This window comes from Colius striatus, chromosome 5 (genome assembly GCF_028858725.1).
Source record: "Colius striatus isolate bColStr4 chromosome 5, bColStr4.1.hap1, whole genome shotgun sequence".
Lineage (NCBI taxonomy): Eukaryota > Metazoa > Chordata > Aves > Coliiformes > Coliidae > Colius > Colius striatus.
In genome coordinates, this window is record NC_084763.1 from 58,640,343 (window position 1) to 58,770,555 (window position 130,213).

At 66.3% G+C, this 130,213-nt stretch overlaps 13 protein-coding genes and 3 long non-coding RNA genes across 24 annotated transcripts in view; 6 read left to right on the forward strand and 10 right to left on the reverse strand.

Moving 5' to 3' along the window:
• Positions 1–5,629: 5,629 nt before the first annotated feature.
• Positions 5,630–8,781, reverse strand: LOC133625585 (uncharacterized). The gene is made up of 3 exons (XR_009818840.1): positions 8,707–8,781; positions 7,845–7,957; positions 5,630–6,750 (listed from the first exon to the last, which is right to left on the reverse strand). It is a non-coding gene; the product is annotated as an uncharacterized LOC133625585 (long non-coding RNA).
• Positions 8,782–11,506: 2,725 nt separating this feature from the next.
• On the reverse strand, positions 11,507–17,723 carry LOC104554654 (zinc finger protein 777-like). The gene is made up of 5 exons (XM_061997427.1): positions 17,192–17,723; positions 15,953–16,048; positions 14,349–14,462; positions 14,092–14,205; positions 11,507–13,257 (listed from the first exon to the last, which is right to left on the reverse strand). Exons 1-5 carry the CDS (start codon positions 17,721–17,723, stop codon positions 12,341–12,343), a joined length of 1,773 nt encoding a protein of 590 aa, XP_061853411.1. The 3' UTR covers positions 11,507–12,340.
• Positions 17,724–21,183: 3,460 nt separating this feature from the next.
• On the forward strand, positions 21,184–31,959 carry LOC104559574 (uncharacterized). The gene is given in 11 exon segments (XM_061997428.1): positions 21,184–21,377; positions 21,897–22,023; positions 22,680–22,793; positions 23,323–23,655; positions 23,986–25,936; positions 26,122–26,242; positions 27,061–27,441; positions 28,340–28,466; positions 30,411–30,732; positions 30,845–31,274; positions 31,276–31,959. Coding segments are annotated over 11 exon segments (4,692 nt in total). The 5' UTR covers positions 21,184–21,275.
• LOC133625583 (zinc finger protein 282-like) lies at positions 26,757–30,698 on the forward strand. Its single transcript, XM_061997503.1, has 5 exons — positions 26,757–26,799; positions 27,061–27,441; positions 28,340–28,466; positions 29,464–29,582; positions 30,411–30,698. Exons 1-5 carry the CDS (start codon positions 26,776–26,778, stop codon positions 30,423–30,425), a joined length of 666 nt encoding a protein of 221 aa, XP_061853487.1. The 5' UTR covers positions 26,757–26,775; the 3' UTR covers positions 30,426–30,698.
• Positions 31,960–32,933: 974 nt separating the features above from the next.
• On the reverse strand, positions 32,934–38,959 carry LOC104563133 (zinc finger protein 777). Of its 4 annotated transcripts, none has more exons than XM_061997484.1 (7): positions 38,914–38,959; positions 38,452–38,733; positions 37,721–37,847; positions 36,206–37,087; positions 35,996–36,106; positions 35,040–35,503; positions 32,934–33,307 (listed from the first exon to the last, which is right to left on the reverse strand). In XM_061997484.1, exons 1-7 carry the CDS (start codon positions 38,935–38,937, stop codon positions 33,203–33,205), a joined length of 1,995 nt encoding a protein of 664 aa, XP_061853468.1. In that variant the 5' UTR covers positions 38,938–38,959; the 3' UTR covers positions 32,934–33,202. The 4 variants fall into 4 exon arrangements, 3 of the variants coding, with proteins under 3 accessions (XP_061853468.1, XP_061853466.1, XP_061853467.1); XR_009818839.1 differs by having other exon boundaries at positions 33,226–33,307; positions 34,367–35,503; XM_061997482.1 differs by having other exon boundaries at positions 33,214–35,503.
• Positions 38,960–41,564: 2,605 nt separating this feature from the next.
• On the reverse strand, positions 41,565–44,729 carry LOC133625579 (zinc finger protein 688-like). The gene is made up of 5 exons (XM_061997494.1): positions 44,234–44,729; positions 43,800–43,926; positions 43,056–43,169; positions 42,890–42,979; positions 41,565–42,696 (listed from the first exon to the last, which is right to left on the reverse strand). The coding sequence occupies exons 1-5, from the start codon at positions 44,450–44,452 to the stop codon at positions 41,828–41,830; spliced, it is 1,419 nt and encodes a 472-aa protein (XP_061853478.1). The 5' UTR covers positions 44,453–44,729; the 3' UTR covers positions 41,565–41,827.
• A 2,441-nt stretch (positions 44,730–47,170) lies between these two features.
• LOC133625566 (zinc finger protein 316-like) lies at positions 47,171–57,377 on the reverse strand. Its single transcript, XM_061997429.1, has 7 exons — positions 56,592–57,377; positions 55,460–55,568; positions 55,122–55,238; positions 51,534–54,288; positions 49,738–49,930; positions 48,998–49,334; positions 47,171–48,523 (listed from the first exon to the last, which is right to left on the reverse strand). Exons 1-7 carry the CDS (start codon positions 56,613–56,615, stop codon positions 47,751–47,753), a joined length of 4,308 nt encoding a protein of 1,435 aa, XP_061853413.1. The 5' UTR covers positions 56,616–57,377; the 3' UTR covers positions 47,171–47,750.
• A 1,042-nt stretch (positions 57,378–58,419) lies between these two features.
• RARRES2 (retinoic acid receptor responder 2) lies at positions 58,420–59,869 on the forward strand. Its single transcript, XM_061997504.1, has 5 exons — positions 58,420–58,703; positions 58,801–58,905; positions 59,111–59,215; positions 59,317–59,462; positions 59,735–59,869. Exons 1-4 carry the CDS (start codon positions 58,539–58,541, stop codon positions 59,428–59,430), a joined length of 489 nt encoding a protein of 162 aa, XP_061853488.1. The 5' UTR covers positions 58,420–58,538; the 3' UTR covers positions 59,431–59,462; positions 59,735–59,869.
• Positions 59,870–60,049: 180 nt separating this feature from the next.
• LRRC61 (leucine rich repeat containing 61) lies at positions 60,050–61,312 on the reverse strand. The gene has a single exon (XM_061997502.1). It carries the CDS (start codon positions 61,277–61,279, stop codon positions 60,467–60,469), a length of 813 nt encoding a protein of 270 aa, XP_061853486.1. The 5' UTR covers positions 61,280–61,312; the 3' UTR covers positions 60,050–60,466.
• Positions 61,313–62,011: 699 nt separating this feature from the next.
• ZNF467 (zinc finger protein 467) lies at positions 62,012–64,892 on the reverse strand. Of its 4 annotated transcripts, none has more exons than XM_061997489.1 (5): positions 64,735–64,892; positions 64,105–64,153; positions 63,898–63,963; positions 63,659–63,757; positions 62,012–63,528 (listed from the first exon to the last, which is right to left on the reverse strand). In XM_061997489.1, the coding sequence occupies exons 2-5, from the start codon at positions 64,136–64,138 to the stop codon at positions 62,300–62,302; spliced, it is 1,428 nt and encodes a 475-aa protein (XP_061853473.1). In that variant the 5' UTR covers positions 64,139–64,153; positions 64,735–64,892; the 3' UTR covers positions 62,012–62,299. The 4 variants fall into 4 exon arrangements, with proteins under 4 accessions (XP_061853473.1, XP_061853475.1, XP_061853477.1 ...); XM_061997491.1 differs by lacking the exon at positions 64,735–64,892 and adding an exon at positions 64,662–64,687; XM_061997493.1 differs by lacking the exon at positions 64,735–64,892 and having other exon boundaries at positions 63,659–63,754; positions 64,105–64,368.
• Positions 64,893–66,163: 1,271 nt separating this feature from the next.
• On the forward strand, positions 66,164–92,117 carry LOC133625567 (SCO-spondin-like). The gene is given in 81 exon segments (XM_061997430.1): positions 66,164–66,450; positions 66,529–66,611; positions 66,702–66,905; positions 66,996–67,162; positions 67,313–67,415; positions 67,515–67,673; positions 67,767–67,852; positions 67,938–68,060; positions 68,137–68,299; positions 68,389–68,650; positions 68,773–68,911; positions 68,992–69,118; positions 69,238–69,410; positions 69,497–69,721; positions 69,797–69,962; positions 70,244–70,496; positions 70,778–70,958; positions 71,060–71,154; positions 71,222–71,478; positions 71,554–71,688; positions 71,784–71,986; positions 72,060–72,187; positions 72,267–72,376; positions 72,451–72,600; positions 73,076–73,169; positions 73,512–73,924; positions 74,295–74,525; positions 74,619–74,801; positions 74,933–75,169; positions 75,261–75,383; positions 75,462–75,553; positions 75,672–75,897; positions 76,506–76,658; positions 76,952–77,089; positions 77,179–77,361; positions 77,452–77,602; positions 77,673–77,832; positions 77,927–77,981; positions 78,067–78,177; positions 78,284–78,502; positions 78,627–78,717; positions 78,833–78,981; positions 79,056–79,294; positions 79,599–79,668; positions 79,806–79,997; positions 80,281–80,396; positions 80,398–80,455; positions 80,810–80,989; positions 81,096–81,218; positions 81,583–81,709; positions 81,799–81,924; positions 82,017–82,138; positions 82,141–82,374; positions 82,464–82,716; positions 82,782–82,828; positions 82,996–83,232; positions 83,455–83,621; positions 84,128–84,228; positions 84,552–84,628; positions 85,030–85,071; positions 85,285–85,458; positions 85,625–85,834; positions 86,313–86,480; positions 86,568–86,699; positions 86,882–87,128; positions 87,279–87,434; positions 87,547–87,593; positions 87,832–87,993; positions 88,081–88,194; positions 88,428–88,566; positions 88,643–88,845; positions 88,953–89,129; positions 89,242–89,369; positions 89,702–89,820; positions 89,902–89,948; positions 90,071–90,235; positions 90,343–90,566; positions 90,644–90,739; positions 91,142–91,202; positions 91,324–91,451; positions 91,539–92,117. Coding segments are annotated over 81 exon segments (12,975 nt in total).
• Positions 92,118–93,532: 1,415 nt separating this feature from the next.
• On the forward strand, positions 93,533–94,560 carry LOC133625587 (uncharacterized). The gene is made up of 3 exons (XR_009818842.1): positions 93,533–93,595; positions 94,029–94,118; positions 94,212–94,560. It is a non-coding gene; the product is annotated as an uncharacterized LOC133625587 (long non-coding RNA).
• A 5,270-nt stretch (positions 94,561–99,830) lies between these two features.
• LOC133625586 (uncharacterized) lies at positions 99,831–100,995 on the reverse strand. The gene is made up of 2 exons (XR_009818841.1): positions 100,352–100,995; positions 99,831–100,258 (listed from the first exon to the last, which is right to left on the reverse strand). It is a non-coding gene; the product is annotated as an uncharacterized LOC133625586 (long non-coding RNA).
• A 6,468-nt stretch (positions 100,996–107,463) lies between these two features.
• On the reverse strand, positions 107,464–115,233 carry LOC133625568 (zinc finger protein 585B-like). The gene is made up of 9 exons (XM_061997431.1): positions 114,654–115,233; positions 114,299–114,373; positions 113,014–113,975; positions 111,743–111,945; positions 111,037–111,146; positions 110,539–110,670; positions 109,937–109,987; positions 109,650–109,766; positions 107,464–109,380 (listed from the first exon to the last, which is right to left on the reverse strand). Exons 1-9 carry the CDS (start codon positions 115,024–115,026, stop codon positions 108,011–108,013), a joined length of 3,393 nt encoding a protein of 1,130 aa, XP_061853415.1. The 5' UTR covers positions 115,027–115,233; the 3' UTR covers positions 107,464–108,010.
• A 5,542-nt stretch (positions 115,234–120,775) lies between these two features.
• On the forward strand, positions 120,776–124,009 carry AOC1 (amine oxidase copper containing 1). The gene is made up of 4 exons (XM_061997433.1): positions 120,776–122,498; positions 122,737–123,025; positions 123,486–123,618; positions 123,731–124,009. Exons 1-4 carry the CDS (start codon positions 120,776–120,778, stop codon positions 124,007–124,009), a joined length of 2,424 nt encoding a protein of 807 aa, XP_061853417.1.
• A 317-nt stretch (positions 124,010–124,326) lies between these two features.
• The window catches only part of KCNH2 (potassium voltage-gated channel subfamily H member 2), a 23,718-nt gene continuing 17,831 nt past the window's right edge, over positions 124,327–130,213 (reverse strand). For 2 of the 3 annotated variants that reach the window (XM_061997479.1, XM_061997477.1), the window contains 9 exons: positions 129,211–129,598; positions 128,294–128,493; positions 127,632–127,884; positions 127,347–127,540; positions 127,003–127,102; positions 126,638–126,916; positions 125,992–126,178; positions 125,682–125,853; positions 124,327–125,591 (listed from right to left, as the gene is read on the reverse strand). In XM_061997479.1, coding sequence (XP_061853463.1) covers positions 125,403–125,591; positions 125,682–125,853; positions 125,992–126,178; positions 126,638–126,916; positions 127,003–127,102; positions 127,347–127,540; positions 127,632–127,884; positions 128,294–128,493; positions 129,211–129,598 — 1,962 coding nt within the window. In that variant the 3' untranslated portion in view covers positions 124,327–125,402. The remainder of the gene's footprint in view (positions 125,592–125,681; positions 125,854–125,991; positions 126,179–126,637; positions 126,917–127,002; positions 127,103–127,346; positions 127,541–127,631; positions 127,885–128,293; positions 128,494–129,210; positions 129,599–130,213) is intronic. The other variant, XM_061997478.1, reaches the window with a different exon arrangement.

Below are 130,213 nucleotides of genomic sequence, written 5' to 3' on the forward strand. Positions count from 1 at the left end.
CTGAAGCTCTTCCCGCACTCGGAGCAACCGTGCGGCCGCTCCTCCGCGGGTCCCGGCGCGGCGGCGGCCGCGGCCTCGGCTCCCGGCGCCGGCTCCGAGCCCGGGGCTTTGCCCAGTCTGTGCTGTGCCGGCAGAGCCGCCGCCTGCGCCTCGGGGGTCCCGAAGGCGGCGCCGGGGAACAGCAGCTCCCCGGAGCCGCCCGCCAAACCCACCTCCTCGGGGGGCTCGGCGTGGGGGCACCGCTCCTCCGTCTTCACCAGCAGCCCCTCGCCGGCTGCCGGGGAAGGGAAAAGGGGCTCCGGTCAGCGCCCGCCCGGCCGGGTGTCACCCCCACCCCAGCCCCGCCCTAGCCCCGCGGGGCCGCGCTCGGCGCCGCTCACCGGGGCCGGGTCCCGTCAGCATCTCCCTCTCCGGCAGCTCCCAGGGCTCGCGGACGCAGGGTTCTTCCTCCTGCTTGATCCACGACAAGAAGTCGTGCGCCGTGATGAGCGCGTCGGCGCCTGGGGGGAAGGACGGGGACAGGGACGGCGGCTCAGCCCCAAAAGCCCACTCGGAAAGGCGGCGGGGGCTGGCGGCAGGGGCACGGCACAGCTCACCTGCGCAGGGGTCTGCCGGCATCCCCCGCTCCTCCCCAAACTGCTGCTCCCCGACGAAGGCCACCTCCTGCTTGATCCGGGACAGGATGTCAGAGGTGGAGATCAGCGACTCTGTTCACGGAGAGAGGCTCTGTCGGCTCTGGATGCGGCTCCCCGGCACCACTGAACGGCTCGTGTGGGACCCCCGGGCAGTTATGGGGCATCAAACACCCCCGGGGATGGGTGAGTGACCTTAGGGCAGCCCTCGGGGACAGGTGACCACGGCACAACCTATGGGGACGGATGGGTGACCATGGCACAGCTCATGGGGACGGGCGATAATGGCACAGCCCATGGGGATGGGTGACTGTGGCACGGCCCGTGGGTTCCCACACGATTTGCTGGCGGTGGGGTACGTGTGGATCACGGGGTGGGGGTCACTGGCTGAGGTCACTCACGGTGGCCTCTGGTCACAGGATGAGGAGCTGAGCCCAGCTCTGGCTCAGCTGGGACCTAGAGGGGGTCAGGACCACCAGGGAGGAGCAGGGTGGGAGAAACACGGGGTGGGAGGCAGCAGTGGGGGACAGGGGGATGTCGTGCTTCCTGATCTCACCTGCACAGGCGTCTGGCGGCAGCTCCCTCTGCTCCAGCTCCCTCTGCTCGGGGACACAGGGACCCTCCCCACGCTCACTGCGGGGCTGTGCCTCGCTTCTGGACAGGGCACCGTCTGCGTGGGGAGACGGCGAGGCTGGCACCGGCGACGGGGCTGTGCCTGCCCGAACCTCCTTGCCAAGCCCAGAGAACCTGCCTAAATTGGGCAGGTACTGGACACAGCATCCCATCCCCACGTTCACAGCATCCCATCCCCACGTTCACAGCGTGAGCTGCAGGGGGTTCCCCTTAAACCAGGAGGCCCCGGGCGTGTGCCATCACCCCGTAGGGAACCGGGGCACTCACGTCCGGTTCCTTGCGGGGACACACAGCCACGAGCCCGCACGCCGGGGAAGGGGCAAAAAGGGGTGTTTACCCAGGGAGAGCAAAGACTCATAGTTCTCCTTCACCAGGTTATTGTACAGCTCTTTCTGCCACTCCTCCAAATTCTTCCACTCCTCTGCCGAGAAGTAGACGGCAATGTCAACAAACGTCACCGGCACCTGCAGGGACAAGGCCCCGGCAGCTCAGCAGCACCCGCTGCCCCGGGGAGCCCGAGGTCCCCCCACGGCCCCCCAGCAGCCCCTTACCTTGGGGACCTCACCCCGGGGCCCGGGGGGCAGCCGCAGCACCCAGAAGTTCCTGTTCTTGAGGAGGTTCTCCACGTTCTCCAGGCGCCGCTGCAGCAGCCCGTACTCCTGGATGAGGGTGCCCAGCACGGCCCACTTGCTCTCCAGCTGGTTCCCGAACTCCATGGCCGTCTTCTCGCAGTCCAGAAGCTTCTTCTCGGCCGTGCCGGACCGACCCTCCAGGCTGAGCAGGCGGGTGGCCAGGAGGTCGATCTTCCTCTCCATCGCCTGCACCGTGGCCACCACGGTCCAGAGCGAGGCCTCAGCGGAGTGCAGCTGAGCCTCCCGCACGTGCGCCCGCTCCGGCAGCAGCGGCGGCTGCAGCGGCATCAGGTGAGGGGCCTCCACGTTCCACTCCTGCACCTGGGCCGTGGGGAGGGCGCGGGTGGGAGGGGGCCTGTGGTCATCATCGCTCCCCCACCCCGATTCGGGGGCTTTTATCCCACCTCCACCCGCAGCACCGCGCTGGGGACCCCCCGAGTGCCACAGCTGCCGGCAGCCCCCTCACCACAGCCGGCGTTGGGATGGGTCCCCTGGCCCTGGGCACCCCGTGGACCTGCCCCACAGCCGCTGCCGTGCTTGTCTGTGGGGACGGGGCAGAAGATGCAGGAGGCCCGAGGGGACACTGAGGGACAGATGAGGAGGGTTGCGCGGTGCTGCGGGGCAGGATGTGTCCCACTCCGGCGGGGGATGGGGGTCGCGGGGAGGGGGGCTGGGGAGGGGTCGCGGTGCAGCTGTGGGGTGACCGCGGGTGCCGTCCCCGCGGGTCACCGGGCGGCACCGGGCAGCACCGGGCAGGTCACCGCGCTGCACGGCAGCCGGAGCCGGGCAGGACCCGCGGGGCCCCGGCGCAGCCCGGACCGGCAGCTCCCGGGCACATCCCGGGGGCATCGCGGACATCCCGCGTCGGGGGTGCCGGGGGCATCCCGCGGCTGCAGCCCGCGCGGAGCATCCCGAGGGCACCGGGGCATTCCGGGGGCACGGGGACATCCCGGGTCAACGGTGCCCGGGGACGTCCCGAGCGCCACGGGGCACGGCGGGTCAGGTCCCCGCGGGCAGCCCGGGGCTGGAGGGCGCGGGGGGACCCGGGGCTCACCCCGGGCTGGGGGGGGGGGGGGGGGGCGGGGAAGGGGGGCGCGGGGCGGCGGCGGGGAGCGGGCGCCGGGGCGGTGCCGGTGTCCCCCGGGCCGGGCCGGGCCGGGCCGCGCTTACCTGGGCGGGCGCCCACTCGGCCATGGCCCCGCGGTGCTGGGCCGGGCCCCGGCGGCTGTGGCCGGGCCGCGGCGGGGAGAGCGCGGAGCGGAGCGGGGCCGCGGCGGGAGCGGGGCCGGTGCCGGGGCCGGGGGCTCTGTCGGTGCCTGCGCGCTGCGGGCCGGGCCCCGCCGCCCCGCCGAGGAGCCAGGGGCAGCCGGGGAATTGCATCCGCCTCCGCCGGGCTTCGCGGCAGCGGGCGGGGGGAGCGGCAGCGAGCGCGGAGCACTGCCGCCTACCGGCACCGGCACCGGCACCGCCCCCACCGGCACCACCAGCACCGGCACCGCCTGCCACCGGCACCACCAGCACCATCGGCACCGGCACCACCGCCTGCCACCGGCACCGGCACCGCCCCCACCGGCACCGCCAGCACCGGCACCGGCACCATCGGCACCGGCACCACCGCCTGCCACTGGCACCAGCACCATCGGCACCGGCACCACCATTGCGGGCACCAGCATCAGCGCTGGCACTGGTAGTTCTGGCATGAGCCCTGGCAGCGTCGGCAGCTTCTGCTAGCACACGACTGGCATTGCCACCAGCACCAGTAACCCAAGTGCCTCACCACCAGCACTGCCACAGCCACTGCCACCAGCAGCCCCAGCAGCCCCCACCAGCATCCACATCAACAGCAGTGGCAGCATTGGTGCTGGTGTTGGCACAGGCATCGGCACTGGCACCAGCATGAGCAACGACAGCAGCGTGGGCACCAGTACCAAGCCCCAGCGCTGGCATCAGCATCGTCACCATTATCAGAACCTGCACCAGTGTCAACACTGGCATCGGCACCAGTGCTGGCACTGGCACTGGCTCCAGTACCAGCGCTGACCCCAAAAGGCACCCAAAGCCCCTGGTTGTGGCCCCACAGCTGGAAAGGGGGTGCTGGGATGGGATAGGGGGGGGTCTCTTTCCCCTCCCTGCTTTGGGCTGTGCTAATGGGACCCCTCTTCTCCCTCCACCCACCCCAGGTGCTGCCCTCCCCGGCCACACACCGATGGGGTCCCACGCGTGGGGCTGGGGCGGGTTGGGGGACCCCCGTGAGCTCACCCCAACACGGGCCCTTTGGTGTAGCCTCGGTGCCGCTGACACACACGTTACGGTGCTGCCCCCATGAAACCCCTCCCCGGGCCTCCCGGTGCTCCAGGGCCCGGACGGGGGGGTCCCTCTGCAGGGCACGGACCGGGACGGCCGCCGGGCACAGACGGCAGCGGGACGGGAAGGGTTAATGGGCTGTGCAGGCGTCACGGGAGCCCGAGCAGCCATTTCGCTTGAGGATGCGATGGCTCCCGGTCCCCTCCGGCGCTGCTCCCCGGGCTGGGACATCCCCAGAAGCCCGCAGTCGCCACCCCATGGCCCAAAGCCCCCGGGGCTCCCGCAGCCGTCCCGGAGCTGCGGTCGCCGGCACCCACCGGGGCGGGAGCTCCGGGGGCTCCCCGGGCGTCGGGGGTGTCCCAGAGCCGGGGGGACAGGAGGGGCACCCCGAAGGGAACGGCTGAGCAGCTTCTGGGGATGCACTGAAGGGGATGGAGTGGGAAATGATGGGTTTCAGCTAAAGAGCTGCTCGGGATGTGGGGCTGGGGGAGCTGCAGGGGTCCCAGGGCTTGGAGCTCAGTAGCCAGCACCTCTGGCAGGGGACTGGGAGGGCTCTGGGGCTGGTGGCAGCTGGAGGCACAGGCAGACAGACACAGCACTGCCACAGAAGCCCTGTTCCTTTGGGAAAACAGCAAATTTGGGGCAGTTCACTGTTGCTTTTCAGTCCCTGTCATCCCCTCACACCCAGCCCCAGCCAAGGGGCTCAGCTGGCTCTGACCCATGAGGACGGACACCCCCTGCCCTCACACTGACTGAGCAGCAGGTCCTTCCCCATGGGGAGCAGGAGCAAAACTGGGCTGATGATGGTACAAAACACATGGACAGAATCTCAGCATGGTGGGGGCTTCAAGGGCCCTGCAGAGCTGCTGCAGTCCAGCCCCTGCTACAGCAGGTTCCCCTGGCTCAGGGGGCACAGGAACATGTCCAGGTGGGTTTGGAAACCTCCTGAGAAGGAGCCTCCACACCCTCCCTGGGCAGCCTGGGCCACGTGAGTGTCCTGGACCACGACAGGGGGAGCTTGGGGAAGATGAAAGAGACACAAAGCACCTGGGAGTGGGGAGGGGTTTCAGTGACTCAGCTGCTCCTTCCTCTCACCCATCACCAAAAGGCTTTGGCTTCGCTCACCGACACCCAACAGCCCAGAGCAGATTTTATGGAGAGACAGTGTTTGGTGGGCTTGGTTTTTTCAGCCAAAAGGCCTCAGTCTGGCAGCTGCTGGGTGACCAAAAAGGCTGCCAGCACTGGTGACCTCACAGCTCCTTGTTGTCTCCTCATCTGGAGTCCCGTGTCCAGTTGTGGGCTCCCCAGGAAGCGCCTGGACGAGGCCTCAGTTTCTGCAGTGTCCTGGCAGCACCCAGCCCACGAGGCACCAACAGCACAGGCAGCACCAGACCCTTGGCAGGGAGACACACACAGACAGGGGAACTTTTATCACAGAAATCACCTCTAATGACAAAGCTCTGCAAACCCTCTGGCAGGGGGCAGGTCACCCGCTGTCAGTGGGAGTAACAACGGACTCGGATGCTTCGACCATGTGTTGGGCAGAGGTGAGACCACACTCTCAGAATCTCTCAGCCTTTCCTCCTCACACACACCTTCCATCCCTCAGCACCCTGGGAGCCCTCCCTGGCCTCTCTCCAGCAGTTCCCTGTCTCTCTGCAGCTGGGGAGCCCAGCACTGGGCACAGGGCTCCAGCTGAGGCCTCAGCAGGGCAGAGCAGAGGGGCAGCACAACCTCCCTGGCCCTGCTGCCCACACTCTGCTGGATGCCCCCAGGATGCCACTGGCCCTTCATGCTTGAACTTGACTCAGTTTGCTAAAACTGTCTTATCCAAAGCTTCCTCTACAATCAGTCCACACCTGGGAGCCATCAGCTCTGGCTGGGGAGGGACATCCTGACCCGCACCAGCCGAACCCGTCCTGGGGAAGCTCCGGCGCGATGGTTACACGCAGAGGCAGTGAGCTGGCAGGGGAGGGCTGAGGCTGGGGGTCTCCAGGCAGCTGCTGGGCATCTCCAGGCAGCTGCTGGTGCGGTGGGAGCAGTGGGGTTGGCGCTGCCCCGGGTGCCGGCGGTGGTGCAGCATCACAGCCGTGTAGCAGCCGAAGCTGCACCCGCAGTCGGTGCAGATGTAGAGCAGCTGCTGCCGGTGCTTCCGCAGCCCCGTCTCACACTGGGAAGTCTCGTTACACTCCAGGCACAGTCCCTGTCCCGTGTGGGTTTGCTGGTGAGAAAGGATCTCCCCCGGTGCTCTGGGTTCTCCTCTGTGCTGGAAGCTGCTCTGCCTCCCGGCGCGTGTGCCTGAGCGGCCGCCGCGTCCCGCTCGCTCTGGGGCGTCAGCGCGGGGGGCGGCAGGTCTCGGCAGCCTCCTGAGGAGCAGACTCGTGGTTCTGCGTTTTCCTCAACCTTCAGGTTGGATCTGGCGGCAGCCCCGCTGCAGCCTGCAGCAGAAAGAGCCCAAACACGGAACATTTCGGAGGAAAGGCTGCGGGACCTGGGGCCGTTCAGGCTGGGCAAGGCTGAGGGGGGACCTCAGCAACGCTGATAAACACCTAAAGGGTGAGTGTTGAACAGGTGCTGAGGTGAGGGAGCCCTCCTCTTCTCCAGGCTCAACTCCCCCATTCCCTCAGCCCCTCCCCAGCCCCCTTGTGCTCCAGCCCCTTCCCCAGCTCTGTGCCCGGCTCTGGTCACGCCGCAGCCCCTCAGTGTCCCTGTGGCAGCGAGTGAGGGGCCCAGCACTGACACAGCCCTGGAGCTGCAGCCTCCCAGAGCCCAGCACTGACACAGCCCTGGAGCTGCAGCCTCCCCAGGGCCCAGCACAGGACATCATTGATTCAGTCCTAGTTTTCTGATCCAAGAAGTTCTTTTCCCCTAGCTCAGCCCTCCTCACACAGCCAACAGATCAGAGCTGTAACACAAGCCCTAGAGGCAGCTGCCTGCAGCCTCTGCCTTTCCTGCTGTAAACACCAGGAGGGATATAAGGAACAAAAGAACAAGTGGAACTCTGTTGTCTCGTTATTTGACAGAATTTCAGACTGGAAAGTGCTGAAGCAGGAACAGAATGAGGTCAGGGTACAGCAGCAGCTCTGAACCAGGACTGGAGGCTGGCATGAGGCACAAACTGCAGGGGGTGGGCACAGAGGCTCTCAGGGCTCACCACCTTTCTGTCCCCCTGGCCCAGGGGAGAAATGAAGAGGCTTTTAGCCCCTAATTACAGCAGGTTCAGAGAATGGAAGGGGTTGGAAGGGACCTCTAGAGATCATCTAGTCCGGGTTCTTCTCTGAACTCAAGGAGTCACTGAGGAGCCAGTAAGGGCTCACATCTTCAAATTAAACCCCAAGCTTCAAACAAATGTATGGTTGAGCACGTCAAACCAATCAGTGAGGCTTCATTTCCTAGGAGGAAGTGACTCCCCCCCGCCACTCTGTGTCATGCAGCCAAAGAATCCTCTGCACCCCCCGAGCAGCAGGGGAGGAGCAGCCGTGGAGGGGTGAGGAAAGCGACCACCCTTCAGCAGTTAAAGCCAAAGAGTGGAGCTTGATCATCTGAGGAAGACTCAGAAGTAACAATTCACTAGAAACCAAGGGATGTGAGGACAAGAGGCAGCCCAGATCTGTCAGCCTCCTGCAAGAAAGGGAGAACTAACCTTTACCCAGCAGTACTGAGGATTCATAGATCTCCTTTGTCTCTTTACTCTTGTACAGCTCTTTCTGAGAGGCTCCCCTCACGTGCTGCAGCGTTGTCACTCGGCCCAGGGACCTAAAACAAGAGTGTTCAGTAGTCAGTGCCACTGGGGAAATCTCCTCTTTCATACAGAGCTTAACAAGTGGTCAACTGCCAACTGCCTCTGGTGATGCCCATGTCGTGTCTGAGCAGCACACTCATGGGGATACCAATACATCCTGTCATTTCTGCACAGAGCTCACAATGAGTCAAATGACTTCAGACACTATAGCACTGGGGGCTGGCAGGGCCCATCTAGCCCAGCCCCTGCTACAGCAGCTTCCCCTGGCTCAGGGGGCACAGGAACGTGTCCAGGTGGGGTTGGAAACCTCCTCAGCAGGAGCCTCCACACCCTCCCTGGGCAGCCTGGGCCAGGGCTCCCTCACCTCAGCACCAAAGGAGCTTCTCCTCCTGTGCCAGGGGCACTGCCTGTGTGCCAGCCTGTGCCTGTTACCCCTTGTCCTGCCACTGGCCACCACACAACACACACTGGCCCCAGCCTCTCCACACCCCCCCCCCTTTAGGGATTGATCAGCATTGCTGAGATGCCCCTGAACTCAGGCTTCTCTTCTCCAGGCTGAACAGCCCCAGTTCCCGCAGCCTTTCCTCCTCACACACATGTTCCATCCTCTCAGCATCCTGGGAGCCCTCCCTGGCCTCTCTCCAGCAGTTCCCTGTCTCTCTGCAGCTGGGGAGCCCAGCACTGGGCACAGGGCTCCAGCTGAGGCCTCAGCAGGGCAGAGCAGAGGGGCAGAGGCAGAGCCCAGGGGCAGCTGCTGCCTTACCCAGGGCTGCTGGAAGCGGCAGATGCATTTCCGGATCCTGTAGTTGGAGTCCCCGCCGTGACTCCGGGGTGTTCCCACCAGCCACATCCCACCTGCCCCCAGCACGAATTTTTTGGGCATTGCTCCTTTCTGCAGCCCCCTGTTCTTGTTGATTTTTAAAGGGTCAGCTATGAAGGAGCTCTCCTCGAAGTGGCTGGAGAAGAGGCGGTGGTGCTTGGAGGGCGTGGGCATGTCGCGGCCCGTGTGCTGCAGCCACTGCCTGAGCAGGGGCCGGTCGCGCAGCGGGAAGCGGTAGAAGGTGACGCTGCTGCTGTTCTTGTACACGCCGCTGGTGGCGTTCTGGCAGTCGAGGGCCGAGCAGTAAACCATCCTCAGCTGGGTGAGGGGAAGCAGTGCGCAGAGAGGAGCGGTTACAGGGTCAATTTCAACCTAAACTGCTCGAGAAAGGACGTGGCGTTGGAGGACGGCCGGAGCAACTGGATCCCCTTTCACAGCACAGGGCTGCCCTGCTGCAAGGTGACAAACCTGGAAGGCAAAAAGCTTTGAGCTCAGCTTAACAGAACATTACTGTGCAACTGAAGTGACTTCTGCAACGTGCACTGAGGCACCTGGCCCTGCTGCCCACACTCTGCTGGATGCCCCCAGGCTGCTATTGGCTTCTTGCCCACCAGCCCACGCTGTTGCTCATGTTTTTCTGCTGCCCTCCAGCACTGCCAGGTCCCTGCCCTGGAGCTGCTCTGCAGCAGGTGCCCCCCAGCCTGTGCTGGGGCAGGGGCTTGTTTCTCCCAGGGCTCTGCAGGGCACAGACACAGACACAGCCCAGCCCGAGCGCGGGCGCCCGCCGTGCCCATCCCAGCGCGGCGCGGGAAGGCGGCGGGCCGGGCTCGGGCCGAGCTCGGGGCTGCTGCCGGAGGCTGAAGGAAGCCGGGCCTCTGTGCCCCAGGCGGCGCGTCCCGGGGCCGGGTTTGAGCCGCGGCGACCCGTGAAGCGCGGCGAGTCCCCGGGGCACGGCGGGGACGCGGCCCGGGCCCCAGGGCGGCTGCTCCCCGCGCCGCGGCCGGCGCTGCCCCGGGCGCCTCGTCCCGGCGCCGCCGCCACTCACCGCGCCGCCATCTTGACCCGCGCGCCACGCCACGAGCACCGCCCCCTCAGGGCCGGGCAGCCAATCCCGCACGCCCTCGCAAGCCATTGGCCGACCGCCGCTCTGTCTCCGCCCCCTCGCGGCAGCCAATCACCGCTTGCCCCGCCTCCTCCGGGAGGTGTCGGGCAAAGATACGCGCGTTCCCATTGGCCATCGCGAGAAAGCAAACGGGACGCTGATTGGAAGAGGCCGTCAGGGCCGGGCGGGCTCGCGCCTGCTCGTTGCCGTAGGAACGGCGGCGGGAAACGGCGGGAGCGGGCCCGGGGCCTCCTCACGGCGGCGGGAAGCGGAGACAGCGGGCCCGGGGCCTCCTCACGGCGGCGGTAAGCGGGGACAGCGGGCCCGGGGCCTCCCCACGGCGGCGGTAAGCGGAGACAGCGGGCCCGGGGCCTCCCCACGGCGGCGGTAAGCGGGGACAGATGGCCCGGGGCCTCCTCACGGCGGCGGGAAGCGGGGACAGCGGGCCCGGGGCCTCCTCACGGCGGCGGGAAGCGGGGACAGATGGCCCGGGGCCTCCCCACGGCGGCGGTAAGCGGGGACAGATGGCCCGGGGCCTCCTCACGGCGGCGGGAAGCGGAGACAGCGGGCCCGGGGCCTCCTCACGGCGGCGGTAAGGCGGGACAGCGGGCCCGAGGCCTCCCCACGGCAGCGGGGACAGCGGGCCCGGGGCCTCCCCACGGCGGCGGGAAGCGGGGACAGCGGGCCCAGGGCCTCCCCACGGCAGCGGGGACAGCGGGCTCGGGGCCTCCCCACGGCGGCAGGAAGCGGGGACAGCGGGCCCGGGGCCTCCTCACGGTGGTGAGGAAGCGGGGACAGATGGCCCGGGGCCTCCCCACGGCAGCGGGGACAGCGGGCCCGGGGCCTCCTCATGGTGGAGGGAAGTGGTGGGGAGCGGGCCTAGGGCCTTCTCACGGCGGAGGGAAGCGGAGGAAGAGGCCCGGTGCCTCCTCACGGTGGTGGGTAAGTGGGGACAGCGGGCCTGGGGCCTCCTCACGGCGGAGCAGTGGCCGCCGGACGAGGCTGCGCTGTCCCCCGGGCCTGCCCCGGGCCTGGGGAGGAGGCTGAGCCGCGCCCATCTGCCCGCGGACAAACCCGACCACAGTAACCCGCCGCCTTTCACAGAATGGTTGATAGAATGGTGGGGGCTGGAAGGGCCCTGCAGAGCTGCCCCAGCCCCTGCTCAAGCAGGTTCCCCTCGCTCAGGGGCACAGGAACGTGTCCAGGTGGGGTTGGAAACCTCCAGAGAAGGAGCCTCCACACCCTCCCTGGGCAGCCTGGGCCAGGCTCCCTCACCTCAGCACTGAGACAGTACTTCCTTCAGTTTCAATGCAACTTTTTGTGTTGCAGCTTCTTTCCATCACCCCTTGTCCTGTCACTGGATACAACAGAAAAAAGTGCTGCCCCAACCTCCTGACACCCACCATTTAGGTATTTGTAACTGTTAATGAGATCCCCATTTAACAAATGGAGACAGTTGCAGCCCACAAAAAAAAAGCACCTGACCCAACCTTGGGCAGAAACACGCACGTTTGTCACAGAGCCCTGGCGAAGAAGGGCCCCGAACCACAATGGGCTCCCGCCTGACTCTGCTGCTGTTGCTTGGGTACTTTTTCCAGCAGGCTCAAAGCCATTGACAACAAGGTGCCCAGTGATGTATCCGGAGTTTTTTATTACTAAACAGAATGAATTTTGCCCTGTCAGTCTCCCACCACTTGGACTGTCAGCCAGGGACACTGACTGTGAGCACAGAGCCAGTTTTCTGAGGGGGAATGGTTAAGGTGCATGTGAATGTTCTGCTCCCATAGGGTCTGGCAAATGCAAGGAACACAGAAGGACGTGATAAAGGAAATGCAACACCTCTTTAAGACTATGCAAAATGCAACCCAGGCTCCTTGGTGATCACACAATGCCAGGTGAGGACCCTCAGCCTTCAGGAAGCCTCTCAGGGTTCAGCCCCAGGAGCGTGGGGATCTCACTGGGAACAAGCTGCTTCTCGGGCTCTGCCCGGCCAGTCGCCGCTTCCTCCAGAGGCTCCTTTCAAACAGAGTCAATCAACACTTCCTCTCTCAAAGCATTTCACACCAGTGGCTGTGGCCTCACACTGTTTCACCTCTTTAGTGGACTACTGACTGCAACTCCTTTCAGCCCAGCCCCTGACTCCAGCAGATAACATTTCAGTTACCCTCCCACCTGAAGCCTTACAAACTGCCCCATGATTTCTCTGCCGTGTGGATTCACAGCTGTTAGCAACTCCCAGCACCAAACACAACAGCTGCACCATGTTCCCAACAGCTCCAGGCACCAGTGAAAGATGTGCAACAGCTCTGCAGACCATTCCAATCTGCCCTGTGGAAAACAACCCCCTCCCCAGCCTCCTCCTTTTGCCTGGGAAGGGCTCTGGGTGGCTGTTAGATAACCTCTTCCTCCTCCTCCCACCACATTCTGGTCAAGGCCCTGGGTCCAGCCTGCAAGGGGACAGCTGGAGGGGGTTTCCTACACAGAGTGTATCACAGCCCCCCTGGTCTCTGTGCAGGGCCAACTGCCCAACGCCACGTGTGTTTCTTGCGTGTGACTTTTCTGATGCTTCAACAGACTCCTCTTGAGCACAAACCTTTTCCTGCAGAGGGGGCACTGGAAGAGCCTCTGTCCCGAGTGCTGGCGCTGGTGGTTGAGCAGATAATCCTTCCTCCTGTAGCTCTTGTCACACTGGGAGCACTTGTAGGGCCTCTCCACCGAGTGACTCGTGCGGTGCCTGACCAGCCACGAGTGGCAAACGAAGCTCTTGCCGCAGTCACTGCAGATGTAGGACTTGCCCCTGCCCTGGTCCTGGGGCTGGCTCGTGCTGCCCCTGCCCCTTGGCCTATCTGCTGGGGGAGCCCAGCAAGGCTTTGCCACGGGGAAGCTCTGGCTCTGGGCAGCCACCGGCTCCTCTCCACTGAGGCCGTTGTGGCCGAGGCTGGTTCTGCCCATGGGGTTTTGCTCCCCCTGGCAGGGGGCAAGGGCAGCTCCTTGTCCCACGTCCCTTTCAGCCAGGGTGCCCAACTGTGAGTGTGGCAGATGCAACACCTTTTCCTCCAGGCTCCTGGAACAGCTCTCCTCCACTCCAGCTCCCTGAGGAGGCTGCAGATGTTCCTGCTGGCTGTAGCTTCTCTCTTCTTTGCACATGCTCCTCCCAGTGCTGTCCTGAGTGTTGAAGAACTCGGCGTGTTCAGCAAAGCCTGGGGCGTAGGGAGCGTCCCCCCCAAGGCCATTCCCTGTGGGGTTTGTTTCCATCGTGCCTGAGTTCCAGCCAGTGTCCCAGGTCACTGCAGGGGCAGGATCCTTAGCAAACAATCCAGGTCTTGTGGGCAGCTCCAAGTCACACACCAAGCTGTCAGACCGAGGGTGCCTCTCTGGGTTCCCATCGTGCACTGAAACACAGAGATTTCAGAGTCTTACAGTTAAAGGAGATTCACAAGGGGTGTCCCTGTGAGCCTGCAGCCACGTCCTGCTGGGGGACAAGGGAAAGAAACCAGGAGGTTTTAATGCTGAGGGGCAGAGCAAGTGCCAGTGTTCCATGAAACAGGAACTACAGCGAAATAAAAGGGCTTTTTGTCAATGATTTCTTTTTTTACATCTACGTGAATCACAGAATCATTTGGTTGGAAAAGCCCTTGAAGCTGCTGGAGTCCAGCCATTCCCCCAGCACCTGTAGCCCTCAGCCCCACGGCTTTGGGATCCCTCCAGGGCTGGGCACTCCCCCGCGGCCCTGGGCAGCCTGGCACAGGGGCTGACACCCCTCTCAGGGAAACAGTTCTTCCTAATCCTATTTCTAACACAAGCCAGGATGCCACTGGCCTTCTTGCCCACCTGGGCACGCTGCTGGCTCATCGTCAGCCACTGGCACCAACCCCCTCCCCAGGACCTTTCTCCCTGGGCAGCTTTCCAGCCCCTCTACCCCAGCCTGGGATTGGAGTGGCCCCAGGACAAGCCCCTGAGTCTTGCTGCCTCACTGGCCTGAGCACACGCCACTGTCCTCATCCAAATGGACACCCAAGGCAGTGGCTCTGACAGCTTTAGGCCAGCTAAAAGAGGAAAGAGCCTCTTCAGCCAGCAGAACCTGACATTGTTGTGAGCAATCACTAACTAGCAGGCTGAGGTTTGTTCCAGTTCTTTCATGGCTTGTGACATTTAATAAAGTATTGGAAAAACACTCTAACGTACATCTGCTGTCCCAGAAACCTCAGCTGAAATCCATTACTGACCTGTACCTGGGTCTGAAGGGGCTGCTTCTTTCTCCAAGCCTCGTTGTTCAGGGCAGTGTGACTCCTCCTCTTCTTTAATCCATGAGAAAACATGGGCTGCACAAGTCTGAAACCCTGCACATTGGGGAGAGATTGCACAGCTGAGAAAGACACAAAAGCGCAAGTGATTGGGCAATTCACAAAGTGCCAAAGCCTCAGGGGAGAGGTGACCTGAGGGGTAGCTCCTGCAGTGGGAGATTGTGCCAGGGAACCCTCACCTGCATCAGGGTCTCCGGGGGGGTCAGAGCCCCCTGTGCCTGGCAGCTCCCTGGCACACGCCTCCTGCCCTTCCTCGCTCTGACTTGAAGCCTCAGGCTCACAAAACTCTTGCTCTGCCACAGGAGACAATTCAAGAGAAGCATGTTGTAACTGCATATGCTCGGGCTTCCACACACCACCTCTTGGTTTGCTTCCTGTTTTTCCCCAAGCCAAGCTCTCCTAAGCCCAGTTTCTTAACCAAACCAGACGGAAAGGTCTAAAAATTGCAGGCTGCTACTTACACTGGAAGCCAAGTAACATGACAGTGGAGCCAATGGAGAGGAAGGACAGCCAAGCTCCATGCAGAAGAGTTTATTTGTAACCCAAAGAGATAAGGCAAGAAACAGGTCCCTGGGCTGCACAACCTCCCTGTCCAGCAACAGCACGACCAGGGAGTCAGAGTGCTTGCTGTGTTTGCAGGAAAACCCCAGGAGAGATGGGAGGAGGGAAAAAGCAACCTCTGGCTCTGCAGGAGGAGAGGCCCTGCAAGAGAAGGCCTCAGGGCACATGATGCTGAGGAGCTGCCACAACAACTCAAACTCAGTTCTGCCTCACACAATGCCAGGAGTGGCACCCACCACACTGTTCCTTCTGGCACTGGCTTTGGCCTCCTCCCCATTAACCCAGCAGCCCCCAGAAGTGACCAGTGGCCCACTCTGCACTGGGTATTTAACCATCTGAAAGTGTCAGCTTGAGGGAATCAACAGAAGGAATTCAAGGGAGAATGAAACATTTCATAGGATCCCAGACTGGTTTCGGTGTGAAAGACCCCAAAGCTCATCCTGTTCCATCCCCTGCCACGGGCAGCAACACCTTCCACCAGCCCAGGCTGCTCCCAGCCCCGTCCAAGCTGCCCTTGAACACTGCCAGGGCTGGGGCAGCCACAGCCTCTCTGGGCAGCCTGTGCCAGGGCCTCAGCACCCTCCCAGGGAACAGCTTCTGCCTCCCATCTCAGCTCAGTCTCCCCTCTGGCACTTGGGAGCCAGCAGCCCTTGTCCTGGCACTCCAGGCCCTTGCCCAAAGTCCCTGCCCATGTCTCTTGGGGGCCCCTCGAGGGACTGGAGGCTGCTCCAAGGGCTCCTGGAGCCTTCTCCAGGCTGAGCAGCCCCAACTCTCTCAGCCTGTGCTCACAGCAGAGGGGCTCCAGCCCTGGCAGCAGCTCTGGGGCCTCCTGTGCACTGGCTCCAGCAGCTCCACGTCCTTCTGCTGGTGGCCCCAGAGCTGGAGGCAGCACTGCAGGGGGGTCTCAGCACAGCAGAGCAGAGGGGGAGAATAATTCCAGTTTCTATTCTAGGAACATAGATATATCCCCAGGATTTATATCATGGCATCCCAAGTCATATTTTCTCTTCCACACTGCACTGCTTGGACACAAACCAGCTGCATGCTCTGCAGACTCCAAAGTGTCTGTGAGAAAGGAAAGCCAAACAGCCCTCACCTGTCAGGATGGGTGGCAAGTGTGAGCTTTTCATAAAAGGTTTTTAACACACCAGGACAAAACCAACCCAACCTTGAGATGTAATCCCTCTGTTTCATTTTGCCTCCGAGGTATGCAGTTACTCACCAGGGCAGGGCTGTTCTTGGGCTTCTCCAGCCTCCTCCTCCTGCTGATCCTCAGTGCACAACTCCTCTTCTTCCTTAATAAGGATGATGGTGTCTTCTGTTAACAGGAACCGATGGTGTTTTAATTCCAGACACATCATTAATTCCAATTCTCTCCCCATCCCAGGCACAGAAGTGCTGTTCTGGCTCATACTCCACAGAAAACCTCACCTCAGTTCTTGTTCTTGCTGACCACAGTCTCTTAAAAAGCCCTAAGATACCTGTCCCCAAACCCTCAGCAAGTGTTTGAGCCTCAGAAACACACAGAGCTGTCGTGCCAGTGTCGTGCCCGTTCTGCTGCAGTGCCCAGCAGCGGATGGAAGCACGTTCTGTGTGGCCAGGGGACAGCAGAGCCACTCCACATCTCCTGCCCGAGGTTAGCTTCCCTTTGGGCTCTGACAGACTCACACCCTTCCCTTTTCAGCCACCTTCACCAGAAGGCACACTGCTCCTAACCCATCAGAAAGCGAGAATTACAAATGAAATGAAAGGTTAGGACAGTCTGGGAAATAAGCCAGGAAAAGCAGAGGGGCTGAAGCTTGACATGTCACCCTTGTACCTGTGTGAGACAATCAGTGAATCAGGGGAACACGTCACACACGTGTCAAACCAGCTACATCGGGCACGTTTGTGTGCGTGGAACAGAAATCCCTCTGACAGGCAGGCTCAGGCTGGACAGAAAAGCACCATCCTGCTTGGCCCAGCAGCACAGACGTGGCCTGATGACAGAGGGGCTGCAGCTCTGACACACGCAGCTGCAGGCGGCTCAGCAAGCAGCAAAGTGGTTTGATGTAGGGTCCTGGTAGGACTGGTGACACCTTTCTCTGTGGTCTCAAGTGACAGGACCAGGGCTAATGGACTTGAACACAAAAAGTTCCCCTGGCACAGGAGGGGAAACTCCTTTGGTGCTGAGGTGAGGGAGCCCTGGCCCAGGCTGCGCAGGGAGGGTGTGGAGGCTCCTTCTCGGGAGGTTTCCAACCCCAGCTGGACACGTTCCTGTGCCCCCTGAGCCAGGGGAAGCTGCTGGAGCAGGGGCTGGGCTGCAGCAGCTCTGCAGGCCCCTGCCAGCCCCCACCTTCTCTGGGATTCTGCGCTCCCGTGCCTAGCAGGGATGAGATGCCCAACAGCTATGTTTGCTCTGCACAGCACTGGGGGGGAGGCTGGTGGGCTTATGGCGCTCCGTGTCCCCGCAGCCACTCACCGGTGCCGGTCCCCGCAGGCTCCCGCGTCCCGTCCCCGCAGCGCCGAGCACACGGCAGCTCCCCGTCCTCGCGCCGGCTCCGCGCATGGCGCCTGGGCGGCTTCGGCTCTGCGGGGGGCGGGAGGTGAGCTTCCCACCCCTCGCCTCGACGTCGCGGCCGCGCCGGGCCCTTCCCGGGGCCGAGCTGCAGGTGGCAGCTGTTCCTGGCGACGGCCCGGTGCAGGGCCCGCTGCCAGCCCCGCAGCGCCCGCCACTCGCGCTCGCTGAACTGCACCCACACGTCCTCCTCCCGGCCGCCGGGCCCCCGCCGCGCCCGGGGCCGCGCCGCCCCCCGGCCGCCGCGCCCGGCCGCCGCACGCGGGGCCCCGCCGCCGCGCTCCACCCGCCGCTCCAGCGCCCTGAGGCGGCCGCGCAGGGCCAGCGCGGCCCCGAGCTGCCGCTCCGCCCGCTCCAGCCGCGTCTCCAGCCGCAGCAGCCGCGCCGCCAGCGCCCCTGCCTCCGCCTCCTCCCGCACGGCCCGCGGCCCGGCCATGGCCGCTCCCGCCGCCGCCGCCGCCACAGCGCCCTCTGCCGGCCCGCGACGCGATGCGGCTGGACCGGCCCCGCCGAGCCGGCAGGGGTCAGCGACCCTCGGTGGCCCCGCGGAGCTGGGACGGCTCCCTCGGTATCGGCAGCGAGCACGATCCTCTCAGCCCTGTTGGCGGCTCCCTCAGAGTCCCCTCAGAGCTGTGACAGAGCAGTGTCCCCTCGGAGCTGGAAGGACTCGAGGTGCTCTGGGAGCCGTGAGCACGCAGGGTCCCCTCAGAGGTGGGAGGGATCAGAATCAGACCCACAGCTGCTCAGGATCCCCGCTGAGCTGTGGGGGTTTGGGGTCCTCTGCAGAGCGGTAAGGGAACAGGGTCCCCTCAGAGCTGTGGAGGACATGGGATCCTCTTATCAGTTCACTGCAGAGCCATGAGGCTGCAGGATCCCTTCAAGCCGGTCCTCTCAGGGTCATGAGGAATTGGGATCTCCTCAGGGCCATGAGGGTGCAAGGCACCCTCTGAGCCCAAAGCCCACCCTGGCCTGCCCCAGGTGACGTGAGGAGCTGGCTCTGGGGGAGCTGCTGAACCTCTCTGAAATGCAGCTACACGGGACACAAACAATTCCCTCCTCTACCTGATAGGGAGAGAGATGCTTATAAATGACAATCTGAAATCCTGAAGCAATAAACCCCTGTGGAGTTGCTCTAACAACAGCAAGCACTGGCAAAATGAGCGAGTGAACTGTTTTTATGCCAAGCAGCTTGCTTGAGGATGGTGTAAGCTCAGCACTTGTTCAGGGAAGATGCAGAGACTCCACGAGGCATCTCGGGGTGGGTGTTGCAGAGCTTGTGCTCCCCAAAAAATTCCTCCCTTCCCCCTCACCCCGCGTCCCCGGCCTTGCTGTAGCTTCTGCTCTTCCCTGTCAGCGTCGCTGTCTGCACGGATGTCTCTTTGCTCCCTTGATCTTGGGAAAACAGCAACAGGAGGTTGTGCTGCCCCTCTGCTCTGCCCTGCTGAGGCCTCAGCTGGAGCCCTGTGCCCAGTGCTGGGCTCCCCAGCTGCAGAGAGACAGGGAACTGCTGGAGAGAGGCCAGGGAGGGCTCCCAAGGTGCTGGAACGTGTTTGTAAGGAGGAAAGGCTGCGGGAACTGAGGCTGTTCAGCCTGGAGAAGAGAAGCCTGAGCTCAGGGGATCTTGGCAACACTTCACCTCAGGGCAATTGCTATTTTATGTGGCAGCATCTTTATCCCAGACCAGACTCTGCTCCTCCTGGGCTAAAGCAAAGACTGCAAGGCTGAAACCTGTGTGTGCAGGCAGCAGGGTGGATGTGATCTGCCTGCAAAGTGAGTTTACACCCTATTCTCAGATTCTTTGCAGCAGAAAACAGTTCTCCTGCTCAGGGTTCCACCAAAACACCCCAACAAAGGAAAACCCACTCCATGCTCTTCTTCCCATTCAAGGCAGACTGTTGTCCTTCCAACAAACTGCCACTTACCAGGAGGTAAAAGGATCTGAACAACAACAAAAAGGACCAAAAAAGGGACCATTTAGAACTTCACAGCTTCAATCCACTCAAGCTTCAAGCTGTTAATCGGCTCCAGTTTAAGGTTTTGTTGTCAAAGATCAACTATCTGCTGCTGCAAATACAAGTGGGATTTGGCAGCTCCCTGCCTTGAAGGCTCCCAGTCCAAAGGACAAAAGGGTGCAACACACAGAAGCAACTGGAGTCACTAGGAGCCCACTGGAGAACTGGTGGCGTTTACCTAGACAAGACCCAAACTACTTGGTCTGGTACCAAACGCCCCGTACCACCGACTGAGCAAACACAAAGCCCTCTGTCCTCACAGCTTCCTCATCTGGAGGAAACAACCATGGATCTGTGCAGAGAGACAGGCTCCCCACAGACAGGCCTGCTCAGACACCTTGGGAGCCCTCAGATCAAAGGCCTCAAGCAGCGCCAGGATGAGAAAAGGCAAGGGCTGGTCACCTGGGGTGGCTGAAGGCACTGGGCATGTGTGGCTGTGTGCCAGCTCCTGCAGGGCAGCCTCAGGCAGGCTCCACAGCCTCAGCACCATCAGGTGAGCTTGCACTGGTCACATCTTGCCCGTGGGTCACGTCTTCCCCATGGCTTCTCTTTGAAGCTTGGACAGGACGTCAGCTTTGGAGTTTGCATCATCTGTGCAGAAGCAGAGACACAAAGGTTTTTGTGCTGCTTCCACATGCCCACGGTGTCCATGGGGAGGAGCATGCCCAGCTGCACTCCCGAGAGCAGCTCCCTCAGGGAGCCCCCAGGAGATCACAGCATTGCTCAGCTGGGAAAAGCCCCTGAAGCTCCAACCATTCCCCAGCACTGCCACGGCCACCACTGACCCATGGCCTCAGCCCCACAGCTCCAGGCTTTGGGATCCCTCCAGGGCTGGGCACTCCCCCATGGCCCTGGGCAGCTGGGACAGGGCTGGACAGCCCTTGGGGGAAGGAATTGTTCCCCAGCTCCAGCCTCAACCTGCCCTGGAACATCTTGGGGCTGTTTCCTCTCATCCTGCCTCTCAGGAACAGAGATCGACCTCTCCCTGGCCACAACCTCCTGTCAGGGAGTTGCTGAGCCCTCTGCTGCTCTGTAGGAGAGAAAATGCTGCCTCGGGGCATCTCCCTGACACAAAGGGAGTAAAGACTCAGCTCTTGGGTTTGCTAATTCTGTGAATTCCAGGGAACTGTGAATTCCAAAGAACTGTGAATTCCAGAGAACTCTGAATGGCTCCATCTTCTTACCCTCCACCTGCAGAGCCCTCTGGGCTGTGAGCCACTACCTGCGAGCTCCCTGCCCCTCCCCGCCTTGTACAGGGCCGTTTGTTACCTGAGGGCCTGTTCCTTGGCAGGCAGGGGCAGGATGGAGACATTCCCGTTCTTCAGTGGTTGTGGAGGCTCCTTCCTTGGACGGCTTCAAGACCCGTTCCCGTGCGACCCGATCTAGGTGGCCGTGCTTTGGCAGGGGTTTGGGCTGGATGGTCCCTCCCAACCCCCGCATGCCATGACTGCGGTGCCAGGCGCTGCCGGAGCCGCCCGTGCCCTGGACGCCGCCAGCTTGCTCCCCAGCGGGTTCCCAGCTGCGCCGGCCGCGGCGCTGCCCGTCCCCGCGCCCCGAGCCCCGGTCCCGCCGCCGCACTGATTGGCAGCTGTCAATCACACACCAGCGGCGGACTTTAGCGGCGCGGGAGGGCGAGGAAAGAAATGCCCCGAGGCCTCCCCGCGCCCAGCCGGCGGCATTTCCCACCCCCCCCCACCGCCGTGACCGGGCGGCGGCTGCCCGCACCCCCTCCGCACCCCCCGCACCGCCGTGACCGGGCGGCGGCTGCCCGCACCCCCTCCGCACCCCCCGCACCGCCCGCGCGCCAGGGGGCGCTGTGCGGGACAACGGCCGGGGGTGGCGCCGGCGCGAGAGGCGGGAGCGACGGGCCGGGGCCGCGGGGCCTGGGCGGGCTCTGCACAGCCCGTGCCGCTGCCGCAGCGCCTGCCCGTGCCGCAGCTCCTGCCCCGGCCCCGGCCCCGCGGCCGCAGGGGGCCATGGCGGACCTGCGCGATCGCCTCGAGCTGCTGGAGCGGCGGCTGGAGCGGGCGGAGGCGGTTCTGAGGGACGGGCTCCTCTTGGCCCTGCGGCTCCCTGCGGTATGGAGCGGGCCGGGGGCGGCCACGGGGTGAACCCGGCGGAGGGCGGCCTGGGGGGAGCTTGTGGGGCTGAGGGGCGGCTGGCGGTGGGCCGTGGGGACACGTGGGGGGCGATGGGGGCAAGAGGTGGGTTTGAGGGAGTTGCTTATGAGGGGTCTTGAAGGACGGGTCGCTTGCGGGGACATGGTGGGGCTGAGGGTGGCTCGGGAGGCTGGACGTGAGCCTGAGGGGACTCGGGGCCGTTGGGAGGTTGAGGGCTCTGGGAAGGAGCTTGGGGCTGCTTAGGGGCGGCTCGAGGGGCTGGGAGCTCTTTGTGGGCCTGCTGAGAGGGCTTTGAGGAGACTGGGTGAAGCCAGGGTGAGGTGAGCTGTGAGCAGGGCAAGTCGCACTCCTTACGGGGCTTCTGGGGAGCTGGTTTGTGGGCCGTTGAAGGGCTGGGGGAGGGAAGGTGTGTGCGAGGGGCTGGGAGCTGTTTGGGGTGCTCTGCCGCCTCCTACAGCCCAGCCCCTGTGCCCCCAGGTGCCCCTGACTTTCGAGGACGTGGCGGTGCGCTTCAGCAGGCAGGAGTGGGCGAGCCTGGACGAGGGGCAGAAGGAGCTGTACAGGGCCGTGATGGAGGACAACTACGAGATGCTGGTGTCCCTGTGTAGGCTTTGTTCACACTGCTTTGGCAGCCGCCAGCCCTTCCCGGGCAGCTCCCTCGGGGTTACTTTTCTGCCTCTTTCTGTTTTCCCCTGGGATCTCCTGCTCTGGTCCCTGTCTGCTCCGTGTGTTCTCCTGGTACAGAACAGGGACACGGAGCAACCTGGGTTGGCAGCACATAATTGCCTCTGCCACATCTGTGTTTTGCCATCAGCGAGGTGGCTGTGCCCCTCTGTCTGTCCTGGCTTGGGGAGTGAGGCTGGTTGTGCAGGGGGAGATCTTGTGGGGCAGCCTTTGGGCTGCTCCTCCTGCATTTTCCAATGCCGCTGCAGAGAAGCTTTCCATGAAGTCTGTTTGGCTTCAGTCTTAAAGGTCTTTTCCATCTCTAAACCATGCTGTGACACCCTGCTTAGCCCAGCCAGGGCCTTGTGCTCCTCATTTATTCTTTCCAGTGCTCAGATGATGGAGAGGGGGCCTGGGATTTCCTTGCCCTTGTTGCATCTCGGATGTGCCAAAGGGTGCTTTTTAGATTCTCCCTCGTGGAAGTGCTGCCTCCTGGGCCCTGTCTGCATCTGTAGCTCTGTCTGTGGAGATGGAGGTTCTTCTGGGCTGGGGCTGCCTCTGGACTGACAGTCTGATGCCTGTCTTGCTCTTGAACAGATTGTGCCCTCTCCAAGCCTGAGCTCTTAAATTGGATGGTAAGAGAAGAAGAGCTCTGCGAGCCACTGGAGCCAGAGCTGTGGGCAGCAGGTGACTCCCCAGCACCGGCTGCAGGTGTGTGACACTGGGTACAGCCCTGACGGGGTCCTGGGCAGGGGGCTGGGGACTGGAGGTCTCCTGTGCTGGCTGCAGATGGTCTGTGCTGGGAGAGAAACGTGGGAATGTGTGGTGGGACACAGGGATAGTGTGGGCCCCCTCCCCTGGGGGCTGGTGTATCCCGATGTCTGGGGGGTTTGGGAGGGAGGACCCTGAGCTCCTCGGGGCTGCCAGGTAGCTGGTGGTAAAGCCAAGTGCCCTTCTCAGTGATGGCCAATGGCTGGACAAGAGGCAACGGGCACAAGCTGGAACAGAAGAGGTTCCAAAGAAATATAAGGCAAAAATTCTTCAGTGTGAGGGTGAGGGAGCACTGGCAGGGGCTGCCCAGATGGGCTGTGGAGTGTCTCAGACATCCCAACCCAGCTGGATGAGTCCCTGTGTGCCCTGCTCTAGGTGGTGCTGCTCTGGCAGGGGGGTTGCACTGGATCAGCTTTGCAGCTCTCTCCCAGCCTTTGTGATTCGGTGACTCTGTGATTCTCCTCCCCAGAGCCAGGCTGCCCGAGCCATGGAGATGTGCTGGAGCTGAAGAGGAAGGAGCCTTGCAAGGGGGGCTGCAGGGAGCCGGAGGACAGCAGAAGCGTGCCGGTGCTGGCGAGCCGTGTGGCACGCAAGTGGGCGGCAAGCGCAGCCGCTGCCAGGGGGTCCATGCCCCCGCAGGGCAGCATCGCCCCTCCGGCCTGGGCAGCCCCCGTCCCTCCCAGAGCCGCCGCCATCCCGCCAGACCTCTGCCAGCCCACCCCGTCCCCTTCCTGCCCTCTCTCCGTGTGCTGCCGTGATGTGGGGAAGCCCAAGGGCTCTCTGTCACCTCCCCTCGCAGCAGGTACTCACCGTCCCTCCCTGCCAGGGGCTGGGGAGCTGCTGCTGTGCTCAGAGGGCTGCAGGGGGTTTGCACAGGGCTCTGTACACCCTTCAGACGGGACAAAAAAGGGTCCTGGCACTGAATCCTGCCGCCAGCCTCAGAGCCGTAAAGGCTGAGGCGTGGTGGGGGTTGAACCAGCCCACCCCGTCACCCCGAGCCTCGTGCAGGCTGCCTGCAGGGGGGTGGGGAGAGGCGAGGCAGGGGGGTGGGGGGAGGCGAGCCCTTTGCTGTGTGCCCCTCGTGCCGAGACCCCCGTGGAGGAGTGGCACTGAGCTTGTGAAAATTCCCCAGCAGATGCCGAGGTGGGGATCCCAACAGAGGAGCCACATGAGGAGCTGGCTGCCGAGACACCGGCTGCAGACACACCAGCTGCCGAGATGCTGGCTGCGGACACACCGGCGGCCGAGACGCTGGTTGTAGACACACCGACTGCTGAGACACTGGCTGCAGACACAGCAGCTGCCGAGATGCTGGCTGTGGCCACACCGGCTGCTGAGATGCTGTCTATGGACACACTGGCTGCCGAGACACCGGCTGCAGACACACCAACTGCTGAGATGATGGCTGTGGACACACCAACTGCTGAGATGCTGGTTGTAGACACACCGACTGCTGAGACACTGGCTGCAGACACAGCAGCTGCCGAGATGCTGGCTGTGGACACACTGGCTGCCGAGACGCTGGCTGTGGACACACCAACTGCTGAGATGCTGGCTGCGGACACACTGGCTGCCGAGATACTGGTTGTGGACACACTAACTGCTGAGACACTGGCTGCAGACACAGCGGCTGCCGAGACGCTGGCTGTGGACACACTGGCTGCTGAGACACTGGCTGCAGACACAGCGGCTGCCGAGACACTGGCTGTGGACACACTGGCTGCTGAGATGCTGGCTGTGGACACAACGGCTGCTGAGACACTGGCTGCAGACACAGCGGCTGCCGAGACACTGGCTGTGGACACACCAACTGCTGAGATGCTGGCTGTGGACACAGCGGCTGCTGAGACACTGGCTGTGGACACAGCGGCTGCTGAGATGCTATCTATGGACACACCAACTGCTGAGATGCTGGCTGTGGACACACCAACTGCTGAGATGCTGGCTGTGGACACACTGGCTGCTGAGACACTGGCTGCAGACACACCAGCTGCCGAGATGCTGGCTGTGGACACACTGGCTGCCGAGATACTGGTTGTGGACACACCAACTGCTGAGATGATGGCTGTGGACACACCGGCTGCCGAGATGCTGTCTATGGACACACCAACTGCTGAGATGCTGGCTGTGGACACACTGGCTGCCGAGACACCGGCTGCAGACACATCAGCTGCCGAGATGCTGGCTGTGGACACACTGGCTGCTGAGACACCGGCTGCAGACACATCAGCTGCCGAGATGCTGGCTGTGGACACACCAACTGCTGAGATGATGGCTGTGGACACACCGGCTGCCGACACACCAGCACAGCCTCAGATGCTCTCCAAGGCCCTGAAAGAGGAAGAGGACAGAGACCTGCGGAGCGGCAGCCCAGGCCTGGCAGCAGACGTCCCCAAAGAGCCGGCCAAAGAGGCGCAGGATGGCGAGGCCAAAGGCTCCTGCGTGGGCCCCCGCAGCACCACCCGTGACACGTACTTATGCCCCATCTGCAGGAAGAGCTTCCTGCTCAAGATCAACCTCGTCATCCACCAGCTGGGCCACAGGAACTGGCAGCCCTATATCTGCCCTCACTGCAGCTGCAGCTTCATGTCCAAGAAGAAGATGAGGCGTCACCTCCAGGACTGGGCGGCCAAGGGCTCCTGCCAGCCCTCCAAAGTGGAGAAGCATGACAGCCAGGCACCGTGCCCCAGCCAGGCACCGTGCCCTGCCACGCAGTCCCCAGCCCTGAGCCTGGACTGCCCCACGGCATGGCAGACGCCCAGCTCCACCACTTGCCTGCTGTCATCAGAGAAAGTCATGTACAAGTGCAACGAGTGCCTGGAGAACTTCTCCAGCCAGAGCTTCCTCATTGTGCACCAGCGCCGCCACACCGGCCACCACCTCATCTACTGCCCCTGCTGCGACCGCCGCTTCACCTGGACCTCAGACTTCATGCGGCACCACCAGCATCACACGGGCGAGCGGCCCTACCAGTGCGGCGTCTGCCAGAAGACCTTCAAGCGGCACTACCACCTGAACGTGCACCAGAGGACCCACGTGCTTCAGCATAGGCCTCGCCGCGTCCGGCCGCTCTTGCCGGCACCGCCGCCCTAAGAGCAGCACCAGAGCGGCTGGGAAGGTGCGAGGTGAACGCTGCGGCCCGGAGCTGGACATTCGCTCTTTGACCATGAACTGGGGTGGAGGTTGGAGGGTGGGCAGCATCACCCAGCTGTGCCATGAGGACGGAGGGCAGCCGGCCTGCGGTGCAGACCAGCTGCGGGTGCCGCAGGAGCCGGGGGGGATACTGGGACGGGTGCTTTGGGGGTGGTGACGGTGAGGGACTCGGTTGTTTGGCAGCGAGCGCCAATAGATGCTGTAGAGAGGATGTTGCTGAGTGCGGCTTCATTCGGGTACGGGGAGGGGGAGTCCTGGCGCTGCCCCCCGGGGAGAATGCGGGGGCGGGGGCAGGACATGGAGTGGTTCCTCCTGTGAGGTGTGAGGCTGGAGAAGCAGCGAGGGGCTGGGTGCTGAGGGAACCGGCGGGAGCTGCTTGTGCCAGGGTGCGGGGGTCCCGGGATGGGGATGGGATGAGGGAGTGGGGATGGCGGTGCAGGGGTCCTGAGGTGGGGATGGGGGGCGGTGCAGGAGTCCCAGGGCGGGGATAGGGTGCGGGGGTGGGGATGGGGTGCGGGGGTCCTGAGGTGGGGATGGGGGGCGGTGCGGGGTCCCAAGGTGGGGATGGGGGGCGGTGGGGGGGTCCCAGGGCGGGGATGGGGTGCGGGGGGCGGTGCGGGGGTCCCGGGGCGGGAGTGGGGTGCGGGGGGCGGTGCGGGGGTCCCGGGGCGGGGGTGGGGTGCGGGGGGCCCGCGGCGCGGGGGCGGTGTCGCGGCGGTGCTGCGGACGGGCCGCCAGGGGGCGCGGCGCGGAGCGGCAGCGCGCGGCCATGTCCCGCTGGGGCCCCGCTCAGGTACCGCGGGCGCGGGGAGGGGGGGCGGGAGGCGGCGGCGGCTCCACTCACCCCCCTGCCCTGCCCCTCTGCCCCCGCCCCGCGCCGCGGGACCGGCCCTGGGCCCCCCCCGTCCCGCCGGGCCGCCGCCGCAGGAGCCCGCGGCGCCGCGCTGGGGCGGGGTGCGGCGGGCCCGGGCCGGGCCTTGCGCCGCGCTGAGGGGCGGTTGGGGACGGGCCCGCCGGGAGCGCGGCCCCTCAGCGCGGCCTCTCCCCGCCGCAGGAGCCCGAGTGGGCGCCCGAGGCCTGGCAGCCGCTCCCGCCGCAGCCCCGCGGCCCCGAGGCGGAGAAGCCGGCGGCGGCCGCGCCCGAGATCTCGCTGTGGACGGTGGTGGCGGCGGTGCAGGCGGTGGAGAGGAAGGTGGAGTCGCAGGCCCTGAGGCTGCTGAGCCTGGAGGGGAGAGCGGAGACGGCCGAGAGGAAGGTGTCGGGGCTGGAGAAGGCGGTGCTGGAGTTCGGGAGCCGGCTGGAGCGCAAGTGGGCCGGGCTGGCCGCGCTGGTGCGGGAGAACAGCCGGCGCCTGGAGCACCTCGAGCGGCAGCTGCAGCGCCGCAGCCGCTGCGGCCCCGCGCCCGGCCCGGGCCCCGGCGGGGACGAGCCCAAGGTAACGGGGACGTGCCCAAGGCAGTAGGGAGTGAGCCCCGGGGAAGGGGGATGAGCCCCGGCCCATGAAAATGTGCCCACGGCGATGAAGAGGGACAAGCCCCAGCTCACAGGGATGTGCCCAGGGTGACAGAGACGAGCCCCAGGGTGACAGGGGTGAGCCCCAGGTGGCAAGGATGAACCCCAGATAATGCAGATGCGTCTGTGGTGATGGCCAGGCATGAGCCCTGGGTAACAGGGATGAGCCTGAGGTAGTGGAGACAAGCCCCAGCTAACGGGAACGTGCCCGAGGTAAGAGGGAGAAAGGCCGGCTGCCATGGGCGTGCTGTGCTCAGGGTAACAGGGACAAGCCTTGGGTAACGAGCACCAAGCCCAGGTAATGGGAACAAAACGAGGTAATAAAGATGTGCCCAAGGTGACTGTGTGGCCAGTGAGCTGTGGCACAGGCACTGTGGGGAGCTGTGGAGATGCTCTGCAGGGAGAGCCAGCGTGCCAAGGCGGCAGTCAGAGACTCCTCAGTGATTTGGGGGAGCAGAGCGCAGCCCCCCCGGGCATTTTGAGCCTCGTTGGGTCCCAGTGATCCCTGCAGCAGTGAGTGTTGCCTTCTCCCTGCCGTGTTCCTGTCCCAGGGGGTGACTGCTCACCTGGCTGCCTCAGGTCAAGGGAACAGGAGGTGTCGGTGGACCTGTCCTGGCTGTATGTGGGGAGAAACAAGTGAAGAAAACCTCACTCTGCCAGCTTGAAATTGTTCCCCGGTCCAGGCTATGGGAGGGCTCCTTTTCCTGGCAGCTCTGGACACACGCTGCTTTCACCCCACCAAGCTTTCCTGGGGAGCGGTGGGGCTGGGACAGGGTGGCTGAGGTGAGGAAGCAGCAAAATGGTGCCTGTTGTGGTTTCAGGTGCCAGTGGCGGGTGAGGATGAGGCGGCCAGTCTGCCAGAGCAGGAGTGGGAGAGCCTGGAGAGCCAGCAGAAGGAGCTCTGCAGGATGGGCACCAAGGGCAGCTACGAGGCCGTGGTCTCTCTCGGTGAGGATCAGTCTTGGCTCCCCTGTCAGACTTGTTGCCATCCCTGGGCTGAAGGTGGCTGCCCAGAGGCTGCTGTGTGGTCTGGGTCTGTGCAGAACCAGTGGTAAGAGGTGACACTGTTACGTGATTAAGGTTTGGTGCTCCTGGGTTATCACAGACCACAGGATGGTGGGTGCTGGAAGGGCCCTGCAGAGCTCATCCAGTGCTAAAGCAGGTTCCCCTGGCTCAGGGGGCACAGGAACATGTCCAGGTGGGTTTGGACACGAAGAAGGAGCCTCCACACCCTCCCCTGGGCAGCCTGGCCAGGGCTCCCTCACCTCAGCACCAAAGCAGTTTCTTCCTGTGTTTAAGTGGAACTTTTTAGTGTGAGGATGAGCTCTGGGGGCCCCTCCAGCCACACCATGGGGGATTGTGTGTAACCTGTGATTCTGTGTTGTGGGTGACACTGTCCTTCCTGCTCACCCCGTGCATCTGAAGGACACCTCGTCCTGCCAGCACACGCAGAGGCACCCGGACACTGCCAGGCCTTGGCCCTCTGTCAGCCCTGCCCTGCCAGGCTTTGCCCCTGTAAGCAGCAACACTGCAGGAGGAGCCTGTTGGAGGTCCTGGCTCAGCACGGTGTCTGTGGGAGCAGAGCAGAGCCCAGCCCGTGCTGTCAGGGCAGAGGATGGTGGGGATTGTGGCTGATGTGCCCACGCTGTGTCCTGCAGCCTGGCTTCCCGTTTCCTGCCAGGACATAGACCACCCTTCAGGGCTTTTGCCATCAATTTTAGCACTAATTCTTTTGGGCTGCGATTTGAAAGGCCAAGGAGTGCCCAACAGTCACTTCTCGAGGTGACTGCACTCATGTGCCTGGTTTGGCTGACACCAGCCAGCCCTGGCAACCCTGAGCCACTGCTCTGGGAGCTCCGCTGGGTGCCCCACAGCTCCCCTGTGCCAGGGCAGCAGGGGCCAGTCCCTGGGGTCAGCACTTCATGGCTGTGATTTCTCCTCCCAGGGCCTGAGGACACCAGCTCCAAACCTGCTCTGCAGCTGCCAGCTGAGGCCAGGGAGGATGCAGCAACGAGGGCCCACGGCTGTTGGAGAACGGAGCGGTGGTTGGACACCTGCCTGATGGTGAGTCCCAGCAGCCCCGGCTGCCCACGGAGCCCAGGGGCCTGCAGCCTGCCCACAGCAGTGCCCCTGCTGCCCACGGAGCCAGGGGCCTGCAGCCTGCCCACAGCAGTGCCCCTGCTGCCCATGGAGCCCAGGGCCTGCAGGCCTGCCCACAGCAGTGCCCCTGCTGCCCACGGAGCCCAGGGGCCTGCAGCCTGCCCACAGCAGTGCCCCTGCTGCCCACGGAGGCCAGGGGCCTGCAGCCTGCCCACAGCAGTGCCCCTGCTACTCCTGCTCCAGACCCATGGCCCTGGTTCCAATCTGACATGGGGTCAGAGCTGTCTGTAATTTAGGCTGTGTGACTGGGGGCTCCTTAACACTTTTCAGTCCAAATCTCTAAGCCCAGAAGAGCCTCCTTGCCAAAAAGCAAAGTGGAAAATAGAGCATGGCTTAGGGTGAGGGCAGTGCTGGGGGTGTGTGCCAGCAGACAGACACTCCCTGCTGCTCCAAGGAGGCTTTGCCATGATCCTTCTCCTCTGAGGCAGCCCCTTGAGCTCTTCTGTTCTGGACTCTGCAGCCTTAGTTTTGCCTTCAAGCGTCCTCTATTTTGGTTCCTCTATGGGTATGACACTTCCAGCCCACCTCAGCCACCCCAGGGCTCCAGCCAGGTACCCAGATAACCTCTGGCTCCTGCACCTCCCGCTCTGCTCTGGGTGAGACCTTCCCAATCCGTTTTCTCAAGGAGCATTTGCTGGTTCATCTCACCAAGGAGCTGCAGGGGAAGCTCCTGCCGGGGCTGGGGGCACGGAGAGCTGCCCTTGCTGGGACTGAGCTGCTGTCTCTCTGCAGGTGAGAAGATCGTGATCAAGACAGAAGAGCAGCAGCCCTGGAGGAAGGAGCCGAGATCCTGGCTGTGCCACAGACACCCTCGGGGAGGCTGGAAGAGGAGGTTCCCCTGGGGGCAGGAGCAGCCCTGGGAGAGCCACGCCGGCCTGGACGAGCAGAAGGCGGTGGGAGAGGCCTTGGGCGAGTTCTGCAGCCACGGCACCGCGCAGCCCGAGTTCAAGCCGGTGTTGCTGGTGCCGGCGGAAGCCCACCCTGCGCCGGGCTTGCCCTTCCCACCGGAGCACGTGCTGGGCGCGGCACGCACCGAGCAGGCCGCCGTGCCTGTGCCTGCCGCAGGGGACGCCGCTGGCGGGGGATGAGGCCGGCGGAGGCGGCGGCGCTGCAGCCCCTCCCCCGCGGAGCGCGGCGCCTGCGGCTGGAAGAGCGCGCGGCTGAAGCGCGGGCTCCTGGCGCGGCAGCAGAGCCAGGCCAGGAAGGGCGGCGGCTCCTTCATCTGCGCGGCCTGCGGCAAGAGACCTGGCGCACCACGCGGCGCTGCTGCACGGCACCAGCGGCTGCACCACGGGCGAGAGGCCCTTCCAGTGCCCGGCCTGCGGCAAGAGCTTCAACGAGAAGTCCAACCTGAACAAGCACTACCGCATCCACACGGGCGAGCGGCCCTACCGCTGCGCCGCCTGCGGCAAGGGCTTCATCCAGAAGCACCACCTGCAGAAGCACCAGCGCATCCACGGCGGGCAGCTGCGGGCCGGCTGGGCCGGCCGGGCCCCGCGCGCCAGCGCCGCCGGCGAGCGGCTGTACCGCTGCATCGAGTGCGCCGAGAGCTTCCCCCAGAAAGCGTCGCTGGAGGAGCACCAGCGCCGGCACACCCAGCAGGCGGCCCTTCCAGTGCAGCGGCTGCAGCAAGAGCTTCCGCCACCGCCAGTCGCTCAACCACCACCAGAAGGTGCACGCCGCGGCCGGCAGCGTGCCGTCCCGCGGCGGGAGCTGGAGAGCAGCCCCTGCGAGGCTCTGCCCCTGGACAACCGGTAGTGTGGGGTTGGCGGAGGGAAGGAGCCGCATCTCTGCGCGGCTGCGGCTGCAGCAGCCTGTGACGGCGGGACACGGTTGTCGTGGCGTGGTGTCACACCCTGGCGGGGCCTGGCGCGGCGCCGTGGGCTGGCTGCAGCGCCCCTGGGGCTCGTGGCGCTGCTGTGGGGCTGACCACGGTGCCGTGAGGCTTGTGGCGTCACCATGGGGCTGCCCACAATGCCATCGGGCTGTGTGTGCATTGCCGTGGGGCTCGCTGCACCGCCGTGGTGCTGGCCACGGCGCCGTGGGGCTCACGGCACTGCCGTGGGGCTCTGCACCGCCTGGGCCTCAGGAGGAGGAGGAGGGTGGCAGGAGGAAGGTGCTGTGGTGGGGAGGCTGCCCCAGGCTGCGGTGCCGGTGCTGGTGGAGGGGGCTGTGGGCAGGAGCGGAGCCGGGGGGCTCAGGGGGATTCAGGTGGAGGGGGCGCGGGGGCAGGTCCCGGCGGGCGGCAGCGAATGAACACGCCGGGAAGAGACTTGGATAAAAGACCGGGCTGATGTGGTGTCCTGCTGAGCTCTGGGGGTGGGCAGGGGCTGGCACACAGGGACCCGCCGGGACAGAGACCCCCGAGGCTGCTCCAGGCCCTGAGCTCTGAGGGAGGAGCAGGGATGAGCCCTCCCAGGGACCCCAAGCTGGGAGCCCGGGTGGGATGGGGAAGCATGGCTGGAGGGCTCTGGGCTTCCTGACCTGACCTGGGGCCTGTGCTGGGGCCAGTGTGATTCAGCCACCTGGGTGAGGGGACAGAGGAACCCTCAGTGACTTCCCCTGATGGCATCAAGCTGGGAGCAGTGGCTGATGCACCAGAGACTGAGCTGCCAGTCAGGAAAGCTGGGCAGAGAGGAACCTGCTGAGGGTCACCAAGGGCAAGGGCAGAGTCCAGAGCAGACCAGATGTTACACCAGTGTCCTCTTCCAAGATGTTTCATCTTCTGAGACAGGCTGGAGCACAGGCAGTGCCCCTGGCCTGGGAGGAGAGACTGCTTTGGTGCTGGAGGGAGCCCTGGCCCAGGCTGCCCAGGGAGGGTGTGGAGGCTCCTTTTCATGTCCAGCCCCAGCTGGACACGTTCCTGTGCCCCGAGGGAGGGGAACCTGCTTGAGCAGGGGGTTGGGCTGGATGAGCTCTGCAGGGCCCTTCCAGCACTCAGGGATTCTGTGCCTGCAGCTAGGGACTGAGACATGCTGGGAGTTCCCAGTGAGGCCCAGGATCACGGCAGAGGGCCAGAGCATCCCCCCTGGGTGGGCACGGGCAGGTCGGGGCTCTGCAGGGCGCCAGGAGGGCACAGGGGCTGAGCCCAGGCTCTCCCAGGGACTCTGGGCGCTCATGGTCTGGTTTGCCCCAGCCCAGCCCCACTCTTGGGGCTCAGGGGCAGGTGACAGCCCCCTACCACCCCCCTGGGGCATCTCCCAGGGTCTCCCCCCGACCCCTGGGTCCCAGCCAAGCTCCCTGAGCACACAGACCTACAGACAAATACTTTATTGATTCAGCAGCCTGAGAAGGGGCCCTGGGCTGGCCCAGCACACGCTGGTCCCTCACAACAGCAGCTGGAGCAAGGCCCTGGCTGGGGCAGTGGGCCCCAGGGAGATGCCAGCTCCTGCCCACCCCCCAGCCAGTCCTCTCCTGCAGCACTGGCTCCAACTGGGCCTTACTGGGATCTCTGGGGTAACCCGCTCGGTCGCCCAGAGCCGTGCGGGCTGTGCCGGAGCTGCCACCCCCTGGGGGCTGAGGGCTCAGCCCAGGCACACACTGTTGTCCCAGGGGGCAGGAACCCGGGGAGAAACGCCCCTCACCTGCCCTGAGCAGCCAGCAACACAACAAGGGGATGAGCAAAATGCCTGGAGAGGGACAGAGAACGAGAGACAGCAAATCATTACATCAAACAACCGAAGAAAAACCACCCTGCAGATAACTCAGAGTCCGGTTCAGGCCCTGGGCCGGTGCCCCTGTGTGCCCAGGAGTGTGGGTGGCACGCGGGCTGGGGCACCCCCAAACTCAGGGGGCTCCAGTCCCCCCCTGCCTGGGCCCTTTGAGGTAGCTATAGCACAGCTCACGTCCCGGGGACTCGGCGGGACACGAGCTGCGGTTGGGGGAGTGGGGCCTGCCCTGGGGAGGGGGCTGCTCCCGAGCCCCAGCCCCACGACGGCACCCGCGGGGGCTGCCTCAGGGGGCAGCTCACCCCTGGCACATCCCTAAAGTGCCTGTGGCTCTGTGCAGGCCGCTCCCGAGGCCACCACCCTGCGCAGCAGCCACGGGCAGCGGCTGAGCGCGGCCGCAGCGCGGGGCGTGACGGAGCCCTCGCAGCTTGGCTCTGTGCTGGTGCCTCAACTTCTCACCCTTCTCCTGCCCAGGAAGCTCAAACCCAGCGGCCAAGGTGGCTCACAGCCCCCAGTGCAAAATCACAGCTGGGGCAGGTTCCTGCAGGGACAGGAGCTCAGACACGACACCCCCCATCAGCAGGAACCCGCCTGGCTCCAGCTGCTCTGGAAACGTGATGCCCTGAGGGGCCCCACCCGAGGGAGGGCACAGAGATGCCCTCGCTGGGGTGGGGGGGTGTCACAGGGGCTGGGTCAGGAAATGCCACGTTCTCTGCTCAGCTCTGTCTCCTGCTCTGCCCGTGTAACTGTTCCCTGCACAGGGCAGCGCCAGCAGCAGGGCCTGTGTGACCTGATCTAGGTGGAACCTGCCTCAGCAGGGGGTTGGACTGGATGAGCTCTAAAGGTCCCTTACAACCCTCCCATTCTGTGATCCTATGACCCGGGAAGCCCAGCTCCAGCTGCTGCTGGCAACCGCCCCGGGTGGGCACACCAGGAGCTCAGGGGAGGGTCAGCAGCAGCCAAGACAGCGAGGGCAAAGCATCTGGCATCCCCAGATTGCTTGGTGAGGTTGGGACCAACCTTCTGAGCCTTCCACCACGGGGGGAAAGCGCGTCCCGGGCAGCAGCCGCGGCGGCTCCCGCGCCAGGGTCCCGGCCGGTGCGCACTCCCCGCCGAGGGCCGTTCCCTGCAGCAGCAGCAGCAGCAGCGCCCGGCGCCGCCCTCACTTCCCCATCAGCCCGCTCAGCGCCGCGCGGCACCCGAGCCTGACCACGGGCTGTGCCACGCGCCCGCCCGAGCTCTTGCCCGCTGCCCCCAGCACCATGGCACACGCCGGCAGCGCCGCGCCCGGGCTGGCCACGGGGCCGTTGGGCGCCGGCGCCGGGGGAGGCTGCTGCGGCGGGGGCTGCGGCGGGGGCTGTGCCAGGGGCTGTGCCGGGGGGAGCGGGGGCTGCGCCGCGGCGTTCTGGCGCTCGTGGATCTTCTGGTGGCGCACGAGGTGAGTCCGGCGCGTGAAGCGCTTCTGGCAGCAGGGGCAGCAGTGGGGCCGCTCCCGCCAGTGCGTCTGCAGGTGCCGCTGCAGTGAGAAGCTGCGCGACAGGATCTTCTTGCACAAGTGGCACTTGAGCACGGGCTTGGGCCGAGCTTTGAGGCTGTGCTGCTGCTGCTGCGACGGGCACGCGCCCGCCAGCCCGCCCCGCTCCGGCTCCCCCGCCGGCTGCCCGGGCCAGGGGCCGCCCGGGCCGGGGCTCACCCCGCACGAGGCCTCCTGGAACTTCCTCCTGGGCCGGATCCTCAGCTCCGGGTGGACGTTGCCCCAGACCTTGGCCCCGAAGGCCCTGTCCTTGGTGTGGATGCTCTGGTGAAGGTCCAGGTGGCGCTTGTCCGCGAAGCTGATCTCGCAGAGGCCGCACTCGTAGGGCCCGTCCTTGGCGTGGCTGCGCTGGTGGATGATGAGGTTGATCTTGAGGCGGAAGCGCTTCCCGCACTCGGTGCAGGGGTGACCCCACTCCCGCACGAACCCGCGCCGGCAGTTGCCCATCAGCAGGCTGCTGCTCTCGCTCCGTATCGGCTTCTTCTTGCTCTTGGCTTTGGGCTGCTCGCTTTTGGGGCACTCCTGCGTCTCTGGGCCATGCAACGCCCCAGGCTCCTCTTGCTTCACCTGCAGGGCTTCAGCCCCCTCACACGCCGCTTCCTTCTCCGTCAAAGAGCCCTCCTCTGAAACACACCATGACAGGCACTGCTCAGGCACGGTCCCAGCTCCAGGCAAGTGCCAAAGCACCCAGCAGGCTTTTGGTGACATGGGAGCTCCCAAAAAATCCCAGAGTGCTGGGGGCTGGAAGGGCCCTGCAGAGCCCATCCAGTGCCACCCCCTGCCAAAGCAGGTTCCCCTCACTCAAGAGGGCACAGGAACGTGTCCAGGTGGGTTTGGGAACCTCCGGAGAAGGGGCAGCTCTCCCACAGTGCAGCAGAGCTGCAGGAAGGAATCACACCCCTGGCACCAGTTTCTGACAGGAGGAACCCTACCTGGGCTGCTGGTCCATCTGCAGAGACCACAGGGCTGAGACGCCCAACACCAGCCCCTTCCCTTGCTCTGTACAGACAGAGGGGCCCCAACCAATCCTCTCCTTCCCTGTTTCAAGCCCGTTGGTGAGGGGGGAGCTGCCTCCTGCCTGCAGGACTCTGTGCCCCCTGCCCAAAGCCACTCACCCGCGCTGGCTTCTGACAGATCCTCTCCCAGCTCTGCCTCGGGCTCCTCCTCCCCGTGCCCCTTGTGCTGCACACTCAGGGATGTGACGTTCATCACCAGGATGGGCAGCTCTGCTTACACACAACAGCAACTGTGTAAAGCCTTGTGGAGCTTTCCCATGTCCTCCCTGCTGGGAGGAGGAAGCAGGCCCTGGAACCCATAGAACCTACCTGGGTCAGCTTCCAGTGGGGCTGCATCTTCTCCCAAAGCCTCTGCCTTCTGCTTCAGCTCTTCTCCTGGCTGGGGGAGCTTCTGGCTGGCTGGGGCATTGGGCTGGGGGAGCTTCTGGTTCTCTGTGGTGTCCATCTGGGAGGGCTTCTGGTTCTCTGTGGTGTCCATCTGTGGAGACTTCTGGTTCTCTGTGGTGTCCATCTGGGAGGGCTTCTGGTTCTCTGTGGTGTCCATCTGTGGAGGCTTCTGGTTCTCTGTGGTGTCCATCTGGGAGGGCTTCTGGTTCCCTGTGGTGTCCATCTGTGGAGGCTTCTGGTTCTCTGTGGTGTCCATCTGGGAGAGCTTCTGGTTCTCTGTGGTGTCCATCTGGGAGGGCTTCTGGTTCTCTGTGGTGTCCATCTGGGAGGGCTTCTGGTTCTCTGTGGTGTCCATCTGTGGAGGCTTCTGGTTCTCTGTGGTGTCCATCTGGGAGGGCTTCTGGTTCCCTGTGGTGTCCATCTGGGAGGGCTTCTGGTTCTCTGTGGTGTCCATCTGTGGAGGCTTCTGGTTCTCTGTGGTGTCCATCTGTGGAGGCTTCTCGTTCCCTGTGGTGTCCATCTGGGAGGGCTTCTGGTTCTCTGTGGTGTCCATCTGTGGGGGGTTCTGGCTGGTTGTGGTGTCCATCTGTGGGGGCTCCTGGTTCTCTGTGGTGTCCATCTGTTGGGTATTCTGTCTGGCTGTGGTGTCCATATGTGGGGGGCTGTGGCTAGCTGTGGTGTCCATCTGTGGCAGGCTCTGTCCCCCTGGGATGGGTGCTAGGGGAGGCTCCTGGCTGCCCTCGGCACAGAGCTCTTCCTCCCTCTCAATGCGGGACAGGATGTCGGGTTTGGACACGGCGTAGTCTGCTCAGGGGCAGAGGAACAGAGGACAGCCTGTGTTATCCAGAGCTGGCTGCACCTTTGCTCTGGGGGACTCCCAAATCACCCTTTCCCTCTCTCCCCAATTCTGCCTGCTCTGCGTGGAGCTGTGAGCCACAGGGCCCACAGGAGGAGCAGCTCTGAGCCCTTGCTACAATGTCCTGGAGAAGCTGAAGCCTCAGCTTCCCCCAGCAGCACAGCAGGTGCTGCCTTTGGTGGGGAACAGCTGACAGCCCAGACCTTCAAGGGCTGAAATGATTCTGTGTCTGTCACCCAAGTCCTGAGCAGGCTGGATCTCTACCAAGGCAAAGGAAACGTCCCTGGTACTTTGCACAGAGCCAGCAGACAAGTCTGAAGGGCGATTATCAGGCTGCACCCTGAGAGTTCCCGACCTGTGCTGGCAGATTACGGCAGCTCCCTGCCCTGGGAGCCGCTGCCCGTCCCCAGCAGCTCCCCGGGGGATGGCTCTGTGGTGACAGCTGTGACCTGCTCACCACCGTCACTGCCTGTGGGTGCCTCCTGCTCCGCTGCCCGCTGAGCAGCAGCAGGAAGGGGAAGCACGTGGGGACTGCCAGAGGCTGGGCCCATCCTCCCCGCAGCACCCGGCCCAGGCCTTACCCAGGGACACCAGCATCTCGTAGTTGCCCCTCATCACGGCCCAGTACAGCTCCTTCTGCCAGCGCTCCAGCCTCTCCCACTCCTGCTCATTGAAGTACACTGAGACGTCATCGAACGTCAGCGGCACCTGGAGCCACAAAGGGCAGCTGCTGAGGGAGAGCCAGCACGGCCCCAGCAGCACAGACCGTGTGGGGCAAGGGCTGGGGCCTGCCCTGGAGCCACCCCGACCCCAGGCAGGGCCACAGGCTGGGCCACAGGGGCTGGAAACTGCCCACGGGGAAAGGGCTGAGGAATGGGGATCTTCAGCCTGGACAAGAGGAGGCTGAGGAGAGAAAGGAGCGCTCTCTGCAGCTCCCTCACAGGAGGCTGCGGCTGGAGGTGAATCGGTCTCTGCTCCCAAGTCATTAGGACAAGAGGAAACAGCCTCAAGTTGCCCCAGGGGAGGTTGAGATTGGAGCTGGGGAACAATTCCTTCCCCCAAGGGCTGTCCAGCCCTGTCCCAGCTGCCCAGGGCCGTGGGGGAGTGCCCAGCCCTGGAGGGATCCCAAAGCCGTGGGTCAGTGGTGGCTGTGGCAGTGCTGGGGGACTGTTGGCCTCGAGGAGCTTCAAGGGCTTGTCCAGCCCAGAGGATCGTGTGAGCCCTGAGGGAGGGCACAGCCCGGGGCTGCGGGGCACGGCCCAGCGCTGCACCACACTCCCCGGCGCCTCGGGGCCCATCGGGACCTCGTTACCTTGGGGATCTCTCCCCGCGAGCCCGGCGGCAGCCGCAGGATCCAGAAGTTCCTGTTCTTCAGGAGGTTCTCCACGTTGTCCAGGCGCTGCTGGAGCTGCCCGCAGGCCTGCAGGAGGCTGCCCAGCGCCGCCAGGTTGCTGCCCAGCTCCCCGACCAGGTTCTCGCAGGCCAGCAGCCTGCGCTCGGCCCGCTCCGTGCGGCTCCGCAGCTCCTGCAGCAGCCCGGCCTCCGCCTGCGGCCCCATGGCGCGCTCGGCCCTGCGCCGGGGTGTCCCCGAGTCCTGCGGGGAGCGGAGCGCAGGGGCAGCGCGGGCGGACCCCGGCCCCTGGCCCCCGCTGCCGGGAGCCCCGCGCGCCCCGCCGCCCTTCCCCGGCCCGGCCCGGCCCGACCCGGCCCGACCCATCCCGTCCCGTCCCCGCTCCCGGGGCCCCGGCCCGTCCCGGTCCCGGCGCGGCCTCACCTTAAGCGGGCCCCGGCGGGACATGGCGGCCGCCGACGGCCCCGCGCGCCCTGCGCCCGCGCCGCCCGCCGTGCCGACAGGGGGCGCCCGTGCGGGGGCGGGGCCTGCCCGGGGCGGCGGGGCTGCGGCGCCCCCGGCGGCGGGAGGAACCCCCGCGCTGCCGCCCCCCACAGGGAGTGGCGGTCCCCGGGCCGACCCCCAGCACCGCGGCTGTCACGCGAGGGGCTTCCCCGCCGTGTCCTCCCCGAACGCAGCCGCTGCCTCCGGCTCGCTGCCTTTATTCGCGGTTGGCAAAGCCCCAGGAGCAGTTTAGGGGAACACGGAGGGGCTGAGCCTGCGTGGGCACAGGCTGGGGGTGGGTATAGGCGGGGTGGGCACAGGCAGGGGATGGGCACAGGCTGAGGGGTGGGCACAGGCAGAGGGCACAGGCAGGGGGTGGGCACAGCCCCCCCGGCCGCCGCAGCGCAGGGAAGGGGCGGCTGAGCCCCCAGGGCCGTGCCCGGCTGCCGGCCGCGCTCCTCACTGCGGCTGCTCCTGCGAGGCACCGTCAGGGTCCCCGTGCCCGGCTCCGGCCGCGGGCAGCGGACGGGGCCCCCGCCGGGGCTGCGCCGGGCCGCTGCCGGGGGGGCTCCGGGGTCGCGCTGGTTCCTCGCTCCGGGCCGTGTCCTGCAGGAGCGGGCGCGGGTCACGCGGAGCGCGGGCGATGCGGAGCCCCGGGCCCGGCACGTCGGGGCACCGGCGTCCCCCTCGCCTCGGCCGCTGGCCCGTCCGCCCCCGCCCGCCCGCCGCAGCCTCCCGGTCCTCATCGCCGAGCCGCGACACCGAACCTGACTCCTGCGGGGACAGACGTGGGTGCGGGAGCGGCCGCTGCCGCGGGGCCCGACGGCATCGTCGAGGCGGCACCGCGGACTCGGCATCGACGTGTCCCCACCTCCCGCTGCCCCCCAGCCCTGCCGTGCGCGCCCACGGTCCCGGGCTCACCTCGCTCAGGACGGAGAAGCAGCCCGAGCAGGGTGTGTGGGGCCGGCGGCGGCCGCCGACGCTCGTCCCCTGCGGAGGGAAGGTTGGGCAGGGCTGCGCTGCCTCCCTGAGCACCCACTGGGCTGCACTGTGCGGCGGGGCAGGCGCAGGCAGCCCCCGGCCAGCGGGGGCCGGGGGGAGATGGCCGGGCAGCCCCCGTGCTGTCGTGTGCGGGACGGGTATCCCCAGCTTCCCCCCTGCTCGGGCAGCCGGTCCCCAGCCGGGCCGGGGCTGTGGTGTGGACACGCCGTGTGCTCCCACCCTCCTTCCCCGCCCCTCGGTGCCCTGAGCCCGTCCCCAGCCCCCTGCAGCACCGGGAGTCAGGACGGTTGGGAAGCGGCTGCGCCGGGCTCTGTCTGTCGCAGGCTTTGTCCCAGTGCCGCGGCTCGGCACAGCGCTAGCGGTGTCCGCTGAGGACAGGGTTTGCTTCTTGCGGTGCCAGAGCTGTGCCACAGCCGTGCCCCTCCCTTCCCCTGCTCCCAGCGCCGCGGTCCCCCAGCTCCAGCCCCGCACACCACCAGCCTCCGGCCCCCGTCCCACCTTCCTCGGGTCACCGCGGTCGGCTCCGGCCATGGCCACGAGGGCCACGGCGGCGGCGAAGCCCCAGAGCAGCCACAGCCTCATGGCTCTGCCTGGGGGCACGACCTGGACCTTGGCCCCTGATGTCAGCGGCAGCCACTGCCCACCGTGGCCAGCGGGACACGGGCAAGAGGGACGGGCCGTGGCGTCCAGACAGCGCAGGGGCAGAGCCCCAGAGCCTGGGCTGCAGGAAACACCTCCCCAGTGCTGGTGTCCTGGGGCATCTGCTGGTCCTCTGCACCAAGCCACGAGGGGTTTGCAGGTCCAGGGCAGCCCCAGGCCCTCCCAGACCTGCCCCGTGCTTGCTGGTGCCGGCTGTGACCCCGAGGAGTAGCAGCAGTGAGGGGAATCAATGGTGGGGGGATAAACTGGGAGGTGATTGGGAAAGGAGGATGGAGGGGGAAGCGGCCACGGGCACGACGGGCTCTTCAGGACGCTGCTTCAGCAAACAGAGGTGCAAAAAAGCAGTGGCCCAGGAGCCGGGGCTGGGGGGCACCACGCCAGGGGCTGGCAAACCCCCGAGCCTCAGGCGGGGTGAGGAAAGGCCGATCTTGGCAAACGGAGGCCTGGAGGAACAAAGGTGCTGCGGGAGGAACCCCTGGGGCCGCCAAATGGGAGCTGGCTGGGCCCAGCGGGAGGGGGTTCGGTGCGAGATCTGACCCGGGGTGAGCTCGGGGCTGCCGGGGGCAGCACTGTCACGGCTGCATCCAGGGGCAGCAGGAGCGGGGCGCGAAGGGGCCGCAAAAGCTCCATTTAAACAGCAGGGACATGGTGCTGAGGGGAGGGAGCCCGGCCCGGGGAGCCCGGGGGCTCCTGCGCGGGAGGTTTCCAGCCCGCCCGCACACGTTCGTGCGCCCCCGAGCCAGGGGAAGCTGCTGGAGCAGGGGTACGGCTTTGCCATAGCGCTGCCGAGGCCCCGGGCTCGGGCTGAGCGGCCGCATCACCACGGCAACGCCGGCGCCACCCGCGCCCCGCCCCGGAAGTGGCGCTTCCCGCCCCACAGGCCCCCGCGCCTCCCAGCGTCCCCCGCGTGCCGCCATCTTGCCCGGGGACAAAAACGAAAGTAAGAGGGGGCGGGAGGGAGCCGGCCCCGCGCGATTGGCTGGAGCGCCGCACGTGACCCGCGGCGCGCGCTGCCATTGGGCGGCGCTCAGCCCGAGGCCGCGGCAGCCTGAGGGCACGGACCGACCCGCACAGCCCGGGCAGGGGCCCCCCCCGGCGGACACGCGGCTGCACGCGCGGCGACGGCCTTTATTTGCCCGTGGGGGTTGCTGTGGGGAGGCAGCTTCTGGGGCTGGCGCCGCCCAGCCGTGGGTCACCTCTCGCTCCGGATGGTGCTGAGCAACCTGAGCCGCCGCTGGGCGCAGCTGCCGAGCTCCGGGCCGCGGTCCACAGCACCGTCCTGCGGGCGCCGCGAAGCCGGGCTGCAGCTGCTCCTGCCACGCGGTGCCGGGCTGTGGCCGCTCTGCCAGGGGCTGGGCCGACGTCCCCGGCCCTGCTGCGGATGGGGCTGAGCCTGGGGCAGCCCCTCTGCGCTCCTCAGGCGCCGCTGTGACCCCCCCGGGCCTCCTCCTGGCTCCATGGCCCACGCTCTCTCTGTGGGGCCGCGTCCCGGCGCGAGCGCGGCGGCCGCGGCAGCACCAGGGGAGCGCCGGGGGGGAATGGGGCGCTTGCCGGGCCGAGCCCCGCGCTGCCACAGCGTCTTCTTGGCTCTCCTGATGATGCTCCAGACACGGCCCCTGCGCCTGGCCCAGCTCAGCACAGCTCGGGCCCTGAGCAGCAGCCGGCACGCGCGCTGCGGGAGGCAGTACCCATGGTCCCCGCGTGCCACGCCGCCGCCACGCCGCCGCCGGCAGTAGCCATGGTCCCGCAGGGCGCGCGGCCACCGCACGGCCCTGGCACAGTAGTTGTGTTCCCTCTGAACCGCCTCAGCCTCAGCGCTGCGGCCGCGGGGCAGCCAGGCCTCCCCTTGCTCGGCACGGGCGCTCGCAGCACAGCTGCCATGCTCAGGCTGCTCCCGTGGTGCTGCCTTGGTGTCTTCATCCTGCCCCTGCCTGTGTGGCAGCGCCCGCTCCCGCGGTTCCACCGGCCCTGCTCCTGCACCAGGTGCTGCGGCAGGACCCCTGGAGCTCCCCAGCTGCCGGAGCAGCCGCCTGCAGCGCAGCCGCCAGTGCACGGCCCAGCCTGCCGGGACAGGGTACGGGCTGTGCTGGGGGGCAGCGGCAAGCCCCCCCTCCCCGCTCCAGGCTGCACAGCCCCGAGGCAGCACGGGCAGCAGCCAAGGCCCGAGCCTTGCCTGGGTGGGAGCAGCCAGGGCTGGGGCACGCCTTGGGCTCTTTGCTCCCAGAGAGCAGGGAGAGGGGGCAGCAGGACTCACCTTGGCAGGGGGTCTGTGCCCTCTCCTGCGGCTCCTCAACCCACCAGCCCAGGGGAGGCTCCTCCTTCCAGCTCCCATCCACGCCAGGGCCTGCAGGGATCCAGCCATCAGCCCCCTGCCAGGGGAAGCCCCTTCTGCTCCCGCTGTGGGGACTGATCCTGCCCACCTGTAGAGGGGCTATGGGGGCCGTCCCAGCTCTGGGGGCTCTGTGGGGAGCAGCCCCACGGCTCTTCCCTCCGCTCCAGCCGGTGCAAGAGGTCGGGTTTGGGGCCTCGGTAGCCTGGGGGAGAGCAGAGCACGTTGGTGTAACACAGACCACAGGGGTAAAGCGCCAAGAGCGGGAAATGGAAGTTCTGGGACACCCCAAATTGCACCTCAGCCTGACATGGAGAGCTCCAGAAACACTGAGACACGGGACAAAGCAACAGAGATGTCAGAGCTGCTGCCAGGATGACGGGAAAGGGGCTGGAGCTGCCCCAGGGGAGGTTGAGACTGGAGCTGAGGCAGAACTGTTTCCCTGAGAGGGGTGTCAGCCTTGTGCCAGGCTGCCCAGGGAGCTGGGGGAGTGCCCAGCCCTGGAGGGATCCCAGATGCGTAGTGCTGAGGTGCTGAGGGCTGTGGGTCAGTGCTGGGTTGGGCAGGGGGAGGGCAGGGCTGGGACTGCAGCAGCTTCAGGGGCTTTTCCAACCCAAATGCTTCTGTGATGATCAGTTCAGGCACCTCCCTCAGTTACATTTTCAGAGATTCCTGTCAGCTCAGAGACCCAAATCCTCCCTTTTCCCTGCTTTCAGCTCCTCCAGGGCTATGGGTGCCCTCAGCAGCTGCCCCCACAGCTCCAAACCCACCACAACACCACCAAGCCCCACAGGACCGCCCTCGGCGCTGCCAGCCCACCCCAAGGCAGCCGTACCCAGCGAGGTGAGCAGCCGGTAGTTGTTGCCCATGACGCTGCGGTAGAGCCGCCGCTGGGCTGCGGCCATGGCCTCCCACTCCGCACGGCTCACGTACACCGCCACGTCCTCGAAGGTGATGGGCTCCTGGCACACAGGGAGACCCCCCATCATCAGCCCCATGGCAGCAGGGACGGCGGGGGGAGCAGGAGCCACCGCCAGCCCAGGACCAAGGGAGTGGGGAATGAAGGGCCAGAGGACGGCACATGCTGAGGGGGAACCGGGGACTTTCCCCTGGGCGACGGCGGCTCCAGGAGAGGGAGCTGGCAGTGCCGGTGGGCAGCAAGGAAGCGCGAGCAGCAGCGAGGGCTGGCGGGCAGGAAGCCCCAGGGACGTGCCGCAGGGGCGGGAGTGGCAGGGGAAGGGCTCGGGGCAGCCCCACGCCGGCTCCTACCTGCGGCGGCCAGGCCATGGCGCCGGGGCGCGAGGCTGGGCCCGCAGGCTCCGGGCCGGAAGTAGGCCGCGCGACGCGGGGGGGGCAATCTTCAACAGGCGGCGCCGTGTCCCCACGCGCTTCCGGCCGTAGCCCCGCCCATCCCGGAAGTCCCCGCTCCGGGGAGCGGCTCCATCTTGCGCGCCCCCGCACCACGTGATCGGCAGCGCCGCCGCCCATTGGCCCGTCCGTGGCGCTGCCTTCGGGCCCGACGGGACGCGCCGGGCTCAGGCCCAGGACACGGCTCAGGCCCACGGACACGGCTCAGGCCCAGGACACGGCTCAGCCCAAGGACACGGCTCAGCCCCAGGGACACGGCTCAGCCCCACAGACAGGGCTCAGGCCCAGGGACACGGCTCAGGCCCAGGACACGGATCAGTCCCACGGACACGGCTCAGGCCCAGGGACACGGCTCAGGCCCAGGACACGGCTCAGGCCCACAGATACGGCTCAGGCCCAGGACACAGCTCAGGCCCAGGACACGGCTCAGGCCCAGGGACACGACTCAGGCCCAGGGACACGGCTCAGCCCCACGGACACGGCTCAGGCCCAGGACACGGCTCAGCCCCAGGACACAGCTCAGGCCCAGGACACAGCTCAGGCCCAGGACACGGCTCAGCCCCAGGACACGGCTCAGGCCCAGGGACACGACTCAGGCCCAGGGACACGGCTCAGCCCCACAGACACGGCTCAGCCCCACAGACACGGCTCACACCCAGCACATGGCTCAGGCCCGGGACACGGCTCAGGCCCACAGACAGGGCTCAGGCCCAGGGACACGGCTCAGCCCAGGGACATGGCTCAGGCCCAGGACACGGCTCAGCCCCACGGACACGGCTCAGCCGGCCCTGCTCTGTGTGTGTGCCCCGACCCATGTGTGCAGCGGTGCCAGGGAGGTTCTGCCCCTCCTCTGCCCCTGTGAGACCACACCTGCAATATTGTGTCCAGCTCTGGGCCCCTCAGTTGCAGAAGGACAGGGAGCTGCTGGAGAGAGTTCAGTGCAGGGACACAGAGATGCTGAAGGGAGTGGAGCATCTCCCTTGTGGTGAAAAGCTGAGGGAGCTGGGGCTCTGCAGCTTGAAGAAGAGGGCTGAGCTCAGTCATGTTACAGACCCATCAAGGGTGGGTGTCAGGAGGCTGGAGCCAGGCTGTGCTCAGGGATGGCCAGTGACGGGACAAGGGGCAACGGGGACAAGCTGGAACAGAAGAGGTTCCAAAGCAACACAAGGAAAAGCTTCTTCCCTGTTGAGGTGAGGGAGCCCTGGCAGGGGCTGCCCAGATAGGCTGTGAGCCAGCACACCCACAGCACTTCCCATGCTGTGCTTATACCTAACCCATATGGTTACTCTGTTTAGTGAGCCCTCAACCGGTCTGCAGGTTGAGGAACCATCAGTCTCTGGAAGCAGGTCCCATCCTGATCAGTCTCAGGTCCTCCTTCCACAACAGAGTGATCACCCAGCCCTGCATATAGTGCTGCTGGTCACAGCCCATCCCAAGGGCTGCAGAGAATGGCCTGGCCCTCCAGGCACAGCCCCTTGTTTTTGTCCCAGCACATCCCTGCTGAGCAGGACCCGTCAGCCCCGAGTCCACAGTTGCTTATTCTGACCATTGCCATCCTGTATTAGTTCTGACTACAAAGCCCTTCTGTCTGTGCCCAGTGCAGACTCTTAATTGTCTCCTATGATCTTTGATCTGGTGACATACATAACTAAAGGCTCTGCAGAGGGCTCTGGGCAGGCTGGAGCCATGGGCCAAGGGTGGTGGAATGAGGTTGAACAAGGCTGAGGGCCAGATCCTGCTGGGTCCTGGAAACTGCCTGGGGGGAAAGGGCCTATGGGGGCTGCTGCCAGTGGCTGAACAGGAGGCGTGCCCACAGGGGCAAGAAGGCCAAGGGCATCCTGGCTGGGATCAGCAGTGGGGTGACACCAGCTCGAGTGCTGTCTTCAGTGTTGGGTGCCTCAGAATCCAAGGTGGAAGGAGCTTGAAGGGCTCTCTAGAGACTATCCAGCCTAACCCAACACACAGCCCCTGAGCAGGGCAATTTCACTGCCTGCCTGCGCAGATCAGGCTGCTGGGGTCAGATCTCAGCCCAGCAGTGCCTCTGGGGCTGTGTTTGCCCCTCAGTGTCCCTGTGAGTGAGGGGCCCAGCACTGACACAGCCCTGGAGCTGCAGCCTCACAGGGTCCAGCACAGGGGATGGGCACAAAGACCCCCACTGCATATCTCCCTCATCCCCCCAGTCCCAGGGTTTGCATCCCCACAGCTCTGCTGCCCGGCAGGATGTGGGTGCCTCGGTGCAGCAGAAGCACCAAATCCCCCCGAAAATGGGGAAGAGGCCGAGTTTCAGCCCCTGACTGGCCCCAGAGGGTTGGCAAGGAGCGAGCAGAGCTGCCCACGTGTGGGACAGCATCGGGGCCGTGTCCCGGCCCAACACACCGGGGTTTTCCCCCAATACCCCCCTGGGGTGCAGGGACTAGAGCACCGAGACCAAAGGCCACCCGGTGCCAGAGAAGCAGAGATGCTGGGGACCCCCCAGGACACGGGGCTGCCCCCCACGCAGGGCACAGCCTGGGCCGTGTTCCCTGTGCCAGCGCTGAGCCGTGCTCCGGCACCAGAGGCACGTCCCGGCTGCTGGGGCCCTGCTGGTGAGGGAAACCCGAGGAAGGAGCCATGTGGGGCTGCGGCTGGGCTCTCCATACCCCCAGCACCGAGCCTCCCCTCTGCCCCACGCCGTGCTGTGCCGGCTGCTGCTCCCGCTGCCTCCGCGGGCTGCCTGTGCCAGTCTGGGGGGCTGTGCCTGGGCTGGGCTGGAGGGCTCAGCCTCACCACAGCCCCTTGCTGTGCCATGCTGTGCCGTGCCGTGCCAGGGCTGGCGGGAAGCAGCCTCCACCCTCCAGCTTTGCGGTTTATTTCATCTTTATTTGGTGTGGTGTGGGAGCTGGCAGGGGTTCGGCGCAGCCGGGGTGACCGTGGCCTCCTCCTCCCCACAGCCCCCTCCCTGGCAGCTCTGTCCCCGCTGGGTGCTGAGAGCCAGCTCTGCTGCGGCAGTCGTGGCCATCACTCCCTGTGCAAACAAGCACAGCAGAGGTTACCCAGCACCGGCACCCAGCACACCGGCTCTGCCGGCTCCACCATGCCGCGCCACAGCTGCACCAGCCAGGGCGTGTGGGGACACCCTGGGGAAACCTCCCTCCTCCTCTTCCTCCTCCTCCTGCTCCATTATCTCAGGCCCGGGGGGGGTGGCACGAGGCTCCCGGCACCGGCGGGATCGGCCTCGTGACTGTCAGGGGAGAAACCCCAGAAGAAGGACGAGGGGTGAGGGGCCTGGCCTGGGGGGTTCCCAGGCTGTGCCGGGCTGTGCCACGTGCCGAGGCAGGGTCATGCCGTGCCGGCAGGGACGGCCGCTGCCGGGGGGTGTGCGAGCAGCAGCCCGGTGGCGGGGGCTGGCGCGGGCAGGGGGCTGGGGAGCGCGGGGGGCTCACGTGAGGGCAGCGGCAGCCCCGCAGCAGCCCTGGTGCGCCGTGAGGGCGGCCTCCTGGGCAAAGCTCTCGCCGCACCGGGCGCAGGCGAAGGGGGGCCGGGCGCCGTGGGTGCGCCGGTGGGTCTTCAGGGAGCCCTTCTGGCCGAAGGTCTTGCCGCAGTCGGGGCAGGCGAAGGGCCGTTCCCCGCCGTGCCGGCGCCGGCAGCTGAAGCCCTTCGCGGCGGGCCCTTCGTGCGGCTGCGGCGGGCGGCTGCCGCCCGGCCGGGGCTCATCGGCGGCGCCGGTGGCGGCGGCGCCGGGCCCGTCCTGGGCGTGCGTGCGCTGGTGGTTGAGCAGGAAGCGGTGCTCGCGGAAGCGCTTTCCGCAGCGCTGGCAGGAGAAGGGCTTCTCGCCGCTGTGGATGCGCTGGTGGGTGAGCAGGTTCTGCTTGAGGCTGAAGCTCTTCTGGCACACGCTGCACTGGTAGGGCCGCTCGCCGGTGTGGATGCGCTGGTGGATGATGAGGTTGTGCTTGAGGCTGAAGGCTTTGCCGCACTCGGCGCAGATGAAGGCGCGTTCCCCGGCGTGGTGCTTCTGGTGCCGGGCGAGGCTGGGCAGCTGGCCGAAGCATTCCCCGCACAGGATGCACTTGAACTCCTTCTCCGCCTCCTCCTCGGCCTGGCTGTGGATCACCAGCACCTTCTCGTCCCCCAGCCCCTCCTCGCCGCCCGGGAAGGAGAAGGGCTTCTCGCCCGCCGGCGACGCCAGGTCCGTCATGGGCACCCGCGTCCCTGGGGAGGGCAGACGGGCAGGGCTGCAGCCCCCGGCACTGGCACTGCCGCCTCCCTCAACCGGTTGGACCAGCGCACGCCAGGGCTGCCGGAGCCCGCAGAGACCCTCGGGCGCTCACACCGCGTCCCCGTGCCCCACGCCGTGCGGCGCCGGGGTCCCCGGGCTTGGGGCCGGCGGGAGGAGGAAGGTGCCGGAGCCTCAGCCAGGCGGCACCGCGGGGCCCCGTGGTGTGGGCGAGCCGGGTGGGTGGCTGCGGGACCCGCGGGGCTGGGGAGGGGGAGTGAGTGTGTGTGTGTGTGAGCGTGTGTGTGCGCGCCGCGGGGACCGAGCCCAGGCTGCGGGCGTGGGACGGGCACCCCGGAACCGGCCCGGGGGGAGCGCACAGGCTGCGCTGCGGGACAAGCTGAGCCCAGCCCAGCCCAGCCCGGCCCAGCCCAGCCCAGCCGGGCCGAGTGGGGCCGGGCCGCCCTTACCTGGCCGTGCGGCGCGGGCGCGGCCCGTCTCAGTCCCGGTCTCGGTCCCGGTGCCGGTGTCCCCCGGCGCATCCCGGCCCGGTGAGTCTCGAGCGTGTCCGCGGGGGGGGTCGGGCCGGGCCGGGCCGGGCCGGGCCGGAGCCGCCGCGGTGCCGGGGAGGGAGCGGAGCCGTGCGGGCCGCAAAGGAATGGGGAGAGGAGAGGGGAGGGGGTTCCTCGGTGCCGCTTCCCCCCTCCCGGGAGTCCCCGGGCCCCACGCAGCCCCCGCCCGCCGCGCTGACCTGCCCGAGCCGCCGCCGCGCCGCGTCCCGCCGGCCCCGCCCGGCCCCTCCCGCCGCTGACGCACCGGCGCCCGTCACCCGGCCCCGCGGCGGCTCCGCCCGCCCCGCGCCGCCCCCAGCACCCGGCCCCGGCCCCGCACCCGGGCGAGCAGCCCCCGCGCCGCCTCCAGCCCCAGCCCCGCACCCGAGCGAGCAGCCCCCGCGCCGCCTCCAGCCCCAGCCCCGCACCCGGGCGAGCAGCCCCAGCCCCGCACCCGAGCGAGCAGCCCCAGCCCCGCACCCGGGCGAGCAGCCCCAGCCCCGCACCCGAGCGAGCAGCCCCCGCGCCGCCTCCAGCCCCAGCCCCGCACCCGGGCGAGCAGCCCCAGCCCCGCACCCGAGCGAGCAGCCCCCGCGCCAGCACCCGGCCCCGCACCCGGGCGAGCAGCCCCCGCGCCGCCCCCAGCCCCAGCCCCGCACCCGGGCGAGCAGCCCCCGCGCCGCCTCCAGCCCCGGCCCCGCGCCGAGCAGCCCCCGCGCCCCGCGGGCCGGAGCGAGCGTGGCCGCCCGGGTTCGGGGTCCGGCCCCTTTGGGGCACACGTGGGGGTTGGCGGGGTTCGGGGGTCCCGGGGCCAGGCCGGCCGCAGCCCCGGTGCTGCCAGAGCCCGGCGTCCTGGCACGGAGAGGCTCGTCGGAGGCCTGGCCCGGGCTCTCGGCAGGCTGCAGCTTGCCAGTGCTCAGCAGCACTCAGCTGGGACACCGCTGGCATAGATTGTGATCACTCCCGTGCCCAGACCTGCCCTACCAGGGCATGTGCCAAAACACCATTCCCAGCCGCCTTCCCACAGCCCCCAGCCGAATGGGAGGCTGCCTGGGGGGCAAGTGGGGACATTGCCCCTGCCCAAGGGGACTCTGGCCAGGGGTGATGTGGCAGGGCTGGGGGTACAGCCAGGGGCTGCTGTGGGACAGCACTGGGGACATCGGCATCCACAGACCCCCCTGAGCGGCACAGGCAGGCACAGCTCATGGCTAAAGCATCATGGGCAGCCCCTTAGGGCTGCGGGGGGGGTCACCAGCAGAGCCCCCCTGGGTTCCGTTCACTGTGGTGGAACACACAGAGCAGCAAAGGGGATGTGGGGCCGAACACCCACAGCACCGTCCCTGCCCTCACCCTCTGCCAGAGCCCCCGGCACGTGCCATTCACGCCAACCCACCACCGGCTCAGGCAGGGCAGGAGGCACGAGGCCCAGGGCTGTGGCTCCAGTCTGGAACGTTTGGGAAGATGCTGGAGACCGGGACAGAAATTCCCCTGTGGCTACGGCAGCCCAGACTCAGCCGGAGCCCCCTGCCCCAGGTGGGCTCCTGCCACAGCCCCAGCACGGCGCGTCCGGCACAGAGCAGCCCCAGCCTGCTGCCACAGAGCTTTTATTTTAAATAACTTCAAAAAAATAGACTTGCAAGAGCCTGGGAGGCTGCTGGAGCGGAGCAGGGGGGAGGAGGTGGCACGGGGGGCCAGGGCGGGCTGCGTGGTGGCTCAGGGTGCCTCGCCCCGGCTGGAGCTGTGGTTGTGGCTGTCCCAGCCAGTGCCGGAGCCTCTCCCTGGGCACAGGCCCAGCTGCCCGGGGAGGCAGCTCTCACCATCGCCCCGGCAGGAGACACGGCCACCCCGCGGCACCGCGCCGGCTCCCCCGGGGTTACCTATGCGCAGGTTAGCTGAGTGCCAGAAACAGGTGCTGAGTCAGCGAGATTAGCCACAGAGCAAGCAGAGAAGCACAAGCTGCCCCCACCCAATCCCACCCTCCCCCCGATGCGTCCCCCCCCCACCCCGGGTCCCTCTGGGGAGCAGCAGCAGCTGAGGTGCCACCCGGCCCTTCCTCAGCTCTCCAGCCCGAGCGCGTCCTCCCGGCACGACAGCCAGAGGGGACGGGGAGGGAAGGATGGAGGGTGCTGGGGGCAGCTCTGTGCCCCCCAAGGCCCCTCTCTCCTGCCCCCCAGCACCCCTGGGCCCGTGTGTGTCCCGGCAGCAGCAGGAGCGCTGGCAGTGCCCACATGTGGGTTTGAAGCTGCAGGATCCAGACACTGAGCTCCACCGGCACTCTCCGGCCTGTGCAGCCGGGGTCCTGCCACTGCTCCCGGCTCCGTCCCCTCCGTAGGGACAGCGCCGGCTCCATCCTCTCCCGAGGGCGACGGCCCCGGCCTGGGCCGGCCGCTGGCCCCGGGGTCTGTGGTCTCTAAGCACGGCGGTGGCGAAGCGCAGTGGCATGTCCCGGCGTCACAGGCAGCTGGGGCAGGGCACGGGCTTCTCCTCGCCGTGGGCTCGCTCGGGCACCCTCAGGCCTCGCTTCTCCTCGAAGGTTCTGCCGCAGGCGCCGTACTTGCACCAGAGCTCGGCGCGGCAGTCGGGCTGCGGCTGTGGCTTGGGCAGCAGCTGCCGCTGGCTCACGCAGTCAGCGCAGCAGCACTGTGGCGGCAGCGGCGGCGGCGGTTTGGTGCCCAAGGCCTCGCCACCCCCAGCGCACTTGCAGGGGGGCCCCTGCGCCAAGGGCCCCTCGGCCGGGTGCTGGGCGCCAGAGACGAGGTGCTGCTGCTCCTCCTGCATCAGCTGCAGCAGGATGTCGGCCGCGCCCGAGGGGCTCTCGGGTCTGGCCGGGGGCTGCGCCGAGGGGCGCGGGTCCCCCCGCGGCAGCGGCCCCAGCAGCGCACCGGGGGGCTCGGCCGCCTTGGCCACGGCGCCGTCCGGCTCGTCACGGTGCGCGGGGCAGGCGCCCTGGCAGCAGGGGGCAGGGCCGGCGCCGGCGTGCGTCCTGCGGTGCCGCAGGAGGTGAGCCTTCTGGCTGAAGCCCTTGCCGCAGTCGGCGCAGCGGAAGGGCCGCTCGCCGGTGTGGGTCCGCTGGTGCACGGCCAGGTTGACCTTCTGGCGGAAGCGCTTGCCGCACTCGGCGCAGGCGTGGGGCCGCTCGCCGGCGTGGCCCTGCCGGTGCAGCTGCAGCTCGCCCTGCTCCTCGAAGGCCTCCCCGCAGAGCGAGCAGGGGTAGGGGCTGCCAGGCGGGCCCGGGGGGCCGGCGGGCTGCCCCGCCTCGCCGGGCGGGCGCTCGGCCGCATGCACGCGCTGGTGCACCCGCAGTGACAGTTTGCTCTTGAAGCGCTTGGGGCACTCGAGGCAGGTGAAGGGCTGGCGGCCCGTGTGGGTCTTCTGGTGGGCGATGAGGTTGGGCTTCTGTGCGAAGCGCTTGCCGCACTGGGCGCAGGCGAAGGGCCGCTCGCCGGTGTGGGTGCGGTAGTGGGTCACCAGGTTGCCCTTCTGGTTGAAGCGGCGGCCGCAGACGCCGCAGGTGAAGGGCCGCTCGCCCGTGTGGATGCGCTGGTGGGTCACCAGGTTGGTCTTGAGGCTGAACCTCTTTCCGCAGACGTCGCAGCGGTAGGGCCCGCGCCCGCGGTGGCTCTGCCGGTGCTTGGCCAGGCGCTCGTACTGCACGAAGCTGCGGCCGCACTCGGGGCACAGCCACGCACGACCCTCTGCCGCCTTCTCCGCCACAGCCTTCGGCGACAGCTCGTCCTCGCCAGAGCTCTTGTCGTGCTCGGGGCAGGGGAAGGGCTTCTGCCCGGCGTGGCTCTTCTGGTGGGCGACCAGGGAGAGCCAGAGGCCGAAGCTGTTGCCGCACTGGTTGCAGATGAAGGGCTTCTCTGCCGCAGGGGCTGGGGGAGCCGCCGTCGAGGTGCTGTCGCCGAGGACGGGCTGCACCCCCAGGTGCCCCAGGAGGTGGGGCCCGGGCCCGAAGGCGGCTGCAGCGGCGGCGGTGGCACAGCCCTCAGCGGCGGGGCCGTGGGGCGGGCGCAGGAGTGTCAGCTTCTGGCAGAAGCCCTCCCCGCACTGCAGGCAGGGGAAAGGCTGCTCGGCCAGCGCCGGCGGCTGCGGCGGCAGCAGCGGCTCCTTGGGGGCAAAGCTCTTCTCGGCGCAGGAGTAGAGCTCCTGGCCGTCGGGCAGCTTGTGGGTGGGCAGCGGCGGCGCGGGGCCGAAAGGGCCGTCCTGCTCGGGCCCCCCGGGCTGCAGCAGCGCGGCCGCGGCGCCGTACGGCAGTCCCGTGGCGGGCGCACCGCGGCCCGGGCAGCGCCGCTGGCGCGGGGCGTGCGTCTTCTGGTGAGCTTTGAGGGACACCTTGTCCTTGAAGCACTTCTGGCACTGGGCGCAGGGGTAGGGCCGCAGGTCGGTGTGGGTGCTCTGGTGCGTCACGAGGTTGGTTTTCTGGGTGAAGCGCTTGCCGCACTGCGTGCAGGCGAAGGGCCGCTCCCCGGTGTGCACCCGGTAGTGGGTCACCAGGTTGGTTTTCTGGTTGAAGCTGCGGCCGCAGAGGAAGCAGGTGAAGGGCCGCTCGCCGGTGTGGATGCGCCGGTGCGTGATGAGGTTGGGCTTCTGCCGGAAGCTCTTGCCACACTCAGGGCACACGAAGGGGGTGTCCTCGCCGTAGCTCCTGGGCTGCGCCCGCGCCTTGGCCTTGCCCGAGGCGCCGTCGTCCTGCTCGGCGCCCGGCAGCGCCTTGGGGCCGGCGGCGTGGATGCGCTGGTGCGCCAGCAGGTTGGCCTTCTGGCTGAAGCTCTTGCCGCACTGCGCACAGGGGAAGGGCCGCTCGCCGGTGTGCACGCGCCGGTGCGTCAGCAGGTTGGGCCGCTGGCTGAAGCTCTTGCCGCAGTCGCCGCAGCGGTACGGCTTCTCCCCGGTGTGGATCCGCTCGTGGGTGATGAGGCTCTGCTTCTGCCGGAAGCCTTTGCCGCACTGGCCGCAGCGGAAGGGCCCGGCGCCAAGCTGCGGCACCCAGCAGCCCACACGGCCGGACAGCGGCCCCAGCCCTGCAGTGGCGGTGTTGGCGGCGGTGGCGGGGTCTCTCTCAGCGCCGGCACGCTCCGGCACACGCTGCCCGCCCGGGAACCAGCGCCCCGAGCTGCTGCCGGCGCTGGGGTACAGCTCCAGGGGGCCGCCCGCTCCCACCGGCTTCTCCTCGGGCTGCTCCACTTTACTCACTCGGCCAGGCTCGACTGGAGTGAAAGAGATGGAAGATGTGAGTTCAGCCCCAGAACTCCACCAGGTGTGGGGCTGGAGGGGACCCGTGGGCAGCAGAGACATCAACCAGCTCCTCCCAGGGCGGCCAACACTGAAACCACGGCGGGGTATCACACCCTGAAGGAGCAGAGCCCGGAATGCTCACTGCCAGAGGGACACTGAGGGGCTGCAGCGTGGCCAGAGCTGGGCACAGAGCTGGGGAAGGGGCTGGAGCACAAGGGTGCTGGGGAGGGGCTGAGGGAATGGGGGTGTTGAGCCTGGAGAAGAGGAGCCTGAGGGCAGACAGCAGCACTCTCTGCAGCTCCCTCACAGGAGGCTGGGGCTGGGGGTGTTAGTCTGTGCTCCCAAGTAATTAGGATGAGAGGAAACGGCCTCAAGTTGCCCCAGGGGAGGCTGAGATTGGAGATAGGGAACAATTCCTTCCCCCAGGGCTGTCCAGCCCTGTGCCAGGCTGCCCAAGGCTGTGGGGGAGTCCCAAAGTTGTGGAGCTGAGGTGCTGAGGTCCGTGGGTTAGTGGTGGCTGTGGCAGTGCTGGGGGAACTGTTGGACTCGAGGAGCTTAAAAGATCTTTTCCAACCTCAACCATTCTGTGGTTCTACAATTCCCAGAGCTTGCTCTGCCCCAACTTGCCGAGAGCAGCGCTTGGCAGCCACAGTGCTGGCAAAACACGCCATTAACTGTGCCAGAAAGGCTGCAAGATGGCTGAAAATGGCCATAAACTGGCTCAAAATGGCCACAAATGTGCCCAAGACAGCCCGAAGGTGGCCCAGAATAGCCTTGGCCCGGGAGAGGCCAGTGTCACACGTACCAGCGCAGGGGCTGCTGAGGATCTTGCTGTCCTCCTGCATCTGCTGCCCTTCCCCATACGGCTCCACCGGCTGCTTGATGCCAAAGAGCCCCCCAGGTTTGAAGAACCTGTAGCCTGCTGGGATGAGAAGAGCGGCTCACCACTGCCCCTGCTGCAAGAGCCACCCCAGGCTCAGCCCTCCTCAGCTGAGAGCAGGGAGGTGAAATTAACGAGGTGAAATTAACAAAGCCCTGCAGCTGTTTTAAGCTTCCGCTGCTTCAAGTTAAAGACAATTAAAGACGGTGAAGAGAAAGGCAAGGGCAGCTCCGGGCTCTCCTGGTTCCCCCCTGGGCACTCACCGGTGCAGGGGTCAGACGGGATCTCAGCGCCGACGGCATCCAGGTCAGGTCCAGCCCGCGGCACCTCGCTCAGCCGTGGGTACGGGAGCAGGTTCAGGGCCTGGGCAGACTGGGGAGGGAGAGGAAAGGAGAGGGGCTTCAGCAGATGGTCAGCGGCTTTTTGGGCTTGTTTATTTGGTCTTTTGGCTCATGGGACCAGGGCTGTGAGGCTGCAGCTCCAGGGCTGTGTCAGTGCTGGGCCCCGCACTCACTGCCACAGGGACACTGAGGGGCTGCAGCGTGGCCAGAGCTGGGCACAGAGCTGGGGAAGGGGCTGGAGCACAAGGGGCTGGGGAGGGGCTGAGGGAATGGGGGTGTTGAGCCTGGAGAAGAGGAGCCTGAGGGCAGACAGCAGCACTCTCTGCAGCTCCCTCACAGGAGGCTGGGGCTGGGGGTCTGTCTGTGCTCCCAAGGGACAGGATGAGAGGAAACGGCCTCAAGTTGCCCCAGGGGAGGTTTAAACTGGAGCTGGGGAACAATTTTTTCCCCCAAGAGCTGTGGGAAGGCACCGGGATGGGGTGACCCCTCCTGCTTTGCCACCGGCTTGTTTCAGCACAGGAAAAGCTGCTTCTCCCCTTCCTCGTGCCGCGGTTTTGGCTCCTGCTCTGAGCTCACGGCCCCGAGCTGATCCCTCGCCAACCCCCAACCCCTCTCCCCTTTCTGCCCGGCAGAGAAAACTCTGGAAGGAGCCAACGCGGCTCTTCCCGGGAAGCTCGGCCCCCAGCCTGCCCGCCTTCCCCGCCGGGATTCCCCCTCCTTCCCTCCTCCTCCTCCCCCGGCGCTTGGCAGCGGCGCCGGCGGAGCAGATGGCAGAGGATGCCGAGCCGGGCCCGCGCCCCGCCGCCTCCCGAAACTTTGCAGAAGCGCCAATTTTAAAGGGGAAAAAAACCCCTCAGTCGGGGGTGCGTGGGGGGAAAACGGCAGCAGGAAAACCCCCGGCCCCGGGAAAACCCCAAGAGCCCCCCCCAAAAAAAACACACCGCGGCGTGATAAAGGAGCGGGGCAGAGGCGGCCCCGCTCCGGCCCTTCCCCCGAGGACGGCGGAGAAGCCGCTGAGCCCGTCCCCGTGCCCCCTCCCCGTCCCCCCGCCTACCTGGGGCGCTCCCCCCGCCGACATCGCCGCCGCCGGGGCCCCGCGAGCATCAGCGACGGGGCGGCGGCCGCTCCCTCCTCCCGCTCCGCCCTCCGCAGCCCTGGCCGGCCCGGTGTCCTGCGAACGGCTGCGGCCGGGCCCTGCGGAGGGGAAGGACGGGAGAGAGGAGCCGGTGAGGCGGCGAGAGGGGCTCGGCCGCGGCTCCGCCGGCGCCTGTACCCTTCCTCCTCCTCCTCCGAGTTATTTTAGGGGAGAGGAAGGCGCTGAGCCCGGGGCCCGGCCCGGATCCGTTCCCTGCACCGCAGCGCTGCCGGGAGTTGTAGTCCGGGCCGAGGGGACGGGAGACCCGCAGCTCCCGGTAGCCAGCCGCCGCACGGCCGAGCCCCGCCGGGACCCCGCTCCTGCGGGGCTGGCGTCCCGTGGGGGAATCGCCGGCAGCCGCCGTTAGCTCCCGCCAGCCGCCGAGCCCCGGCGCCAGCGCCGCTCTCCGCTGCTCCCCGGGCCGGCGGCGGCCGAGGGCAGCAACGGCGACCGGTGGGTGATGGGGGAATGTTTGTGTGTGTGCCCGGGGACCGGGGGGCGTTCGCCGGCGGGCGGGGCCTCAGACCGGCGAACAGTGGCCGCTCGTCAGCCGCTCGTCGGCCCGACGGCCCCTTAACCGTGAGCCCGATGACCCGCTGCGGGGCGGCAGTTCCCGGGATGACCCGGCCTCGCGCCCCCTCCCCCCCGCTCCCCGCCGTTGTATCCCGGCGGCTCACAACGCTTCTCTCGTCCGGGGCTACCGGGACCGTCGCCCCCCCCCCCCTTTCTCCGCCCACCGGGCGCTGCCGCTGTTTCCGCCGTCCCGGATGCCGTTATTGGCTCCTAGAAGCGGTCTGACCGAGGAAACCACCCCCCCGGGCCGCGACGGCCGCCCCGCCCTTTCGGTACCGAACCCTCCGGTACCCCCGAGCCTCTCCCCTCCCACGGGCCGGGCCGTGGCAACACCCCCCCCTCCCCCGCACACACCCACCCCCCTCTCCCCGCTGCGGTCCCGGAGCCGCCTCCCGGGGGAAACTCACGGGCGCCGCACGTCCCGCGACACGATGACGTCGGTGTCGGCGGTGACGCCGCCGTCGGAGGGGCGGCGGGAGCGACGGGGCGCGAGCGCTTCCGGGGCGGCAGGGCGGTGGGGCGGTGCCAGGACAGCTCCCGCCGCCATCACGAAGCGCCCGGTGACGGGACGCAGCGGCTCCCGCAGCGGCTCCCGCACCGGCCCCGCCGCCGGCCGCTTCCCTCGGCGGAGCCACCCCCCCGTCCCGGGCCCGCGCCAGCCCGAGCCTGTGGCTCCCGGGGGCCTGTTGTTTGCCCCGGGGTGCGGCTCCGGTCCCGTCCATCCCCCTCTTCCTCCCCGCCTCGGTCTCCCGGTGCGAGGCCAGCGGTGCGGGGGCTCCAAGGGGACCCTCGGGCCGGGGCAGCGCTCCGGGCGTTTCACTGTGTTTTGGGGACGTTTGTTCTGGCACCCGCCAGCACACACACACACACACCCCCCCCATCTCCCCCCACGAACCCCACCCCCGGGCACCGGCAGCACCCCCGGGCACTGCGGCGCCTGGCACCGGCAGCCCCGGTCACGGGCACTCCCGGGGCAGCGGGCAGACCCCTCCCCGGGCACCAGGAGCCTCCCCCAGCACACGGCCCGGGCGGGGGGATCGCCCCCTTCCTCTCGCCCTCCCCGGCGTCTCTCCCACGCGCGCCCGCCGGCCGTGGCCGTGGGCCACCGCTCCTCCCCGCGGCCGGGCCCGAGGGGCCGCACCGGGGGGGTTGTGGAGGCCGTCCCGGGGGCGGAAAAAGCGGCCAGTTGCCAGGAAATCGGTTAATGAAAGACCAAAAGGCCCGTCGGGTCGATCGAGGAGGCTCCGTGGGGTCAGGCAAGCCCGGCAGCTGCCCGCCATCCCCGGCGCAGGGATGAGGCTCCCGGTAGCCCTCTGCCTGGCCTCGGTGGCCCTGGCTGCCGCCGGCCAGTCCCCGCTGCAGCGGCGGGTGGTGAAGGACGTGCTGGATTATTTCCACAGCCGCAGCAACGTGCACTTCTTCTTCAAGGAGCAGGCGGTGGAAGCGGCTGTGGAGCGGGTGAGCGCGGGGGACTGGGGGCTGCGGGGGCTGCGCGGGGCTGTGCGGGGGCTGCTCCGCGCCTTACGGGCCGTCCCCGTCGTTTTCCCCCTCCCAGGAAGACCCCTCGGGGACGTTCGTGCAGCTGAGGCTCAACCTGGCGCAGACGGCGTGCGGGAAGAGGGCACCGCGGCGGCACAGCTGCAAAACCGTGGAGAACCGGGTGAGTCGGGGCTGCCCGGGGCCACATCCCCCTCCCCGAGGACACGGTCGGCGGGGCCACATCCCCCTTCGCCCTCCGCGCACCGCCCACCCCCGCGGTGGCTCTCGGCGGCGACAACGCGGCCGGCTGTCCCCGCGCCCGGTGGGACCCCCCCGAGGGTCCCTGGGGGGGCCGTGCGGTGACGACCCCCGCGCTCTCCCCTCAGCGCAAGCCCGCCTGCCTCGCCTGCTACAAGTTTGACGGCGGCGACGTCCCCAAAGTGCTGGATAAGTACCATAACTGCGGCCCCAGCCATCACCTGGCCGTGAAGGTGAGCTCTGTGTCCCCGTCCCTCCCCCCGGTGCTGGCACGGGGCCCCCTGGCCAGCGGCCGTGCCATGGCGGGTGCCAGCCGGTGTCGTCTGCCCCGCAGGAGATCAGGCAGCGGGACGAGGCGGAGTGCCGGGCGGTGGAGGAGGCGGGGAAGGCGGCGGACACGCTCTACCTGCCCGGCATGTACGCCTTCTCCAAGGGGCTGCCGGCCTGAGCCCCCGGCCCCGCGCCCGCACGGCCCCCGCGGTAAGCGATGGGGAGGGGGAGCGGGGTGGGGGGTGGCAGAGCGCCGGTGCTGGGGGCATACACGGTGATGCTCCTCCACGAGCCAGGCCGGTGGTCTCTGGGCCGGGAGGATCCCCTTGGCCCATCCTTGCGACCGTGTGCTGCCCCCGGGCAGGCTGGCGCTGGGGAGGGGGATGCGGGGAGGAGGTGGAGATGTGAGTGGCTGTGTGAGCACACGCGTGTGTGAGGGGCTTTCCTCCCACAGCAGCCCCTTTCCCGTGTCCCCTCTGCAGGCCCCCCGAGGAGACAGATGCTGCCGCGGGGACCCCCCGCTCGCTACCCTCAGCCCCGCGTTGCTTGAGGATGCTCCTGGACCTGTCCTCCCTCCCATTCCCCCCCGCCTTGCACCAGTAAACCCCAGCTCTGGCTCCTGCTGTCACTGCTGTTATTGCCACCGGGGATTGCTGGGATGGGGGAGCCCAGGGTGGGCTCTGTGCCCACTCCACCCCTGCCACCAGCGGCGTAACCCCCAGCCCGCGGGGAGGGACAGAGTGCCCCAGGACAACATGGCAAAGAGGTATCTTGGAGGATGGATGGCACAACCTTTACTGCACAGTCCCACCGTGCCCCCCCACCCCTGGGATGGCCCCTGAGCAAGACAAGGAGCCTCTGAGGTGAGGGAGAACTGCAGGGCCCAACCCCAGCACCCTCAGCCATGTGGGTGCTGCTGTGGCCTCCTCCTATAACTGGGAGGGGGTCTCCTTGTGGGGTTGGGTGGGGAGTTCCTCGTGTGACTGTGGAGGAATCTCCTTGTGGGACTGCAAGGATCTCCTGGTGCAAATGGGGAGGATCTCCTCATGCATTCAAGTGGTTTCTCCTCCTGGGACCTGAGGGAAGTCTCCTCGTGGGACGAGGCTGAAGGGGGGTCTCCTCATGGGGCTGGAGGGGTCTCTTTGTGCAACTGCGGAGTATCTCCTCATGCAACCAGGGGCTTTCTCCCCGTGGGGCCGGGGGGGTGGGCTGGCTCAGAAGATGAAGGCGTTGGGGTCGTGGCGGGCGCTCAGCGCCTGCTCGGCCTGGGCGATGGTGTCATCGGCGCGGCGGCTCAGGTCCCGGCACTCCTGCAGCACCTCCCTGAACTGCCTGTAGGCTTCTTCCATGATGGAGCTGCGCCGGGGCTGCCGCGGCTCCCAGAACGCCGCGTCCACCCAGGGCTGAGCCGCCTGCGATGCCTCGCTGCCGGCACCGGCGCGCGCCAAGGAGCTGTCGAGATCCCGGCAGAGCTGGTAGAGCTCGCTGCCGCGGCCGGACACGCGCTCGCCGTCGATGGCTTTGAGGGAGGGGAACATGTCGGCCAGGGCGTGCCGGTAGGCCGGCGCGGCGCAGAGCGGGTTGTCGGGGCGGGCGAGCGGCTCGCGCAGGCGCAGGCTCTGCAGGCGCCGCAGCCCCGTCAGGCAGCGCAGCTGGTGCAGCCCACTCAGCAGGTTGCCGGCCACGTTGAGGCTCTGGAGGTTCTGGCAGGAGCCGAGGGGCTCGAGGCTGGCGATGCGGTTGCGGGCCAGGTTGAGGACGGTGAGGGAGCGGAGGGCGGCCAGCGGGCCCAGCTGGGCGATGGCATTGCCCGACAGGTCCAGCCACTCGAGGTTGGCGCAGCGGCCCAGGCAGCCCAGGTGGGTGATGCCGCGGCCCCGCAGGCGCAGCAGCAGGATGGCCTCGGGCGCCAGCTCCCCGCTGCTGGCCTGCAGCAGCTGCGGTGTGATCCGCACGCCCTCGGCTTCCTCCTCCTCCTCAGCGTCTTCCTCCTCCTCCTCTGCTGATGCCTCTCCGCGCCCCTCCATCCCGGGGATGAGGAATAACGGGCACTGCCGGAGGGATTTGCCCCATGGACCCTCTCCTGGTGTCCCCCTCCCGTCTCCCCTGCTCCCTTCAGTGCTCCTGGGACACTCTGTGTCACCTTGGTGCCCCCTGCACCCCCCAGGTCCCCCCTCGAGCCCCGAATACCCTCGACCTCCACACTGTTCCTCAGATTCCCCAGCTTGCCCCTGGCTCCCCTGGTGCCTCTGCACCCCCTCGCTGCCCCTCACATTCCCTGCTCCCCCCAGTCACCCCCCCACTGCCCCTCAGATTCCCTGGTGCCCTCTATTCTCCCCATCTCTGCCAGCTCCCCCCTCCTCTGGGATCCCCCCACTTCCCTCCAGTCCCTCTCCCATACCCAGCGCCCCTCGACTCTCCCCAGATCCCCCCCTTCCCTCCGGTGTGCCCCAGTCTCCCCGGTGCCCCTGATTCCCTGCTCCCCTGGGACACCCCCACTCCCCTCCAGTGCCCGTCCCTCGGTACCTCTCAGCTTCCCCAGCGGCCCTGTCTCTCCCCAGAGCCCCCGGTGCCTCCCGTTCCGCCCGGGACCCCCGGTGCTCCCCCCCGTCCGCACTCACCGCACGGCGGTTCCCGGCGGCCCCGTGGCGCCGCCCCCGTTGCTATGGCGACCGAGCGGCCGCCCCCCCGCACCGCCCGAGCCCCGGCGCATCCCCCCACCCGCGGCCCCCGCCAGCTAAATTGGGCAAAACCCCGTTTATTGGCAGTTTGCGTGGTCCAAAGGGGTGCCGGAGCCCCTCTGCAGCCCACTGGGACCGGCACCGGGACCCCCTGACTCCCGGGGCTGCCCCCGCGCCCCCCCCAGGGTTCAAAATGGCTTTTCAAAGGCGGTTCTCGGTGCCGGTGCCGCGTACGGCGGGGCAGCCCGGCAGGAACATCCACGGAACCGTGGTGGGACGGTGGCCGCCGGCTGGGAGCGGCAACCACCCCGAAGGGGGAGTCGCCGGCACAGGGGCTGACGCTCTGGATCTGGCGCACCCCGGCGCTCAGGGGCAGAGGGCGGCCGTGGCTGTGGCGGCAGAGGCCGGCGTGCCGGTGGCTGTGGTGGCAGGGGCCACGTGTGCAGCCCCGGCGGTGGCTCCGGCGCTGCCGTGGGTGCGCTGGTGTCGCAGGAGGTGCGTTTTGCGGCTGAAGCATTTGGCGCACTGGGCGCAGGCGTGGGGCCGGTGGCCGGTGTGCACGGCCTGGTGCCGCACCAGGTTGGTCTTGGAGCTGAAGCGCCGTGCGCACTGCGTGCAGGCGTGGGGCCGCTGCCCGGTGTGCACCGCCTGGTGCCGCGCCAGGTGCGACTTGCGGCCGAAAGCGCGGCCGCACAGGGCGCAGCTGAAGGGCCGGGCGCCGGTGTGCGCCTTGGCGTGGGCCAGCAGGTTGTGCCGGGAGCCGAAGCGGCGGCCGCACTGGGCGCAGGCGAAGGGCCGCTCGCCCGTGTGCACCCGCAGGTGCCGCAGCAGGTGCTGGCGCTGGGTGAAGGCGCGGGCGCACTGCGGGCACGCCAACGGCCGCTCGGCGCTCGGCTTGGCTTCGCGGCCGGGGGCCGTCCCGCAGCGGGCGCAGGGCTGCGGCCCCTCAGGGCCCTGCTGCTGCGGCGCCGCGTTGCTGCAGCTGAAGCTCCTCCCGCACTCGGGGCAGACGAGGGGCTGAGGCTCGGCGGCGGCTGGAGGCGCCGGTGCCATGTGCAGCCGCTGGTGCCGCAGCAGGTGCTGCTTGTGGGCGAAGCGGCGGCCGCAGCGGGCGCAGGGGAAGGGCCGCTCGCCGCTGTGGCTGCGCTGGTGCCGCACCAGGTGTGTTTTCTTGCGGAAGCGGCGGTCGCAGCGCGTGCAGGGGAAGGGCCGCTCGCCCGTGTGCAGGCGCTGGTGGGAGCGCAGGTGGATCTCCTGGCGGAAGCGGCGGCCGCAGCGGGTGCAGGGGAAGGGCCGCTCGCCCGTGTGCACCCGCAGGTGCCGCGTCAGGTGAGCCTTCTTCCCGAAGCCCTTCCCACACTGGGTGCAGGCGAAGGGGCGCGGGCGGGCCGGGGTCTCGCAGCCCCCGCAGTGTCCCGGCAGCGAGCCGGAGCCCAGCGCCTCTGGCCACGGCTGCTCCAGTTTGCAGGTGCCGGTGGCTTCGGGGAAGGTGGTGGCCAGGGGCTGCCCTGCGAGCGGGGCTTTGGCACCGGCCGCCCACTCCTCGTACTCCTCCTCTTCCTCCTTCACCTTCACCTTCCTCACCAGCCAGTCTGCTGTGGGCACACATGGTGCAGCGGTGGGGACCCCACACTCCGCACAGGCAGCTCTGGCACCGGCGGCTCTGGCACCGGCAGCCGCATGGGCTCCACGTGGGCAGCCCATAGGTTCACCACGTGCCCTCACCTGAGCAGCTGCTGTCTGTGCCCCCCAGCTCCCCCATGCCCGCTGGCTCCTCTGCGTCGCCCTCAGGCATTGCCTCTGTCTTGGGGACCACTAGCCCTGCTGGGGACAAACCAGGAGCAATGTCAGAGATCCTCCTGGCTCCAGGCTGGCCCCTCGGCCCGGCAGGACCCTGGCAGCAGCCGGTGGTGGGGAGGACACACAGATGGGGGACACACAGATGGGACCCCCCTGGCACTCACCAGAGTTGGCGCAGCCTGGCAACTCCATCTCCTCTGCCAGTGGCTCCAGCTTGGCCACGGGGGAACCTGCCCGAGGTGGGGAGGCAGACCAGGCTGAAACCCTGCCTGCACCCCAAATCCTGCCACCGCTGCCACAGCCCCCCCAGACCCCCAGGCCCGGCCCCGAGGGCAGCGTGGGGGGCAGACGGGACCCCCCCTGGCACCTACCGAGAGCGCAGAGGGCATCGAAGCTCTCCCTCATGGTGTGGGTCTGCGGCTGTGGGGGGGGAAGGGAGGGACAGCGGGGGTCCCCAGGGAGTTCAAGCGGGAGCCCCCCGCTCCTCCCGGGCAGGGCAGCTCGAGGGTGTCAGCAGAGTGGGGGGCAGACGGATGGGGGGACGGGGGAGTCACCTACAGCTGTGTCCCCCCTCTCGTCCTCCACTGCTCCCCCGTGTCCCTGCTGTCCTCCTGTTCCCACCTGAGCCCTCCGTGTGTACCCCCTGTCCCTGTGCTCCCCCCACACCCCCTCCCTCCTCCCCCGCCGCTCTCCGCCGCCCTTCCCGGTCCCCTCCCGCCATCCTGCCCCGCCCCCCGGTTCCCCCCCCACCCTTCCTGCCCCCCGCCCCTCGCCTCCACCTCCCCTTCCTGCCCCTAAAAGCCACCCCCCGCCTCTCCCGGCCCTGTTCTGCCCCCGCTCCCCGCTCCCGGTCCCAGGAGGTCGCGCCTGCCGCGTCCCGCCCCTCCACTCCCCGGTCCCGGTCCCGGTCCCCGCGCCGTCGCCCCACCCGCCGGTCCCGGTCCCGATCCCGATCCCGGTGACTTCACTGCAGTGGTCGCCCCCGTCCCCGCCGCCCCTACCTGCTCCGCCGCCGCCGGACCCGCCTCCCCCGCGGTGGCCGCCGGTCCCCCCGCCCCCTGGTCCCGCCCGCTCCTCCCGCCGCCACCGGCGCACCGGGACCCGGGACGGCAGCACACGGGACAGCGGGCGCTGGGACTGCGGCCCCCGGGCCGCCCGCCCGCCCCTCCGCCCGCCCCCGGGTCTCGCCCCCGTGCCCGCCCCCTCGCAGAACCGGGTCCCGCCCCCCGCCGCCGCGTCGCGGGGGGGCACGGGGAGAGGTGACACGGACACGGACACGGACATGGACACGGCGGGGGGAAACATGCGGGACGCGGGTGACAAAGGGGAGACATGTGACAGGGACACGAGCATGGGGCAGGGACACGGGGGAGGACACACGGGGACAAAGTAGGGACATGGGAGAAGGAGATGGGGACACGGGGGGATATGGCGTGGGGGTGGAGTAAGAACTTGGGACAGGGGCATGGAGGGACATGACTGTGGGGATCGGGGTGGCAGGGACATGGAGGGACAAAGGGGGCACACAGGACAGTGGTGTGGGGACACAGGAGGACATGGCCATAGGGATGGCGGTGTGGGGACTTGGAGGGACGGGGTAAGTGATGTGGGCACACGGGGCAGACACAGCTGTGGGGATGGAGGAGGCATGGAGGGAGTATGGGGAGAGGGGGGACATGAGGGGACTCAGCCATGGCAATGGGGAGGGGGGCACACAGGGGACATGTGGCCATGGGATGGAAATGGGGGGAAACACAAGGAGAGGGGGACACGGGGGAACACCGCCATGGCATTAGGGGTGAGGGAGGGGACACGGGGGACACATGGGCATAAGGATGGTGTTGAGGGGGACACACGGGGCAGGGAGGGAGCGACACGAGGGGCACAGCCATAGCAATGAGGGCGGCCGGGGGTCCCTTTCCAGTATCCCCCCGTCATCCCTGGGGGGGAGAGTGGGACCAGGACAGGGGATCATGGCACATCCGTTCTAGGGAGGTTCAGCCATACCGTATCCTGGCCCACCTCGGCGGGGGGGGGCGAGCACCGTCCTCGCTCCTGCCGGGCTGTGCCGGATGCAGGATGTGGCCCCGCTGGGCCCTGTCGCGGTCCTGAGGGCTTCACCCTGGATACGGGGCCGGGGGCTGTCCCCCCCTCCCCCCAGCCGCCAGCTGGGACCAATCACCAGCCCCGCAGCCGCCGGGCCCACCCCATAAAACCGCGGCGCGGCACGACGCTGCACGGCACGGCACGGCAGGCAAGGCACGGCACGGCACGGCACGGCACGGCATGGGCACTGCACCGCGGGCTTGGTGGCCCGGCGTGGCCCTGGCCATCACGCTGCTCTGGGCTGCCGCGGCTGAGGCGGCCACGGGGTGAGCGCGTGGTGCCGGTGGCTCTGCCACAGCGCTGTGCCACCGGCTGAGGAGCGGGATGGGTGGCAGCCCGGGTTTGGGGGTGGGATGGGTGCTGGCGCGGGGGGTGACGCGGTGCTGCGGCAGGCGGTGGTGCGAGCGGACGGTGCAGGTGACGGCGGAGGAGGAGGTGACGCCACGGCGAGAGGACGCGGTGCCCTGCGGCAGCCTCTACCACTACAGCCTGGCGGGATGGCGCATCGACAGGGACCGCATGCGCCAGGCCTATGGCGGGCACCACGGCGAGGCTCCCCGCGGTGCCCAGCCCAGCACCGGCACAGACCCCCCCCTCTGCTACATCTACAGGTGAGCTCCAAGGTGGAGTGGGGTCCCTGTGCCACACAGCCCCCAGTGACACTGGTGCCCCCCTCTCCTGCCCCACAGGCCCCCGGAGATGCGGCCGGTGGTGTGGAACCGGACGGTGCGCGCCTGCTGCCAGGGCTGGAGCGGCCCCCACTGCACCGAAGGTAGGGGCGGGTGGTGACACCGCCGTGCCGTCCCTGGCATGTGGCACCCAGTGCTCGCCAGCAGAGACGAGGCATGTGGCTGTGCCACAGGCAAAGGTGCCCTGGGCTGGTGCTATGGCACATGGCGGTGCCAGGATGCCTCCAGCAGCCACAACCTCTCCGCCATGAGCCTGGCCGAGTGCTGCCAGCACCCCTGGGGCCACAGCTGGAGGAGTGGCCCAGCTGCACCGTGCCTTGCCTGCACCCGCCTGCCCCTGGCCAGTGAGTCTGGGGCTCCTGGGGGGATCCAAGGGGGTCCTTGGGAGGTGTTTGCTGACTGGTGTCACCTCCCCACCGCAGCAGAGCCGTCCTTGCTGCCGTCATTCGCCACATCGCTGCAGGGAGCAGCCGCCCGGCACCGCGGCCCCGAGGCCGTCTGCCTGAGCTGGGCTGGGTCCCGCTACCGAACCTTTGACGGACGGCACTTTGGCTTCGCCGGGGAGTGCACCTACAGCCTGAGCGCTGCTGTTGATGGCTCCTGGGCTGTCTCCATCGCTGCTGGTGATCCCCGGGTATGGCAAGAGCACGGTGGCACCGTGGGGCATTGGGCTGTCTCCATGGCACGGCTGTTGTGCCCCTGGGCAGCTGTGGCCACAGCAACCGGATGGGTCCTGGTGGTGTTGGTACACACCATGGGCCCCCGGTTGACCCTGCTGCCACAGGCGCTGCACATGACCTTTGGCATGGACACGGTGACCACCTGGGGCCGAAACGTCTCTGTGAACGGCGCAGCGGTGCCGGTGGGGCAGCCGTACCTGCGCAACGGTGAGGCCCCAGCCCTGGGGACACCAGTACCCATCCTATCCCCGTCCTCATCCCTGTGCCGAGCCGTGCCAAACCGAGCACCTGCTGCGGTACCACCAGGGCTCAGCATCACGTGGTTGGGCGACTGGGTGGCCGTGGCCAGCGGGTTGGGCATGCGGGTGGCCACGGATGGGCAGCAGGCGGTCACCGTGACGGTTGGCGCCGAGCTGTGGGACGGCACGTGGGGGCTCTGCGGGCCCTACAACGACGACCCCTCCGGTAAGTGCTGGTGGCCATGCCGGGGCTGGGGGCTGTGTGCCAGGGCACTGGGACGCGTCCCCCCACCTGCCCCAGCCCTTCCTGTGCCCCTAGACGATTTCCTGCGGCCAGGGGGGGATGTGGACCCCTTTGCTGCCGGTTTTGGCAACTCCTGGAAGATCCCAGACGCCAGGTCAGAGGTAGCGGAGCAGAGCCGGGTCCCGGGGGGGCCGAGGGTCCCGGGAGGAGGGGGCAGCCCGGCTCTGAGTGCCGCCCTCGGCTCAGGTCGCATGCAGGGACGTGGTGGAGCTCAGCCCCGGCTGCGTGGCGGGCGGCGCGGTGCAGCAGGCGGCTGAGAGTGCCTGCGGGAAGCTCCTGGCTGAGCCCTTCCGCCAGTGCCACGGGGAGGTGAGCGGGTGCCCGGCGCCGGGAGGGGCTGGGGGGACCCCGATCCGACCGCCCTCACCCGCCGCCCCCGTGACAGGTCGATCCCGGCGGCTTCCACGCGGCGTGCCTGGACCTGTGGTGCCGGGAGGGGGCCGTCGGGGCCGAGCCGCCCGCCGCCGTCTGCGAGACTTTCGCCGCTTATGCGCGGGACTGCGCGCAGCACCAAACCGACATCGACTGGCGCCGGCCCGGCTTCTGCGGTGGGCAGCGAGGGGGGCAGCTCCCCCGTCGCCCTCCCCTCCGCCGGCGCCGACCCGTGCAGGGCTGAGCGCGCCGTGTGTCCCCGCAGCGCGGCGGTGCGGCGCGGGAAGGCGCTTCTCGGACTGCGTGTCGCCGTGCCCCGCGAGCTGCGCGGCCGCGGCGGGCAGCGGCGAGGAGGGTCCGTGCCGCGGGGACTGCGCCGGCGGCTGCGAGTGCGCGCCGGGGCTGTTCGCGGACACGGGGCTGCCCGGGGACCAGGCGCGGTGCGTGCCCGCGGCCGCCTGCCCCTGCCACCACCGCGGCCGCCGCTACGCCCCGGGACAGAGCATCCTCCAGCGCTGCAACCGCTGGTGAGCCGCGCCGGGCACGGACCCGCTGCTCGCGGGATTTTGGGGTGCGGGACGGACGTGCCGGCGTGTCCGTGCTCCGGCTGAGCCCAGCATGTGTCCTCCCCCCTGTTCCCTCCCCGTAGCACGTGCCAGGGTGGGCGCTGGCTCTGCAGCCGCGACCGGTGCCCGGGGGAGTGCACCGTGCTGAGCGGCCGCCACTACGCCACCTTCGACGGCCGGCGCTTCTCCTTCCTCGGCCCCTGTGCCTACACCCTGGTGCAGGTGAGGCGGGAGCCGCGGGCGCCAGGCTGGCTGCCGGGCTGGTGGCCACAGGGCTCAGAGGGATCTGTGCCCCCTGCCAGGACTTCGTGGAGGGGCGGCTGCTGGTCACGGCTGAGCACCAGGACTGTGACGGTCGCCGGTCCCATGGCTGTCCCCGCGCCCTCTCCGTCAGCACTCGCCGCACCACCGCCCGCCTCGGCGGCACAGGTGACCGTGGGGACCCCCTCCACAACCCGAGGGGGCGGTGGGTGCTGGGCCCTGGCCCCGTGGCCCTGGGTGCCAGCCCTGTGCCCCTGCCCAGACATCCCCCAACTCTCCTGGCACAGGGGAGGTGACGGTGGATGGGCAGGAGGTGCTGCTGCCTTTCACTGGTGCCGAGCTGAGCGTCCGCCGTGCGTCCTCCTCCTTCCTCCTGCTCCAGACCTTCGGGGCCCACGTCCTGTGGGGCCTGGACGCCCCGACTGTCTACATCACCCTCCTCCCTGCCTTTGCTGGCAAGGTGAGCCCCGGTGCTGCTATGGCATTACAGGCAAGGGGCCGGCTGTGCTCTGGTGCAGCCTTCCGAGCCATGTGTCGCCGGGGCAGGTGCGGGGGCTCTGCGGCACCTACAACTGGAACCGGCAGGATGAGTTTACCACACCGGCTGGCGACGTGGAGATCGGCGTCACCGCCTTTGCCAACACGTATCGGGCACCTGGTGACTGCCCAGTGCTCGGCCCCACACTGCCCCTCGAGCCCTGTGAGGCCTTTGCAGGGCGCCGGGAGCTTGCCGAGGCCGCCTGTGCCATCCTGCATGGCCCAGCCTTCCAGGTGCCGCATGGCCCCTGCCCCGGCTCGGCCCGGCACTACCACGGTGCCACAGCCAATCACCTTTTCCCCCCCCAGCCCTGCCACCGCCTTGTGGAGCCGGAGCCGTTCCTGCAGCTCTGCCGTCATGATGCCTGTGCCTGCCGGGATGGGCACTGGTGTCTCTGCCCGGTGCTGGCAGCCTATGGCCGCGAGTGTGCCAGGGAGGGGGCCCAGCTGGGCTGGAGGAACCAGAGCGGCTGCGGTAGGATGGGGGCACCGGATGGGAATGAGGTGGAATTAGATAAAGATGGGAATGGGATGGGAATGAGATGGAATCGACTGAGTATGGGGATCAGACCGGGACTGGATGGATGGGATGGGATGGGATGGGATGGGATGGGATGGGGATGAGGATTGAGATGGAATGACATGGGATGGGATGGTGTCAGCACTGCCAGAGGGCAGCATGTGGTGGTGCTGGGGGTGCAGCAGTGGGTCAGAACTCAATGCCCTGCTGGTGACATCCTGTGCCCGTGTCTGCAGCCGTGCCATGTGATGGGGGGCAGCAGTACCAGGAGTGTGGCCGTCCCTGCGGACACTCCTGTGCCGACCTGCACCCAGACGGGGCCGATCCCTGCCCAGGCCTGGAGGGTCTCTGCGTCCCGGGCTGCCGCTGCCCCGCCGGGCTGGTGCTGGCTGAGGGTAGACAGTGCGTCCCGCCGGCCGCTTGCCCCTGCCGCCACGGCACACGCCTCTTCCCTCCCGGCAGTCACATCCGCCGCGGCTGCAGCGACTGGTGCGTGGCCCAGGGAGGGGGGAAAGGACTGGGCCAGGGGCTGCAGGGGCACGGACGGGACTGGGCGGGACAAGTGACAGCGCTGCGGTGCTGCGGGACGTGGTGGTGGTGGGTGACGGCTGATGAAATCCCTCTGCGGCCCGTGGGGACGGCACCGGGGCAGGCGGCTTTCATCGCCCGTCCCCACCACGGGGCACCGGGGCCGGCGGGACGGGGCTGCCGGGAGCACGAGGGGATCTTCAGGGAGGGGGGCTGCCCTTCACCCGCTGCCCTCCCCGCAGCGTCTGCGCCAGCGGCGCCTGGCGCTGTGCCCACGGGCCCTGCCCCATGACCACCCGGTGCCCCGCGGGACTGGTCCACGCACCGGGGTCCTGCCTGCGCCGCTGCGATGGCTCCGAGCCCAACGGCACCTGTGCGGGCGTCGCCGATGGCTGTGTCTGCCCCTCTGGAGCCCTCTTCTTGGTGGGTGCCCCCCTCCCCCGGTGGGCTGGGGGAAGCCACAGGGGAATTGGCAGCCTCCGCTGCCCCCTAGCCTCAGCTCACTGGCTGCCCGGCGCTGGCAGGACGGGCGCTGCGTGTCCCCGGAGCAGTGTCCCTGTCATCACAGCGGGCAGCTGTACCGGCCCAACGACACCATCGTCCTGGACTGCAACACATGGTGAGCCCCTCCCCCCGCCCCCAACTCCCCCCCGGGGGCTGTGCAGGTGCTGAGCCGCGTCCTGCAGCGTGTGCCGGGGGCAGCGCTGGCACTGCGGCCACGAGCTGTGCGCCGGGACATGCGTGGCCACGGGCGACCCGCACTACGTCACCTTCGATGGGAGAGCCTTCACCTTCCCGGGCGACTGCGAGTACCTGCTGGCACGGGAGACCACCGGGCTCTTCGCCATCACCGCTGAGAACGTCCCTTGCGGCACCGGCGGTGTCACCTGTACCAAATCAGTGGTGGTGGTGATGGGCAACACCGTGGTGCACATGCTGCGTGGTGAGGGGATGGTGGGACGCGGGGAGGGGGATACACCGGGGGTCGTTGCCCCTGACCACCCGTGCTGCCCCGCAGGGAGGGATGTGACGGTGAACGGGGTCTCGGTCCGTCCCCCTAAAGTCTATGCTGGCACCGGGCTGATGCTGGAGCGCGCCGGGCTCTTCCTTCTCCTCCTCTCCCGGCTGGGGCTGGCGGTGCTCTGGGATGGAGGTGAGAGGCACTGGCAGGAGTCCCTGAGGGGCGATCCCAGGGGATCCCCTTACCGCTCGGCCACCGGTGCCGAGCCCCGTACCGTGCCCCCCCAGGCACACGGGTGTACGTGCGGCTGGAGCCACGGCACAGGGGCCGCGTGGCCGGGCTCTGCGGCAACTTCGATGGCGACGCCGAGAATGACTTCACCAGCCGGCAAGGGGTGCTGGAGCCCACGGCAGAGCTCTTCGGCAACTCCTGGCGCCTCAGCCTGCTCTGCCCTGAGGTCGATGGCACCGACGTGCGGCACCCCTGCACTGTACGGTGGGGGATGGGGGGCGGGTGGGGGACATGGCCAGGGGGTGGGGGACTGACGGTGTCGTGGTCCCCAGGACAGCCCCCAGCGTGCGGCGTGGGCCCACAGGCGCTGTGGCGTCCTCCGGCAGCGGCTCTTTGCCCCGTGCCATGACGTGGTGCCGTGGCAGCACTTCTACGACTGGTGTGTCTTCGATGCCTGCGGGTAAGTGCTGGGACCCTGAGCCCAGGGGTGGGGGGCAGAACGGGGTACAGGCGTTCCCCTTTGCCCACCCACCACACAGCTGTGATGCCGGGGGGGACTGTGAGTGCCTGTGCACGGCCATCGCCACCTACGCCGAGGAGTGCGGCCGCCGTGGTGTCCACGTGCGCTGGAGGAGTCAGGAGCTCTGCCGTGAGTTGGGGGGTGGTCTAGGCTGTGCCCCCCATGGCCATGGGGTCACTGCTCAGCCTGACTCCCCCCTGCAGCCTTGCAGTGTGATGGGGGGATGGAGTACAGTGCCTGCGGCCCCCCCTGCCCCCCCACCTGCCGCCGCCTCAGCCAGGAGCCCCCCGAGCGCTGCGGGGGCCTGGGCTGCACGGAGGGATGCTTCTGCCCCTTGGGAAGGCTCCTGCATGGTGAGGCACCGTGGCGCTGGCAGGGGCTGCAGCTGGGGTGGAGGCAGGGGGAGAAGGGATGGTGTGGGGCTGGAGCAGGGATAGTAGCGGGATAGTGGGGGCTTGAGCTGCGGATGGAGCAGGGATGGTGTGGAAATGGAATGGGACTGAAGTGGTGATGCTGTGAGTGGGGATGCTGTGAGGACGGAGTGGAACTGGTGTGGGGATGGAGCAGGGATGGTGTGGAGCTGGTGTGGGGCTGGAGTGCGGATGATGGTGGGATGGGGAGAGGCTGAGGCGGGGCTGATGTTGGACTGGGGTGGGGATGACATGGATTGCAGGCAACTGCATGGGCTGGTAAAGGGCTGATTGCTGTGGGGCTTGTGTGGGGATGGAATGGGGCTGGTGTGGTGCCAGTATAGGGTGGCACAGGGCTCACGCAGGGTTGGTGTGGGGCTGCCATGGGGCTGAAACCTTCTTCCCTCCCTGCTGACAGATGGTGGCTGCGTTGAGCCAGCTGAGTGCCCCTGCTTCTGGGATGGCTTTGCTTTCCCGGCCGGTGCTGCGGTGCTGCAGGGCTGCAGGAACTGGTGAGTCCTTCCTGGCACCCACTAGCCCAACAGGACCACCTGGCATACATGGGCCACCCAGCACCTGCTGGGATCCAGTACACGCTGGGATCCAGCACATGCCAGGATCTGGCACATGCAGGATCTGGTGTCCACCAGCCTGGCACGACCACCTGGCACATACTGGCCACTTGTGCCACATGGCACTCACTGGTCACCCAGCACAGCCACCTGGCACACTGTGGCCACACAGCACCTACTGGGATCTGGCACACACTGGGATCTGGCACATAGTGGGATCTAACACATGCCAGCCACTGGGCTGGTAAGAGCCCCGTGGCTGAGCTGTCACTATCCCCACAGCACGTGTGTGTCAGGCCTCTGGCATTGCCCACCCTCACCCTCGCCCTCACCCTCGCCCTGCCCATCCCTGCCACACTGTGCCGAGTGGGAGTTCCAGTGCCGTGCCGACGGGCGCTGCGTGCCGGGCGCCTGGCTCTGCGACAACGAGGACGACTGCGGTGATGGCTCAGACGAGATCTGCACCCCTCCCTGCGCCCCGCAGCAGCCACGCTGTGCCAGTGGGCAGTGCCTGGCCTGGGGTGCCCGCTGTGACGGTGTGCCCCACTGCGCTGACGGCTCCGATGAGGCCGCCTGCCCCCCGCCCCCCTGCACGCCCCCTCTGTTCGGCTGTGCCAGCGGCCGCTGCATCGCCCCCGAGCGTGTCTGTGATGGAGAGTTGGACTGTGGCTTCGGCGACCACTCGGACGAGGCAGGCGAGTGCCCTCATGGCTGCCCCACAGCTGCCACCCCATGGGGTCCCAGGGCACAGAGCCATGGGGTACAGGAGGGGGCTGCTGGGAGGCTGTGCCCCATGATGGGGGTCCCTAGAGCCCTCATCCTTGGGGGTTTGTGCCACATGGCAGGGGGAGGTCTGTGCCACCCAGCCCTGGGGATGTTTACCCCCCTGACCCTGGGGGTCCATACCGCATCGAGGGTAAGTGAGCTTCCCATCCTTGGGAGGTTCTCTGCCCTCTGGTGGGGTCCCTGAGGCTCCTGTCCTTCGGGAGTCTGTGCCTTGTTATGAGGGGTCTGAGCCCCCACCTTGGGGTCTGTGCCCCCGTGGGCTGCTCATGGCCGCTGCAGGCTGCAGCCCGAGCTGTGGTGCAGGGGAGTTTGGCTGCGCCGTGGGCCGCTGTGTGCCATACCCCCAGCGCTGCGACGGCCGTGATGACTGCGGTGACTTCAGCGACGAGCGCGGCTGCATCTGCCTCCCCGGCCACTTCCAGTGCCCCGAGGGCCGCTGCTTGCCCCCGGCCGCCCTATGCGACGGCCACCGCGGCTGTGCCAATGGCACCGATGAGGCTTTCTGCCCTGGTGAGGGACTGCGGGGCTGAGCACCCCCCACACACATCCCGGGACCCCCTGCTCCACGCCAGCATGGCCCCACGGCACTGTGTGCCCCTGCAGAGCGGGCGACCTGCCCCCCCGGGCAGCTGCCGTGTCCCGACAGCTCCTGCATCGGTGAGGCCGCGGTCTGCGACGGCGCCCATGACTGCCGGGACGGTTGGGACGAGAGCCCGGCGGGCTGTGCGGTGACGTTGCCCCTCGCTGCACCTACCAACGCCTCCACAGGTGAGGGACTGCGGGCCCGTGGGGCAGCCAGACCCCTGGCCCCCACGGCTCTCCACGGCATTGGGGGTTTTGCCGGGAGCACCATGCTGTCCGGGCGGGTCGGGGTGCGGTGGGGTGCGCCGTGCAGTGACCCTCCCGGCTGTGGGCAGCGGCGGTGTGCGGCCCGTTCGCCTTCGTGTGCGGGAGCGGCGAGTGTGTGCCGCGGGGATGGCTCTGCGACGGCGAGACCGACTGCCGCGACGGCAACGACGAGCTGGGCTGCGCTGGCGGCTGCGAGCCCGGCCACTTCCCCTGCGCCCGCGGCAGCCGCTGCGTGCCCCACAGCCACCTCTGCGACGGCGTCCCGCACTGCCGCGACCGCTCCGACGAGAGCACGGACCACTGCGGTCAGGAGACTCCCCCCCGCGGGCCCCCCTCCCCCGGCAACCCTCGGGGATCCCCCCATGTCACACCTGACACAGCTGTGGCTCCCCTCAGGCTCCTCCTCCGTCCCCCCCTGCCCGGGACATTTCACCTGCGATGACGGCATCTGCCTCAACCTCTCGAAGGTCTGTGATGGTGACATCGACTGTCCCGGGGGCGAGGACGAGCTGGCCTGTGGTGAGAGGCTTCCCGGGATGGGACTGGGGGTAGCAGGGTGACGACCACCCTGCCACAGCCATCTGTGTCCCCCCGCAGAGACCCACGTCCCCACCGGTGGGAGCAACCAGACGGAGGGTCCGTGCGCTGAATACGACTGTGGGGAGGGCGAGTGCATCACCTTCCAGCAGGTACGAGGGCGGGGGTTGGGGACATCCACCCTGCTCAGTGCTGCTGCGGGACCCCCACCCCTCCCGGTGCCGCCGCGGGGTTGTGGTGCTGCGGCTGAGCATCCCTGCGGTGCTGCAGGTGTGCGACGGCGTGCTGGACTGCGGGGCTGGGAGGGAGCCGGCCCAGGACGAGCAGGACTGTGGGATGTGGGGGTCCTGGGGTCCCTGGGAGCCCTGCACTCGCTCCTGCGGGCCCGGGCGGCGGCGGCGCACGCGGGGCTGCCACCAGCCCCGAGCCGGGCTGCTGCAGCGGTGCCGCGGGCAGCCCACCCAGGAGCAGCCGTGCTTCCACACCGCCTGCCCTGGTGAGAGGGGCACAGCGGGGTGGGGGGTTCCACCTGAGGCGCTGCTGTGGGGACCCCGAGGGGGGCTGTGGCCACCTTGCCATCAGAGTTTGGGGGTTCCATAGTTGCAGTGCTGGGAGTTCGGGTGTTTCCCTGCCCAGGGTGCCTGGGGAATTTTGGAGTTCCCACCCTTTGGGTGCTGGGGCGGCTGGAGGTTTCCATGGGGGTTCCCAACAGCCCCCTTCCAGGACACGCCAATATTGCCCTATAGCAGCTTCCTAGTCCCACCCCTAGAACCCTCCAGGCTCCTTTGGGACACTTCAACACCCGACCAGCACCCCAATACTCCCTGGAGAGCCCAAATGTCCCTTTGAAGCCCCTCTCTATGTCCCAGGTTATCCCCAGGGGGTTGAGGGTTCCCATGACTGAGGCTGCCTGGGCTTGGGGGGTGTTCCCAGGGAATTTGAGGTTCACCTCACCAGGACTTTTGGTGGGATTCAACACTTCCCACGGCTGGGGCTGCCCGGGGGGTGTTGGGGGTGCCCAGAGGGTCCTGTGGCTGGGGCGGAGCGGGGTGCTAAGGCGGGATGGTGGGAGGAAGTCCCTTCTCACTCCACACACTCCGGCAGCGGATGGCGTCTGGGGCGAGTGGGCGACATGGTCCAACTGCACGGGGGGCTGCGGCGGCGTGCGGCTGCGGCAGCGGGACTGCCGCCCCCCCCAGAACGGCGGCCGGGACTGCGCCGAGCTGCCGGCAGCGGACTCTGCGGCCGTCCAGATGGGTGGGGGCCGGGGGGCGGGCTGGGGGGCTGTGGGGTGGGTGCTGGTGGAGTGGTGAGCTCCATGGGCGGTGGGCTCCGTAGGAGGGGGGTGGCTGATGCTTCATGGGGCAGGGACTCTGGGGGGCAGTGGGCTCTGTGGGGTGGACGAGTGCTGATGCTCCATGGGGTGGGCAGCTCCAGGGGGCAGTGGGCTATGTGGGGCGGTGCTCTCCATGGAGTGGAGGGGTCCGAGGTTCCGATGGTGTCTATGGGGCAGGGGGCTCCATGAGGTGACTCCGCTCCTCCCACTGCAGATTCCTGTGCACCAGGGGGCTGCCCCAACGCCTCGGCCTGCCCCGAGGGTCTGCAGCTCCTGCCCTGCGCCCCCTGCCCCGCATCCTGCGCAGACCTGGCCGCCAGCACCGACTGCCGGCACCGGCCCTGCAGCCCCGGTAAGGCCGGGACAGGGGGACACGGGGGATGGTGGACACCCTGGGGACCGCTTGCCGTGGGGTCACCAGCCACTCGCCTGCTGCTGCAGGGTGCTGGTGCGCGGCAGGGCTGGTGCTGGCTGGCGATGGCCAGTGCATGCTGCCGGGCGACTGCCCATGTGAGGCTGGGGGACTGCGGGTCCGGCCGGGGCAGGTGGCGGAGGTCGGCTGCCGGCTCTGCACCTGCCTGGATGGGAAACTGAGTCACTGTCGCCCGGACCCCAACTGCACCGGTGAGTCCTGGCTCACAGCCGCGGGGAGGGGCGGCAGGACCTCCCCCTCCCCGCTCTGACCCACCGTGCTCTCCGTCCCGTGTCCTCCAGTGCACTGCGGCTGGTCGGCCTGGTCGCCGTGGGGCGAGTGCCCAGGGCCATGCAGTGCCCAGAGTGTCCAGTGGTCCTTCCGCAGCCCCACCAACCCGACCCGGCGTGGTGGCGGCCGCCTGTGCCGCGGCATCTACCGCAAAGCACGCAGGTGAGGCGGCGGGCACGGGGCTGGGTGGCTGCCGGTGGTGCCCACGAACCCCCTCCTGTCTCTCCTGCAGGTGCCAGACAGGACCGTGCCCGCGGTGCCGGGAGCGGGGCCGGTGGCGAGCACCGGGGGAGCGCTGGCGAGGAGGGCCGTGCCGCGTCTGCCAGTGCCTGCCCAGCCTGGCCGTCCGCTGCTCGCCGTACTGCCCACACCGCCACGCCGGCTGCCCCGCGGTGAGGAACGGGGGCTGGGGCGGCCGGGGCACCCTCCCTGACTGTGCTGGTGCCATGCCCAGTGATGCTGACAGTGCCGGTGACCCTCCCGCAGGGTTGGGTGCTAGTCGAGGGCCATGGTGACTCCTGCTGCTACTGTGCGCCGGCGGGTGAGTCGGGGGCGTGGGTCCCCTGGGGGCATCCAGACCCCACAGTGCCGGGGCTACCTCAGCGCCATCCTTGGCTCTGCCGTAGGTGACAATGGGACGGCCATGCCCCCCGTGCCAACCATGGAGTCCCCCACCACTGAGCTTGTGGAGCCCCCCGACAGCCCCCTCCTCACCTTCCCGTTGCCTTCCCTCGGCGGTAAGTGCCCCCCATCTGTCCATGGGGCTGCCAGTGGGGTGCCGCTGCTGCTGTCTGTGCCAGGGGTCTGCATGTGCCCCCCTGACTCCGTACCTTGTCCTGCCAGGCCCCTGCTACCACCCGCTGGACATCGCCGCCCTCCCCGACAGCAGCTTCACCGCCTCTGCTGAGGAGGAGGAGACCCCAGCCCGTGCCGCCCGCCTGCACCCCGGCGACCCCCGGCAGGAGCTGTGGGGTTGGGCCCCCCCAGATGATACGTACCCAGAGCTGCTCGCCCAGCCCCCATTCCTGCAGTTGGACCTACTGGAGCCCACCAACATCACCGGTGGGTGATGGCCACCAGTGCTTCCCGGCACGGCACCCACAGCCCTGGTGTCACCAGAGTGCCGGTGTGGGTGCTGTCGTGGGTGCTGGCATGGGTTCCAAGCTGTGCCCCGCTGTCCACGTAGGGGTGGTGGTTCAGGGAGCCGGCACCTCCGATGCCTTCGTCACTGCCTTCCTGCTCCAGTTCAGCCCCGACGGCACCCACTGGCACAGCTACCGCGAGCCCGGCGCTGGCGGCCTCCTCCACTCCAAGGTGAGTGTGGGGTACAGGGAGTCCTGGAGCATCTCTCTGCCCCCGCATCCCCACACTCTGTGCTTCCCCCTCACTCCCCCGCCAGCTTTTCCAGGGGAACTGGGACGCGGGCACGCCGGCAGTGCGGCTCCTGGCACGCATGGTGCAGGCGCGGCACGTCCGCATCCTCCCGCAGGACTTCCACAACCGCATCGTCCTGCGTGCGGAGCTGCTGGGCTGCCCCCCAGGTACGCGGGATGCGGGGCTGCCCCCGAGGCATGGAGCGTCCCTGCACCCCCTGCCCATCTCTGTCCCCCCACAGTGTCTCCTGCTGGGCCGGGCGCCCAGACGGCGACGCCGGTGACGGTGACGATGCCGGTGGCACCGGTGACGCTGAGCGCAGGCTCCTGCGGCGCGGGGCAGTTCCGGTGCGGGACCGGACGCTGTGTTCCTGGGGGTCCCGGCGGGGCTCTTTGCGACGGCGTTGACGACTGCGGTGACCTCTCCGATGAGCTGCCCTGCGGTGAGCGGAGCCCAGTGCTGCGGCGAGGCAGGGATCCGGTACCGCGGGGGTGGGGAGGGGCTGCCCTGACCCCACTGCCCGCCCGGCGCAGGTCTGGCCACCCCAGTCACCTCCCCGGCTCCTGCGCCGTGTCCCCCATCCCGCTTTGCCTGCCCTGTAGCCGGCGGCTGCCTCCTGCCAGCCCAGAGGTGTGACGGCGTTGCCCATTGCCCCAACGGTGCAGACGAGGTCGGCTGCGCTACCACCGGCACCCCCAGGTATGGGCACTGGCATGGCAGGGTTCTGCGGGTGCAGGGGGGACTGGGATGGGTGACCCCTCACCTCCGGCTCTGCATCTTGCAGCCCCTCGGTGTCCGCAGCAGCCGGTGTCCCGGTGCCAAGCAGCTCCCCACCATCAACGACATTGGCCACGGTGAGCCCTGGGATGGGGAGGGGGCGGCGGGGGGCTGGGGAGCAGCAGGTCATGATCTCTGTCCCGGCACAGGCGTCCCTGAGGGCCGGCGCCCGGCTGCTTCCTGAAGATGTTGAGCCCCCCCATCAGCCCCCCAGCGCAGCCGAGACCCCCCTCAGCCCCCACCGTGCCGGGGGGCACGGAGCCAGAGCCGGCTGGCCTGGAGGCCCCCCCCGCTGCCAAGCCCCCCGGCATGCCGACACCCGCCAGCACGCTGGCAGCCATGAGCAGCCCCCCTGCAGGGACATCCTCTACAGCTCTGACGGGGGGTTCTCCCATGACCCCCACAGGTGAGAGGGGGTCCCGAGGTGGGAACAGGATTAGGATGGGAGGGGGAGGCATCTGCAGGGTAAAGGGAGATTGGGGTCCGGGGGTGGGGGGGCTGGGGATGCCGTGGGGTTGGGGATGCCATGGTGCTGGGGGTGCTGTGGGACTAGGGGGCACTGGGAGTGTGGGCCCAAGGCTGGGGGCACCAGACCTGGAGGGATTGGGCTGGTGGGCACCGAGGTTGGTGGGTGCAAGGATGGGGGCAGAGGGTCTCTCTGCTGAGCCCTGACCCCCCCCATCCCCCAGCCGGGTGCACCCCGGCACCGTGGGGGGAGTGGGGTCCCTGCAGCCACTCCTGCGGGCTGGGAGCCTCCCTGCGCCGGCGGGGGGGGTCTCTAAGGGGCCGAGGGGTCCTGGCTGGAAGGGGGCTGCACCCACCCCCCCATCGACACCCGACCCTGCTTCCTCCGTGCCTGCCCAGGTACTTGCTCCCACCGCGACCCCCCCGGGCCCCCTCATGGGCTGGGACCCCCCGTATGGACAGGGACCTCTAAGGGCTGAGGTCCCCCTGTGTGATTGCCATGATGGGCTGGGACCCCCCTATCCTCCCAGACTGGGACCCCACCTTTGGACAACCACCCCCCACCATCATGGGCTGGGACTCTCATGGGGCTGGGACCCCCAAGGGCTGGGACGTCCCTGGGTTCTCCCCTGCCCACCTACCATGGAGTGGGACCCTCATCACGGGCTGGGACCCCAGGACACAGGGGGCCAGAGGGCAGTGCCAGGGCCAGAGGTGCCACCTGTCTGCTCCCTTCCCCCCATCTCCCTGCAGTGCCTGGCTCGTGGGGGCCCTGGGGGGCCTGGTCCCCCTGTGATGCCCTTTGTGGGGGGGGTGTCCGGCGCCGCGAACGGAGCTGCACCGACCCCCCCCCCAAAAACGGGGGGCAGCCCTGTGTGGGGGGTGCCCTACAGAGCCAGCCCTGCAACCTACAACCCTGTGAGGCGGGGACAGGTACGGAGGGGATGGGGTGGGGGGGCACAGCCACCCCACATGGGGCTGGGCTGGGAGTGGGGGTGAGACAGTGCCCCAGTACTCAGCTCCTCCTGCCCCCTCCCAGCCTGTGGTCCCCAGATGCTGTTTGTGGGGCCAGGGGGCTGCAAGGAGAGGGGGCTGCCCCCCTGCCCCCCAGCCTGTGGGGATTTGAGCACCAATGGCTCCTGCCCTGAGCCCTGCCAGGAGGGTGAGTGTGGGGGGCACAGGGGAGCTGGGGATGGCACGAGGGGCTGGGGGGACACTGTGGGGGAGCTGGGGCTGTCCTGGGAGACACTGAGGGCTGACATGGCTTGAGGGGTACAGCGGGGCTGGGGACATCGAGGGGGGCTATAGGGGCCTGAGGATGTTCTGGGGGACACAGGGAGTTGGGGACATGATGGGGCGCATGAGGGGTCTGAGTACAGCTCGGTGACAGGATGTGGGGCTGGAGGTTATGATGGTGCCAGTCGTGGTGGGGGGCTCAGGCTGTGCTGCCCTCATCTCCCCTGCTGCCCCATCACCTCTGCTGCCCTCTATCCCCGCTGCTGCCCCATCACCTCTGCTGCCCCCAGGCTGCCGCTGCCGCCCGGGGCTATTCCTGCAGGACGGCGGCTGTGTCAGTGCCAGCGAGTGCCGGTGCCATGCGCCTGGGGAGCAGCACCAGCCCGGCGAGACCTTCCACCGCGGCTGCCGCCGGTGGTGAGCGGCACCCAGTACCCCCCAAACCCTGCACCTCAGAACCCTCCCCCCGTGCCCAGCCCCACAGCTCAGCCCCTGCCCGTCCCCAGCGTGTGCCAGGACGGCTCGGTGCGGTGCGAGGCCGCGGCGTGCCCGGTGCCCTGCAGCTGGTCTGCCTGGTCGCCCTGGACCCGCTGTGACGCCGTCTGCAGTGTGGGGACGCAGGAGCGCTTCAGGTGAGCGTGGGACTGGCAGAAGGGCTCAGCCCCATGGCGATGGGAGTGGCTGTGCCCCATGGATGAGGCGGCCGCGTGGCACCTTCCTGCAGGTCACCCACCAACCCTGCGGCAGCTGCTGGCGGAGCCCCCTGCACCGGGGTGGCACGGGAGACGCGCCAGTGTCACCAGCCCTGCAGCACTGGTAGGTGATGGTGGCGGTTGCACCGGGGCTGCCCCACGGCCACACTGCCCCATGGCCACGCTGCCCCATGTGCCCCACATGCCTGTGTGTCCTGGCAGAGCCTAGTGGTGGCTGGGGCCCTTGGGCACCGTGGGCTGAATGCTCTGCACCCTGTGGCTCCGGCGAGCAGCAGCGGCACCGGGCCTGCGCCAGCCTGGCACACGGTGAGACCAACTGCACCGGGCCCCACGTGCAGACACGGGACTGCAACACACAGCCATGCCGAGGTGGGTTCCCCACCCCACACCACCCCACCCCACACCACACTGCTCTGCCCACCTGCACTGCCCAGCCCCACCACCCGCTCTGCCCGCAGCGCGGTGCCCGGGGGACACGCTGTACCGGACAGCCGAGGAGTGCCGGCGCGGCGGTGGGCCCTGCCCGCGGCTCTGCCTGGACCGGGGCGACGGTGTGGAGTGTGCCGCGCTGTGCCGTGACGGCTGCGCCTGCCCACCCGGGCTGCTGCTGCACAACCAGAGCTGCCTGGTGCCCGCCAGCTGCCCCTGCCAACACCGCGGCCGCCTCTACCAGCCCGGCGACACCATGGCCAGTGACGCCTGCAACAACTGGTGGGCACACGACTGCTGCCGTGCTGCGGCTCTGCGTGCCCCCACTGACACCCCCTCTCCTGCAGCACCTGCACGGCCGGGAAGATGGTGTGTGGCACCGAGCCCTGCCCAGGTACCGGCCGGCTGTGGTGTGGCTGGGCTCGGGGGGAGCACCCATGGTGCCAGGGCACGGCACGGCACAGTGCAGAGTGTTGCCACGTGGTGCCAGGTAGTGCCATGCAGTGCCATGTTGGTGCTTCATTGGGGCTGAGCTGGTGGCCCTCACCTCTGTGCCCACAGAGGCACCGTGGGGCACTTTGGCACCATGGAGCACGTTGGCACCGCTGGACACGTTGGCACCATTGGGCACATGGTTGCCATCAGGCACACAGTCACCGTGGGGCTCCTGGTCACCGTGGGGACCCTGCAGTGTCTCCTGTGGAGGGGGTGAGCGGCTGCGCCAGCGGCAGTGCCAGCAGCCACCCTGCCCAGGGCTGGGCCTGCAGAGCCAGATCTGCAATAGCCACGTCTGCCGCGGTGAGTGCCAGCCCCTGCCTTGCCCCACAGCCCTGCCCTGTATCCCTGCTCTTCAGCCCCATCCCTTGGCCCTGCCCCATTGCCCTGTCCCATGGCTCTGCCCTATGGTCCTGCCCCACATCCTCACACTCTGTGCCCATCCCTCATCCCTGTGCCACGTCCCTGCCCCATATCCTTGTGTTCCGTCCCCTGCCCCACGGCCCTGCCCCCCTTCTCACGCAGCCTCGGGCTGTCCTGGGGGCCGGCGTTTCCGCGAGTGCCCGCGTGCCGGCGGGTGCCCCTTCAGCTGCGCGCACGTGGCCGGGAGCGCCGGCTGCGCCAGGGCCCGCTGTGCCGAGGGCTGCCACTGCCCTGCCGGCACCTTCCTGCACCATGGCCGCTGCCACACGGTGAGACACAGACACGCGTGGGCAGCCGGGGTGGGATGGGGCCGGGGGGCATCCTGGGGGTGGCAGGAGCTCCACGGGGCCCTCGGAGACCCCCGGGATGGTGGATGCTGCTGGGGGCAGGAGGGGGAGGGAGTCTTGGGGCTGTAGGGGGGGTCATAGGGAAAGGGGGAGTGAGGTGTGAGGGTGATGAGGGTGTACAGGATGATCCCGTGGGTGCGGGGAGTTCTGTGCGTGGCCTTGTCAGTGGTGTGGGTCTGGTGGGTCCTGTGGGTCCCATGGGTGCTGTGAGCCCCTTTGAGCCCCCACGGGTGCTGTGGGTGCAGGGGGGTCTGTGGGTGCAAGGAGGGCTGTGGGTACAGCAGGTGCTGTGAGTGCCATGGGTGCAGGGGGTGCCATGGGTGCAGGGGGCACTGTGGGTGCTGTGGGTGCCATGGGTACTGTGGGTGCTGTGGGTCCCCCCATGGGTCCACCGGTGTGTGCCATGTGTGTTTGGGTGCCGGTGCTAGGCCTGCCCCTGCCCGCTGCCGCCGGAGCTGCTGAACGGCTCCACTCCCCACGGCCACGAACTGCCCCACGGCGCTGCCCTCCCTGCGCCCTGCGGCCAGTGGTGAGCGATGGCACGGACACGCGCCCACCCATGGCCCAGACCCACGGCCCAGATCCAGCACCCTGACCCACATCCCTGACCCACCACCCAGACCCACCACCCCAACCCACCACCTTGACCCCCTGCCCAGACTCTCCTCCGCCCATCCCCATCGCCCAGCACCCCACGGTGCTGCCCCCCTTCCCTGCCCCATCGCACCTCGCCCTGCTCCCTTTCCCCATCGCTCCTGTGTACCCGCTGCCATCACCCCATGGCCTTTCCCCGTCACCCCTGTGCCCTCCCCACTGCTGCCCCACGCTCCTGATGCCCTGTCTGCCCCCCAGCACCTGTGTGCATGGCCGCCTGCACTGTGGGGAGCCAGGGTGCTCCGGGATGGACTGCCAGAGCCCCGGCTGCCTCAGTGAGTCCCAGCCCCTCTGCTATGGGTCACAGCACCGGTCCCTCTGCCTTGCTGTGGGTCCCAGCCCCATGCCCGTGTCATCCTGTGGGTTATGGCTCCTCTGCCATGGGTCTCAGTCCCAGTCCCTCTGCCCTACTGTGGGTCACACCTCCATCCCCTAGCATACTCTGGGGCCCAGCCCCATCCCTGTCCCCTCTGCAGTGGGTCACAGCCCCTTGTCCATGTCATTCCGTGGGTCACAGCCCCTCTGCAGTGGGTCACAACCCAACCCTAGTGCTGCTGCTGTGGATCCTATCCCCCTCCCCATCCCTTCTGCCTCACGTGGGTCCCACCAGCTCAGCCCAGTGGGTGCCGGGGGGTTGGGGGTGTGTATGTGTCCCCCCCACTATCTCCCCCTGCAGCTGTGACCATCCCCACGCCAGAGCCCAGCCCCACGGCCCCAGGTGAGGACTGAGGAGGGACACACAGCACAGCACCACCTCTGGACCCCCAGCCAGGGGGCTCCGGGCTCTGGGACCCCACATCCATGGCTGAGGGGAGCCTCTGTCACGGGACAGGCACTGGGGAGGGTGAAGAGAATGAAGAAGAGGAGGAAGAGGAAGATGAAGAGGAGGAGGGGGATGAAGAGGAGGAAGTGGAGGAGACAGAGAGAGCAGAAGAGGAGGAAGAGGATGAGGGCTTCGGGCCCTGGTCTCCCTGGACTCCCTGCTCAGGGACCTGCACCCACCCCGAGGCACCGGCCACCAAGAGCCGGCAGCGGCTGTGCCAGCGGGCAGGGGGCTGCCAAGGGGAGAGCGCCCAGCAGCAGCCCTGTAACCTGCCCCACTGCGGTGGGTCTGGGGCAAGGGGCTGCCCCACGGCACGGGGAGGGGGCTGGGAGAGGGGCAGCCTGTCTCACTGCACAGGCTGGGATGTGGGCACCTGCTCCCCCGTGCTGGGGTGGGCTATGAGGGCTGCTGTGGCTGCGGTGCCAGCCCCGGTGCCCCCGTGCCGCAGGTGCCGTGCCCTGCTCCGGCGAGGGCTGTGCCGCCCGTGACTGCCGCTGGACGCCGTGGGGGCCGTGGGGGGGCTGCTCCCGCAGCTGTGGCGGGGGGCTGCAGCTCCGCCTGCGCGCCTACAGCCCCCCCGGGCCCCACGGCCGCTGGTGCCACGACATCCACCGCGGCAGCAGCCAGCGCCGGCTCTGCGGCACACAGGCCTGCAAGGGTGCGCGGCTGGGCAAATAATGGGGGGACCTGGTGAGCTGGTTGGGGGGCTTGAGGGGCTGTAAGAGGGTTGGAGGGTTTAGGGGATTTGGAAGGGGCTGGGGGTGCTCAGGGGCTTGGAGAGGACTGAGATGTGGTCAGAGGAGCCAAAGGGGGCTGTTGAGGGGGCTGTGAGGCTGCTTGAGGAGCTGGAAGAGGGCTGAAGGGATTGGTATGGGGCTTGTAGGAGACTAGGGCGCTGCCTAGGGGATTTGGGGGGCTGCCTGAAGGGCTTGGGGGAATGGAAGAGAGCTGGGGAACTGGTTGGGGGGCTCGGGAAGGGCTGGTTGGGAGACTTGGAAACAGCTAGGGGCTCAGGGCTCGGAGAGGGTTGGGTCGTGGTTGGGGGAGCTGGGAGGAGCTGGTTGGGAGGCTTGGAGGGGGCTGTAGAGCAGAGAGGGGTGTCGGACGTGGCTCCCAATCGCTGCCCATTGTCACAGTGGACGGCTCCTGGTCGCCGTGGGGCCCCTGGTCGTGGTGTGACCGAACGTGTGGGGGGGGCCGCTCCCTCCGCAGCCGCTCCTGCACACGCCCCCTCCCCAAAAACGGGGGCAGACCCTGCTCCGGCCCCAGGCACCACCTGCGCCCCTGCAACCCCCAGCCCTGCGGTACGCACCGGGGAGTGGGGCAGGGGCTGACGTGGGGCTGAGCGTGGCGGGTGGGGGGCTGAGCGCGTGCCGGTGCCCTCCCCACAGCGGGGAGCTGCCCCCCGGGCATGGGGCTGGACGCGTGTGCCACGAGCTGCCCGCGGCACTGCCGGGACCTGCAGAGCACCCACGGCTGTGGGCCCCCGGCCCCCTGCGCCCCCGGCTGCCGCTGCCCCAACGGTGAGTGCCCACACGCGTGGGCAAAGCCCCCGGCCCCCCTCGCGCGCCCACGTGGTGCGGGCCTCCGTCCCCGCCCCCGATGCGCGCCCACGCGTGGGCAGGTTCCTCTCTACCCCGTGCTCCTCCTCACGTGGGAGTCCTGTGCCCTTCCCCCGCCCACGCGCGTGCCGTGGCCGCCGCAGGGACGCTGGAGCAGGACGGGCGGTGCGTGCCCGTCGCCCACTGCGAGTGCACGGACGCGCGTGGGCGCGCGTGGCCGCCCGGGACGCACCGCGCCGGGCAGTGCCGGACATGCGTGTGCCGGGGGGGCCGCCTGCGCTGTGTGCGGGGCCTCGGCTGCACCCCCGCGCCGAGCTGCGCCTGGAGCCGCTGGAGCCGCTGGAGCAGCTGCAGCGTGACCTGCGGCGGGGGGCGGCGGGCACGAACAAGGTGGGCACCGGGGTGAGCACGGGCACACTGACCGGGAGAAACACGCCGCACCACGGAGGGGGGAGAACGGGACGCGGTTCCCGCGGAGGGGCCGCGGGGCCGGAGCCGCCGTGGCCGTCCCGGGCCGTGGGTGACCCCGCATTCCCCCAGGACCCCCATCCCGGCCGCGGGGCGCGGGACGTGCGGGGAGCCGGAGGAGCAGAGCCGGGAGTGCGCGGCGGAGCTCTGCCCTCCCCTCTGCCCGCGGCCCGGCGGCGGCGAGCGGCTGCTGGGAGAGAGCTGGTCGCAGGGCGAGTGCCGGCGATGGTCAGTGCCGAGGGGGCTGGGCTGTGCCTCCAAACCCCCCTACCTTTTGCACTCTCTCCCCCTTTGCACCTCACAAACGCGCCCACTCTCTGCCGCTCTCCCCCCGGCCCAGCACCTGCACCCCCGAGGGCATCCAGTGCCAGGACGTCCCCTGCGCTGGTGAGTGACCCCCCCCCTCCCGCCGTGACACCCGCTGAGGGACTGGGACACACGTGTCCCCGGTGTCCCCATAGGTGCCGGGACTGTGCGCCTCCCCCCTACCCCCTCCCCCGGGACCCCCAGTTCCGGGTCAGGGACGCTGCAGTGGTTTTGGGGTCCCACATTCCCCGGGCCGTGCCACTGCCCCGCATGCTGTGGGTGCCTGTAGCAACCCCAGGAATGACGCTGTGTCCCACAGACAGCTGCCTCTGGAGCCCCTGGGATCCGTGGGGGCCCTGCCAGGACCCCTGCGGCGGCGGCTACCGCCTGCGCCACCGCCAGCCCCGGCACCCAGCGGGCACTCGCCACTGCCACGGCGCCCACTCCCAGACCCAGAGCTGCAACACCGGCGCCTGCCCCGGTAACGCACCCTGGGACCCACATGTGGGGATGAGAGAGCTTCATGCCCCCTTCCCCCCTCTGCCCTAACACTGTGTCCTGTGCCCAGGGACGACGTGTGAGGAGCAGGGACGGGCATTCACTGCCTGTGCCAACAGCTGCCCTCGTGCCTGTGCTGACCTCTGGCCCCACGTTGAGTGTCTGCAGGGGCCCTGCCAGCCAGGTATGTACCCCTCAGCACCCACTGCCCCATGGCACAGCCCCCTGCCCCATGGCACACTTCCTTACCACTCCCTCCCCCAGCAGCAGTACCCACTTACCCCCTGTCCCCAGCTGTGCTGTGGCACCTCAGTGCACCCACCTCCCACTCTGTGCATCCCCAGGAGGAGCCCCCCTCGCCCCCCAATGAGGGCTGCCTGCAGCACCCATTGGTGCATCTGTGTTTCCTCCTTGCAGGGTGCCGGTGCCCCCCGGGACAGCTGCTGCAGGATGGGGTGTGTGTGGGCACTGGTGAGTGCCGCTGCGGGCTGCCCATGGGCAACGGCAGCCGGGAGCTGTGGCCAGGGCAGGCAGCCGAGCTGGAGTGCCACAACTGGTGGGTGCCATGGTGGTGGGGCTGGCACGGTGGTGCCACTGGCACAGCGCTGATGGTGATGGTGCTCCTGGCACAGCACCTGCAGCAACGCGACCTTGGTGTGCCCGGCCCTGGCGTGTCCAACCTACGGGCCCTGGGCCCTGTGGGCACCCTGTTCCCACAGCTGTGGTGGCGGCAGCACCTCCCGGCACCGGGAGTGCTGGGAGAGCGCCAGCGGGGTGCCCTGCGGGGCCAACAGCACCCAGGAGACAGCTCAGTGCAACCCACAGCCCTGCCCTGGTGAGAGCCAGCACGGAGGGTGCTGGGGTGGCAGGATGGGGGGTGGGGTGGTGAGCTGCTGAGACAGTGGGACGGTAGGACTGTGCCAAGCCTACTCTCTCCCACAGCCAGCTGTGAGCTGAGTCCCTGGTCCCCATGGAGCCCCTGCAGTGCCAGCTGTGGTGGTGGCATCTCCGAGCGGCACCGGGAGCCGCTGCCAGGACCGGGAGGCTGGGAGGAGCTGTGCCCCCTCCTGCCACTGCTGCTGCTGCACCGCGTCTGCAACGCCCACAACTGCTCCCTGGGTATGGGGCGGATTTGGAGGATGGGCGGCCTTTGGAGTGGCAGGGAGCTGCAGGATGGTGGTGGGTGCTTGGCTGGGGGTCCCTGAGCCACAGCTGCCCACTCACCCCACAGAGTGCCCCAGTGGGCAGGTGCACGTGGCCTGTGCCAACGCATGTCCCCGCGCCTGCGCCCACCTGCGCCCTGGCACACGCTGCCTGAGTGAGGGCTGCCAGCCCGGCTGTGCCTGCCCGCCTGGCCAGGTATGGTGGCACCCAGGACCCCCTTGCCACCCCTGTAATCCCCCTGCCATCCCCCAAGAGCCCTCTGCCACCCCTGGACCCTACTAACATCCCCGGGGTTCCTGCTGTCACTCCTAGGACTCGTGGCCATCCCTGGATCCCACTGCCCTCCCCGGGACCTCCCTGACACCCCTGGGATGTTCTGCCCTAGGAACCCCCTGCCATCCCCAGATCCCCCTGGTGCCCCTGGGATCCCGTTGCCGCTCCCAGACCCCACTGTCACCCCTGGGACCCCACTGCCGGCCCCGGGTCCTGGCTGCCTGGGGGTTTTGGTCACAGCCAAGTGCCCGCAGGTGCTGCAGGACGGAGCCTGTGTGCCCCCAGAGCTGTGCCGCTGCCTGCTGCCCCCTGCCCTGCCCGGGGCCCAGGAACACCCGCCGGGCAGCCACCTCCAGCTCCGCTGCCACAGCTGGTGGGTGCCACGGCCCCAGAATGACCCCATGCTGGGGAGAAGCTGGGTGGGTGCTGAGCCCCCTGTCCCCTCTCTATGCAGTGTCTGTGTCCGCGGTGCCTTCAATTGCTCCCAGGAGGATTGTAATGGTGAGAGGCCCCTGTCCCCATCCCTATCCGCATCCCATCCTCGTCCCGCATCCCACGTTCCTGTCCCCATCCCTGTTTCATGGTGCCCACCCTGCAGCCCTACATCTCCCCCCCGCACCCAGGGACATGCCCGTGGTCACCGTGGTCGCCGTGGTCACCGTGCTCAGTGACGTGCGGGACGGGTGAGCGGCTTTCACACCGGCACCTGCTCCGGCAGCACGGCTCTGAAGGGGCCAAGTGCCTGGACCCTGCCACCCGCCGCAGCCCCTGCAGCCTCCCTGACTGCCGTGAGTGCCCCGGACACCTCGGGAAGGAACAGAGCTGTTCCCACCAGCTGCTGGCCCCGCATCCTGTGCCGTGGCCATGACGGTGCCGTGCCATGTGCCACACGCAGCATGCCCGGTGGGAGAGCGCTGGCAGGGCCCCGAGGCGTGGGCGGGCTGTGAGCCACGCTGCCAGGACATCTCGCACCGTAACAGCTCCCTCTGGCCACCTCACAACTGCAGCAGGCCACCGGCCCCTGCTTGCGCTTGCCAGCCGGGCCACTACCGCAACAGCAGCGGCCACTGCGTCCCGGCGGCCCTCTGCGAGTGCCAGCACCGCGGGCGGCTGCACGGGGTGAGCGGCACTGAGGGGGTGTGGGGGATGTCCCCCGTGCCCCCCCGCCTGGGCTGAGCCCTGTCCCCCCCGGCCAGGCTGGCAGCGAGTGGCAGGAGCAGTGCGAGACGTGCCGCTGCCTGGACGGGCGGGTGGTCTGTGTCCAGCGCTGCCCCCTGCTCACCTGCCCCGAGGTGTGGGCCGGGATGGGGGGGCAGGCGTGAAGAGAGCATGGGTGGGGGAGCACATGGGGAGAGGATGGGGGTATGTGTGGGGAGACTTTGGGGGGCACTCGGGGGGAGAAGGCTCGTGTGGAGAGGGGGACGTCTGGGGAGAGGGTGGTTATGGGGAGGGGCACACGGAAGGAGTGGGCACGCACGGGGAGGGACGTGTGGGACGGGACATTGGAGGAGAGGGGCGGCATTTGTGAGGAGGGAGTATGTGTGGGGCAGGAGCAGACATGGGGAAGGGGCTCTTCCGAGGCGGGATATCTGTGGGGAGGGGGCATAGGTGAGCAGGAGCACTCGTGGGGAGGTGGCACTTGTGGGGAGGGTCAGTGGCGGGGGGTGGGGGCTGTGAGGCCGCCGTCCCGGCAGGGCGCGGTGAAAGTGCGGGAGCCAGGGAGCTGCTGCCCCGTCTGCCGGGAGGAGTGGCCCGGTAAGACGTCCCTCCCGGCCCCGCCGGTCGCCCCGCTCCCCGTTCTCGCCCCACGCACGGGGCGCGTGCCGTGGAGTGTCGCGCAGCCCCGCGCCACAGCCGCCGTGTCCCCCCGTTGCAGAGGAGCCCTCCCGGTGCCGGCTCCTGACCGAGGTGCGAACGGTCGCCAAAGGCTCCTGCGCGCTGCGCGGGGTCCGCGTCAGCTACTGCGCGGGTCGCTGCCGCTCCCGCACCACCGTCACCGCCGAGGTCAGCAGCGGGCGGCGGGGGCCGGGGGAGGCAGGGCCATGTCCCGTGAGGAAGGGGTGACCCCCGTCCACGCCACGCGTGTCGCAGGAGCCGTACCTGCGGAGCGTCTGCGAGTGCTGCAGTTACCGGCTGGACCCTGCCGGCCCCGTCCGCAGCCTCCGACTGCCCTGTCCCGGCGGCGGGACGCGGCCCGTGCTGCTGCCCGTCATCCGCAGCTGCCACTGCAGCCCGTGCCAGGGTAAGCGGGGGATTCCGGGGGGAGACACAGCCCACAGCCCTCCCCAGGCCCCCTCATCACCGTTCTCACAGGCGGGGACTCCTCCCGGCGCTGAGGACCCGCCCCCGGGATGCTGCGGAGCCCCGAACCCTGTCCCCGTCTGCAATAAATGTTTGGGAGCAGCCCCCGCGTCTGGCATCGGGGGGAAGGGGGCACGGGGGGGCATTGGGAGAGCGCAGGGCGGCCAGGAGGGACCAGGGAGAGACAGGAAAGGGGGGGACCGGGGAGAGATTGGACAGAGAAGAATGTGGGGGGTGAAGTGGGATACTGGAAGGCTCGGGGGGGAGGACGGCGGAGGGACTGGGAGGGATTTAGGAGAGCTTGTGGAGGTCGGGAGAAGGACTGGGAAAATAGAGGGTAACGCTGTGGGGGAGACTGTGAAGGGCTGAAGAGCGACGGGAAGGACTGGGAGGGACCGGAGAGGAATTGGGACGGGACGCGGGGAGACAAGGAAGGCACTAGAAGGATCTTGGGAGAAAATGGAGAGCTGTGGAAGGGCTCGGGGGCTCCGGGAGGAGCGGTGAGAGCTCCAGAGGGAATATAGTGGTTTGGGGAGAGACCAGTGGGCCAGGCTGGGGGGCGACGGGAAACAGTGTGAAGGGCTTGGGGGAGTTCTATAGAACGGGAAGGACTCGGAGGTTGGAACCAGAGCCGGGCAGTTGCGGCGGGTCTGGGGGCGGCGCTGGTGGGGGGGGCGGTTGGAGGCGGGGTCGGACCTTGTTGAAGCCTGCGGCGGCTGCTGCGTGGGGCGGCAATGGGCAGGCGGACCTGATTGAAACCCGCCGGGGTTCGGGCTGCCGCCGGCTTTGGACCGGAGCCCGGGAGCAGCTCGGGGACAGGGAGGCTCTGGGGAGTCCCCAGGAGGGACGAGGGTCAGCGGTGGCCGTGGCAGTGCTGGGTCGGGGCTGGGACTCCAGGAGTTGGTGCTGGAAGTTGTGCCGGGCCGTTGCAGCCCCTTTGCTGCGCAGCCTGGTTTTGCCAAGCTCGGATTGGTGCTTCAGCCCCTTTGCCGCCTCCTTATTGGTGAAGCCTCGAGTCTGTTGTCCCTTCAGGTCCATCGAACGTGCCCTGGCCGCAGCTGTGAGAGGTTGTGGTTTATCTCTCACCTGAACAACCCGATGGGGAACACGGACCCCTGAGCAAATCGGGGACTGAACCCCTCACCCAAAGCACCAGCTGGGGATTCGAAGCCCTCCCTAGAGGGGGATTTGAACCCTTCCCCTCTCCGGGCATTCTCCAGCCGTTTCCTCAGCTGTGCTCGGGCAAAGGAGCAGCTCTGCTCTGTGCCTGCGGGAGCTCGGTGCCGGGCTTTGGGGGCTGAGTGGCTGCCGGGGGCTGCTGCAGCGGATCGCGGTGTGTCCATGGGATCGGTCTGGGCAGAAGGTGTCCCGAAGCCCCGGCGTGAGGGGAAGGTGAGCAGTGAGAGCAAGGCACCAGGGCCGCGTGTGAGCCGGGGCGCTGGGAGCGGTTCGTGCCGCTGGTGGGAGCGGCTGAGGGCAGGGCGAGGAGCGGGAGCGGGGCCGGGGCCGGGGCCGGTGCGAGCCCCGGGCCGTGGCGGGGGTGAAGCGGCGGCGCCGGGCGGAGGCGGGGAGGGGGCGGCGGCGGAGCGGGAGCTGAACGAGGGAGCCCGGGGGTGAAGCCGCCTCGGCCGGGCGGTTGCGGCGGGTCTGGGGGCGGCGCTGGTGGGGGAAGGGGCGGTTGGAGGCGGGGTCGGACCTTGTTGAAGCCTGCGGCGGCTGCTGCGTGGGGCGGCAACGGGCAGGCGGACCTGATTGAAACCCGCCGGGGTTCGGGCTGCCGCCGGCGTTAGGATGGAGCCCGGGAGCAGCTCAGGGACGGGGGAGGGGCTCTGGGGAGGCCCCGTGAGGTGAGTACATTCAATTCTTTGTCCGACTTTGATGTGAAACATCTGTGAGCACAACAATGGCCACAGGGAATCATTGCCCAGGGCAGCACAGCAACAGCACCTGCCGTTAGTACAGTCAGAAACAGCTTCTGGAATGCAAGTTCCCTTTGGCAGTCAGGGCTGGTTTTATGCTGTAGTCTGTCAGTTATTGTCATGACAGGGACTCTGGCTCCTAAGGTCCATGTTCCCTTCCACTCCGGGGGTAATGCTGCCGTGAGTTTTATTTCCACACAGCCACTGTTCTCTGGAGCTGCCCCATTCTGGCTCTTTATTTCTGGTTGTCAGCAGGGTTTAGTGTCAGTGGTGAGACTGCAATTGGTATCTCAGTGTGGTGTTGCCAAACTGGCCTCACAGCACCACCATTTGTGTCAGATGCTCTGCCTTGGGATTTCAGAGCACCAGAATTTGCTGAGGTCTGACCTGGAGCCGCTGGAGTGTTGAAGGAGTTCAGTTTGGTTTCCTGAGAATGCTGCTGCTGCTGAAGGTGTGTAGCTCGGTTCCAGAGACTGCTGATGTTCCTCAAGGCCTCGGCATCTTTGTCTGGGTGAAGTTTCTCAGGGCTGTTAATGTTTCTCAGGGCCTTACGACTCTGTCAGACCAAACACTGTCTAGAAGCAGAGTGCCCAAGGCGAGAGCAGCAGATGTTCAAGGTGTGAGTTATCTGTGCTAGCTGAGTGTCACCAAACCAGTGATGGCAAATCCCTTCAGCACATCAGTAACACACACGAGCCAAGAGCTGCTGGCAAGAGAAGCTCATCTAGAGGACAAGCAATGACCAAGCACCAGAGGAAACCAGGAATTGTAGAACTGGGTCATTGTTTCCTGGAATCAGTGTGTTTATGGGAAATGAGCCCATGGAAGGTGTGGAATGTTCATGTTTCAGTGTACACAGTGGGTGCACTTTGGCCTGTGGCACGCTCCTTTGGCAGAAGGACCCTGAGCAGCCAGGGCTGCATTAAAGAATTGCTGCTTCATCCCAGCTGGGCTGGGACTGAGGCCATTGTTGGTGCTGGAAGTTGTGCTGTGTCGTTGCAGCCCCTTTGCTGCACAGCCTGGTTTTGTCAAGCTCAGATTGTTGCTGTTCGGCCCCTTTGCTGCCTCTTCATTGGTGAAGCCACGAGTCTGTTGTCCCTTCAGGTCCATTGAACGTGCCCTTGCCGCAGCTGTGAGGTGTTGTGGTTTATCTCTTACCTGAACATCCAGATGGGGAACACGGACCCCTGAGCAAATCGGGGACTCAAACCCCTCACCCAAACCACACATCACATAACTCCTACAGGTTGGTCCCTTATTGCACAAGCCACCCTTGGCCAGCTGACTGTGCCAAGCTGCTGATTCTCTGCTGTTCTGGGCCAGAATGGAACAGGGGTTTGGGACAATGAGCTGTGTAAGTGTTGAGATTACAAACCCTTTTTCTCTTCCTTGTAAGCAATTCCGGCCAAGGTTGTTGTTGGACCTTTTCTGGCTCACAGGTGCTGGGGCTGAATAGTCCACCTTGTTGTCACTCTCATGTCCGTGGTGCCTGACTTCTCCTGCATGTTCTTTGCTTCAGAAAGGAGGCCGAGTTTTGCTCAGTGATGCAAACTTATCCATGTAAGTAAAGCTAACTGTTGGGTCACTGAAATGATGATGCTTTTATAACAAGCCCATCTCCTGGTAGCTTTCCAATACACTCGGGTGTTTTAGAGCCAGTGGCCCCTGCAGAGCCAGATCCTCACTGGTCTTGGCAGATTGAATCCTGTAACAGCTCCTGTGTCAGGGGCCCACACTGAACAGGCTGTGAGCTGGGTGAGTGTTTCCCAACACTGCCATGAGTATGCAGCAGCACTTGTGTGAGGTGCTGTGCCTCGGGATTTCATAAGAATGGGGATTTGCTGTGTTGCTGTCAGAGCTGAGGGGCATGAAGCTGGTGCTGTGGGTGCCCCCGTGCCTGGGGCTGCTGCTGTGTGCTCTCTGCCCCTGCTCCCCTCACTGCTCAGCTGCCGTGTAGCAATGTAGCTGAAGGAAAATGGACATGTGGCCCACCCAGACTTTGGTTATATGAGACCATAAGCTGCATTAGGCTCAGACACAGGCCTCAGACTTTAGCCATATCAGACAGTTGACAGTGGGCCTGAAGAATAGTCAAGGATGAGTTGCTTATGAGAATGTAGATATGAAAGCAGCTGTGTGTGGGAAAGAAACTGTGTGAGCTTAGAATAGAAATCAGACAGAGTAGGAATTAGGTAAAAGTAGTAGAAACTGCTGCTACAAGATACTGACATAGTTAAAGTTCACAAATCATATTCTGCTATTAGGCAGGTGAACAGAGCATGACAGATGGAGCTATCCAATCGTAACAGAATACATCATGTATGTAGGAAAGACTGACATATATCATGTGATTGAGTGCTAAAATAAACGGCTTCTGCATTGATGCATGCGCTGTGAATCCCGTCCCACGAGGTGGTCCCTGCGCTGCCGGGGGTCCTGTGCTGCAGCAGCTCTGTTCTGTGCCTAGGAGGGCTCAGTGCCAGGGTTTGGAGGCTGAGTGCTGCCTGGGGGCTGCTGCCAGGAATGGGTCTGTGAATGTGATTGGGGTTCCTTCTGGGCAGAAGGTGTCCCGAAGCCCCGGCGTGAGGGGAAGGTGAGCAGTGAGAGCAAGGCACCAGGGCCGCGTGTGAGCCGGGGCGCTGGGAGCGGTTCGTGCCGCTGGTGGGAGCGGCTGAGGGCAGGGCGAGGAGCGGGAGCGGGGCCGGGGCCGGGGCCGGTGCGAGCCCCGGGCCGTGGCGGGGGTGAAGCGGCGGCGCCGGGCGGAGGCGGGGAGGGGGCGGCGGCGGAGCGGGAGCTGAACGAGGGAGCCCGGGGGTGAAGCCGCCTCGGCCGGGCGGTTGCGGCGGGTCTAGGGGAGGCACTGGTCGGGAGGCGGTTGGAGGCGGGGTCGGACCTTGTTGAAGCCTGCGGCGGCTGCTGCGTGGGGCGGCAACGGGCAGGCGGACCTGATTGAAACCCGCCGGGGTTCGGGCTGCCGCCGGCGTTAGGCTGGAGCCCGGGAGCAGCTCAGGGACGGGGGGGGCTCTGGGGTCTCGTGAGGGACGAGGGTAGGTGGTGGCCGTTGCAGTGCTGGCTCAGGGCTGGGACTCGAGGAGCTTCAATTTCTTTCCCCCCTCACTGGTTTTGGGATTCAGGGAACTGAGGCCAGAAAAGCCGCTTTGAGTCACCTCTCCAGGAAATGCAAACGGCAGGTTAGTGTACTAAATGAAAGCTGGGGATATTCTCAGTGTCTTCAGCAGCTCTTGTTGGTGCTGGAAGTTGTGCCGGGCCGCTGCAGCCCCTTTGCTGCGCAGCCTGGTTTTGCCAAGCTCGGATTGGTGCTTCAGCCCCTTTGCCGCCTCCTTATTGGTGAAGCCTCGAGTCTGTTGTCCCTTCAGGTCCATCGAACGTGCCCTGGCCGCAGCTGTGAGAGGTTGTGGTTTATCTCTCACCTGAACAACCCGATGGGGAACACGGACCCCTGAGCAAACCAACGGGAGCGAGAAGGGTCCTTCTTACCAGCAGGTGAGTCAGCTGAGAGCTTTTCCCAGAGGAGAAGCAGGAGGGGTTTGAGGATTCAGTGCTGTGCTTGGCAGTAGCTGGCTGAGCCATGCCCACGTCCTGGCTGCAGCAGCCCCATGAGCAGAGCAGTGGCAGTGGTGTCCCCTGCCCAGGGGGGAGGGCAGATGAGATGTGGAAGGGTGTTGTGGGCACACAGATGGAGACAAGCCTCGTTAGCTCCTGCAGCAGTCTGTTATATTGCAAGAGCAAAGCAAACTGTCTACTGAGGTGTTGAACCTTTATCAGGCTGCAGCTGAAATGGCTGCAGTTCAGTTTGTACAGTGTAAACATAAGGGGAAAAAGAAGTAGTTTAGTCTGCAGCATTTGTGTGTGCTCTGACTAAAGGCACCTGCAGAGCTAGTCCCTGCACACACACCCCTCCTGTCTCCACTCTTGCTATCACAGCCAGTGTGTCTGTGTGAAAGCTTTTAACCTTTTTCTGTGTTATACATGTGTGGAAATCAATATGTGTCATGATCTGTTCATTGGTTGTTCAGAATATCATCTAAAGTTGATGTTAATATGTATATGAGCCTTCAGCTCTAGCAGCACCTTGGCAAAGGAGTTTCTCCTCCTCTTCCAGTAGTATTTCCTGTGTTGGAGCTCCAGCAGGTCACCCCCAGCCTGGCCTGGGGCAGGGGTGGTGTTCCTCTCCACGTGCCCTTGTTGTTGTTGACTCTCAGCAGGTTTCTCTCTGCCCAACTCTCAGCCTGCTCAGCTCTCACTGAATGGCAGCTCAGTCTCTGGTGCATCAGCCACTGCTGCCAGTTTGCTGCCATCAGAGAACTTGCTGAGGTAATGTGGCATTATTACTTAAGTGTCCTAGAAATTACAACTTATACTGAAGCTTATATTAAAAATCAGTGTTGTTCCTCAATTAAGGAAAGGTATAAAATCAGGAAGGCTCACGGGGCGGATATAGCTGCTGCTGTTATGTGAGAAATCCATAACACAGCAATTCCCTGCAAATACCAGGGAGTGTGGAGCAGAGTGGAGGCTCTGTGGTCAGACTCTGTGATGATACATGGGAACAAGATGGTCCTCTAGAACTGATCAGCAGCACTTTTGGTACTCTGAGCCAATGGCCTGTCAAATCTTGACTAAATGCTGTCCTAGTGTGAACTTTGCTTATTTTAATGTTATTTTAATACTAAAACACATCTCCATCCCAAAGGCCACCCACCTCCAAGCTGCCACCACTCCTCCTTGAGTCTGTGCCCTGAATTGTTTGTGAGCTGCACCTTTAAATGTGAGGTGAGAGGATTTTACACCAATCCTAATAAAGGTCCCCCTTGGGATGCCTCTGGTGAGACTTGAACTAAGTACTTCTGTGGGAAACTTAGAAACCTCTGTAGAGAACAACTCTGTAACATTTTATGGCCAGGCTGTACTTTGCAACGTCGCATGCTGTATTGTTTATAGATCCATTTTTGCATGTGCTTTCCCCTGCAGACAGTCCCTGTCCCCGGCAATCCTTAAGAACCTGTGTATCTGCTGCATGAGTCAAACTGCACTGCTTCAGTCACCAGTCGTCACAGTTTCTCACTGAACACGACCAGACCCTGGAGTGTGGCTGTGTTGGTTCATGAGCACGACTGGACTGAAGCTGCAGCCACTGTCAGTGAATCCAGAGCCCTGACAGTTCACAGGAGGTGAATGTGCCTGGACTGGTCATGGCAAATTGGGCACCACTTGGAATTTAAACCCAGCAGCACCAAACCTCCCACCTTGGTGAGGAGAGTTAGAACACAAGGGCGGGTTATTTTCTGCCAAACCACTCTGTCCCCTTTTAATGTGACAGGGAACACTCTGTCCCTCTATACAGGTCACTGATTCAGACCATAGCAGCTTTGCCCCAGGTGCTTTAGCAGTCCCTAAAGAGCTGGGGAACCCTGATTGCTTCTTGTCAAAGTCCCTCTTTCTCCACACACACACTGCCAAGGGCAGGAAACAGCTCCAAAGGTACAAGCAGGAAAAGGAGACGTGAGCACCAGGCTGGCTACAGCTCACACCCACAACCAGCCTCCTCCTGGCCCCTCAGCAAGAGCATGAGACCACGGGGACTGAACCCGAGGGCATGTTTTGTGAAACGGATGGAATCACAGGCACTGGTGGCTTCAATAATAAAGAGGCAGCAAAGAGGCTGAACAGCAACAATCAGAGCTTTGCAAAACCAGGCTGTGCAGCAAAGGGGCTGAAACAGCCCATCACAACTTCCAGCATCATCAAGAGCTGCTGAAACTCCACAAGTCCAGCAGCAATGGACATTATTTGACCCTTGCTAGGTTTTGAGCTCAGTCCACATATTCAATAGGTGTTTAAATATCAACTTCTCTGCTCTAGGCAGGACAAAGTTGGACTGAATGTGACGTTCCATGTAAGACAGAAGAGAGGGCACATGAACATAGAAGAGGGAGTAGGTGGATCAGAAAGTCTGGAAACTGTGAGTAGCTCAACAAAAGAGTCTGGGTTTGGTGAAGGGTTAAAATCCTAAGTTAGTGAGGGGCTCAAATCCTCATTTAGTGATTTGGGTGAGGAGTTAAAGTCCCCAGTTTGCTCAGAGGATTGTGTTCCCCATCTGGTTGTTCAGTTAGTAGAGAAAAAACAATTTAAGTTTCAGTGGTTGAGCCTCAAAGCCCCAGCAAGGGCACGTTTTATTAAATAGATGGGTTCACAGGCAGTGATGGCTTCACCAATGAAGAGGCAGCAAAGGGGCTGAACAGCAGCAGTGAGAGCTTTGCATAACCAGGCCGTGCAGCAAAGGGGCTGCAACGACCCGGCACAACTTCCAGCACCAACAAAGGCCTCATTCCCAGCGCAGTTCTACAATTCCTGGTTTCCTCTGGTGCTTGGTCATTGCTTGTCCTCTAGATGAGCCTCTCTTGCCAGCAGCTCTTGGCTCGTGTGTGTTACTGATGTGCTGAAGGGATTTGCCATCACTGGTTTAGTGACACTCAGCTAGCACAGATAACTCACACCTTGAACATCTGCTGCTCTCGCCTTGGGCACTCTGCTTCTAGACAGTGTTTGGTCTGACAGAGTCGTAAGGCCCTGAGAAACATTAACAGCCCTGTGAAACTTCACCCAGACAAAGATGCCGAGGCCTTGAGGAACATCAGCAGTCTCTGGAACCGAGCTACACACCTTCAGCAGCAGCAGAATTCTCAGGAAACCAAACTGAACTCCTTCAACACTCCAGCGGCTCCAGGTCAGACCTCAGCAAATTCTGGTGCTCTGAAATCCCAAGGCAGAGCATCTGACACAAATGGTGGTGCTGTGAGGCCAGTTTGGCAACACCACACTGATACCAATTACCAATTGCAGTCTCACCACTGACACTAAACCCTGCTGACAACCAGAAATAAAGAGCCAGAATGGGGCAGCTCCAGAGAACAGTGGCTGTGTGGAAATAAAACTCACAGAGAGTGGGAAATTAAAAATATATAATCATGTAAAACATAATAAAAATTATAATTCCACACCCAGAGTGGGAAGGTCAGTGCAGCTGGGTCAGGAAAAGGGTGAATCAGGCAGCTGGCCAAGTCATTTCCCAATGGACAGGAAGCTGTGTGGCTTGTGCAATAAGAGACCAATCTGTAGGAGTGATGTAATGAGTAAAATTAACAGGGAACCAACCAAGGAGGAAGGCAGCTCATTAGGTGTCCAAGGTCATTTGTTGTCTTTAATTTTCCCACTTGCATGTGGCTTGCAGAGAATGTGGAGGGCTCATACTGGGGCTCCATTTCTGCTTGACATTTGATAACATCAGCAGCAGAGTGTGGTCCCCATTCCCGGGACATTGCTAAAGGAGCTCTGTTGCTGTGCTGCCCAGGCCAATGATTCCCTGTGGCAATTGTTGTGCTCACAGATGTTTCACACCAAAGACAGACAAAGAATTTCATATACTCACCTCACGAGGCCTCTCCTGAGCAGCCCACTCAGCCTCCAAACCCCATCACCGAGCCTGCACAGGCACAGATCAGAGCTGTTCCAGCACAGGACCCCCGGCAGCTGAGCAGTGAGGGGAGCAGGGGCAGAGAGCACACAGCAGCAGCCCCAGGCACGGGGGCACCCACAGCACCAGCTTCATGCCCCTCAGCTCTGACAGCAACACAGCAAATTCCCATTCTTATGAAATCCCGAGGCACAGCACCTCACACAAGTGCTGCTGCATACTCATGGCAGTGTTGGGAAACACTCACCCAGCTCACAGCCTGTTCAGTGTGGGCCCCTGGCACAGGAGCTGTTACAGGATTCAATCTGCCAAGACCAGTGAGGATCTGGCTCTGCAGGGGCCACTGACTCTAAAACACCCGAGTGTATTGGAAAGCTACCAGGAGATGGGCTTGTTATAAAAGCATCATCATTTCAGTGACCCAACAGTTAGCTTTACTTACATGGATAAGTTTGCATCACTGAGCAAAACTCGGCCTCCTTTCTGAAGCAAAGAACATGCAGGAGAAGTCAGGCACCATGGACATGAGAGTGGCAACAAGGTGGACTATTCAGCCCCAGCACCTGTGAGCCAGAAAAGGTCCAACAACAACCTTGGCCGGAATTGCTTACAAGGAAGAGAAAAAGGGTTTGTAATCTCAACACTTACACAGCTCATTGTCCCAAACCCCTGTTCCATTCTGGCCCAGAACAGCAGAGAATCAGCAGCTTAGCTCAGTCAGCTGGCCAAGGGTGGCTTGTGCAATAAGGGACCAACCTGTAGGAGTTATGTGATGTGTGGTTTGGGTGAGGGGTTTGAGTCCCCGATTTGCTCAGGGGTCCGTGTTCCCCATCTGGATGTTCAGGTAAGAGATAAACCACAACATCTCACAGCTGCGGCAAGGGCACGTTCGATGGACCTGAAGGGACAACAGACTCGTGGCTTCACCAATGAAGAGGCAGCAAAGGGGCCGAACAGCAACAATCTGAGCTTGACAAAACCAGGCTGTGCAGCAAAGGGGCTGCAACGATACAGCACAACTTCCAGCACCAACAATGGCCTCAGTCCCAGCCCAGCTGGGATGAAGCAGCAATTCTTTAATGCAGCCCTGGCTGCTCAGGGTCCTTCTGCCAAAGGAGCGTGCCACAGGCCAAAGTGCACCCACTGTGTACACTGAAACACGAACATTCCACACCTTCCATGGGCTCATTTCCCATAAACACACTGATTCCAGGAAACAATGACCCAGTTCTACAATTCCTGGTTTCCTCTGGTGCTTGGTCATTGCTTGTCCTCTAGATGAGCTTCTCTTGCCAGCAGCTCTTGGCTCGTGTGTGTTACTGATGTGCTGAAGGGATTTGCCATCACTGGTTTGGTGACACTCAGCTAGCACAGATAACTCACACCTTGAACATCTGCTGCTCTCACTTTGGGCACTCTGCTTCTAGACAGTGTTTGGTCTGACAGAGTCGTAAGGCCCTGAGAAACATTAACAGCCCTGAGAAACTTCACCCAGACAAAGATGCCGAGGCCTTGAGGAACATCAGCAGTCTCTGGAACCGAGCTACACACCTTCAGCAGCAGCAGCATTCTCAGGAAACCAAACTGAACTCCTTCAATACTCCAGCGGCTCCAGGTCAGACCTCAGCAAATTCTGGTGCTCTGAAATCCCAAGGCAGAGCATCTGACACAAATGGTGGTGCTGTGAGGCCAGTTTGGCAACACCACACTGAGATACCAATTGCAGTCTCACCACTGACACTAAACCCTGCTGACAACCAGAAATAAAGAGCCAGAATGGGGCAGCTCCAGAGAACAGTGGCTGTGTGGAAATAAAACTCACAGAGAGTGGGAAATTAAAAATATATAATCATGTAAAACATAATAAAAATTATAATTCCACACCCAGAGTGGGAAGGTCAGTGCAGCTGGGTCAGGAAAAGGGTGAATCAGGCAGCTGGCCAAGTCATTTCCCAATGGACAGGAAGCTGTGTGGCTTGTGCAATAAGAGACCAATCTGTAGGAGTGATGTAATGAGTAAAATTAACAGGGAACCAACCAAGGAGGAAGGCAGCTCATTAGGTGTCCAAGGTCATTTGTTGTCTTTAATTTTCCCACTTGCATGTGGCTTGCAGAGAATGTGGCGGGCTCATACTGGGGCTCCATTTCTGCTTGACGTTTGATAACATCAGCAGCAGAGTGTGGTCCCCATTCCCGGGACATTGCTAAAGGAGCTCTGTTGCTGTGCTGCCCAGGCCAATGATTCCCTGTGGCAATTGTTGTGCTCACAGATGTTTCACACCAAAGACAGACAAAGAATTTCATATACTCACCTCACGAGGTCTCTCCTGAGCGGCCCACTCAGACTCCAAACCCCATCACCGAGCCTGCACAGGCACAGATCAGAGCTGTTCCAGCACAGGACCCCCGGCAGCTGAGCAGTGAGGGGAGCAGGGGCAGAGAGCACACAGCAGCAGCCCCAGGCATGGGGGCACCCACAGCACCAGCTTCATGCCCCTCAGCTCTGACAGCAACACAGCAAATTCCCATTCTTATGAAATCCCGAGGCACAGCACCTCACACAAGTGCTGCTGCATACTCATGGCAGTGTTGGGAAACACTCACCCAGCTCACAGCCTGTTCAGTGTGGGCCCCTGGCACAGGAGCTGTTACAGGATTCAATCTGCCAAGACCAGTGAGGATCTGGCTCTGCAGGGGCCACTGACTCTGAAACACCCGAGTGTATTGGAAAGCTACCAGGAGATGGGCTTGTTATAAAAGCATCATCATTTCAGTGACCCAACAGTTAGCTTTACTTACATGGATAAGTTTGCATCACTGAGCAAAACTCGGCCTCCTTTCTGAAGCAAAGAACATGCAGGAGAAGTCAGGCACCATGGACATGAGAGTGGCAACAAGGTGGACTATTCAGCCCCAGCACCTGTGAGCCAGAAAAGGTCCAACAACAACCTTGGCCGGAATTGCTTACAAGGAAGAGAAAAAGGGTTTGTAATCTCAACACTTACACAGCTCATTGTCCCAAACCCCTGTTCCATTCTGGCCCAGAACAGCAGAGAATCAGCAGCTTGGCACAGTCAGCTGGCCAAGGGTGGCTTGTGCAATAAGGGACCAACCTGTAGGAGTTATGTGATGTGTGGTTTGGGTGAGGGGTTTGAGTCCCCGATTTGCTCAGGGGTCCGTGTTCCCCATCTGGATGTTCAGGTAAGAGATAAACCACAACATCTCACAGCTGCGGCAAGGGCACGTTCAATGGACCTGAAGGGACAACAGACTCGTGGCTTCACCAATGAAGAGGCAGCAAAGGGGCCGAACAGCAACAATCTGAGCTTGACAAAACCAGGCTGTGCAGCAAAGGGGCTGCAACGACACAGCACAACTTCCAGCACCAACAATGGCCTCAGTCCCAGCCCAGCTGGGATGAAGCAGCAATTCTTTAATGCAGCCCTGGCTGCTCAGGGTCCTTCTGCCAAAGGAGCGTGCCACAGGCCAAAGTGCACCCACTGTGTACACTGAAACATGAACATTCCACACCTTCCATGGGCTCATTTCCCATAAACACACTGATTCCAGGAAACAATGACCCAGTTCTACAATTCCTGGTTTCCTCTGGTGCTTGGTCATTGCTTGTCCTCTAGATGAGCTTCTCTTGCCAGCAGCTCTTGGCTCGTGTGTGTTACTGATGTGCTGAAGGGATTTGCCATCACTGGTTTGGTGACACTCAGCTAGCACAGATAACTCACACCTTGAACATCTGCTGCTCTCGCCTTGGGCACTCTGCTTCTAGACAGTGTTTGGTCTGACAGAGTCGTAAGGCCCTGAGAAACATTAACAGCCCTGAGAAACTTCACCCAGACAAAGATGCCGAGGCCTTGAGGAACATCAGCAGTCTCTGGAACCGAGCTACACACCTTCAGCAGCAGCAGCATTCTCAGGAAACCAAACTGAACTCCTTCAACACTCCAGCGGCTCCAGGTCAGACCTCAGCAAATTCTGGTGCTCTGAAATCCCAAGGCAGAGCATCTGACACAAATGGTGGTGCTGTGAGGCCAGTTTGGCAACACCACACTGATACCAATTGCAGTCTCACCACTGACACTAAACCCTGCTGACAACCAGAAATAAAGAGCCAGAATGGGGCAGCTCCAGAGAACAGTGGCTGTGTGGAAATAAAACTCACGGCAGCATTACCCCCGGAGTGGAAGGGAACATGGACCTTAGGAGCCAGAGTCCCTGTCATGACAATAACTGACAGACTACAGCATAAAACCAGCCCTGACTGCCAAAGGGAACTTGCATTCCAGAAGCTGTTTCTGACTGTACTAACGGCAGGTGCTGTTGCTGTGCTGCCCTGGGCAATGATTCCCTGTGGCCATTGTTGTGCTCACAGATGTTTCACATCAAAGTCGGACAAAGAATTGAATGTACTCACCTCACGGGGCCTCCCCAGAGCCCCTCCCCCGTCCCTGAGCTGCTCCCGGGCTCCATCCTAACGCCGGCGGCAGCCCGAACCCCGGCGGGTTTCAATCAGGTCCGCCTGCCCGTTGCCGCCCCACGCAGCAGCCGCCGCAGGCTTCAACAAGGTCCGACCCCGCCTCCAACCGCCCCTTCCCCCACCAGCGCCGCCCCCAGACCCGCCGCAACCGCCCGGCCGAGGCGGCTTCACCCCCGGGCTCCCTCGTTCAGCTCCCGCTCCGCCGCCGCCCCCTCCCCGCCTCCGCCCGGCGCCGCCGCTTCACCCCCGCCACGGCCCGGGGCTCGCACCGGCCCCGGCCCCGGCCCCGCTCCCGCTCCTCGCCCTGCCCTCAGCCGCTCCCACCAGCGGCACGAACCGCTCCCAGCGCCCCGGCTCACACGCGGCCCTGGTGCCTTGCTCTCACTGCTCACCTTCCCCTCACGCCGGGGCTTCGGGACACCTTCTGCCCAGACCGATCCCATGGACACACCGCGATCCGCTGCAGCAGCCCCCGGCAGCCACTCAGCCCCCAAAGCCCGGCACCGAGCTCCCGCAGGCACAGAGCAGAGCTGCTCCTTTGCCCGAGCACAGCTGAGGAAACGGCTGGAGAATGCCCGGAGAGGGGAAGGGTTCAAATCCCCCTCTAGGGAGGGCTTCGAATCCCCAGCTGGTGCTTTGGGTGAGGGGTTCAGTCCCCGATTTGCTCAGGGGTCCGTGTTCCCCATCGGGTTGTTCAGGTGAGAGATAAACCACAACCTCTCACAGCTGCGGCCAGGGCACGTTCGATGGACCTGAAGGGACAACAGACTCGAGGCTTCACCAATAAGGAGGCGGCAAAGGGGCTGAAGCACCAATCCGAGCTTGGCAAAACCAGGCTGCGCAGCAAAGGGGCTGCAGCGGCCCGGCACAACTTCCAGCACCAACAAGAGCTGCTGAAGACACTGAGAATATCCCCAGCTTTCATTTAGTACACTAACCTGCCGTTTGCATTTCCTGGAGAGGTGACTCAAAGCGGCTTTTCTGGCCTCAGTTCCCTGAATCCCAAAACCAGTGAGGGGGGAAAGAAATTGAAGCTCCTCGAGTCCCAGCCCTGAGCCAGCACTGCAACGGCCACCACCTACCCTCGTCCCTCACGGGGCCCCCCCAGAGCCCCCCCCGTCCCTGAGCTGCTCCCGGGCTCCAGCCTAACGCCGGCGGCAGCCCGAACCCCGGCGGGTTTCAATCAGGTCCGCCTGCCCGTTGCCGCCCCACGCAGCAGCCGCCGCAGGCTTCAACAAGGTCCGACCCCGCCTCCAACCGCCCCCCGACCAGTGCCTCCCCTAGACCCGCCGCAACCGCCCGGCCGAGGCGGCTTCACTCCCGGGCTCCCTCCTGTACCGCTGATACCAGCCCCCAAACCGCCGGCACCGAGCTCCCGCAGGCACAGAGCAGAGCTGCTCCAGCACAGGCCGCCCGGCAGCAGAGCAGCTACAGCAGCTGTAGCAGAGACCCGCACAGCAGTAGCCCCAGGCAGGGGGGTACCCACAGCACCAGCTTCTTGCCCTACTGTTCTTCCAGCACCGCAGCAAAGGAGTTTCTCCTCTTGGCACTGGCCAGCACACCATTCTCTCCACATCCACCCTTTAAGGATTGATCAGCATTGATAAGGTGCCCCCTCAGCCCTCTCTTCCCCAGGCTGAACAGCCCCAGGTCCCACAGCGAGGGAGGTTGAGCAGGAATAACCAGCAGTGAACTGCACCCACCAATGGGCTGTCACACCATTATTTCCACTTTTTATTAGTTTCTAGGTTAGAAAATTAAAAAAGAAGTTATAAATAATAGCACAACACCCCCCTCCCCCCCCCTGCACCCTGGGGCTCGCTGGGGGACCCTCGTGCATCAGCTCAGCTGCTCCTGGTCTGCCCCCACCCCTGTAGGCACCAGCCCAGGGGGGCTTTGCAGTGTTGGGAAGAGGTGAATCCCCTCAGGGTAGGGGGGGCTGCAGGAAGTGGTGTTGCCCCATTTCACAGATGGGAAAACAGAAAGGAGGAAGCCCCAGGGGAGGAAGCCCCGAGTTTCTCCTTGAGCCACACAGCAGGTTGGTCAGACAGCTGGCCAGCCCTGGGAGCCCCCCTAACCCCCCTGCTCCTCCAGCAGCAGCTGAGGGGGGATAGTTTGCCCAGGAGCAACCCTCCTCCACACCCCTGGTCCCCTAGATGGCTCCTCGCTTCCCAGCAGTGCCGCAGGAGCCTGGGCTGCAATGAGACAAAGCCTTTGGCTAGTGGCTGCCCAGAGCAGGTGGAAGAGGAACGAGGGGGAGGGGTGCAAACTTGGCCACAGAGGGATCCCAACTGCAAAGGGAGCCCCAGGGCTGCCCCACAGTCTCTAGTGGCTCTCCCTGCTGTTTCTCACCCTCCTAGTTGTACTTGGCCAAAGCCCCCAGCGGGAGCTGAGCGCAGGGCAGGAGCAGCGGGTGCGCGGCCAGCAAGGGGCTGAAGGGCTCTGCCTCCCGGTAGCAGGAGAGGATCCTCTCCTTGGTGTGCCCACCCTGGTGAGCCGCCAGCTCCTTCTTGTGCCTGAAGACCTTCCCACACTCGGTGCAGGGGTAGACCCGCTCCACCGTGTGCGTGAGGTGGTGGGTCCGCAGGTTGCCCTTGTACTTGAAGCTCTTGCCGCACTCGAGGCAGGCGAAGGGCCGCTCACCGGTGTGGATGCGCTTGTGCTTCATCAGCGTGGTCTTCAGGTTGAAGGTCTTGCCGCAGTCAGGGCAGGCGAAGGGCCGCTCGCCGGTGTGGATGCGCTGGTGGGTGATGAGGGTGCCCTTGCGGTTGAAGCTCTTGCCGCAGTCGGCGCAGCCGAAGGGCTTCTCGCCGGTGTGGATGCGCCGGTGCTTGATGAGCTCGCCGTTGTGGCTGAAGCACTTGCCGCAGTCGGCGCAGGCGAAGGGCCGCTCGCCGGTGTGGATGCGCTGGTGCCGCGTCAGGTCGCCGTTGCGGCTGAAGCTCTTTCCGCACTCAGCGCAGCCGAAGGGCCGGTCGCCGACGTGGATCTTCTGGTGCAGGATGAAGGTCTTCTTGGCGCAGAAGCCCTTGCCGCACTCGGCGCAGATGAAGGGCCGCTCGCCGCGGTGGATCTTCTGGTGGGTGAGGAAGTTGGCCTTGCGGTTGAAGCTCTTGCCGCACTCGGTGCAGGAGAAGGGCTTCTCGCCGGTGTGGATGCGCTGGTGCAGGACGAAGGTCTGCTTGGAGCAGAAGCTCTTGCCGCAGACGCCGCACTCGAAGGGCTTCTCGCCGGTGTGGATGCGCTGGTGCCGCATCAGGTCACCCTTCTGGCTGAAGCTCTTGCCACAGACGGTGCAGGCGAAGGGCTTCTCCCCCGTGTGCACCCGCAGGTGGGTGACCAGGTTCCCCCGGTGCTGGAAGCTCTTCCCACACTCGCTGCAGGCAAAGGGCCGCTCGGAGCTGTGGCTGCGGGGATGCTGTGCCGCCGTGGCACTGGGGGCCGTGGCTGTGGGGGGGTTCTGCCCAGCACCGCTCACTGGCCCCACTGCAGCCGGCTCCTTCTCTGGGCACAGCACCCGGGGCTCGGGGGTGGCCCGTGGCACATCGGGGGTCATTTGGCTGTGCCAGAGCTCAGCCACAGCACCCTGTGCCTGCCGCACCGTCCACTGGCTGATGCGGGGCCGGGGCCCAAAGGAGTCTTCTGCAGCAGCTCCAAGGCCTCTGCCCAGCTCGGCTGGCTCCAGTTTCACCTCCTCTGGCCCCTCCTCAGGACACCACTGGCTGCCTGCCAGGAGAAGGGAGCTGTGCCATTACCCCAGGGAGCCCCCACAGCTGCCTTCAGCCCTCCCGGCAGCCCCACTCCCCCCTCCAGACCTCTCTGGTGTGGGTGTGTGTTCCCGCATGCTGGGCTCTCACCCATCAGAGGATTGTTTGGGTTGCAAAAGCCCTGGAGCCCAAGCCCTCCCCTCACTCTGCCATGGCCACCACTAACCCATGGTCCCCACTAACCCATGGTCCCCAGCACCTCAGCTCCCCCCCCGTCCCAGTGCTCACCTGCACTACTGCAGTGGCCAGGAGCTCCTGGGTCACCCAAACCTCGGGGACATCCCATGTACGGCTCCTGCTCCTCCTCCAGCTCCACTTTAACGATGATCTCCGGCTCAGCATCACCTGCCAAAGGCAGGGGAAGCACAGGGGATGGGGCTCCTGCACCACCTGCAGCCTCAAAACCTTTCACCCTCCCAGGCTGCGTCCCCAACAGCCCCCCCAGTCCCAGCCACACTCACACACCGCAGTGTGATGGGACACGTCCCCATCCCGGGAGCCGCAGCAGCACTCACCCTCCACCTCATCCTCGGGCTCACTCTTAATGACCACCTCGGCTTTGATGCCTGTGGGAAGAAAGGGCAGTCTGTGGGGCTCAGGGATGGGGCAGAGGCTATGGAGCAGGGGGTCAGGATGAGGAGGTGGCTCAGGCATGGGGCAGGGGCTTGGGGATGGGGATGGGGTGGGGGTTGAGGGCATCTCCATGCTCTCCTGTGCTGGTCCCAGCCCTGCTTCATGGCTCTGCAGCCCCAGGAGCTACCTGCAGCTCCCCAGCACCTCCTCATGCCAGGATGCCCAGTTCCAGGCAGAGCAGAGTTTCATGGCCCCAGAACCACCAAGATCCCAAACACCTGAGCTGATTAAACACTTGTTAGGGAAGAAATGGAACACCTGGTTTCCCATCCACTCCCCCTAAAAGGGAATTCCCAGTTATCAGAGGGCATTGGGCAGGCACTGTCACAGCAAAGCTCCCTGGCACAATGGCCTTTCCCATGTCCCCACATGGATGTCACCCAGGATGTCACCTCGAGCAGCCTGCTGGAGTAGGAACTCTATCCTGAGGGTCTGTGGGTCTTGCTGAGCTCCCAGCCCTCCCCCAGCTGCCCGCTCTGCTCACCAGTGCTGGGGACACTGGGGATGGTGGCACCCAGGCCCTGGGGACACCCGATGTAGAACTCGTCCTCTGGCTCTGTTTTCACGATGATCTCAGGCTTCACGCCAGCCCAGCCCTTCCCTGAGGGAGACAAAGCTGCTCTGGGTTCCTGGACAGCATGGGCAGCCTGGCATCACAGTGGTGGCATCACACCAGCAGCCACGAGCTGTGCCAGCCCCGGGTATACGCTCCCTCTGCAGCCCTGCACCGGACACAGGGCCATAAAGCCTTCCCTGGGAGGAGACCAGGAGTTCCAGCCACAGATGCAGCCCAACTGCCCATCCCTCCCCAGTGAGCAGTGAGGACTCTCAACCAACCAAAACCACACCAGAGCCCAGCACCAGGCACTGCATTCCCCGCGGGACGCCGCACCTTGACCCCAGCACTCCTGGGGGTTGGGGCTGCCAAGGCACCACGGTGCCAGAGCAGTTGGGTCCCCATGAGAGCTTTTGGCAGCCTCACCTGTGCCACAGGTATTGGGCATCCCCCGCAGCCTCACATCCTGGGGATCCCCCCTGAATGGCTTCTCCTCCTGCTCCATTGCCGGGCTCCTGGGCTCCCTCCAGAAGACCCTACACCAGAGGATGGGAAAGTCTCTTTCTGACCTCTCCCAGTCCCAGGGAGTGCCTGTGGGCACAAGGATGCTCACCCCTGAGCCCTCCACTCCAGCATGCCTGGGCTGTGCCAATTCCCTCCCTGCATCCCTTCCCCAGACCCCCATATGCCCAGCAGGAGGATGTGACAGAGGCTGCATGACACAGGGCACGGGTGCCAGGTCACCTCAGCATCACCCAAAGCGCTGCCTCCAGCCTTTTTCCAGCCTGGCAGCCATGGACTGGGAGCCTCTGCCCACCTCGGGCTCCCTGACACCACACAGCCCCCGCCCCGGCACCCCCCCGGCTCCCCAAACAGGGGGGCTGGGGGTTCTCGCCGGTGCCCGGTGCTCTCCGCGCCCCTCGGCCGCCCCGGTCCCGGCGGGATGCTCCCGGTGACACCCCCCTTCCCACGGGACGCGGCGTGGAAAAGGCAGCACCGACCCCCGCGGCGCCCCGCGGCCACCGGAGACCGGCGAGCGGGCCGGACCCGGCAGCTCGCCCCTTCACACAGCCCCCGCCGCCACGGGGTGCCCCCGGTGCCCCCCCGTGATCCCCCTGGCCGCTGTTCTCACCGGCCGCGCCCAGACGGGCGCGCATCCCCGCCGATGGCCGCGGGCGCACCGGGGCGGGCGCGGCAGACAAAGGGCCCCCGTCCCGCTGCCTGCCGGGAGATGTAGTCCGGGACCGGGACGCCTCGACCCCCCCTCCACCAGCCTCGGAATGCCTTGGACCGGGATGACACGGTGTCCCCCGGGATGCCTCGACCCCCCTTCCACTGGGAGACCCCGGACTGAGATGCCCCGGTGCCCCCCGAGATGCCCCACATCCCCTGGGGATGCCCCAGACCCCCCCCTTTCCCCCACCGATGTGCCCAGTACCGGGATCTGACTCCTCGTGGGACGCCTCAGACCCTCCCAGGATGCTCCAGACCCCCTCCTTGGGACGGCAGGCGCTTGGAGTGGGACCCAGCTCAGCCCTGGCAAATTCCATGCCCAGGGCAGGAGAACCCTCCTAGGCCTGTGCCAGCTCTGGGGGGCTCCCCCCACCACCATCACCGGTGACAACCACTCATCCAAGCCCACAGCCACGTTCCTGACAGATGGGTTTATTAACGTCAACCACCACAGTGCCCCATGTGCCCACGGTGTCCCACGTGCCCACAGGCTTCCCCAGGGACATGGGCACCAGGACTGGGCGCAACTCAAGGAAGAAACCCCCTGCACCACCCCAAGTGCCCAGTGCCACCACCCTCTGCAGACAACACAGCCTCAAACAGACGTCCCCAGACAGATCCCAGTGGGGGTGACAGGGTCCCCCTGAGCAACCGAAGGCACTGACGCATGGTGAGAACAGCGTTACTGAGGGGGGTGTTGAGGACAACCCCGGCAGCATCCCCATGCCGGTGCTCAGGAGCCCTCACAGTGCCCACACAGCCCTGAGTGATGCCCACCACACCCCGTGGCCCCGCTGGCTCCTTGGCAGTGGGACTGAGCATCCCATTGCCATCCCCCCAGCAGTGCGGGGAGCTCGTTTTCTGAATGCTGGCTCATTCAGGGATGCTCTGCACCCCAAACCACGGGCATGGGTGGGCCCTGTGGGACCCATGGCACAGCGAGGCTGAGCTGCAGAGAGCACATGGTGCTGTGGCTCCTGCCAGCAAGCACTGTGACCGAGAGGAAAATCAACCCAGATTCCAAGGGCTGGAAGAAAAATGGAGCAGTGGCACAGGGAGGCATTTCGAGGTTTAAAGGGGTGCAGGGATGAGGCAGTGGGCACCAGCAAAGCCACATCTTCAGGGGACAGGATGAGTCTCTTCCCACCGTGGCTACTGCCGGCACCCCACCGGGCTCTCCCCAGCACCGGGAGCGCCCCCGTCCCCCTCTCCGTGTGCCCGCAGGTGCAGCAGCAGCTTGCTGTTGGAGCGGAAGCCCAGGCGGCACTGGGAGCAGGCGAAGGTCCTGTAGCGGCGGTGCACCTTCTTGTGTGTGATGAGGTTGGCCTTGTTGCGGAAGGCCTTGTCGCACTGTCCGCAGGCGAAGGGCCGCTCGCCCGTGTGCACGCGCTGGTGCACCAGCAGGTTCCCGCTGTGGCTGAAGCTGCGCCCGCAGTCCGGGCACTTGTGGGAGCGCTCGGGCGCGTGGCTGCGCTGGTGGATGAGGAGACTCTCCTTCCAGCTGAAGCTGAGCCCGCAGCGCCTGCACACGAAGGGTCTCTCCTCGCAGTGAGACACCCGGTGCCGGCTCAGGCTGGCCTCGTCCTCAAAGAGTTCCTGGCAGCTGGGGCACTGGCACGTGTGGCTGGTGTGCTCTTTGCTGTGCTCCTCGTTGTGCTCCCTGCCGTGTGCCTGCAGCTCGTGCTTGTGCCGGAAGCCGTGGCCGCAGAGCGGGCAGGAGTAGCGGCCCTCGCCGCCGTGGCTCGCCCGGTGCCGCAGCAGGTCTCCTTTGAGGCAGAAGGCCCTGCCGCACTCGGTGCAGACGTGCGGGTGCCGGCCGCGGTGCTTCTTGTGCGTCAGGAGGTTGCGGTGGTGGCGGAAGGCTTTGCCGCAGGCCCTGCACTCGTAGGAGGGGCCCACGTGTAAGTGCTCGCCCTGATGCGTGCTCAGCCCGGCCTCGTCCTTGAAGCTCTGCCCGCAGGTGCCACAGATGAGCAGCCCCCCGGCCCCCGCGGTGGGGGTCCCGGCCCAGGCCCCCGGCTCTGCTTCACGCCACAGCGTGGGGTACCCCAACTCCTCGGCCACCCCAGCGCCGGCTGGTGACGTGCACCGGACCCAGCAGCACTGCTCCTCATCCTCAGTGTCGCGTGCAGCTGGAGGGAATAAGGGCACAGTCATGGTGGGGGCACAGTCATGGTGGGGGCACAGTCATGGTGGGGGCATCCTGGCACGGGGGCACCGCCAGCACAGACCCACCACAGCCCCTGAGCCCACAGCACTGGCTGCTCACCCAACCGCAGCCTCCCCTCACCCCAAGGGGACAACAGCAGGACCCCTGAACCCCCCCAGCGAGGACGTGGGACAGGGTCCTGCCTCGTGGGGGTCTGGCGGGGGGCAGCCGCCTCGTGCCACGCTCAGGGCTTCTGGCTCTCAACGGGCAGCCGCTCCCCAGCCCGGCAGCCCCGCGGTCACTCACACGTGCCAGCAGCATCCGGAGCCCTGCCGTCCCCCACGAGCCGCTCCATTTTGTGCATGAACTGGAGCTCGAAGCCTGTTCAGGAGAAAGAAGACACCCCCCTCAGCATCCCCCAGGCCGCCCCATCGCCATCACCGTGTGCCCAGGGGACGCCGGAGCCGCGGGCCGGGGGCTGCCACACGCAGGGTGCCGGGAGCTGCCAGTGCCGAGCCCAGCCGTGGTGGGGAGCAGCGGGGCCGGGGTACCTGGAGCCGTCGTTCCTGACACGCCGGGGCCGGGCCGGGCGTCCGGGCGCGCTCCCAGCCCGGCGGCGCTGCCGGCTGCGTGCCCGGGCTCCCCAGGGCCGCATCCTTACCCAGGCTGGCAACCAGGTCATAGTTGTCCATCATCACCTCCCGGTAGAGCTCCCGCTGCCATGCCGCCAGCTCGACCCACTCCTCGGGGGAGAAGTAAACGGCCACTTCCTGGAAAGTCACCGCGCCCTGGAAAGCGGAGCCGGGGGGCTGAGGGGACACGGGGGTCCCGGCCGCACCGGGGGGCTGCAGCCACGGCCACCAGCCGCGGGGCCGCACGTGCTCCTGGGCGCCCTCGTGCGGCCCCGGCAACGCCCGGGGGGAGCGGGGCGACCCGCGACCCGCAGCCCCGCGGCCCCCGCACCCGGCCCGGCTCAGCACCTGCCGGGGACGGGAACGGGGGCGGGAACGGGGGCGGGAGGAGGACGGTGACATAGCCCCACCAACCCCCGCGCCTGACCGGGATCCTCGGGCGGGCGGGACAGGGGGAGGTGCTGGCAGCTCCCGGGGGTCTCCGGCGCGGGGCGGGGGGTGGCGGCCAAACCCGGGCTGGCGACCGGGCCCAGGGCAAGGACCGACCCCCGGCCGCCCCTACCGACGGCTCGGCGGGCGCCGCGCCCCGCTCAGCCTTACCCGCTGCATGGCGGCCGGGGGCGGGCCCGGAAGGGGGCGGCGGGGGCGGGGCGGGGGGCGGGCCCGGCACTGGCTCCGGGGGTCAGACGCAGCGAGCGGGGCCCCGACGGAGCACCCCGTGCCGCCCGGGGCCGCGCCGGCTTCCTGCGCTGAGCCCTTCCCCAGCTTCTCTGTCCTCCTCTGCAGGAGGCATCTGCGTGGCAAAATAACCCGTTGTGAGCGTGTGGCTGGAAACGCTCATCTGTGCAGCTGTCACGTGCGGGGAGGCGGTGCACAGCCCCGCAGCATCCCGCATCCGCTCAGCGTCCGCTCAGCATCCCCTCAGCATCCCCTCAGCATCCCCTCAGCATCCCCTCAGCATCCCGGGATGTGTTCAGTCCGGACAAGAGGAGGCTGAAGGGAGACATGAGCACTCTCTGCAACTACTCAAAAGGGGGTTCTAAGGAGGTGGGGTTCAGTCTTTTCTCCCAAGAAATGAGTGATAGGACAAGAGGAAAGAGGCTCAAGTTGCCCCAGGGGAGGTTTAGGTTGGCGACAGGGAACAATTTATTCCCCAAGGGCTGTCCAGCCCTGTCCCAGGTTGCCCAGGGCCGTGGGGCAGTCACCATCCCTGGAGGGATCCCAAAGCTGTGGAGCTTTTCCAATCAAAATGATTCTGTGATTCTATGGACACGAGCCAACGCTGGCCAAAGAGACCCCCAGGACACGGCCCAAGAAGAGCTGCCCAGGGGGTGGCAGATGTGCCACAGCCCAGAAACCCAGATCCTCCTGCACAGTCTGCACGCCCCGTGCCAACCCCCACACTGTTCCACGCCGGCATCCCGAAGGTGTCTGGGTTTCTAGCAGCAGGCTGGGCGCCTCACCACGCTCAGGGAACAAAGGCTTTAGGAGCCTGTAGCCCAAAGGACTGAGTCAGGAACAGAGAGACATATGGCGAGTGTTCGCACTTGTGGGATGGCACCGCGAAGGAGCAAACCCTCCTCCTGTCTCCCCATCTGCCCCGCAGCCCTTGGGCAGGGCGAGAACGTGTCTGGAGGAACTGGGGCAGCCGGTGCCGGAGGAGCCTTTCCAGGCCGGCGCTGGGCAGGGGGCTGCCGGTGGCCTCTGTCGGGTGGCTCACAGGCGCTTCCCCTCTCGCCGCTTCCTGTGCCATCGCTGAGCCCGCTGCACGCCGTGGCCCGGGGTAGCTTTTTTGGGATGCCCTAATTGTGCCGCCGTCCTGAAACGTGCCTGGCACACACGTGCCTGGCTCACCCAGACCTGGGTGCTGCTTTGTGGCTCAAAAGATCGTGTAAAGGCCAAAACTCCCTTTGTTCCCCCTTTGCTGATCAGAACAAGCTCATGAGGCCAACAGACACCATCCCAATTATATTTCTGGAACAAGACCAGAGCTGGAAGGGCTGACAGAGCTGAAGACACCGAGGAGTGTCCATCATCCTCTCCACACTCTCAAGGACACACATTTCTGGGTCTACACTTCTTTAGGGATAAAATTAGAGTGATTTTTCCCTGTCAACCGGGCTCTGAGAAAGAGGAGAGGCTGGGCACAACCTGGCACCCGTGGAGTGAGGCTGGACAGCCCTTAGGGGAATAAATTGTTCCCCATCTCCAATCTTGACCTCCCCTGGTGCCCCCTGAGGCCATTTCCTCTCATCCTGTCATTCAGGAGCAGAGAACAACCCCCTCCTGGCCACAGCCTCCTGTCAGGGAGTGTCAGAGAGTGCTGCTGTCTCCCCTCAGGCTCCTCTTCTCCAGGCTGAACACTCCCATTCCCTCAGCCGCTCCCCCAGCCTCACCGTGCAGAAGCTGTGGCCGTGGAACCCTTTAGCCTGTTTTCCAGCTGGTGATGGTGCAGTGGTGATGCCCAGAGTGACCCTGAGCTGCTCCCAGCCTGCAGCAGTGTTTGCCATCGCACCAGCTGCTGGGTTCCAAGCTCTCTCTTGCTGAGGATTTGGAAAACTGTCCTAGTTTTAAAAGAAAAATCCCTGCGTTTCTATAAAAGGAAACCACGGGAGGATGCCTGGGATCAAAGGAGCCTTTGAAACAAACCTTCTGGGCCAGTTGTTTATGTTTGGCAGCGGGTGAAGTTATTTGCCCCACGCAGGGAATAAATGGTGGTGGGAGAGCAGAGGCAGCAGCCGGGCAGGCACGTGGTGCTGGGGAACCCGCTGCTGCCGGAGGGGAGGCAGGAGGAGGGTGGGTGTGAGGGGAAGGGCTGAGGTGGCCCATGAACCTAGTGGTGAGTGGAGCTGCTCGAGCCTGCAGAGGTTCAAGAGTCTGCTGTGGTGGTAGGGTGCCCAGACCCACAGGCCTTCACAGGATCCCAGAATGGTGGGGGGTGGAAAGGGCCCCCCAGAGCTGCTCCAGCCCAACCCCTGCTACAGCAGCTTCCCCTGGCTCAGGGGGCACAGGAACGTGTCCAGTTGGGGTTGGAAACCTCCTGAGAAGGAGCCACCACACCCTCCCTGGGCAGCCTGGGCCAGGCTCCCTCCCCTCAGCACCAAAGCAGTTTCCCCTCCTGTGCCAGGGCCTGTGCTCCAGCCTGTGCCCGTTACCCCTTGTCCTGCCACTGGCCAGCACAGGGCTGTCCTCAGGTCACGCCAAAGGGGAAAAAACTGTTTTGGAAATGTTTTGTTACAAAGAGACTGGATTGTGTGCAGCTTGTGCAAATCAAACCTGAAGATGAGGCACGCCTGGGACGTGTTTCCAGAGCTCTGCTGTGTTTCCTGTGAGGCCCTTTGCTGCCGCAGATCCTGGCTGAAGGCACCTTCCGTGTTTGTGAGGAGCCTTTGCTGTCACCCCTCTCCAGAACTGAGAACAAGGCTGCTGGGGAGAGGCTGAGGGAATAGGGATGTTCAGCCTGAAGAACAGGAGGCTGAGGGGAGACAGGAGCACTCTCTGCAACTCCCTCACAGGAAGCTGTGGCCGGGGAGGAGTCGGTGTCTGCTCCCAGTAACAGGATGAGAGGAAACAGCCTTAAGTTGCCCCCCGGGAGGTTTAGACTGGAGATGTGGAACAATTTCTTTCTCAAAGGCTGTCCAGCCCTGTCCCAGGCTGGCCAGGGCTGTGGGGGAGTCCTCATCCCTGGAGAGATCCCAAATCTGTGCCCTCAGCAGGGTCCCCATGGCCACAGATGCCCCCGAGGCTACCGGGCTGTACCCACCGGGCAGCTCAGCCCCGCTGTCCCCGACCTGTGCCGGCTGCGGGCCGCGATGCAGCCGGAGAGGCGGCCCCGGGACCAGCATCCCCCGGACGGCATCCCCGGGAGGGCATCCCCGGCGCGTCGCGTTGCCATGGGGACAAAAGCCGCTTCCCATCACCCCCCCCCGTATGTGTGTGTGGGGGTGTTGCCATGGCGACGGATACTCGGGGGAGAGCCATGGGGGCGGGGGGGGGCGAGACTAAGGGAGCCGTTGCCATGGAGAACGGGCCGGGAACGCGTTGCCATGGGGATGGGTGTAGGAGGTTCCCGTCGAGGCTCTGTCACGGGGCTGTGCTACCCCTCCCCAGCCCCCCGGGCCGCGGAGGCCTCCAGGGGAGGGCCTTGCCCCGCTGCCCCCCATCCCGTGCTTCAAAAACCGCAGAACCCTCCGGTGCCCCCCTTACCGTGGATCACCTTGTCTCTGTCCTGCGTGGGACTTGGGTCCGCTGCAGCCCCCCCCGGCGCCACAGGAAGGTCTCAGTGTGGATCCTCTCTCAGGGCTCACCGTGACCCAGCCCCAGTGGGAGCTGGGGAGAGCCAGGAGGTGTCCCTGCAGCATCAAGATCCCACATCAGAGCCCAGGAGAGCTGTGACGTGTTCCCGGAGCATTCCTCCTGCTCCCTGGGACCCCCCTGCTGGAGCCCAGCCCTGGACCCTAGGCCCTTCACCGGCCGGTGCTCCTTCGGACCTGCCCGTGCTTGACGGGATGAAGCTGGACCATGTCTCTGAGAGCAGCAGCTCGAGAAGCCGCAGCTGGGCAATGCCGTTGGCACAGGAGGGGGGTGCTGTGAGCCCCGGCCAGCCTCAGGGGTCCGCCCCTCATCTCAGCCATGCCCGATGCCATTAACTCCATCCCCCTTCTGAGCGCTCCCCCCGTGACACCTCAGCTCCCTCGGCAGCTCCGGCGTCCACGGGGACACTGTTCGGTGGCGGTTCTGTCGCCGGAGGGGCCCGGCACACAAGGTGCGGCGGGGCGGTGCCAGGGCTGGTGGCCCGACGGCCCGCGGCGTGGCAGGGAAAAGCCGTCGCGGTGCGATGATCCGGGGCGGCAGTGCTCAGAGCGCAGCCACCTCAGCGCCGCGACGGGCTCTGGGGCCGCCGGCTGCTTCCCGGGGGTGCTGGGTGCCAGCGCCGAGCACGGCACAACCCCCGGGTCTGGGGGGGGGGGGGGGGGTCACCCGCCCGCGGGGCTGCTCTGCGAGGTGTGCTGGGAGGTGCCCCCCGGCCCCTCTGCGTGGCCTCGGTCTCGCGTGGGTCGGGCCCAGCTCTTATCTCGCCTCGTCCCTGGAGTTTGATCGCAGTGGAGGATGCGGGGGGGGAGGGAGGGGACAACGACCGGGCAGCCACGCACCCTGCGTGGGTGTTCATTAACCCGCGGGGAGGGGGCGGCCCCACGCGCGAGGTGGGAGGCGGAGCGGGGTAGCACCCCCACCCCTCCTCACTGGATGGGACAGAGGAGGGACACGGATCGAAAGATCCGGGGTCCATCCCAGCCGCCTCCTCCACACGCGTGGGGCTCCTCCCCGGCCCCCCCGCGCGGGCGCGGCGGCGCGAACGGCGGCGGGAGCGCGCAGGTGCGGGCGGCGGAGCGGGGGGCGCATCCCCGGGGCGGGGGGCGGATGAATCGGTGGAGGGGAGGCGGATCCCCCCGCGGCGGCCGTGACCCCTTGCGGGGGCGGGCAGGGGCCGATCCCGGCCCAGGGGAGCGGAGGGGCCGGGGGCAGAGCGCGGGCAGCGCCGGGCACGCAGCGTCCCGGAGCGCGAGTGGGTGAGTGGGGGGCTCGGGCTGCTCTCTGGGAAGCCAGGACATTGAGAGGAGAGGTCCCGTGGGGTGCTGGGCTCCAGTGGGTGCAGCGTCCCCCATCACCCTCACCTGCCCACGCTGGTGTGTGGGTGCTGTGGGGGGCAGGACCATGCGAGGAGGCTGCAGGCAGGCCAGGGGGAGCAGCCCTGCAGTAGGACGCCCCTGTTGGCACTGGCAGGTTGGGCCTGTGCCCCCACACCGCATCCCACTGGCAAGACATGAGAACACAGGCCCCCTCCCTGCCCCACAGCCCCCAAATCTCAGTCCCCCCTCTCCCTCACCTGTTAACAGCCAGGGGGGCTCACCGGGGCTTGGGCTCGCAGCAGGGACCCCTCAGCCGGGGGCCTGTTCCCATGCTGCACCCCAGCACCCCAGTGGCTCCTTCCCGGGGCTGGGTGCTTGCATCAGGCTGGGGGTCTGTTCTCAATAGGGTTTGTGCTCCCCCAGGATGGGACTGCTGGCACAGTCCAGCATGGCATGGCCTGGCATGGCATGGCACAGTGCACTGCCTGCCTCACTGGCACAGAGTTGCAGGATGCGACAGCATGGCCGTGGTCATCCCCAGTGCCCAGGTGCCAGCCCTGCTGGTAGCCTCTGGCAGGGACCGGCAGCCAGAGCAGGGGGATCAGCCGCTCCCTGTCCCCACAGGCAGCGTGGTCAGTGTTGGCCGCAGGCAAAGCCATCACCGACCACTCTCACTGCCCACAGGTGTCCCAAGGATGTGGCCGCTCTTGCTCACCTGGGCACTGGCCGTGCTAGGCCTCGCAGCTGGCTCCAACCCCGATCCCACCGCGCCGCCTCCGGACGGGGCCTCCATCTTCGCTGACCTGTCCGCGGCAGAGCTGCGCGCCGTGCGCACCTTCCTGATGAGCCGCCCGGAGCTGGGGCTGGCCCCAAGCCGGGGGGCGCCCCTGGCCAAGAACACCCTCTTCCTGGTGGAGCTGCTACCCCCCAAGAAGCGCTCAGCCCTGGGATACCTGGACCAGGGCGGTCCCCGGCCTCAGCGTCAGGCCCGCGCCGTCGTCTTCTTCGGGGGGCAGGCAGAGCCCAACATCACTGAATTTGCCGTGGGGCCGCTGCCCCGGCCCAGCTCCTACCGGGCCCTGCGCTTCAAGGGTGGCCGCGCCGTGCCCTTCACCGCCCGGCCCATGACCCAGCTGGAGTATGAGCTACTGCACCGCATGCTGTTGACAGCCCTGGAGCCGTTGTACCCGCTGCTGCGCCACGCCACCGGCATCTGGTTCCACAACTGCTCCCAGCGCTGCCTCACCTTCTCAGACATTGCGCCGCGGGGCCTGGCGCCCGGCGAGCGCCGGAGCTGGCTGGTGGTGCAGCGCTTCGTGGAGGGCTTCTTCCTGCACCCCGTGGGGCTGGAAGTGCTGGTGGACCACGGGGACCCCGACCCGCGGCGCTGGGCGGTGCGGCGGCTCTGGTACAACGGGCGCTACTTCTCCAGCCCGCGGGAGCTGGCGCGGCGCTTCGAGCAGGGCACGCTGGCGGTGGCGCGGCTGCCCGAGCCCCCGGCGCACGGGCTGTTCTCCAGCTATGAACCCCGCGGGCGCTTCGCCACCGACACCCCCACCGAGGTGCACGGGGCCAAGGTGTGCGAGCCCCAGGGGCGGCGGTACCGGCTGCGGGGCAACCGGCTGGAGTACGGGGGCTGGAGCTTGGCCTTCCGCCTGCGCTCCTCCGCCGGCCTCCAGCTGTTCGACGTGCGCTTCAACGGGGAGCGCCTGGCCTACGAGGTGAGCGTGCAGGAGGCCATCGCCTTCTACGGCGGCCACACGCCCGCCGCCATGCAGACCAAGTACATGGACACCGGCTGGGGCATGGGCTCCGTCAGTTACGAGCTGGCCCGCGGTGTGGACTGCCCCGAAGTGGCCACCTACCTGGACGCCCACCACTTGTACGACTCCGACGGGCCCATGCGCTTCTCCCGCGCCATCTGCGTCTTCGAGCAGCCCACGGGCGTCCCGCTCCGCCGCCACTTCGACAGCGACTTCCAGGGCGGCTTCCACTTCTACGCCGGGCTGGAGGGGCAGGCGCTGGTCCTGCGTACCACCTCCACCGTCTACAACTACGATTACATCTGGGACTTCCTCCTCTACCCCAACGGCGTGATGGAGGCCAAGGTCCACGCCACCGGCTACATCCACGCCACCTTCTACACGCCCCAGGGCCGGCGTTACGGCAGCCGCGTCCACAGCCACGTCCTGGGCAACCTCCACACGCACCTGGTGCACTACAAGGTGGACCTGGATGTCGCAGGTGCAGCCCCCTCTCACAGACCTCCGGCTCTGGGGAGGATGCTGGGAGGGGGGACCAGACCCCAGCAGGAGTTTCGGGGGCTTGGGAGCCTTATCTTCACCTGGGCACTACCCAGACCGTCTGAAGATGACCCACACTCCCCCCAGGGTGGCATCTCCGCGGGGTCCAACCCTGGGCAAGGGGTTGCTGGGCACATTTGCCATCGGGGGGCTGCTGCTGACGGCCTCTCTGCTTGCAGGCATTGGCAACAGCTTTGAGACGATGGATGTGCGCTTCGAGAACATCTCCAACCCCTGGAGCCCTGGTGCCCGCGTGGTGCAGCCCTGGCTGCACCGGGAGCTGCGCCGCAGCGAGCGCCAGGCCGCCTTCCCCTTTGGCACGGCGCTGCCACGCTACCTCCTGTTCTACAACCCGCGCCAGCGCAACCGCTGGGGCCACCCGCGCAGCTACCGCATCCAGCACAGCTCCCACGCCGGGCGCGTGCTGCCACGTGGCTGGCAGGAGGAGAAGGCTGTCTCCTGGGGCAGGTGGGCTGGGGGGATGCCCATGGCATCGGGACGTGGCTCCTGCCGGGCTCTCGCACAGGCGGCTGAGCCCCAAGCGGTACCCAGATGCTGTCAGCATGGCACAGGGATGGCACCTCAATCCCTTGGCTCCCCACCCCTACCCCTGCAGCCCTTCTGTGGGGTGCACTGGGCACGGCCCTGGCTGCTGCCATCCCTGGCTACCAAGTGACCCTGTAGAGAGACCCCTCCCTCATTCCTGCCATGGTATCTCAGAGCAGGTGACAGCACTTTGCATGTAGCCAGTTGTCCCGCTGCTGCAGACAGCCACACTGTGTGGCTGTCCGGTCCCCCTCACTTCCCACCATCCTCCCTGTCCCCCCAGGCAGGGGTGGGAGATGGGCCTCCCCCCACCCTAGCACCCACAGCTGTGGGTCTGCTTGCTGCTGCCGTGCCAGGTCTGCCCCTGTGCTGTCCCTCGCAGGTACCACCTGGCAGTGACACGGCACCACGAGAACGAGCCCAGCAGCAGCAGCATCTACTCCCAGAACAACCCCTGGGAGCCTCTGGTCAGTTTTGAGGGCTTCCTCCGAAACAATGAGAGCATCGAGGACCAGGTGAGGGCCGGGGGACTTGGGGATGGCACCAGGGGCTGGAGTTGGTGGCGAGGGGGGGGGCACCAGCACCATGGCACCTGCCCTGCCAACAGCCACAGTCACCTCCACACAGGACCTGGTGGCCTGGGTGACCGTGGGCTTCCTGCACGTCCCACACGCCGAGGACATCCCCAACACGGCCACCCCTGGCAACGCCGTCGGCTTCTTCCTGCGCCCTTTCAACTTCTTCGACGAGGACCCGTCGGTGGCATCGCGCAGCCCCGTCATCGTGCGGCCTCTGGACCCTCCCACCTTCTCCCGGCTGCAGGTGCAGCGCTGGACCCCCGACAGCCCCGGCCCCTGCGTGGCCCCGGAGCCCTTCACCTACAACGGCACGTACCGCCCGGAGTGACCCACCCCGGCTCCCCCGGGGGCCCCTGTGCCACACCGCGCTCAGTAAAGGCGCTGCCAAGCGCCCGCCTGGCACAGCCAGGGGCACGGGGGCTGGCGCGGGCAGCAGCGTGTCGCAATGTTTGATTACGCCGCCGTTCCAGGTCGGCCCCTCGCTCTGCACCCTGCCCACGGCCTTTGCCCTCCCGCCGCCCCGTGCGCTGGGTGCCGGCACCCCCGGACCGCCCCGTCTCTTCCCCCCGCGGGGTCCCGGCTCTGCCGTCGCAGCGCGGGCGCATACGGAGCCGCGGGGGACTGTGGGGGGGTCTGTCCGGTTTATTGGGGGGGTGCGGGGGGAGGAACCTACCGCGGAAGGCGACATGCGGGGCGGCGTGAAACAGCACGGCGGGGGCGGGGGGCACACGCGGTGCCCGGCTACAGGACGACGGCACAAACACAGGACACGCTACCAAGAGCCGGCGGGCGAGCAGGGGTTGGGCAGCAGCCACCGTCCCTGCCCACGTCCCCTCCCCACCGGGACATCCCCCTCCCCAGGCGCGGCGGGTGGCACCGGGGGGCTGGGGGGCTGCCGGGGTTCCGCACCCCCCGCCAAGTGCCCCCGTTGTGCGGGGAGAGACCCCGGGGGGCGGCGGGGATGGGGCCAACCCTTGGGCATGCGGCGATGCCCCCCGGGCACACAGACGTCCCGGCTATCCAGGACGAGGAGGGGGACACAGGGCTGGGGAGCCACACACCCGCCACACGCCCCCACCCTGCGCAGCTGCGCACACGCGTGGCCCGGCGGGGGGGAAACGTGTCTCGGGGCGGGGAAACACACAGAAACACGGGCACGCGTCTGCTCCGGTCCCTCCCCGGGGGGCACACGCGTGTCCCGGCTCAGGCAGAGCCCCCGGCCACACGGAACAGCGGGACGCACGCGTGCACACACACACAGAGGGCGAGCGCGGGCCGGCGACCCCGCGGGAACACGCAGGACACACGCACACACACTCCCCCGCACCCGCGCCGCCCCCGCCGCGCTCCCCCCGGCCCCGGGGCAGCGCGGCCCCGACCCACCGCGACGGCGGCTGGGGAAAGGGCTGCGACACTACAGGGAGGAGGAGGGAGCGGAGGAAAAGGAGGAGGAAGAGGAGGCAAAGAGCAGCACACGTCCGGCCAGCCCTGGCCGCGCCGGCGGGGCGGGTGGCCGGGCCGCCCCCGGGTTAGGCCAGCTAACTGTGGGGGTACCGAGGGGCTCCCGCAGACCCCCCGCAGCGGCAGGGATTGTCCGTGGGGGACGGCGGCCGGGAACCCACCGGCTCCTGGGGACTGAGGGGTCGGGGTTGGAGGGGGAGGTCCCACATGTCCCCGTGGCGCCGGGAGAGGGGGGTGGTCCCCAGCCGCATCCCTGCCCATTAACTGCCGGGATCCGAGCAGTGTCTATGGAGGGTCTGTGTGTCGGGCACGGCGGGCAGCTGCCCGGGCAGGGACAGGCGTCTCGGTGGGACAGCCGTGGGCTCCACCAGTAACACCACATCCGGCGGCGGCTCTTGGTGAGGGTCCAGGGCCCGCGGCAATTCCAGCGGCACCGGGTAACTGGGAACCTGCGGGGGGGGGACACAACCAAATCACCACCACCACCACGCTAAACTTCCTGGATACAGGGGTTTGGGGGAGGTGTTTGTGGTGCTCACCTGAGAGAGCGGCTGGATGGGGGTGATGGGGAGGACGGGCTGCAGAGGACACGGGGGGCCGGGCGGTTGGTGGGGGGAAGAGACGGCGCTGTAGGCAGGGGGCACCAGCGCCGGCTGGCGCTGCAGGAGCTGCATGATGGAGCTGATGTCGGCAGCCATACGGCTCTCGAGCCTGTGGAGAGGAGAGAAAAGGGTTGGAGGAAGGTGGTGGGGGGACGTGTACTGAGACCCCAATGCTGTGGGGAGCTGTGGGCAACTGGGGAGCTCCCATGGGGTCGTGCTGCCCACAAACCCCCTCCCCAAAATATACCTGTTGAGCTGTTTCTGGAGGAGGTCGAGGCGAGTCTCCACCTCGGAGCGTTGGCGGCGGCTCATGGGCGGCAGTGGGATGGTGAGGGCGGCGTGAGCTGGGATGGTGCAACGCGGCAGCTCCTGGTACTGCCGTCCCCGGCTCTCCCCCCAGAAGCTGAAGATGTTGGAGACCCCCGAGAAGGCTCCTGAAAGGAAGGGAGGGAAATAACCTTAAGAGAGGCACAGAGACATCCCCTCCCTCCCCGCCCAGAATATGGTGTGAGGGGAAGGGGTAAAGGGGCAGAGGTGTAGGATGGGTATTTGGGGGCAGAGAGTAGCAATGGAGATGGGAGTTCATGTGCTGCAGTGGAGTTTGGAGCATATTTAGCAGGGAGCGGGAGGAATGATGGACACCTCCACCCCAGGGAATCCTCCAACTCCATCTGGAGCCCCCTCCATCCCGAGAAGAGGGTTGCACGTGTTGCTGCCCTTGTGCCCCTCAGCCACAGGATGGGGATTCAGGGGGCAGGAAGGGTGATGGGGATGGGGATTCAGGAGTGCTGTGGGGTTTGCAGCACCCTGAGCAGGGAAAGGGAGGAAAGGGAGACACTCCCCCCCACCCCAGGTGATTACCATACCCCATGGGGAGCCCCCTTCATGCTCACCTGAGAGGGGGTTGCACATGTCGCTGCCCTTGCGCTCCTCAGCCTCGGTGGGTGCAGGCACCTCGCTGCCCAGGCGGGCACTGCGGAAGGGGGACAGCGCGGTGGCCCCCGGCCCAGGCACAGGGGGCTCATCCTCATCACTGGAGGGGGAGCTGGAGGGGGAGCTGGAGTGGCACGGCTCCCACTCTGCGGGCCCACGGGGAGCCCCAGGTGCCTGGCAGCTCCTGCTCGGCCGCAGTGCTTTCGTCCCACCACGCAGCTCCCCGGCGTTGACAGCGTCTGTGGGGGACAGAGAAGGGACAGGCTGGGGGTCACTGCAGCCCCTCAGGGCCTGGACACCTCCCAGCCCCAGGGCCCTGACCCACCTTTCTCCGTGCGCCGGCGGAAGGAGAGTTTGCGCTTCCGCAGGCGGTTGAAGCCGCCGTCCAGTTCATCGCTGCCCGGGGAGCCGGGGATCATGTTGGTCTGCAGGGAGGGGAGGGGGTGAGACTCAGGGTGGGGGACACTGCCAGACCCCCTGCCGGGGCTGGCAGCTGTGGGGGGCAGTGCGAAGCTGCAGGGACAGCACACAGGGCTTTCAGTGCCCCTTAGCTGGGTGTCATCTCACGGTGAGCGTCCCCCATCCCTCAGCATCCTCTGTCCCAGGCTCCTCAGAGTGCTCGGGACCCCCCACTCCCCCTCCAGCCCGTGTCCCCTCGCAGCCCCTCACATCGCGCAGGTTGAAGGTGATCTCCAGGCTGGACCAGAAGTGGTCGGAGAACTCGGGGTACATGTCCAGCACCTCCAGCAGGTCCTCGCGGTGGATCTTGTGCAGGTCGCAGTAGGTGAGCGCCCGCACGTCGGCGTTGGACTTGCCCGGCCGTGCGTACAGGTTCAGCGGCTCCCCGAAGATGTCGTTCTTCCCTGTGGGGGGGACACGGGAGGGCGGCGGGGCCCGGGGTCAGCCCGTGGGGCACGGCCCTGGCCACAGCCTGGCTCCCCAGGGCTCACTCACCCAGGATGGCCACCACCACGTCGCCGCGCAGGATCTCGATGGAGCCGCGGGAGATGAAGTAGAGGGCAGTGAGGACGTCGCCCGCATGCACCAGCGTGTCCCCAGGCGGGGCATGAGTCGTCTTGAACTTCATGGCCAGGGCTCGCAGGCAGCCCTTGGTGGCCCCCTTGAAGGGTTTGCAGTTCTGCAGCAGGCTGCGGTTGAGGTGCAGGCAGATGTCAGCCTGCAGGCACTCGGGGAAGCCCTTCAACACCTGCGGGACACGGCGGGGGTAGAATCACGGCAGCATAAAATCATATTGGCTGGAAAAACCCTTGAAGCTCCTGGAGTCTCAGCCCTCCCCTCACACTGCCACGGCCACCACTAACCCACAGCCCTCAGCATCTCAGCTCCATGGCTTTGGGATCCCTCCAGGGCTGGGCACTCCCCCAGCTCCCTGGGCAGCCTGGCACAGGGGCTGACACCCCTCTCAGGGAAACAGTTCTGCCTCAGCTCCAACCTTAACCTCCCCTGGGGCAACCTGAGTCTGTCTCCTCTTATCCTGTCATGCCTTACTGGGGAGCAGAGATGGATGCCCCCTGGCCACAGCCTCCTGTCAGGGAGCTGCCAAGAGCAAGGTGGTCTCCCCTCTGCCTCAGCCTGTGGCTGCTGCCCGCGCTCACCGCGTTCATGTCGATGCCGTTGGTGTAGGACCAGGCGTGCTGGAAGTACTCCTCGAGGCGCTGGCGCAGGGGGTTGGGGATCTGGTGGAAGCGGATGAACTCGCGGACGCGCAGCATCTGCGTGTGGTAGCGCGCAGTGCCCGAGTACAGGCGCTGGATGATGGCCGACACGTTCCCGAAGATGCTGGCATACATCAGCGCTGCGGCGAGGCCGCGGTCAGGGGCCGCCCCGCACACATGTGTCAGCACACACACATCTGTACACGCACACACACACCCCTCCAGCCCCACCGTGTGCTCATCCACCCCCAACCAGCTCCCTCCACGGCGCACGTGTGCACAGACATGGCAAGCACCAGCACAGAGGGGTGTGCTCACACACAGGCTGCTGTGCTTGCACAAGCACTTGCACACACATGTGTGCACACACATATGCACACTCACACACATGCACTCACATACTCATACCTGTGCTCACTCACATGGCCATTCACACCCACACAAGCACGGTTACACCCTTGTGCTCAAACACACACACAGTTGCACATTCACATGTGTGGGCTCACTTGCACACGTGTGTAGGCTGATCTATACACCCACACACATGCACACTCACACAGAGCCATGCACTCACACTTACACACACGGGCATGCTCACACACACTTGCTCACACCCCCTGCACACACTAATAGACACGTATGCCCACAGACATGCACCCTCACAAACACACACAGCTGTGTGCTCACACTTGCACACACACACACACCCTCCCCATGTGCTCATATCCCCATACACATGCACACCCATGTGCTTACACCCCCATGCGCTCACACGTGCACACTCACCCCGTGTGCTCATCCCCCCCCCCACACACACACTCAGAGCCCCATGTGCCCACCCCCCGTCCTGCACTCACAGCCGATGAGCATGACGCAGATGGAGAAGATCTTCTCGGAGTTGGTGTTGGGGGAGACGTTGCCGAAGCCGACGCTGGTGAGGCTGCTGAAGGTGAAGTACAGCGCCGTCACGTACTTGTCCTTGATGGTGGGCCCGCGGCGCGGGTCGCTGGCATTCAGCGGCTTCCCGATCTGCTCGCCCAGGGAGTGCAGCCACCCGATGCGCTGCCCCTCCACGTTGCCGATGGCGTACCAGATGCAGGCGAGCCAGTGCGCGATGAGGGCGAAGGTGCACATCAGCAGGAACAGCACGGCCGCCCCGTACTCCGAGTAGCGGTCCAGCTTGCGGGCCACGCGCACCAGCCGCAGCAGCCGTGCCGTCTTCAGCAGCCCGATCAGCGTGGTGGTCTGCAGGGCAGGGGGGCTGCAGCTCAGAACCTCCCCAGCAGCCCCCCTCAGCTCCCACAGCCATGGGGCTCAGCTCCTCTCAGCTCCCATAGCAGTGCAGCTCAGCCCCTGCAGCCCCTTCAGCTCCCACAGCCATGGGGCTCAGCTCCCACAGCCATAAGGGTCAGCTCCCACAGCCGTGGGTGTCAGCCCCTGCAGCCCCTTCAGCTCCCACAGCCATGGGGCTCAGCTCCCACAGCCGTGGGTGTCAGCCCCTGCAGTCCCCACAGCTGTGGGTGTCAGCCCCTGCAGTCCCCTCAGCTCCCACAGCAGTGAGGCTCAGCCCCTGCAGCCCCCACAGCCATGGGGCTCAGCTCCCACAGCCATAAGGGTCAGCTCCCCTCAGCTCCCACAGCTGTGGGTGTCAGCCCCTGCAGTCCCCTCAGTTCCCTCAGCCTCCTCAGCTCCCACAGCAGTGAGGCTCAGCCCCTGCAGCCCCCCTTGGCTCCTACAGCCATGGAGCTCAGCTCCCCTCAGTTCCCATAGCCATGGGGGTAAATCCCTGCAGCCTCCCTCAGCTTCCACAGCAGTGGGACTCAGCCCCTGCAGTCCTCTCAGCTTCTGCAGCCTCCTCAG

Coding starts and splice junctions, on each gene's coding strand:
- LOC104554654 (XM_061997427.1), bottom strand. CDS start 17,723: ATGGCCGGGCCGCGGGCCGTGCGGGAGGAGGCGGAGGCAGGGGCGCTG. Junction 14,463..15,952: donor CCAAGAACAGCCCTGCCCTG/GTGAGTAACTGC, acceptor CTCCTGTGGCAG/AGCAAGAGTTTTGTGAGCCT. Junction 13,258..14,091: donor CCCTTCAGACCCAGGTACAG/GTCAGTAATGGA, acceptor TCTGTGTTTCAG/TGCACGATGGGAACCCAGAG.
- LOC133625583 (XM_061997503.1), top strand. CDS start 26,776: ATGTCCCGCTGGGGCCCCGCTCAG. Junction 27,442..28,339: donor CCGGCGGGGACGAGCCCAAG/GTAACGGGGACG, acceptor TTGTGGTTTCAG/GTGCCAGTGGCGGGTGAGGA. Junction 28,467..29,463: donor CGAGGCCGTGGTCTCTCTCG/GTGAGGATCAGT, acceptor TTCTCCTCCCAG/GGCCTGAGGACACCAGCTCC.
- LOC104563133 (XM_061997482.1), bottom strand. CDS start 38,937: ATGTCCCGCCGGGGCCCGCTTAAG. Junction 38,734..38,913: donor CCCGCCGGGGCCCGCTTAAG/GTGAGGCCGCGC, acceptor CGCTCCCCGCAG/GACTCGGGGACACCCCGGCG. Junction 37,848..38,451: donor CGCGGGGAGAGATCCCCAAG/GTAACGAGGTCC, acceptor TTGTGGCTCCAG/GTGCCGCTGACGTTCGATGA.
- LOC133625579 (XM_061997494.1), bottom strand. CDS start 44,452: ATGGGCGGCGGCGCTGCCGATCACGTGGTGCGGGGGCGCGCAAGATGG. Junction 43,170..43,799: donor CCGGCTGCTCACCTCGCTGG/GTACGGCTGCCT, acceptor GCTCTCCCCCAG/GCTACCGAGGCCCCAAACCC. Junction 42,980..43,055: donor CCCCCATAGCCCCTCTACAG/GTGGGCAGGATC, acceptor GGATCCCTGCAG/GCCCTGGCGTGGATGGGAGC.
- LOC133625566 (XM_061997429.1), bottom strand. CDS start 56,615: ATGTCGGCGGGGGGAGCGCCCCAG. Junction 55,569..56,591: donor CGGCGGGGGGAGCGCCCCAG/GTAGGCGGGGGG, acceptor CTCCCTCCCCAG/TCTGCCCAGGCCCTGAACCT. Junction 48,524..48,997: donor CGCCCGCGCCGCACGGCCAG/GTAAGGGCGGCC, acceptor TGCCCTCCCCAG/GGACGCGGGTGCCCATGACG.
- RARRES2 (XM_061997504.1), top strand. CDS start 58,539: ATGAGGCTCCCGGTAGCCCTCTGCCTGGCCTCGGTGGCCCTGGCTGCC. Junction 58,906..59,110: donor GCAAAACCGTGGAGAACCGG/GTGAGTCGGGGC, acceptor CTCTCCCCTCAG/CGCAAGCCCGCCTGCCTCGC. Junction 59,216..59,316: donor GCCATCACCTGGCCGTGAAG/GTGAGCTCTGTG, acceptor TCTGCCCCGCAG/GAGATCAGGCAGCGGGACGA.
- LRRC61 (XM_061997502.1), bottom strand. CDS start 61,279: ATGGAGGGGCGCGGAGAGGCATCAGCAGAGGAGGAGGAGGAAGACGCT.
- ZNF467 (XM_061997489.1), bottom strand. CDS start 64,138: ATGAGGGAGAGCTTCGATGCCCTCTGCGCTCTCG. Junction 63,964..64,104: donor CGATGCCCTCTGCGCTCTCG/GTAGGTGCCAGG, acceptor CACCTCGGGCAG/GTTCCCCCGTGGCCAAGCTG. Junction 63,758..63,897: donor GCCAGGCTGCGCCAACTCTG/GTGAGTGCCAGG, acceptor GTTTGTCCCCAG/CAGGGCTAGTGGTCCCCAAG.
- LOC133625568 (XM_061997431.1), bottom strand. CDS start 115,026: ATGTCACCGTCCTCCTCCCGCCCCCGTTCCCGCCCCCGTTCCCGTCCC. Junction 114,374..114,653: donor TGACCTGGTTGCCAGCCTGG/GTAAGGATGCGG, acceptor TCTCCTGAACAG/GCTTCGAGCTCCAGTTCATG. Junction 109,767..109,936: donor GCCCGAGGATGAGGTGGAGG/GTGAGTGCTGCT, acceptor TGCCTTTGGCAG/GTGATGCTGAGCCGGAGATC.
- AOC1 (XM_061997433.1), top strand. CDS start 120,776: ATGGCCGTGGTCATCCCCAGTGCCCAGGTGCCAGCCCTGCTGGTAGCC. Junction 123,026..123,485: donor AAGGCTGTCTCCTGGGGCAG/GTGGGCTGGGGG, acceptor TGTCCCTCGCAG/GTACCACCTGGCAGTGACAC. Junction 123,619..123,730: donor ATGAGAGCATCGAGGACCAG/GTGAGGGCCGGG, acceptor ACCTCCACACAG/GACCTGGTGGCCTGGGTGAC.